The following is a 138,528-nucleotide window of genomic DNA, read 5'->3' on the forward strand; positions in this document are numbered from 1 at the left end:
ACGCTTTGAATGAAACAGAAATATTTTTTCTATTTTTTAGCGAGAATCCAGTACTTACAAGCGGAGCTGTGCTCAGTACTTGGTGCCCAGTGAAGCGACATAATAACGAAGTACCTATCGATAATATACCGAGTATACAACTAGTCGATTTTCATTCTACAACCGATACAATTTCTTTCAGTCAAAGCTATTATTGTGCGGTGGTACATTTACGTCGTATTTTATTTACCGTTTCAATATTAAACTGACTTGTTGTCAGTAGAAATTGTTTCTTATGAACAACAATGACTGTTGGAACAAAAGAAAACACACTAAAAGTTTCGTCGGGCGGCAACAGAGAACATACTTTAAAATTATAGCATTCCCGATACACCATCCCGCGTTAAAAGCTTTTGAAGCTATAAAAGTTTTCATCCCTCGTTTTTCCAAAATTATGGCATCTAAATCTAACGAAGTTATATTACTTGAATGGGTACATTGAGATACATGAGAGTATAAATGGATATAGCTATTAGTGTTACAAACATTTTCAACTTTATAAGATTCGCTGCTATTCTTATTACGAAGACGTGCTTAAAACTTTGTAAGTCTCGAAATTGCGCGCTCTAAGTACTTATAATTAAGCAAATACTTTTCATAATCAAGGCTGTATTGTCACATTACCAAATAATGAAACGTCCTTTTATTATATTTGGCTATTGTTTATTGTTATATATATATATTTGTTTATTGTTATATGTATTGTTATATATATATATATATTTGTTTATTGTTGTTTTTCTTATTGGATTATTGACTTTCAAATGAAAAAAGTAAAAACGATGTCAAAATATTTAGGCTATTTAAGTTTAAATGGCAATATTCTACTTAAAAACCACGAAAAAATAGATACTTAGCTAAAGAAATAAGTATTCTTAAATCATGTTTTTCTTCGTAAGTGTTTTTACTGGGTGTCAATTTGATAAAGATGTTAATTTGTTTTGTAATGTTTGTAACTTTCAGGTGTTATAAATAACTTCGTTCCCTAAGGTGCCATTTACATCCTTTTTACAACCACCTCAAACAACATTACCTACAAAATATTTACGATGAAGAGCCCAACATTTTTCTACTCACAAAGAGAACCAGGTAAAAACAGCCAGCATTAATATAACCCGCGAAGGTTACATACAGTAGTTATAATAACTCAACGGAATAACTATATCCCAGCTTCCAGTTCGCACCGCAACTCTCCGGCTAGCAATAAACGCCTCGAGAAATATTTTCACATCGTTGTGGAAGTTAAAATGAAAGTAACTACACCCTGTAGAGCAATAGCAACCCTTACACCGGCGACGGATAATGCTGAATATTTCCACGAGTTACATAATTTTATTCATGAGCACACTCCGATTGCGTATCAAACCTTTCGTAATAGTTTGTATACAATACGCTGATCGCAACTTTCTCGATTGTAACACTATAATACTATAACTCTATAACACTATAATGGCATGTAGTTAACGCGGCGACTAAGTAAAACGAATATAGGTTTTAAAAAATAATAGAGTGGGTACCATTTATAATGGGTTGGCAGCTAAAAAGGAGTATCATAATAAGTCAAAGATAGCATATTAATATATCAGTTATGAGGTCCGTTTTAATTTAAACTGGCATCAAGTTTTTCTTTTGGCAACTGAATTAATATCTAAGCGAAAACTTAATGATGACAATAAAATAGAAAATGGGCATTCATAAATAATACAAATCAGGTTCTATTTAAAATTGTTTGGATGAAGAATAAATATAAACTAGCTCTTATTATAAATATATTGTGCGACTTTTTAATAGCTTTAAATAAAGTCTAAAATGGCATGAAGAAAAAATATTTTGCGGCTGTTATTTTCAAAATTATAGGTGAATAGCATGGAAGTAAGCATGCAACATGCAGCAAGCATGACTTCTGTCACGGCTCCGGCGCTGCGGGGCTCCGGCGGTCCCATGCGAGCTTATAGTCGCAGATGGTTTTCACGCTCACCACCGCAGCTTCGGCTTGCTGGCCGGCTCGGCCGGCCAGCCTCAGCCGCGGCGGCGAGCGTTAAAACTACCTGCGCCACAGCTCGCAGGCCGCCTCGCCCCTCCGCGCCTACGCGGTTTTGAATTGCACTCTAGGGGTAGGGCAGACAAGACTACGTGGAGTCGGTTTTGCAGCGATTCGTTTTCGTCACTAAATTCAATTTTTAATACAATGTTTTTTTTAATTGAAGGTTATAAATGGCAATATGCTAAATAAAATGAATCCAAATTAAATTCTACCATCTTCATAGTGCGCCAAGTGAGATAATACCACCGCACCTTCCGCCGTTTTCATGAAATTATGATACACAATATTAATAATTAACTCTTATTCCTTTTTATTGTACTCCTTTTAATATTTAGAGCTATCCACAAAGCGAAGCCTGAAACTGGGTTTTTAGTCGGCATGAAATAGTTGGTAACATTATTATTTTTGCCACCCAACTAACATTATTAGTCGCCAAGTCATTATAAATAGCTCCTAACCTAATATTTCAATTGACTGGTATAGTTTATTTACTACCCAAACGCAGCTGCTAGTTTTTAGTTTTTATAACACCCTTAATTTTGAACCTTACATATTATAATAGTCGCGAAAATATTTAATCGCTGGCAAGTTATTTTATTTGTTGCCAACATTTGTCGACTTTTAAGTTATTAGTCACCAGGAATATAATAAGCCGTTCATAATCTGGTTATTGTTCGTACCTGTAATCTATACAAGATGGCTGCGGTGATATTTCTTTACTTTCAAATTGTATTGAGTACATATGGAGGTTCTCGGTCTACTTTTACGTGAGTCTTTTTAAATTTTAGCTTAGTTCTACGAGTCCACCGCTCAGTTTGAAGTTAGTTCTAACTTTAGCACTAGTTCTGCCTTAATATTTTTCGTGAACAAATAAAGAAGTAAGCTTATCTGGTAAGGAGTTTCTGGACTTATTGGAAATTTCGAACTTAACAAAGAAATTGTTCCTTCTTAATCTATTAAAAACTCATTGTACTGGCTTATCCAAGGAAAACATGGAATACCACTCCGCAACCAAAATTAGCAGTGTGAAGCAATTCTGCGGTATTTCCATTCAGTGGTTTCGCACGAAGGCACACAAATGCGTACGCAGAAATAGTCAAAGTAAAATAACAGATGAATCTTATATTCGATTTGTAAGTAACGTCACCCACATTGAAGAGGAGAATAATAAATTTTGATTACTTTCTCACGTCCGCAATCGTGATTCGATTTCACAATTTTTCACCGCTCCCCTCAGGAAAATCATGATTAAAATGGAAAACGTTATTACTTTCAATCATGTATTTTTTCTTCGGCCGCGATTTTCAACGGTGATTAGAGGCTATTTACAGTCTATCGAAGAGGCTTTTTACTTATTGAATAGATGATACCTATAGATTTTTCATCGCATAATATATATGAAAAGATTGTTTGAATAATGTTCTTTGATATTTAATTAAGTTGTGAAGCTTTTTCAGTTGCTTTATAACGACGGTAATTAACTATATATAGTACATATACTAATAAAAATAAAACTTTTACATTAGCTTTAATAAGCTTTTTAAATATTATAATCAACTTACGGTTGTTAAGTATTAACAAAAGTTTTGAATTTTCATTTCAAAAACATACATTATTATGTACCTACAACTGATGTAAAACAACTGTTCCCACTGCGTTGTTTACTAGTTACCAAGTAATAAAAAAGTTAGTTTGATAGCAGATTAGAAAGTACGAGAAAGAAGCGAGCTCGGACTGGGGTTACGTGACCAAATAAATCTGACTCTCGACGTCCCGCCCTAAGAACTGGCCAAACTTACCCAACTACGTATCGGAGGCCCTGTCCCGAACTGCCTCAAACTGTTAACACACGAGATGCTTATCTAGAATTAAATGTTAAAACAGATTAACTTGGTAAAACACAAAGAGAAAGTTCCCTTAACTTGCTCAAGTTTGGAGAAACTATTAAATTGCTTAACGCCTTACTTAAGGTGCCTGAGGTATTGTGATTGCTAAGGCCCATGGAATATTCCTGAGGAAAAACAAAGCTAAGAGTATATATTTCTGAGCTATAGGTAGGTACGTATAATAAGCTTCCGCCCCGGGCGTCACTCACATGGAATTCGTAAAACAAAAAAGTTATTTTTATTCCCCAGGGGTTCTACTTTCAACCAAAATGGATGTGACAAATAGACACATTGATGTGTACGTATATTTGTTGTATGATTTCTTGCCGATTTGGGAATGACAGGAAAACAAAGTCACTTGTGTTGCTACTTGTTCGAGTGATAGAACAATTGTTGGGTTCAACTATATGTTGCAAACATCCCAGAAAATTTAGGTATGGACTAATTAGGTACTGATACTAATGAATTACTAGACGGCATAATAGGAATACTTCATTATGTGTACACAAAGTATTTTATTTCAATCATCAAAAATCAGATAACAATGTAGTTAATAAAAATGTTCAAACTATTATTTGTCTGCTTCAATAATAGCCCAGAACAAACAATCTTAAATTGAAAAATTTCCCATTGCACGCATCATTTATTTTATTTAAAAGCTTTAACATTGCTCCTTGAAAAAATAACTTCTCGTCGGCCATTACGGAATTTGTAAGAACACAAAACATTTACAAGCGGCATGATTTATGGTTTTGACTGGAATCAAGATGCTTGAATAAATTCTCTCTCATCAATTTTAATCCAGTATGAACCGTTGTCGGCTGAAGCCACTCGTTCGAAAAGATATAAACGTGGCTACATAGACAATGTCGAGTGTTCTCAAATCTTGTTTATGAATACTGAATTCCAATGAATATATATTTGTTTAATGGTATATAGTATAAGCAGGTACCTACAAGGCTTCATAACGTGTAGGGTTAGTAAGTTGCCAATAGGATAGGGCAAAAACTATTTTACTTTTTTAGAACAAAAATAATTGAGAAGAAACCTGAACCGACAATAAATGAATATTAAGTATTAGTAGGATATAATTTATTTATAAAAGCTGCTACTCAACTAGTCTTCATTTCATAATCCTCAAAAAATTTTGTCCAACATGATTTCATTTTAGAAGCAAACTCTCCATTGCAACAGACTACCATCCCTAGTAATAATATGCTGTGTATTTTATAATACAAATAATATGAATAACTGCATCAGCCAACGAAATTCTTGGTAACTCACCGCTCAATGCCTCCGGGGTTTTCAGTTACAAAATATCAGATATTTTGCTATGATTTTCTATAAAAGTAAGGAAGCCTTTGATTTTCTCCTATTTATATGTATTAAAACACATCGCTGTTGCTTTGCAATACAATTCTATTCAACATCCCTGTATATATTTTTACCCTATTTTCTTCCATAATTAAATACAACTCGCACTTGTGAAACCATCTATCGATTAAATTAAATTTAGTTATTTACATTAATATGGAAACTACAAAGTAATAAACGATTTTATTAGATTTTTAGACAATTGCCGTTGAACATGTAATTACATTTTCAATTTGCATTAGTTTGTGTATCAAATATTGGTAACTAACAACTTTAATTTCAATTAATCAAAAACATTCACGTAACACGAGATAGAAAATTGACGGCAACAGGTTCAAGTAACTTTTAAATTAAATATTTCTGTTAAAATGTAAAACTAATCCGGAGTTCAGTCCATCCATACGAAATTAGTGTTGGAGTGGACCAACCCCAGTTAATCACAAAGTTGGTTCACCTCGACGAGTTAACTCACCGGGCACCTTTATTTCCTTTTAATCTTAAATTAACTCTGAAACAATTCCGCCGGAGTGGCCACATCCACTAGCCGTACATTCGACAACCAACTAAGAAAACTTACGTTTAATTGTTAATGTGTGCTGAACTTTAATAAGACTCTATTTTTCAACGGGTTCTCGCAAGTGAAAAGCCAGAATTATGTATTGGTAAATAAATGTTTAAAGGAATTTATTCAATGTTCATTTGAACTCTTTAAAGTCACAATACCCTAAATGAAATTGATAAATTTTTAAATTAATTAATAATAATAATCTTATTTTGAACTCAACCTTCTTTAACAAAATAATTGAAATGAAAATTCAATTTTATTGGGCCTTTAATGTATAAGTAAATTCTAAGAACCACTAATTTATTGAAAATACGAAAGTGGGACGTTTTAGTATCAAAATAGAATTTTTACGTCAATTTCATTTTTGACTTCTTCATTGACTTTGAAGTGGTTTTCTGTACCTCCGTAATTCATGAATATTTTTTAAATAGAAGACGGAGTGAGCCATAATAGATTGGAGTCGGATAATTTCAAACAAGTAAACATTGCCATTTTCTTATCTTAACTTTAGAGAGGCTGCATAGATGCTACAAACAAATAAGTTTACGTTCGTACGAGTTTTTAAGGAGCGTTGAGATGGCATCATTGCCGGGACGCCAGATGAGTTGAGCAGACGGCGGGAATGCTCTCAATGTATACAGTCGCGAGACGGGTCGAGACGCGACAACTGAGACAATTTTTTTTGTAGAAACTGCTCTTTTCGCCATCCGCAAGATTAGATTCAAGGGGATAAATCTCTCTTCCCCCCACTTGTGTTTCCTGTTTTGTGTGAAGGCTTTATTCAGGATTATTTATACAGAACATTTCGCTTGCCGACTTGACATACTGAATAACGCCATCCTTTAATCTGGCTACGTCAGAGTAGTTTCCAGCCACCTTCTAACGAGAATCCCAGCTTCTATTCGGCAACAGAAATAAACTGAAAAAACATGCTAAAAGCCAGCTTTTAAGAGGTCCCTAAAAGAGTTTATGTTAAAAGCCCGCTTCACACAGTACCATATTCATTACGGAAATTATTCGGCGGTGCGATGCAGGAGGGTACGCCGATGGTTCAACTGTGGGTATAAACACAAAATTACATTGAGAACGGCACGTAAGAAGCGAGCAATTCCTGATGTACCATGAAGTTAGATTGGAAAACTTCTCATGCTGCAACGTGCTATTGCTCTGTGCCTGTTCTACTGCCCCTCCCATATTACCCTAACTAGCAATACCTATTTATTGTACCTTGCGCAGAACAAACATAAAATAAGGATGTTACGATTTATTTATTTTGTGACGAAACATATTTTGTTTGCTTACTGTTATAACATTTTACAAAGAAAATTACCCATAAAATGTAGCTAAAATAATTCCTACGTTTATTTATTTTGACAAGAGTTTATTAATATTTAGTGAAATCGACTAGGTGGAAAAATTCATGAAATATGAGTGACATATACGAATTTCAGTATGAAACATTGAAGATAAACATTTAAAAAATGTTTTAAATATTTATTTGCGAAAATGTCACTAATACATTTTAAAAATAAATAAACGTACAAAGTCTAAAATTACGAGTACTAGAGAACAGAAGCCGTTCGAGCATCGGCCGAACCATCGAAACGCATAAGTTTACTGGCCTTACCAGCGGAACTCTAAGATTTCATTTAAAACTCATGTAGAAAATATTATAATCCTGCTGTTCTATATTTTTCCCCTAGGTAATATTGCTTCTAGACGTTTGTCGTAAACAGAGGCTTTGTTGCAGCAATTTCCACGATACCACATTTCTGCGAGATTAAATTCGTAATACGGCTTCCGTTTGGCTCAGTCCCGTATTCAGTGCGCCTACTACAGGAATTTGCGCAAACGTTAACTGATATCGAGTTCTCGCCACGAATCACATGCAACTCGATATTACAACTGGGCTGATTCCTCGGCAACCTCGGCTTGCGACGCATACAGCCCTAACGTTCTTCTAATCCAGAGTACATCGGCTTACTACAGGAAAAACCGATTTGATGTTACCAACTGTATGGATAGATCTAAACTTTATTACTTTGTAGATCGAAATAGCATTTCAATGTCTTCAAACTACCTGAACAAATCGTTAACTTTAGATCTATACAAGATTAAACACATTAGCGGCCACAAAATCTTTATTGCGAAGCCATTTTAACGAACATTCGTTCCTCGAATGCCGTTTTCATAGCCTCACGTTCACTCCATAAAAATATAAACTTCACACATTGTATCAATACGAGCGAAATTACATTTCAACATGTTCAGATAATACATTTTAAAACCGTTGGTATCGGACGGGAAACCATTTGATCCCGTTTCTATGAAACTCCAAACCAATGAGATCATTATTTTCATAAAAGGTTAATGAATATGTTAACGAGAACAAGATAGTCGTCTGTTGATGTTCTAGTAGTAATAGAAATTCAAATTTACCGAAATTAACTTGAATCACGAACGGCACTGGCACAGAGGTCGTTTCTTTGTGCAAATACGGGTTACTTAGAAAAAACCTGCGGCACGTTGTAGCCGACGACAGTTTAATAAAGACACAAATTTAATAACGAGTATTCTTGAAATATTCCTATCATTAATTTGCATTTCGGCGCTACTTTCGTTTGGTTTAATTGTTATTAATAGTCGTACGTAGTAGGGGTCTTGGGGAAAATGGGATCTTTTTCAGAATAGCTTATTTGTCAATGTCAGAGCGCCAGTGACGCTTGCGTCTGTTTCTGATAGCTTCGTTGTTTCGTTTTATTGGTTAGGCACGTTTTCTTTGTGACTGACGTATGTATGTATGAAAAATATTTCAGCCGAAATTAAAAAAGCTATCAAAGAAGAGCTTGAGAGCTTCCAAGCGTCTGTAGAATTTATCGGAGACCAAGTTAGTAACATAGAGGAGATACTTAAAAACCAGAATAGTAAAATCAGACAACTTGAAAATAAGAATATTGAACTAATGAATGCGAAAAAGAACCTGGAACTACGCCTCTCTGCTATGGAACAACGTATGGAGGAAACTGAGCAGAAAAATATGTGCAACTTTATTGAAATCGCTGGATTACCGAACATTCAGACTGCTGATGTTATGACCGTAACCAAGAAAGTGGCAGATATACTAAACCTTGAAAATGATGTCATTCAGGACGTTAGGCAGATAACGGGACGCTCGGATTCATCTAGTTATCTATTAGTCGAACTGAACAACAAATCAACTCGAAACAAATGGATCTCCGCTGCGAAATCAAAAGAAATAACCGTAGCAGAAATGTCACTTTCAATCCCTGTTCAACAACCTACCAGTAAGATCTTCGTCAGGGAAGCACTAACTCGGAATACGAAAACTATGCTTTATCAAGCCAAGCAACGCCTAAAAGCACCTAACGGTTTTTTCAAGTATGTATGGTGTAAAGAGGGTAAAGTTTATGTTAAAAAATCTGATGATGATAAAAAGGTTCATATCATTCGCTCCACGGATGATATTGACGTGCTTATATCTAAACACAATATTTAAGTGTCTCTTTATTCTGTATGCCTACTTGTGTCAAAACTTCTTGTGTTAAAATTCCATACCTTAAATAATAATGATTTACCAGTAAACTCAGAAATATTTGATTGTGTCAATGTAAATGGTTTCTTTAGTTATATTCCTACTGATAATATAAATCTCTGTTGTTTGCATGTAAATATAAGATCGATGCTCAAAAATTTTACTAAAGTAATTCAAATAATCAATAGTTCACTTAAAAGTATTGATTTAATTGTGTTAACTGAGGTGGGAATCTCTGATGAAATCTCAAATTTGTTTCATTTAGTTGGATATAGAATGCATTCACAGCTCCGTGTTCATAAAAAAGGAGGTGGAATAATAATATACGTTAGAAATCTTCTTAAATTTACTCCACAAACAATTAACACTCACACGTTTGAATACCTTGGAGGTATTCTAAAAACAACAGAAAACACTATAGCTGTGTGTGCAATCTATAGACCACCATCATCAAATAAGACGTTATTTATAAGGGAACTCCAATACACACTGAATAATTACGTGTCTAACACTATCCTTATTGTTTTGGGTGATATGAACATCGATCTTAGATCAAATACTTCACACAAAGGCATGTATATCGATATGCTTTCTGCGAATGGCTTAACGTGTGGGATATCGGACTATACTAGAATTGAAAAGCGAAATAATCAAATAACAAAATCATGCATTGACCACATATTCACACGATCGCACACGTTAACACCATACGCGGGGGCACTCGACACTGTTCTGGCGGACCACCGCGCTACTATCGTATGTCTAACCGGCCTGACCGCTCGACGTGCTATACAGGATGCGCCACAGACCAAATGCATTTACGACAAAAAAATTATGTATGATGTCTTAAATAACACTAACTGGAATGAAACCGATAACCTAACTACGTCGGACTCAATATATGAGTTCATAATTAAGGCTTTTAATTGTGCATTAAATAAGTCAAAACGTACTATTGTTATAAATAAAAAAAACAGAAAATCATATCCCTGGTTAAATAATAACATAGTGAAATTGTGTGATCTGAGAGATGAATGCTTTAACCTCTGGAAGAAAGATCCCCATAATAAAATATTAAGATTAAAGTATAATAGATTGAGAAATAAAACGCATAAAACTATTGAATTCTATAGAAATGAATACGACAAAGATCAAATTAAATCTAACTTTAATAATCCTAAAAAACTTTGGACTTTTCTGAATTCATTATGTGGTAAAATATCTGTGTCTGTTGATGAATTCATTATGGAAGCTTTTAGAGCACAAAATATGTCATCTCTTGAAATATCAAACAAGTTTGCCGTTAGTTTTGATAGTGCTGTCAAAAAAATATTACCGGATTGCTCAGTTCCACTTCTTAATAATTACTCCTGCAAATCTGCTGAGGTTAGTTTAAGATTTCAGGATGCCACTCCAAAACAAATACATAAGCTTACAATGTCGCTCAATCATAAGAAAGCACCAGGCCTAGACAATATCAGTGTGGCTGATCTACAAGCAGTCAGTGACAAAATTGCATCTTCTATAGCTAGACTCATTAACATTAGTGTTCACTCTGGCCTGTACCCGGATAATCTTAAAATAGGATGTGTTAGACCAGTATTCAAAAAAGGCAAAAGAAACGACGAAAATAATTATCGCCCAATCACGTTATTATCGTCAATAGACAAAATTGTCGAAAAATTTGTTTGTAACCAAATATACACATTTTATGGAAAAAATTCTATTATAAATGAGTCACAATATGGTTTTCAGCCAAATAAAAGCACTACTGAGTTGCTCTCAAAATTTACAGATCATATTAACACTGCACTCAATGAAAAAAAACATGTTCTAGCACTATTCATTGACTTCTCCCGTGCATTCGACACTCTAGACCACCACAAACTATTAGAGAAATTAAAAGACAGTGGATTGCGGGGTCCAATGTACGCCTGGTGTGCTGACTACCTAAAAAACAGGAAATATCACGTTAGAATAGATAACAGCCTAAGTGACCCCGTGTGTGTGACCAACGGTACAGCTCAAGGATCCGTATGTGGTCCTCTGCATTTCCTGGCTTATGTGAACGACATGAATGCAATATTTCTCAATTCTAAATCATATCAGTTTGCTGACGATACATGTCTCCTTATCGAAGGGAATGACTTGACCCTTATAGGTGCACTTCTACAAAAAGACTTCGACAGGCTTAGTATGTGGTGTCATGATCTGGGACTCGTAATGAATGCCCAAAAAACAAAAATAATGCACATAAAATCAGCTTACTTGAAAGATAACACCCCAATCTTCAAGCTAGTAGCACACTCACACAGTTGTCTCCATGAAAATCCTCTTGATTGTGATACCAAATGTTCAGTTATTGAACAGGTTGATACGCATATGTATTTAGGATTACTTATTGATAGTAAATTTAACTGGCGTCCCCATATTGCACGAGTGTGTGATAAGTTACGTGCGATTCTTGCTAAATTTTATATTATAAAAAACCGCCTGCCTTATAAAACTAGACTCATGTTGTATAATGCACTATTTGATTCAGTCATATCGTACGGGTTATCCAGCTACGGACGTACTTTTAAAACCTACCTGGATCCAATTCTTGCATTACAACTCAGGACATTAAAATTAATAATTTTACCTAAAGTCAAATCTACATTAACACATGATCTTGAATATTTTAAGCACTGCGAGACATTACCTGTACACGATAAGTTTAAGTTTAACATCCTAAAAGAACAATTTTCAATAACTCAATAAAGTTCGAAAAATGTCATCCTGTATACACGCGGAGCGTAGCACAAAAAAAACTTGTCACCACATCTGCAAAAAATTTCTACGGCACAAGAACGAGTGCATATATAATACCTCGATTAATCAATTCTTTACCTACTGATACTCGTGATGCCATAACAAAAAATAACATAAAATATAAATTAAGAACACACTTCTTCTCAAATCTGTAACAGAACACTGTCGAATGTATTCTAAGTAGTGGGTACTTAGAAAATATTCGGCAGTGTTGATTAATTGTTTGTGTTTGTTATAAAATGTGTAACGTAACGTTTACCTATGTATAATTTATTGTGTGAGACGAATAGAATTGTGAAGTATCACATACAAACCTGAGAGGTTTAAGTGATGCTGAATCAGTGAAAAAAAATGTAAACATTATTTTTGATAATTAAATAAATAAAAAAAAAAAAATGTAGGACATAATTATTTACGGAATCGAAGCTCGACTGAACACTGATTGAATTCAGCTTTATTATCCTCACAAGAAATAAATATTTTGGATGTTTAGGCAAATCTATGACATAAATTATGCAAGATATTTTTATTTATGCTTATCCTGATATCACGTAGTACCTACTTGTTGCGTATATTTACCAGTTGATTAATTACTTTAGATAGGTACCAGATAAAGCAATTGTAATTGAAGATAGAATTTCCATCACAAAGAAAACAGAAACCAGTGGTTGTCCACATTTTCGCTAGATACAGTTACTATGTACGTTAACGAGTATACGGACACGGACAGATTGGATTAGGGTTCCACAGGTAGAACGTATCGACGTCCTCAGCCCAGGTGAAATCGAGACGTTTGGGATGTGGAGGCCGGCCGGTATTGTGGGTAAGAGCACTTCTACTCAAGAATTTGAGTAGGGCGAGCTCGCCTCCCATGATATCGGTTACACACTACACACTAGTATTATGCTAACCCGTCTGTAACTCCGACAGAATATAACCAACATCATACGAACAAAATTTCAATATCGAGAGAGCACATTATATGCAAATTATTGACAAATACATTTGGAAAGTATGTCGCCGCATGCATCTTGCTTCATGTCAGCTCTATAGTGCACAAACACCAGCCATTTGTCATTTTATTAGTCTCGCTCCGCAATATTCTGCAAAATAGGTAACTGAGTAGTCGGCGAGATTGCTTCCCAGTTTACTGCCCGACTTGAGACAGGGAAGTGAGAAAAAGTTGTAAATTTGCCACCGAATTGGACATTTATACAAGTCGACTGACCTCAAACGCCTTAACCGCTTTCGTTACGGACCTGGCAAAAATTGAACTCCCTTGAATGGTTTCGCCAATAGTTTTAATAACATCTAGCAGCGCTGGAATTGGAACTATGTATGGCTGTTGGTAATGGTTTTTATTGGTAAAAGAGCAGATGCAACGATTATTTTAAGTTGTTTTTATTTTACGCATTATCTGTTAGAAATTCTATAACTTAGAACCAACAAATGTGAAATCTTTCTAATCGAACATCGCCTTCAACAGGCGCCCACAAGTTCAGTTAAGCCACAATTGGCAGACTTCCTTCAAAAGAGCTTGTATTTTGTATATCTAACGCCCAGTTTAATTACATTTTTTCCGAAGTTCCCTCTGTTTAGACCGAGAACTGTTGACAATGGGAAATTTTTCAACGGACTTTCCTTAGTTTTTATTTCAACCAACATTGAATGGCAAAGTTTTTTGTGCAACTGTGTTAGTGTCGATGGAATCTTCGTTTCTTGGTGCAAGACCTTTTACCACGGCCAACTAGCCTGCTTCTATTTTTATATAAGCATGCAATAAGTTACATAAAACAGTAAAACAGTAACATTTTTATTTAGGTACTTGTAAATCCATTTTATTTAGTAGTAAATATATTTCTATATCCTAAACGTTCCACAAGCTGTTACAAATAGGTAACTTTATAAAGGACCTATTACAAACCGCTCTCTAAATGATACGCATGCCCCCATCAAACGTACTTGATGGCCATAAAACATAAAAAGAGCCAATACATCCCTCGTTCACCGCCCCGTAACTCAATCATGAGTCATAAATATGAATTTCAATTCACATTAATATCTTTTTAGTAATAAAAACCGCGCAACAAATTATTATCCGTACCGTGGCCATTAGCAAATTGTGTAATTTTCCTTTTTCAACTTCTGTTGGCCCGGACAAAATTACTCTGCCCCGCAATCCGCCATTTTAACCGAGAAATGATGAAAATTGACTTTAATAATTACATGAATCAAATTATTCCCTGGCTCGGCACAGGTACATGGGCACTAAAAGTAATTATGTAAATTTTTTGAAACTGTAGAACTAATTGTGTCATTAAAAAGTAAAAAAAATGTTCTTCAATTGTAATTAACGCTGTTGTTTGAACGTCTGCCAAAGGTTCTATCATTACTTTTTTTCCACAGTCTTTTATATTATACTTAATTAAGTATCTCGCTTTCCTTTTTTCGCAAAAAACCCGTAAGCCTATCCGTATAACACCCACGTAGACGTTGAAGAGAGAAAATATATCGTAGGAGGCACATAAACACGAGCGTTTGAACTAGAATGAAATACGGAAAAGTAATGTCGAATTGATAATATCCCGTATTGCACGCCATTCGTCAAGTATGATGGGAAGAGTTTCCAAAAAGAGGCCCATAACTTGTTGCGACGCCTGTAAAACGTGATGAAAAGCGACGGATCTGGACCCGAGCCAGTGCGCAGCGGTCATTCCTTTTTCTTTGCCAGCCATCGAAACTTTGCAATGCTTCGATTACTACTGCGCTACACATATAACATCGTTATAAAATTTTCTTAACGTTGTTTCTTGTTAGCTGGGTAAAACAAAGCCTTCTTACTTCATTTTCAAAATTTAATTAGAAGAAATTCACGCCACGTTTATAAAAGTAAGCCGGTAAAAGAGTCGGAAGTCAGCAACACCAGTGTACACCTGCCTTCGTGTTCAAACTTTATTTCACACAAACACGCTAATTCCATATAGTTGGGTACATCACATTCTGCTTCTTTGTTTATGAAAAAAGATTCAAATAGAGTTGTGTCCTACATGTATATAAAACACAATGTGGCTTTCAAAAGCATTATACCAAAGCGAGCAAAAGCAGTTTGACAATAGGAGCAAAGGAATTCATATTTGCTACTGTTCCCTCTCACGGGCACGGAATTTAAATGAACTTTGGCCAACAACAATGACACTAGAGACTTTTGTTCCATGAACAATACATTTTACCGGTAGAATTAAAAACTGCGGACAAAAGAGTACAAATTCATAATGCAGCCGCAACCGGGCGGCGATTACGTGCTGCGTTCATTCAGTCTGTACTTACAGGAATAAACCTCTTTTTGAATGTAATCTTCATAACTCAACCAATATGAAGCCTAAAAATTTTAACCCTCTTTGTGTGCCTCCAATTGGTAGTGATTAATAAAGAACTGTTTCCAGTGAGACACCTATCTAGTCAGTTCATCAATAAATTTAAAAAATCATCGCTATATAAATTTCATACAATTTGACCCTTTTTCATTTATCTCTCAAACGAGATTGGAAATTACAACTGATATTTGGTAACTTCTCTATAAAATCCAATAATTATTCTTGAATCCTTTCCTACAATAAAAGGAGAAACGTTAATAGGCTTTCAAAAAACAAACGCTCAAGCTTGCGCAATAAAAACAAGATGGAATAACAAGGAACGTCCACAAAGCGATTGGTTCCGTAGACAGACGAGCCGACGACAGCCCCTTATCAGATGAAACATGTTATTTGTCTTGAGGAAAATACAAAAGTCAGCCAAATGCCTTCGTCCGGACAGGCTAAAGCTGGCGAACTGTTTAGGAATACAAAATGTCTCCGATCCAATAAAAATGCACGCTGTACGCTACTTAACGCGAACACTGTACACAAAATATAGGGCAGCTATAAAATATATTATACAAACAGTAATTTTAGCAAGCAGCCGTAAAAATGAGGGTTTAATTTAGAAAATATTCTTCTTGTAAGTTTGTGTGGGGCCTGGGAGCACACAATTGGGGCTTCTTTTTTCATGCTTGTTTAAGGGGAAATCTGATATTAAAGTGAATTCATATTTTTCAGACTCGTTTGCCAACCTATACCTACGTTATATAATTTATATGGAAACCTCCGAAAATAATACTGAAATTACGACGTGTTGCGGGTGAATAAATGTGGGACGTTGTCAGGATAGATGCGTTATATGTTCCCCCGAAATAAACCTGACTACCTGAATGTGACCTACGGGTCAGACGCCACTGACAGGACCTATATCTAACCTCACGTCGACCATGTTTTACTTAAACATTATTGTTTAAGAATTCAACGTTGGAATGTTAGAATTCCTTTACATTTCTTCGCAGAAATTATGTTTTTGTTAGTTTCGCGAAGGAAATGCGAGCTCCTTTGAAATTCAACTCTTGACATCTTTGGATCCGTGTTCACTTGAAACTTGTGCTATTCGTGTCCAGATGTTGGGGTTACTTCTTCACAGTAGTTACTTCACTACTGTCAACAGTGTAAAATCGATGTTAGTTAAATTTACGAGTAAAATGATTGTAGATTTTACATAGAGATATTAACGCATACGTGTATGCAGCAGTTTTATCTCACACGGGGTGAGTAGAAATCCATGTGCTACAAAATCGCTTGAGGCTATAAACAACATTCGTTCAACTCACAGGTTACTCGTTCATCTATTACGTATATACAGGAACCTATTTCCCCTGTTACGATTCTTCTTTGAGGAAAGAAATATCTTCGCAATCTACCATTTCAATAGACAGAATTAAACGCTAGAACTATTTGCAAAAGAGAACACCCACATCGCTCAGTTGTATAAACACCGGCATAATAAAATCAACTGGCGACCAAGTAAGAAGCTAATCTAAGTAATTTATGACGTCATGTATCGAACGTCGGGAGGACCCTCGACACTCGTATGCTTTTCGTATGTAAAGCAGGTAGTATAGTTACCTATTATCCGCGTTTTCGCAGTCACATTACTTCCCAGAGAGAACAGACTCTTATCTCAAAGGCTATGGCTTGTTTATCGTCCGACTCCCATTTATGAGTTCGTTATTTCCCTATTCTTACGACATAAAAATGTCGTCCAAGAGAATAACTTGGAGCTTTTATCTGCGTACGTACATTGATAAGGGGAAAATAATGAGAAGACTTATACAGATCAATTCCGATTAGGGCTGCCATTTCGAATTTCGCCAAACCCGGACAAATATTTAAAAAAACCCGGACATTTGGCGTAAATCGCATTTTTTCCCCGGACGAGTTCGATTTTTTTTTTGACAAAACTAGACCTAATTTTTAATATTACCATATTACTTAAATACAATGAGGTCCTTCCTTACATGAAAAGTCAGCGCCGTCTCTAGCTCATGTAGTACCTAGTATTGAAAGATTGTGACTTAATGTATTTCGAAGGTCATAATTAAAAAAGCTCATATGGAAACTAGGAGTTACCTTGATAGGTTAGACAAAAAAATGTTGAATAAATACAAACAACCGTAAAGTGAAGACGCCGCGAGCGCAGCGAGCGCGAAAATTTTTGAGTTTTGGGTCACTAAAGCACCTAAACTTGTAAAATAAAAAAATCGCAAAGTGAAGAAGCCGCAAGCGAAGCGAGCGCAAAATTTTTTGAATATTGGGATATTAAAGTAGCTAAACGTAAAAAAAAATGCGTTAAGAAAAGAAGCCGCGAGCGAAGCGAGCGCGAAAATTTTGGAGTTTTGGGACACTTCGACTTCTGCATTATTAGGCGCCCGGGTTATTCGCATACCCAGGCACCATAGGTTAAGATGGCCCTATGAAAAATGTCCGGGTTTTCCCCGGACACTTCTTGAAACCCCGCCCGGACGGCCCCCGGACGGCCTCCAAACGAGGACAAATCCGGGGAAACCCGGACGGATGGCAGCCCTAATTCCGATTAACTTGTTGTTGTGGTCGAGTTAATAAAGTCTAATGTGATAATTTGGTGAGATTGTAGTCAGAAAAGTATTTTTTCGGAATTGGATGACTCGGTTTGGGTTGTCCCATATCGTAAATTCCGTCTTCTCTGTTTCCAATGTTTTCATTTACATATTTAGGAAAGTTACACTGTCGACTTCATAGTCGGCAGATGAATCCTTGGATAATTTTCACATGAAATGGATTTCTGGCATATCTATCCTCGTACAAACATAACCAGACACTGTCGTAAAATTATATTAGCTACGGCAAATATTCACGATAAATCAAGAAGGTTTGCTGTTCATAAAGTTCTCGCGTCATTACTTTATTAACATATAAAGTATAAACCATTTTTGGGAATGTTCAAAATTGCGAAGAATCTACTACTATCCGTGTATACTTATTTGGTCTAATTTATTTGCGGGGTCGAATAAAAACATACCTTGTTGGAATGGGTGAAACAGCCTATTTCGTATCGTTGAGCCGGCTGACCTGTTTCCAGCGGGGCTCGCGTGGTCTTATTATATTTTATGAAGCTCCCTTGCATGCCTGAGGGGATTTGTAATGTTCGCCACTCGGCGACAATGTCGCTGGATCTTATTACCACCTTTCTACATTACCCTCTGCTGTTACTATTTATGTTCATATGTGCCGTGATTTGTATCCACGTATTGAGGAAAAGTGTTTATTTTCTGTACGTGCTAAGATGTTGTTATTTTCCAACATTAATACCTACGAGCTATTTGCTAACAGTGGTTTAAGTAAAGAGGATTTTTCCGTGTATATACTTACACATATATCGCTACGAAACAGTGAAAAATTTTACTTTAACATTTTTTTGTCGTATCCACGATGAGATGGAGCGAGATGATTAGATTTCAGATGTTACTCTTTTGTTTTGTTATAAGCCTGTTGCGTTAGTTTAAGGCTTTATGGTATACGTACGGCAATACGAGTGGTTATTATATTTATGTAGATTTAAGGATGATCCACATTTTGATCGTAGAGGTGTTATTTTTGGTTAGCCAGTACAAAATAGAGATACCATCGTAAAAATGTGGCCTGTTTACATTGTAAACGAGCAAACGTAAAAAGTTCTTTAAAAGAACCCCATTGTTAATATTTTTTATGTTAGCTCTCCTGAATCAGATTTCATTCCCTTTACAACCATCTTGGAACACCAAACATTGACTTCCTTATAAATTCACGGCCTCAAATCACGTGAAAATGACACAAGAAGCGTCTAAATCCAAACTTTACAAATTACATTTTACAGCCTCCGTTTACGAAGTTGTGCCGCTCTTATCTATGCCTTAAACTGGTAACTAAGAATATTGATTCTGAGAGTAAGACATCGTGAATTGGGTGGGACCAATTCAGAATATGTATAACAAAAACTCGCTGTAATAGGAGCTAATGCATGTGAATATGGAGAAAGTTTCCGAGCAACCATTCGCAACGCAATCTCAAATTAAATCTGCCGTCGGGTAGACGCGAGATGCCAGCCGTCGTTATAAAATATGTATACAATAGTCTTTTTTCGGGACTTTTATTAGGTAATGCATAGACCACGAAGCTTTTTATAAAGCTAAACACGGATTGTTTTTGAGCTCTCACCCTTTGGTGGCAGGTGAACTTTTATTATGTACTGTTTATGTAAAAGCGCTATGGTTGAAAAAAATATTCTAAGATGTTCGTTCGCTTTTGTACTGTACATGCTTAGTAGGTACTATAATAATGCAGTTATTTTGCCAAACTATTTTTAACACATAATTATATTGTAACTTTTAAATGATTTACAAAATGAATTGCGATGTTAAGAAATTTAGGTAAATACAACATAAATGTCTAAATTAGAGTCAACTGAAGATGCTTGATTTTGATTAATTGAAATTTTTTATGAATTAGCTATTCGGTTGACAGTTGCAGAATGACTGATATTTCTCAAAATTACAAAACACTTTTCCCCTATATGCAGGTATATTCCGAGTCAATATTCTATATTAACAAGGCAAAAGGTCGTGAGTATTTTAGCTGATGTTTTGTTTTTGCTAAACATTTTTACTTGCTAAATTTTTAATTAAACTGATGAAATGCCTGGAACACAAACGACAATGAAAAAACGGTGATCTATGTGAGGTAATAAATAAACTGGCATTTGTAAAAATATATTTATTCGTTAACAATGAAAACAGTTATTCCACTTATCATTTTATACAAAGCACCAAAATTGTTGACAGATATAAAAATATATATTTCATATGTATTACCAAGCTAGGAGTATGTCGAGGTATTTGTTTAACAACATCGAGAACTAAGTTCAGAAACAGGTCTTAAGAACTTTCCTAAACATCCAATTTGATTAAAACCCAGTGGATCTTATGAAAAACTTTCTTAGGAATTTATTACTCAGTCTAGAGCCCTCGATATTGTCGTTATAAAAGGAGTATTTTGGTTAAAACATGGCAACTGTTCAATATTAATTACACAATTTTTCATATCATATAAGTCATTAAATAATTCGTTCGCGTGGTCTCGTCACAAAGAACTAGAAAAACGTCTCAAATCATAATTATTAAAAATAATAAATTGCGACGACTAGTCACTATGCCTTAATTACTTACAAAACGAGATATATACAAAATGTTGGTATATAATCTATTCAGAACAGGATGCTGAACTGTTGCTGGAATTCTAAAGCCGCATTGAGTTTACTTCTTGTTACTGGGTAATATCCCAGATTTCGCGAACTACTTGCCACCAAATTTACGTATTTCACAATCATTTCAGAACAGGCTATTATACTGGAAGATATTTTTTGAATAAAAAATAATAATTAAACATTCTTAAAATACTTTATTTGCAGGAATAATTCGGAACGCCAAAAGCGCCGAAACGCAATCGAAATTTTATTACGTCTTTAATTGCAGCATTCAATCAGATAACGTGACATGCATTTTACACAAGGGGGCTTTATGTTCAAACAGCTATAATATGGCAAATTAACTTACGTTCATCAGTATAATGAGAATGAAATCTCTTGTATCCCAGATCTGTCAGACATGTTATTAACCCGTCGGTCTGAAGAGTGGCTGCGGGCTATACAACATGTTAACTACAATGACAAGCGTCGACAGTTCCGAATAGATCACATACAGAATATAGGACTACATATAGGACTACTTCGTATAGAACTACTTCCTCTTGAGATTATCAGGTATGTAGTTGTCTTTGCCGGGGATTCCCGTCCCGCCTGAGTCGCCGAGCCATGGGTACCTGATAATAAAAAAAAATATTGCATTAAAAAATTTCAGGTAAAATACATTAGACCTAAGGGAATATAAGAAATGCTTTTGTGTTGTAAATGGTGATACAGTATATAGTAATTTATCAGCTTTTTTATTTTCATAAAATAAGCTGCTTATTTTCCAATACATTCGGAATTTTACATTCACCACCTAAAGCTGGTATTATTCCCTCGCATTTGCAATATCTCATAATAATATAAAACTTCAAACGAAATCTCGTATGAACCCTCCCGAAACCGCATTTTCAAAGTGCACTCACGTGAAACAAATTACAAAAAAATTACAAATTTATTCAACACAACACAACGCTGTAACAAAATCACATCCCACATTTTCCTCGTGAAAGCTGAGTCAACCTACGATAGATGGAACTCTGCTGGAAGCGTGTTAAAAAAACTTTTAAATTTTAAAACTCCCGTAACAAAGTAAGCAAGATCATCTTTACGTGGTGCGCTGTAAAATTAACGTAGTAATAACATAACTTGAGTGGTAATGTGTCAAAGGATTTTTGCCTAAAAGTTTTCTAAGGGGCATTATTTTGGACGGGATTTTGAGTTCAAAACCTTTTAACTTTTGGTTCTGATTTAAGATTGTTCTATATTTTTTTTTTACAATTTGATGTGATTTATTTAATAGGTAACTTAATTATGTTTTATACAATGTACACATTATACATATATACGAACTTAAACTACTTATCTTTATACAAAACTAAAAATAAAATACTATATACAAAAGATTGTTCTATCGCATTTTTGCAATTTGAATCTACTTCTACTTTTAAGATATACAAGAGACTGTTTCTTAATATCGCCAAACTCATGGTCACACTAAAATTCTATTTAAAATCATGTGTCACCATTTCATTTAAAGTGAAAGGGGGGCTTTTCTTTGGGGGTGCTATCATTTTTGTAACCGAACTTTTTAACGTCAAACGTTAAAAAGTGCTAATCTAATTAGCCTACTTTAATAAACGATTTTTGACTTTGACTTTGACTTCATTAAAGATGTCTCACATTCGCTTCACAAAAATAGTCCTGTGGTCTGGTCGAGACATACAAAATATTTATTTAAGGTATACTTACTGGTTAGGACAATCACTGCAGGTCTCCATATATCTCGTATCAGTGAAGTTGGTATCAGCAGGTTTGAAGGACAGAGCGCATTTGTTGGGCAGGTTGCAAGGCGCCGCCGGGAAGTCTTTGCGGTCACATCGCCACGCATCATAGTTGTTCAGAGCTTTCACTGACTTAGGGTCCGTTATCCAGGTCAGACCTTGAGTCACTGTTACGAACCATACGTCCTTCCTGCGATGGGAAAAATAAATTGTTAGTAAATAATCGTATTTTTAGTATATTCTTTAAATTTTAATAATATTGATTTAAAATGTGGTTAAAATAAGTTAGATTAGGTGTCAATTGGCCCAGCAATTTAAAAGGCAAAGAAGACTTTATTATAAGCTTTTAAAAACTTTTAGTTTTCAAATCACACTAATGTTGAACGAGAAAGTATAAAAAAGTGTTGTCATAGTGTTTTTGCTAATACGGGTGGTGTATAAATCTCGATAGCAACTCGCATTATGTAATTATAATTACATAGTAAGCTAATAACAATTCAAACTTTAGTTGTTTTGTCGTGTCTGTAAACCAGTTAATTTAATTACACATTGTTATTTCCATACTATAATTCACCGTGGAAGCAAAATATGCATTTTATTAATGGTTTTTTATTTTTATAGGTAGTTCACAAATTACAGTACCTAAAACGGGGTACAGAAAATAAATTTACAGACCAACCTTATCATCACGGGCTAATTAACCAAAGTCGATACGAAAGAGGATTAACTCCCAATTAAAATTTAAGACAGAACCATTTCATTCTACGATTTAAATACCTCAATGTCATTAATATAAATAATGGGATAACATAATACAAAGCATAACGAGCTCACAATAAAAATCTCAGCATTTTTCCTGTTTCAAAAATACACGAAATCCTGTACATTCATTAAATTTTAATTAAAGGCATCGATTTCATAAAATGCGGGCATGATATAACGGACAAATAAATGTAGCTGGTTCAACGAAATACCGTTTTTTGTTGACGAGCAGTTTATTGTACGCATTTCATTGTTTATTTACCTTCATTATTTATTTATACAAAATTCGATGTGTTTACTTACGTAAAGCAAACAGTTAAGATTTAAATGTGGGTATTTATTTAATTGGTAAGTAAAGGTTAATGCGGATACGCCATTGTGGTAGTTTTATATGTAGGTGTATGTATTGTTGCGGTCTGATTATCCAAATTGTTACGCAATTAAATTATTTTTTATGAAAGTGTTAAATAATACTATTATATGTATGTATGAATAACGTATGCAGTTACGGCATAAATTACGAAATTACTTTAAGAAAGTAACAGTCAAAATCTAAATGTTGTTAAAATCCCGTAATACGTATAAAGCTCAGTTTACGCTTTATACTAAGCTATGAAACTAGCTTGTCTTAGGATGATTTTAATCATGGCTAAACAGGCAGGACATGCAACACTACCTATAGACATACAATTTCTGGTAGGTACTAACCGCCGTGATATATGTCACGGCTAAACATCAGTTACGTTATCAAATAAAGTAAAGCCTTCCAGGCTCAAAAATTTAATATACAACACGAAGACAGCTTAAAAATTCTTCACTCCCAATATTATAACATACGACTTCGAGTCCCGTTCTCACTTAAAATTCCATCACGAACATATTTCTTGCTTGCAACTCGCTCTATCTTAGTTTCGCCGGTTCGAGCCAATTATTCAAGTCCAAAGCAATCCCAATATACCACGTCTAAGTTTAACTCAATAACATAAAACTGAAGTAAATATGTAAGCAGTACAAATGCGTGCCTTTACTTGTAATACGTTATGCAAATTGGATTTAAAAAAGGACTGTTCCCTAGAATCTTGTTGGACACAATATGACCGTCATTGTTCTATCTGAAGGTGTATTTACCTCTATATAAGGGAAGGACTACACGTCATAGTCCTCGCGACTCGGGAATAAAACAAAGGACTGACGTTGCCATTCCTGAACAATTCTGTATGGATGTTTTTATTAATATTGTACGTTTTCCGTGATCCGTTATTCCTCTAGACATATGCCTATTTCTGGAATTTTATTATGTTTTCTTAACGAAGTCTTAATTAGCAGACAGATCTGGCAAAAAAATGGGCTAACTGCTACATTTTTCAGAAGAATATAAGGTGTCCATTCTTTGACATACTACTTAATTTATGCTTCTTAGCCTATTATGTAATTTCCATAATGGGTAGAATGAGAATGTGTTATAACTACCCCGTTGCCTACCGCTTCTTGGAAAATGCCTGCTGTTAAATATCTACGGATTCCTACAATCATACTCACAATTTGGAGGCCCATTGCAAGAATTTGTGGAGACCTCGTTCTAACTCCTTGATCTGGAACCAGTTGGTGTGGAAGGGCATCATGTATGGCGCGCGGTTCTGCTCGTAGTATCTGCTGAAATCTTCTTGCAGCCATTCAAGGACCTGTTATGGTACACAAATATAATAAATACTGATGAACAAACATACAACAGTTTTGTAGGAGAAACATAGAAATAGTGTTCTGAACACTTCTTTCAAAAAACGTGAACCAACAAATTAAAGCCAGATTCATCGGCTGTTTTTTTAATTACTAAGAACATTGGGTGTAATTCAGACTACGGAATTAAATTAAATATTCGTATACCAATGTCGTGTATTTTTTATAACTTTCGGTAAAAAGTGAGAACTGAAAACAACCACAGTAAAAAAAATTACACAAATAAAAAAATTGGCGAATGAAACTGCAAATGCTTCAAAAAACACCGCAGTTTTTACAAACGTGATATAACGACTATAAACAAACAAAACGAAACCAAACAAGCCTGTTTAATCAACAAGTTGCTGTGGTTCAATAAAAAAATGTTTTTATTTTCATATTCAAAACTCGAAAACGTCAAGTTGGTTCCACGTCTCCGCAACATGGGATGAGCCATTTTATCAAAGAGAATCAAGTCGTGTTTTGAAACTAGAACAACGTTATATAATTAATTATGTATGTGTGCCGTCATTTATTTTAAACTCAGTCGTTTCACTTTATCAGTGGAGCTAAAAAAGATATTAAAGCCTTAATACGGTCACGCATAAAACATATCAGCCAACCGGTCTGACCTGACTACGGTAGCTAGATAATAACTAGCCCTAACTGATACAACGCCTAGCGTACAAATGTTGTATTATAAAGTTTTTTATTCATGTTTTAGTCGAGGTTTGTTATAAAATTGAAGCGAGATATAAAATAGTGGGCCGGTCGACCGCGTACTGCGTATATGAAATTATTGTCGGCCCGCCTTCCGCTCCACTTCTCGATTCAACTATGCGCAAACTACAAACATTTGCTTACCTGTACCCTGTACCTGTACCCACTGTACTTACATTTTACTATACGGAGATTGGAATAGCTTAGAAAATACTAGAATGTTCTATATATAAATAGGAAGGTTTTTCTTTGTGTGCTTCTAAGTTTTTAAGCAGTTATGATTATATTCCTATGTAAAATGGATGCCAGTAAATAGCTAATGGATTTCCATTAAGTGTCCGGGTCAAACCAGCACATGGATTGCTGCTGACCGCATTTAAACGTATAATAATTAATTACGTAACACTTCTATCACAAATCAAATTATCCGGGGCAGTTAATAAGAGTACTCGTAACTTAATTAGACCTCAATTAGCTTCAAACCAAATAACTGTAACATGAATCTATGTGGATCAATAGAAACATGCGTTCGTGCATATGAAATGCAAAACAAATTAGCTATAAAAATGGAAATGCACGCCAACTAATAATTGTAAATACCAAAAGTTTAACATAATTATGCAAATTTTATGGCCTTATATCATCATGGCAACTATAAAATGTTACTATTACGTAAAACGAATCGAATACCGCTATTACGTGAGTAAACAAATAAAGCCGTCAAGTCCGAATCGTACTTTTAATTGGGACTATATTTTAAACCTTAATAGACTTTTCTAAACCTGGATACTAATATGCAGGTTCAGATAGACATTGCTTCGGAAAAAGACCAAGTAGAAGAGCTAAATCAACTGAAGGACCATATCATCAATTCGATCTGATTAGATAAGTCGATCTTTAATCAACAAATACTGGCTTAAAACTAGCTACTAAATACTATCAAGAAATAAATCTGATTTACAAAATAGCATGCACCCACCTCATCGGAGTCGTGATTATGTAGCACACACTGATCAAGATAGGGGCAGTGTCCGCCCTCGTAGGTTTCAACGTAGTGGGCATTGAACGGCACCTCCCACAAACCTGCAAATAAATTACCTTTTATTTATAGAAATGAGTTAAATTCGCCCGTGTATTCTCTGCTGGATCATTAAATACAGCGTTCAAAAAATGTTGACAGAACCACGGGTAAACATCCGATGTGTACTTTTGTATGTATGTACTGCACACATGACGAAACATTTTTTCGACGAAGCGCCAATTTTATTGAAGTCATTGACATGTAATGAAATAGTATTAAAATAACGTGCACTGTGTGACATTCCTGTAATTTAATACTGTGATTTTCATTTCGATACTGCATGTAGTTAACTTAGTACAATGCAATGTGGGAAATGTGCAAGCACACTGTTCTATCTAACGCCTCACCACACGCGATACTAAAACTTAGAGCGCAGTGTTCTCTTCAGGTTTACACGAAAACCGAAGCAAAAACGAAAGTCGAAGAATTTAAAGTTGTAGAACCAAAGTACGTATGTGAAAGTTTTACACACTTTTAAGTCAGGAGACTAGAAATTGTCGTCGCTGATCGTTATTTTAAGTACAGCATGCGTTAGTTTTCTAAGACCTAGTACAGTTAGCGACAAAACTCCATGAACATAAAATCTCCTATACATACTCGTATATAATTATCATTTGAAGTTACAAAAGTCGTTGAACACAGCTTTAGCATTAAAGATTCTAGTGTTTTGATTGTGTTAATGTAGTTTTGCTGTATAAAAGTGCATCCTTTGTCTATAATTGTCTACGAAATTACGTAGCAAACTACATTCATTTCTTTTCCACACAAATCTTTTCTAGTTCTTTGGTAGTTTATGTAACTATCGAGTGGGTGAGTTATGTGGTCACCTGGGAACGACTTGGTGGGACAAGTGCCCGACTTGCACTCGTGCGCGATCTTATAGTCGAGCGTGTAGGGCCACACGGGGATCGGCAGCGGCGGCACGCCCACCGAACTGTCGTAGATGTACCCGAAGTCTTCCAACACCTGTGAACAAAGAGTACGCTTGTACGGACATTTTGTTACGTAGCTTTTTAATGACCAGTTTGGTTAGGATTTATCGGGTAATTAACGGCCGATTAGTAGCTTAGAGTTTGAATTGGATCATTAAGTTTAGATTCGTATAAAAATCGTTATTTGGTTGATTTTTAGTTAGTTGGGCGATGCCAAAAAACAACTTTTGGTTCGATTAACTGGTGTGTACTTCTAGGTTCAAATTGGAAACGAACGTATGTTGGAGTAGAATAATCTTTTTGCAATTCGGTATACCAATCTAAAAACCTATATCCTATCAATCTATGCTGCGTCTGACCATATTTACATTCGTTCAAAATATTTATTTTTCTGTATGTACATGTAATTTAATCGTACGTTGGAAGCCGGCATCTCGCACAACAAATCCCATACAAAGTGTACTTCAATCAGTTTTATTTAGATACGTTCGTCGATCGGTGCCTATCAAAACGTCGATACTCTAGCGCTCTGCGTGTTTGACAACTGACGCGCCTCCCTGATGACGACTCGCTGCAAAAAAATTCTCTACGCATTTCTCACTTTGTATTACGTACGTGACGGCCGTAATTGTCAGGTAACGAATAGACGCACCACTGAAATATTGACACTAAGTGTACAGACGCACGCAGCACATATCGAATGACTGTCAAAATATTACCCTAATAAGCTACTTGATATTTGATGTCGGCCAATTTAGAGACAAAAGAATGTACGCATAATGCTCCAGATATAAGACGACAGAAATATGGCATTTGAAATACAGAAACATATATTTATGTTATTAACATATTCGAGCTTATCAACGTCAATTTAACCAAATAAGATTGTTGCGTATATGTAATTTGGTAGGGGTTTTCTGAAATGTTCTATTTACTCGAAAAATATACCACAATAGTTTTAAATGTTTACTCCGACTTGGTGATATTACTTATTGATCTTTGCGAGTCATGTCACAAAGAGAATTTATTCTGTCTCATATTTTATTCTGTACCCCAAGGAACGCCTACCCAGTCGGGATAAAAAACCATCCTACGCTTTTCCGTGTTGTAAACTCCCTTTGCAGGAAGTTTTGATTGTCAACCGTAGTCCCATTGAGGTGGGATTAAAGAACTAAAGTGAGCTTCGAGTAATGCAGCATAAAATATGCATTTCATTTTGTTAATACAAAATAAAGACAAAACTTTTAGATTAGATGTTCTTGAAGGTGAAAGCTGTTTCCACAGGCAATTGCAATGTCCATTGCACTGTCTGGGTTGCTGTTTTCGAAATTTAGGTAATATAATTATTTTTATTGAATCTACTTGAATATAATTCTTAGCTTTTGCAGCATTTTTTTATGTAATCTTGCTTACCTTAAACTGTGTATTTCTCCCAGGTTTGAGGAAAGGTGCTCTCGCGCCGACGATTTCTGAACGCGACACGTTGGCGAACTTGCCGAGAATCTCGCGCATACCGATCATCTCGCCCGCCCATTCTTCGTAACCCTTGTCTTGTAGGCCTTGCTGTTGTGATACCGTGCCTGTTGCTATCTGTGAAATCAATATAATTATTGTTTAAATATTTGATAGAAGTCTGAGGATAGATAAGTTTTTGAAAGTTATGAGAATAAGCTCACCTCATGTCCATCGTGCGCTAACGCTTGCACTTGTGCGTAATTACTGGAAAGAGAAAACAATATGCTTATTAAAAACCTTAATTAATAACAGAGACGCAGTTGGATACAGTATATTAGTAGGTACTATGTCTAGAGAAAAGTGTATAAAGAATTGACTTTCGCAAACTTTTTACACCAAATACGCCAAGCTAATAAAAGAAAATAGTGCGAGTTAAAAGAAAAGTTCTAAATCAGCTTCTAACGTGAAATAGCAACATCCAAACTTTAAATGAAATATAACGATTAAAACTTCAAAGACGTTACTTTTAATTAGTTTATTTCATGATGTTTTAAACTTAGTTTAATGCAATAAACTTTAATGTCGTAACATCGAGAAAGTTCTGCGATCAAGGCTTATACACATTATGTGTTGGCGACTATCAAAGGTATACATTAATTATAATTAACGTGAAACTTGTATAAGTAATTACCAAACTAACGTCCAAATTAATCACGGCAACTTAGCAAATGTTTGGCACTAATTAATTAGTATGTATTATTAATTAAGGACAGGACATTTTTAGTAAAAAAGGACTACAGAAAAGAAACTTATGTACATATATGTTATTTAATGTTCAAATAAAAGTATTGAACATTGCCTAACTATGCCTATCGCAAAAATACTTAACACTATCTAAAGTCCCAATCACACGATACTCTCTATCGTCGGAACAAGCGAGCTTCAACCAATTTGACAGCTACACTGCCTAGCACGGTCATGTGTGATATTGACGAAATTGACCACTCCTTTCTCATGTCACTAAGTGACAAACAAGCAGCCGGCTGGTACTACGTAATTGGTCACCACTGGTCACTGACATATGCAAACTAGACACATGGTGTATACAGCTCACCAAAACATACACACAACCGAAATGTCGTATGTATTTGTTAGTACTCTGGTTCTTATTACCTTTTGGAAAGGACAACCCTGATATATGGGAGTACTTCCTCGGAAGAATTTATCCCACCCAAAACAAAAATGTAAAAGACTGCCAAGTTCGATAATATGGGAATGCTTCGCCTATAAAAGAAGTGAGATCTGAATAAGTACCAAGTTCCATACACATACCTCAGTTAAAAATAGTTACTTTTTAATGATGTTACTTGGCAAGTTTTCATACACCTTGTTATAAACCTACTAAACGCAATGAATCAAGTATTTAATTTTCTATTAAAACTTGCCAAGTAATCATCATTAAAAAGTAACTATTTTTAACTGAGGTGTGTGTATGGAACTTGGTACTTATTCAGATCTCACTTCTTTTATAGGCGAAGCATTCCCATATTATCGAACTTGGCAGTCTTTTACATTTTTGTTTTGGGTGGGATTTCATTTATTTTTGTAAGGTTGTTTATTTTATTTTTTTATGATGAAGTTAGTTAAAGAAATGTCTCATTTATACTATCTTTTAGATTTTTTAATATGCACTAGGTTTCTTACAAAGAAATGAACTAGATTAACTATGACTAGATTTACCAACTGACTGACATGACATGTTATCATATATTATGTTCGTGGATCAAAGTTACACATTCGTTATTTTCGAAAGTGATTCACACTTGGCCGTTTTCAGATTTTTACTTTACTTTGACTAAATACAAACCTTTGTACCATTCGAAGATATATTATATAAATATAGATAAATTTAGTTCGGTTTAGTTCCTTAGGGGTATAAATTTACACCGGGTATAAAACACCTTCATTATTTTGAAACCGACTCACACTTGGCCATTTTCAGATTTTTCCCTTTACCTTGACATAAAGACCTACCTCCATGCCAAATTTCAAGTCAATGACCATTGGAAGTGGTCTAGGTTTTTGATGAGTGAGTCAGTGAATCAGTGAATCAGTGAATAAGTGAATCAGTCAGTGAGTGTATAGTAAAAATAGCGATTTTCTGACGTCAATATCTCAAGACCTACAATAGGTATATTAATGAAATTTTGTATTTTAGATAAGTGAGGGGGTCTCAACAGATACTAGAAATTTGATATGCGTAAATAAAATAGATTTTGAGTTACAGGGGGGTCGAATTTGGCCCGAAATGGTTCGTGTAATATAACCCACGGCCGGTGTGTCGCCTTTTTTGCTCGAACTTGGCGGACACACTGCCGTGTGTCTAGATTCCGCAAGCTTTATTACTAACTGGACAGGATTGTCCACTCTCAGTGCATTCGTGAACGTTTTATTAGATTTTATGTAGACTATGTGACTTAGCTGCATATGCACAAAAAAAGGACATACGGTACCTACGGAACATTTATTTCTAATGATGTGGTACATTCAAGACCTTTCTTCATTGACGATTAGGAATGATGTATCAGTTTTGACTATAATAAGATTTGATATTGACCATCTGCATTGAAAAAGGAAGCCTTCTACTTTTTCACATTTTTACAAAACATAAAGCACAATACACATCATAGTACCTTATTCTCTCATAACACACACTTTGGTACCTTAATAAAAGTTATCCACATTTTATAATTACCTATACTCGTGTGACAGGAAGAAAGTGCCTCTAATGGCGCAACCATTAGGGTTCTTGATTTTCCCATTGAAGACTTTCTTGTACAGTTCGAAGTTGTTCAAGTTAACAGCACCGTCGAATGTCAGCATTATCATTTGGGGCGTCTGTGAATAAAAATATATGTTGTTCTAAGTTTTTACGACCACTTTTTTCTACTTAAGCTTCGTTATACCTATTGTTAGTTTTTAGGTCAGTTTTTGTTCAACATAAGACTTATAACAGTACCTAGTTTGAAGACTAATTGACAAGGTTCCGTTATGCTGTATTTATAAATATCGATGGAGCTTTAAAGACGAGGAAAATACACCTGCACGTTAAATAATTAACTAATTGCTTAATAACATGATAAGCGTTTAATAACGGGGTATGTTCTCATTACCAGCTATTTTGAGTAATTATGCTAATTTGCGTAAAAAGCTCATTTAATTTTATTTTGCCTTCACAGATCTTTATAGGGGCTAAAAATATAGTAGAAAAAGATATTTATTAAATTAGGCCCACCTTAACTTGAGTTTCCCTGAGGTAGGGTAGGGCAGGGAGGCGGGACGTTTTTACTATGTTTCACGCACATTTTTTCTATCGCTACCCGTGTTGTTTTCTTAGAACATAACAGTTACTCTTTAAATTTACGGTTTTTTACGAAACTTTAAACCGTTGAAGTATTGGATGCGTAATACATGCACACGATATTTAGCATGCACGTCACGAGTTTTTCCTTTTGCATTTGGTTTTGGTTAATCCAAACTCAGACAAAAAAGGTTGATAGAATCGTGTTTTAGCCTTGTTTGTTAAATTTGACAATAAATATCATATAATGCGAAACCATTAAAACTAGCACTGTGGTGAAAATCTCTGAAATCATTTCTCGAAATTGCTATTTTAGTATGTTATAGGTAAATAGTGTTGAATATTTTAATATTTCAAGGCTGATCTCGTGAATGGCATACTAATTCTGAGTAAACAACGACCGCCCATGATAATTTGGTTCCAGTTATACCAGTTACATACATAATATTAAATTATGACTATAATTAAAATTCATTTCGATTTCGTATAAATTCATCATAGGTATATTTTGAAAGGAAATCATTACATTTAATTTAAAGAGGACATTTAAGAAAATTACATTAATTCGATTTATTTATGCGTATCTCAGTCAGTAATGAAAATCGACAATTCTGAGAAACCATATTCGAAAGACATTTGATTTTGCTTGGACACACCAATTTCAGAAAGTGCTGGTACAGTATGATATTTCGATACGTATTTGGAATCGTGAGGAACAGCTAGTCTTACTTAAATCATCAAGATTTCCACTTACGTCTTCAGGGTCGAGGCCACCAGGGATGAGGGTGCCATCTTTGGAGCAGAAGCAGTATGGCAGCTGACATTCAGCTGGGTCACACTTCTCTGCCAAGTCTAGTGGTGCTTCTGTGATTGGCGCCGGAGCTATAACAATTTAACAATCATGAGTCAGTTTCTATCATTAGTTTTTATTAATCCTTACGAATAGAAAGTAGAAATATCTCATTGTGATTGTAACTGTTTGTAACGCTTTCATATTAAATTGATGTTGATTATATTTGATATGTAGATTTTAAACTTCGGTAATGGCGTAAGTTAATTTTTATCTGCGAGCATGAAATGTCTTCAATAAAAATAAATTGAAAACCAAAGTAATATTTTAAAGTTTCTAACATCGTGCTTATGTTCATTAAAGAGTTTATATAGGAGAGAGTACATATGTCGTAGTTATTGAAAATCAGACGAACACTGTGAGACTTGGATAATATCGAAATCGAGATCCGTTCTGCGGCCAGCGACTATGCGGTTCAGTGATAGAATAGTTTGTGATATAACTCCAGTTGAAAACTAACCAGATAGACTGGATTATAAATGTTAGACTATTCTAGCGAACTAACTCTAACGCATTATTAGATGGAAGTTCATAAAGATCATAAGTCAAAGTTTACAATAACTTTAATTACAACAAAAAGCTAAATGTTACAAGGCTACATGTAATTGAAGGCTTGAAGATGTGCAATTTCACACTCAAACTATGAGCCGGTAATTGATTTACATGGAACTTTCAATTGTTTTCCTTTAACATCTGGCTTTTGTTTGCTGGCCTAGACCTTTTCATTTTCGGAGATAGTGTAGGTACACACTTATTTTTTGTAGTAGATGCAAGCTTATAATTGTTACACACATACATGTAAAACCAACAGCATACATATTTATAGCTGGTTTGCGTGTAAAGTCGCAATGATTTTTATACACCGCGAAATCAATTTCGTTGCCATATAACATAAATATATTTTTTCAACAAATATCAAACAATTTCAGTTCAAAAATGTTACCAAACATTCTAATATAGGTGTATTACCAAATATTGTAATTTAGGTACCTACTTGTGGCGATGGGACCGCATCTGGCTTCAGCTTTGAAGGTGCAGTACTTGCTAATATCGTCAAAGTATAATCCTGAGGGACATCTGTTTAGGTAAGGATATCCATCGACGCACTGAAAAAATAATAAACAATTATCAAATAAATCAATCAATATACACAAGAAGTATTAAGGTAGCAAATAAATCCATTCTTTGTATATATAGAAATTTGGACCCTTTTGTTGATAAGGAAGATCCAAAAGACTATGCTGAAAAATCTCGAACCTCAGTAATTGCTACAACCGCAGCTAATTCAAGCTTTACCACACGAATGGCTGGTGGTAAATAGCGACAGCCAAAGAATTTCAATAATGAACACCAACATAAGGTTGATGACTCTGTGCGTAAGTAAGATTTTTAACACTTTCTAAACCACATCAAATGTAAGAACTACTTAAATGTGATTATGAAATAAAATCTATTAAAAACTGTAGTTTCAAAAAACAAACTAGACATTATGTAGTTACGACTATGGGCAGCCATTTTATTTTTGAATCCGTCCAATTTCGCGGACGTAACATAAACTCAAATGTAATCCCAGGGGGGTTAGTCACGCGGGGTTACGTTATTACATACAACGGCATACCTACGAAAAAAGGAATCCACCGTTTTATGCGAAAAATGTTCGCTGTTTGTCCATAAAAATATGAACGAAGCGGTTGTACCAGGCCCGCCGTAAGCGGGCGTGCAGCGCGTGCACCGCACGCGGGCGGCACGTACTAGGGGGCGGCAAATCGAGCGACCTATCACGTAATATTAAAACAATACAATATATTTTTACCAATTATTTGATTTCAATATTTCCGAACACAGCAATAGCGCTAAGAATATAACTTACACTGCCGGTTTCAGTTACATCTGTTAATCATTTTCAAAATTAAAAATTATTAAAAAAGATTTAAGATCAACCATTAGCGTAGCGTGGGGGGAGAGAGCAGGAAGCAAATGCCCTGGGCGGCACTAATTAGGGGGCGGCAAAATTAACCCATACGGCACAATTAAACTATAATTACGTAATAAAAATATTTTTACCAAAAATAGATGAGTAGATTAGCAATAAAATTTCAGAAAAAGCCGCCCTCGCTTTGGTCGTCCCCTATCAATTTTGACGGGTTCATCCATTGCATCCCCAAAAAAATTAGCGCTCGCTGCGCTCGCGCCTCCATGTCAGATATCGCAATCTGTAGCGATTTTAGGGTAGGGCGCGGTTGGGCTACGGCCCAGGGCGCCGGATAGAAGGGGCGCCGCAGGCGCCCGCACCAATCCTTGATCAGGATGTTACTCCTATTTTTGTTTTAAATTTCATCAAAGATTGCAACTTACAAGAACTGTACCCAAATGAATGGATAGCATCAGGGCCATCTTAACCTATGGTGCAGCGTGCGCGAATAACCCGGGCGCCGCACATAGGGGTATTTTGCATTTCTAGCCGGGCGAAACTAGAAAAACAAACTTCAATAGAAAACAAAAATTTTATGCTTGTTAGAAAGCCAGGTAACTACTGAACAAAATCCGACCATTTTTAGGCTCCTACTCCCACGTCATCCAGCCACAAACCTCTCGGAACTTGATCATTGTGACATGCACTCGCGTCAGTTCTGACTACATTAAAAACGTACCGTGTTTGAAACCTCAGAACTTTTTCATTGTCAGCTATTTAACCAAAACGACTATGGATTATCATAATACAGATAAGAACAGTTTTATTTGTTAGGATTTAATAATGCTTACGTGTATTTTTTAAGGTTCAAAATCAATTCTTAAAGTTCAAAATGTTTGAACCGTTTTTTAATGAATTGTACTTTCCACAGTGAATATAGTTATCTTCCGGGTGCTTCCGGCTAATGATTTCTGTTGTAACGTATTACAAACACTGTCAGATGATAGATATTACACACATTAGGTGCTACTTTTTGCTACTTTTGACAGAACTTAGACGTTACTGCTGGTGTAAACTAAAAACAATTAACCATTATTTTCAAGCAAATTATTAAATGTTTTCTTTTTAATACGCTTATTTATTGTTTTAGGCATACCAGGGAGCTCTAACTATAAACATTTAAGTAGAGAATACCTGTTCAATACGATTTTTATCTAATTAGTTAGTCGATAAAACCTTCTCCAAATCCTGAATATTCTTTTATTTTATCATCGTATCAGCCCATAATACTCACTTTTGAATTAAGACCGTCTCAATGGTTTTCTGTAAATATTAGTAAGTCCTATCTACTTTACAGCAGAAAAACCCGTACTAATAGTTTCGCCCGGCTAAAAATGCAAAATACCCCTATGTGCGCCGCGGGCTCAGGGGCGCCGAAGCGAATTTGTGTTTAATTCCGCGTTAAATTTGAGAAATTCTCGAAGAAACACTACTTTTATGTCCCAAAACTCAAAAATTTTCGCGCTCGCTTCGCTCGCGGTTTCCTTACTTAAACGCTTCAATTTTTTATCACATATAGCTACTTTTAATGTCCCAATACTCAAAAAAATTCGCGCTCCCTTCGCTCGCGGCTACTTCACTTCACAGTCGCTTTTTATTATATATGTTTAGGACTTTTAGTGATCCAAAACTCAAACATTTTCGGGCTTCCTTCACTTTACAGTTGTTTTTATTTTTCAAGATTTTTTTAGTCTACCCTAGCAAAAAGGGAGCGTCGTTTTTAAGTTCTTTTATTAATAAGAAAGTAACTTCTAGTTTCCATATGAACTTTCTTATTTACGGTACTACTTTAAGTCCCAAAATTTTAATACATAGGCGCCATCATCAACAAAGAGTTATGTACGTTTGGGCAAAATTTTAAGTAATTTTTGTTTTGAGTTCTAAAATATAACAAAAATTTCGCGCTCGCTTCGCTCGCGCAATCAGAAGACATGTTCCAGTGTTTTTGCATTCATCAACCAGCAATAACTTATGTGCGATTGGGCTACATTTTACGTAATTTTTGCTTCGCCTTGTTAACTATAAAAAAAATATTCGCGCTCGCTTCGCTCGCGCAATCGGTAACTACATGCGTCTCTGTTTTTCGTATGGGTTTGAATTGCAGTTGTAGGGCGCCGTAGAAATCTCGCCTAGGGCGCTGGTAGAGTAAAAACCGGCACTGATCGCAATTTATCTTTGTTTAATTGTTGAGGCATTCAATTCTGAAAAATCATTTTTCGCTCACGTCCGTTATAGCTTTTTGTTCACTTTGGCTTTTTATGATATGTTTACTTCATGAAAACTCTAAGGAAAAAATCGCGCTCGCTTCGCTCGCGGCTTCATGTACATTTGCACTTCATTTCTGTGCATATCTTACTTTTTGACTTTGCTTTGTTAATTTACAGTGGTTTTTATTTGTTTTGTGTCCTTAGACTAAAAAAATTTCGCGCTCGCTTCGCTCGCGCTTCCTTACATATGAAATATGTCTCATGCGTTGGCTTTTTCAACGAGAAACCCACCAAAAACCATTAATAACATATTTTACTGAAATTAAACATTGCTACAGATATTTAAGTTCGTTAGTTTAAGTTACCCATAATCTGTTCTAAGCACTTTGATATACATTATGCCTACCCATTAATCACAATCTTTCAATACATAGGGGCCACTTGGGTAATGATTGCACATATTTTTTTCTGTTGGAAAAGTAAGATGGATATGAATGGGCGGGGGTCGGACCCCCGACCCCTTTTATTTTTTTTGACAAAACCCAGTATAATATGTAGTCGTAGGGCGGCATAATCGGTTTTGCACGCGGGCGAACAAACAGCTAGCGGCGGGCCTGGGTTGTACCTACCCCTTATATCTTTATACGCGATGGTATACGAATATTTCCCATAGACTGCATCCCACAAAACGCGAATCGTAATAAGATGCAGATGAATAAATGTCGATGATTTAGATCGGTGTACCTTTTTCCCCTTGCTCGGTTTCCAGTCTAACCAGAATATTCTAAATATAAGCATTGCGCCGAATGACTGTCATTTGTCCTTCTTACACCATATCGATACAAAATCGATAAACCTGTTAGGTATCTAGATGTTTTTGGAAGAATACTGCCGATTTTGTAACTCGTTGACCGTATTGTATCGAATACACTGAACTCGAAGACGATCAAGATCAAGGCCCAATATAATCGTTGTATTACAATTATATCAGGTTTTGGTAACTTTATACGCGATCCTCATAAAATCACTCGATTATTGAATCGTATTCATTCAAAAAAGTGCATTAACGTTGTGGAGCCTCCTTGTTCTTGTACACGCGTAGGAGCATTGACTTCTAAGGAAGGGCTATGCATTTTAATGGAACGAGTCTAACTGGAATTCTCGGGCCTTCATTTTTTATAATCCAAGAATTTATAAATAGAATAGTTGGTATGTACATAAATGCTATTGCCAAATAACTACGTGTATGTATGCATTGGTCATGCAATGACATGGCATAGCGATCTATCGCGTCGTGATCAACTTAACATTCAACGCAGATAAGTAATAAAGTCACACGATCACCAAAAAAAGCCGCAGAGGTCCGGCCACCATCGCCAATACAAAAATACCTCACATACCGATATTTCCCGATAAATACAATAAATGCGTACCTACGAAAAACTCGAACCAAAAGTTTTCGCGTTCCAATTCTTAGACTTAACCATTGTTTGAATTGAACCAGAATTCTTGCTACACTGGTTGTTTCAAAACCGGTCAATCGAGATATGAAAATGTCAATAAGTGCCAAAATCAATACGGTTTCCGCAATTAAATACTGAGTAACTCAGATTTAAGGCAATCGAAATTATAATTTCCATTCCAATTCAATAATAAGAGAGGTACCGCTTTTTATAGAATTTGAATATTTTTCATTGCCAATCTACTATGTATTATAATTATGTATTATTGACTCATACCTATACTTAATAATTGACTATCACACACGGCAAATCGACGAAACGAATATATACTTAAGTACTTTTTAAATAATTTTACTAAGAGGATTAAATTGCCAACATGTTTTCCTTGAAATCATCAACTCCGAAAATTATATCAGATGGATAATTGTGCCGTTACGAATGCGAAATATTAATACACTCGATCGAATAATTGATCGTAATTAACTGAATCGATTCATCCTACATGGTTCACGATTATTAAAGGAAAATTAAAATATTATTTTAACAGTCGTATTTAAGGTAATAAAGGTAGGCAAGTATACCTACTTCCCTATCTTAATAAAGTGAAATAGAATTGAAATGTATCGTAAAGACACATTTCAATTTCATTAATATTCATATGAAAACTGCCTATATCTTACTGATTATGTCTACTAAATATCAATATTAGCATATCACAGTAGGTAATCGACGTATAAAATGTTCGCTTGTCGCCATCAATTATTAAAACAACATTCGTGTTCGTAAAATACATTGCATGCATCTTTAATGTAACTATTAACATAAGGTAAATTTCTAAATCAGCATATCCAACGAAATTGCGAACGTATTCTCCCTTTCGAAGGCAAATCTGTGGGTTTAGTAGGCAAAAGTAAACAGCTGAATCTCCATTACATAATATTTATATAGGAAACAGTGTATTTAATAGAAAGATATGAAGGGTATATTTAAACATTACCGGAATATGCGGAAGTTCGGCTACGTCAATTATATAATTTTTATTTATGATTTGCACGAAGTACAGTCGACTACAGTTAAATGATTTCATAAAACAATTACCATTGAGACACAATTACAAGTCATATATTTATTTACCTACATAAAAATATCTTGTTTCTGAAGAGCTTGTTTCTGTGCTTGAACAAGCTAATCTCAGAAACAACTGGGTCGATTTGTTAAATGTATTTCAGTGTCAGATAGTCCATGTTTCGAAAAAGTCTATGTTCGCGATCGTTATAAACGCGATGCAGATGAAACCGCTAACGGAGTGTTAACTTATTTAAACATATTTAAAATAAAATGGGCATTCACAAAAAAATGGGCTTGCTGATAGTCAATTTTCCACAAGCTCATTTTCGAATGTGTATTTTAAAATTGCTATAAAAACAAACAGTTATGTAGTTTCTTGCCTGATAGAAACGTCTGCATGTGGCTGGATCAGCAAAGTTTCCATTACCCTGTGTGCCCTCTGGACACACAAAGTCCTCAGGCTTGTCCTTCTGCTGATAGGTTCCTGAAAATCAATAAGTAAATAGTTCACAGTTTCGTTAAACAACTGTACTAGTGTCACCTTGTACCTAAGTATTTAAAACTTAAATACGACGGGCTTAGACATAGGCACGAGCCAAAGCTTTGCTTTATTAAGGGAAAACCTGACAACAGTTTCTATTTGATTTTCTCAGTGGAATTTCTCTAAGATACATAAAGACGCGATTCTTAACACTCGGATAGACATAATGTGGCGTCTGGCACTTAAAGACTTTACCTACATTTGTACAATTTTGTGTTTTATTATTGTAGAGGACAGTGAATTATCCAATTTGCCACGGTTTTGGTTATTTTCTCTAATTAACGGACGTATAATTATTTTAACACCTCAGCTTAAACAATCCAGCAAAATTATTACTGTAGAGCTAATAATAGGAGCTAGAAAAATACTTTCAACTCCAAATTAGTACTATTAAATTGAGAAGTGAAAGTCGGTTACGCAAATCATTTCTTAGTCCCGAATTGTTCGTGCAGTATTGCATAGTTTTACATTTATGATTTAAAGCTTCCTTATTAGGCTAATTATTATCGCATACCTTGACCATAAATTTAAAAAACATACCTATTTAGAACACGACACATTATTACATCCTATTATTTAATGACGCGATTATGTATATGATATTCAAGTTTTATTCAAAGTAGGCAGCTCATTTGCGGATTCTACGGAATTAAGTAATGGGTATCAGTTGTTTTAGGCGTAAGTAATCTAATTATTGAAATTGTTATTTAATTCATATCTCCGTATAACACAATTATATCACTTCTCATGTATAAATAACTTGTCACAGCTTATACAACTTCATGAAATGTTAGATATTCCAAGAAAAGAATGACAACATTTATGTAACAACAATAAATAATGCATCTCAATATTCTCATGTTTCATAAAATCTAGCAGCACCTTGATGCATTTTTGAAGAAAATGTATTTTACTTTAACCAAATATAAATGTAATACTGCTGGTAGACATTTGTAGAATATAAAAGCTATTAGAAAAGACTGACGCTAAGCTGTCTAGACATCTTGCCAAATTACGGCCAGTTAGAAAGACATCTAACGGTTGGGGCCTTGGTATCTCACGTCTCACTTTAAAATACCATAGGGACTAGAAATACTAGAAAATAGTTACATTTTCTTTTTTCTAACATCCATCATCCACCTTAAAAAACAAGATTTTATCCACATTTTCGTATTTTCTCAATCAAAATCTTTGAAAGTGACTTTTGGCCATTTCTTCAGACAGTATGTCGAAAACATTCAAGTTTACCCCGAAGACAAGAACAATAATTAATTTTTATATTTAAAAAAAAACGTCAACGACAAACATCAAAAGCAAAAAAGTAATTAGACACCGGCCCTCAATTTATTCATACCAGCATTTTTCTAACAAAACAATCAGCCGTGGGCACAATAGGTCTGAGAGTTTTTGGTAGCTCAATGTTTCCTGTTCATTCAATTGTAGATTAATCTTTGAGTGCTTATCTCACATTTTGTACGCAGACAGACAAACCACATCGCATACCTCATTCATTATTTATAAGCTACCTGATTACAAAATTTAGTGGGCCTTCGGAGGCTTGTGAATTGATTGTGTGTATGTCTGTTAAACGTGCCAATAAATTGTTTAATACTGAAACTACGCACATTTGTTTTGAAATCTAAATTACTAATGGCTTAGCTACCAATCAGTTTCTTCATATTACTTACGTGTGTTTACGTTTGGCAATTATTTCAAGTCATGAATTAAAATAAACATGTTTCTAAACACATTTATGGTCAAACTAAACATCGGCAAAGGTTTGTTCTTTTGGTTTGTTTGACGGTTGTTAATTACTTTTGTTGTAGACTGTACTAGGTTTCTGGGGAGTTAGCCGCGCTTTGCTCCTGAGAGCTTTGAATTTACGAAATTCGTTTTGGTAAACCTTAACACTTGTAGTATTAGGTACTCCTAAATTACAGATGCAGACTTTTGGTATAAGTTATATTAGATTCAAGTTAATTTAAAAAGTTTAGTCTATTTATCAGTCTTGCGTTATTTGTTGAGATTTAATTGCTTTAACGTCTCTCCAACTTGGTTTATGTCTAGCTTTTCTGAAGGTCCCCTCGAGTCGCGTAATTAAAGAGCAAATGAGAATTGAACGCTAAAAGCTTCAACGAAAAAAAAACTGCGAAGCTGTCGGCTATAATTTCCGCAGTGGAGCCTTGTGAGATAAGTAGACAGAAAATCAGGTAACTACATTATGTACCGACGTAAGTGTCAATATCCTCGATCGTAACCGGTCACAGGCCTCAATGTCAAGTGAAAGAAATGACGTCCCAGACGAATTACAATAAGGTCCGATGCAGACTAGAGACAGTTATCGACATACATAACATATGTATGTGGGTAGGCAAAAAATACTTAGAAATGCATCGTATAGTTAAGTACGGTATGTCTTTGAACTCAGTCTTTTACGATCACAAACACGAATGTCACGAACAAAAAAACTCGTACGAAGAAAACTGAATCTATCTGCAATAGAAATGCCACATGATTCAGCTATCTCCGATGCTTTAACTTAAAGTCAAAAGGTAAATTAGGGGAGATGTTCCTAAAACGGGTACCCTTCCTAAAACGGGTAGGCTTTGCCATTCGTATATTATAGGTCTTAGTGTGAACCTGTGAGTGTAGAGTGGTGCACTACCACCCCGCCGATCACGGTCAGTTGGCTCGGGCGCCTAGAACGAGCGTTTTCGAGATTAGATGTAAAAAAAGTTTTTTGCAGAGTTTATTAAAAAAAATCGGATTATGCTAGTGCTGACTACTCAAGTATGGTGCAAGATACGGTTTTCGCAGTTTTGTATTATCATTTTGCATGTTATATGCTTATTAATTGTGAATACTTAGTGGTCTCCTTGTTTACTATTTTAAGGTTAAGGTAGTTGAAATTTAAAACGTGCTTTTGGGCAAAACGGGTAGGGGCATAACGGGTGACTACCCGATTTGAAATAAGGGACCACTTCCTCAATTGATCCCACAGAAAGCTAATCGAAGACAAAGGAAGCCACAGAGAGCTGAAGAAGTACAGGAACAGCGTTAAAAAGAAATTAAAATATGTTTTCTCTGATTTTTAACAAAATTATCTGCTGGTAGGATTATAATTTCAAATGTAACATTTAATAAAGTAAAAAAGTGATCTAGATTGATCAAAATAAGAAAACTGTTTAACATAATTAAGGAGACTAATTAACGATAAAGATTTCCTGGATAATAGGAGGCTAAGATACGTTTTCTAATTCATTTATCACATATATTGATTAATTACCTGCTTTGCCCAAAGGCGCTACCCGTTTTAGGACCCCCCCGAGGGCAAAGCGGGTATTTCGAAGGGGTTTATTTTTTTTGATTTTTTTCTGAATTTTGAAGAAGATTACTAAGACTATCTTATGTTTTCCAAAGTTTATTATATAAACAACCCTATGAGTACAAATACAAGTCGCATGTAATGTTCTTGGTTATTTTATTTAACATCTTCCCTTAGCTTACCCGTTTTGGGAACATCTCCCCTACACATTAAAAAGAGACGATTCTAAGCAAGACCCTATCACATGCTTTCACATTTTACATTATTTAAGCAGTTAAAACTAAACACGATGCTTTCACTGTGTATCATTTCGTTGTAACAGTTACGTTAACGACTAACAAATTGATCGGCGGACCGCTTGCATAAGATTACGAATTACGCATTGCTTGATTTTTAATTCCTTATATGTAGAAGCCGTTCTAATGTGGTGATTTATCACTGAATTAGATGGTCACAGAACGTATATAATTAAATAGTTATATTTATATGGACTAACCATTGATTAAAATAGCACAAATGAGTAATATTCGCATATATGGTAACCCGGCCATGGTGTTCGCGGTCCGCGCACTGGTCACTGCGTGTAGTATCGACATGGCGCCTTTCACCGTCGCGCGCGCACTGCGCCGGGTGAGCGCGTCGGCGCTGCCATCACCAGCCGACCTCCGCAGGCGGCTTTCTCCTCAAACCCCCTGACATTCGTCAAATAAAGGTAGGTGCTGCTTACGTGCCGCATTGGTGTCAAATTAGGTTCCGTGTGCAGCCAATGATATTGACAATAATATATCGCTTTTAAATGGAAAGGCACTGATGCAATAGGTGAAGATGACCCTTACTTATATAAAAACATGTAACTTTGCTACGTTACACAGCATTCGTATTTATTGCATAGCGCCATTAGAATATTAGATAGAATCTAACCAGATAGTCTCTCTAACTAAGACAATGATCAATGACCTACACATTTTTTTTTTGTGACTTTCGCTACTATTGTTCCCGCACACAAAAGGTATTGATGCAATATGACATTTATTAAAATAACCTTAACCTGAACTCCAACTATCCAATAAGTCGTATCTGTCTATGCACTTAAAGACTAGTCAAATAGTTTTACCCGATGCAAATCGTAAGTAAATAGGACCAACCGCGTATTCGCAGCAATTAGCAAAATACCTTCATGGCGATTCCAAAGGTCTTATAGCAAGAATTGTAACTGCGTAAGTTTTTCTACAAATACTCCTAGATCCTTCGTGAAACGATTACGCAACGTATTCAAATGTTCGAGAAAAACTTATAATTTTGACAGAAACGTAAAGAATATGCTCAGCCATTTCCACAAGATTTTTAAACTATAATCTGTCCAACGACGAAGTGGACTGCATGAAGCTTACGAGATCCTTGAGCAGTCAATTTCTGAATAGCTTAGTGAGCAAAACGAAAATATAGATCTCTATTACTTAGTGAATACTTGTACGATTCTGGTAACTGCCGATTTTCAAAAGAGTTTCCATGGATGTGGGTTGTGGGACTCAAAGGGCTGTTGAATGAACACGGGTAAGCTTTAATCGGTGACGGTATGACGCCATAGCCATCCTGCAAAATTACAGGGACACTTTTTCATTGATCTCTCTCTCTGAAGGAAATCTCCTTATACTTTGGTATTTTTATTAAAGATACCTGTATTTTATTCATCAATAAGAAAATGAGATTTTCCGGTTAACCTGAAATTCTAAGGAAAGGCCTACATTGAGCCCTGCTACCGCAACTAGATAGGTAGGTACGGCTTACGACAACTACCTAGAACTTAGGATCTATAGGAAAAGCTGCCTACTGGCTTTTATATTCTTCTTAGCGTAGCGTAACATAATGCTTCTTCATAATAATGAACTTCGAAGAATCTAGAAATTCTAATATCTAAATTACGTAGATACCTAGCTTGACAACATTTTCTCATTAGTGGAATTGTGGACTTTTATGCGTCTTATTAAGAAGCTAAGAGGTTTATGAGGTAGGTGACTTATTTTTCGTATTAAGTAGTCAATATTTTCGTTATAAGTCGAGTACCTATTTAGGTAAGTAAAAAATATAGAGTATTTTTATTGATTTTGTTTATCTACCAAATACAAGTACCTACCTATCTGACTGCAACGTCGTGACTCAAGCATCCTTATCCTTTTCCTGCGTAAGAGACGAGACTCTGTTATTTTTTGTAAAGTAGGTACGTACCTACGCCTTTGGCGCGTCTTAATTGCTACTAATGTAGTTGTTGCAATTTCTAGGAAGTTTTTGAAAGGTTGTCCTTTATTTGCTAGAGCGAATAGACTAGAAGAAACATTTGTGTGGGTCACAGTGTCGCAGACTGGAGGATTCGCGCCTTAAAGCTCTTTCACACGTGCTGGTATAGTAATTCTACTGCGATTTTTTATCGCGCGTAGCCAAAGCAAGCGTTAACGCGCGAAATATTCTGAGCTACGAACTCTTTAGCGTCATAATAATTATGTGTATCTCTACTCCTTATAGCATTGATTATCCTAAACTAAAACAAAATTAGCTCGGTAGGTATTTAGTAGAGAAAGGTCGATCTTAACTCATGTAGCTGATGTAGCCTCTACAAACCTGTAGCAAGATTTTTTTTAATTAATTGAGAGTCGCCATAATTGCATAATGGTGTGCACGTATATTCTTAAAATAATAGTAAATAAATATATTTTGCTTAACAACTACATCAATGTAAATACCTTCAATCAAACATTCTTCTGCGTTCACAATACAGCCGTCTTTTTATAACGACTAAACCCGGAGATCTAAAAAACGAATTATGAAAAAAGTAAAAAAAATAAGTCGAAGAAGTTTCTATCACATTTGCAAAAAGCCTGTATTTTAAATCTTATATACTGGCTGTTTATCTTAAAAATATATTTTGAATGCCACTAAAAAGTAAATGCGATTTATTTTTAATCGAATCCGGAAAAAAATTCTTTATTCGGCCTGCTATATTTTTCAGATAGGTACATTGTGTGGTTGTAATAAGGAAGAAAGCTTTTCTTATTTTAATATTATTTACATTTATATTGTATTTTATATATATTTATTTACTAGGATAGTTTTTTATTTGCATGAATAGGTCATTGTATTTTCGAACGAAGTCATCGCGGTCGACGTGTACGATGTTACAAACGTCAAATTTGACATTCGGAGAAATACAACTCCCCGAAAGAAATAAGCTAAATGGAATTAAACGTTTGAAAAGTTTAATATTAAATATAAAATTCAATTGAATGAAAGGATAATTTAATAATTGCAACAAAATGAGTACTTTACGGGAACGACAGCTCAGTGCGTACAGTGATATAATGTTAATTAACGATTACACGTAGAACATGATGGATTATTTATTTGTGTTGTAATTTCACAGATGCTTTGAAGCAAATGCTGAATTTAAACCAGCCTCTGACTAAGAGCGTGGCTTGTGAACCTACGTGGAAAGTGTTGATCTACGACAGAGTAGGTCAAGATGTGATATCTCCTCTCATATCTGTCAAGGAGCTTCGGGAACTCGGTGTGACTTTGCATGTGTGAGTAACCATTCAATTATGTACCTCAGATCCCTAATTACTGCGTGGACATGTATCATAAGTGCTCTATAATGTAGTAGTTTGGTATAACACTTACAGCTTTATAACAATGAGTAGGGAAATCAATTGAATAGTTTACTTACTCACTGTGCCTTCATAATCTACGTGTTTAATTTTATTAGTATAACCTTCCTGTATTTTTACATATGGAAACAAGTAAAGGAAAGTATGGTTTTGTTGGCAATACCACTTACCAATTTCTATCAGTATTGCAGTATTTGTAGTAGCTGGGTCATATTCAAAAAAATTGTATATTAAAACGTCCAACAGAGTTATTCTTTTTTAAAGAATAGCTACTAGCTAATTACTCTTAAACAGAATAAACATTTATTTCAGCATTATGAAAAACAAAAATAACGCCCCATAATCCTCAATGAATGATTAATTTTAAAAGAAAACTACAACGTAGAACATTTGTTTTCATATAAGCAATGCGTGTCCACATTCTTGGCGCGACATTTAGAAAACATTTTACTATTCAATATTAGTATTTTAACTGACAAATAATTGATTTCTTAGCAGAGCATTGTGGAACCTGAAGGAATTTGCTAAAATTATCATGAAATATAACACGCAGAATTCAGGAATAATTAATTAAAGCAAGTCTTGATTTCACTTCATTTCTGTTATTCCTGTCTGTTACATTAGTAATTTTAATATTTTTGTAGTAGTTATCAAAATTATTTTACCTAAAACATTAGCAACTGAACTGTCAAAAGAATCGACGAATCAAAAATGTTCGGTAATTTTGTTAAGCGCAACAAGCACGAAATATTGTGCTGCAGTGATTATTCGACAATTAAAAGTTACGTATTACTGTGAGACTTTTAAAGTATCGGTAAGTACTTTTACTGTTTTATAACTCAGCTTAGAATAAATGTTTAGTGACACTATCACTGTACTATACAAGTTTCGTATAAAGTAAGAATTAGCATTGAAAAAGAGATTTTTTTAGATTAGACACAAGCAATTTATTCATATCGGTTATCATATCGATTACTTTTTTCTGTGACGTAACAGATATGAACGGTTAAGGTCACAGTGTACGTACCGAGATAAAAACGTATTTAATCAAACCTACCACTTTTCTTTTTATTTTATAATTTTATAAAGGTATCTTTACGAAAAGTCGACATGAACAGAGTAAATAAAAATCAATCCACTAATAAAATATAAAACTCGAAAATGTTTTCTATCGATATACATTTTTACAATCGATATTTGCAGGTAACATCATGTATTATAATGCGATAAGTTTGGGATAGTTACCTACCTACGAATGGCTTTAGTTCGGGTATAAGAATTGCTGTGGGGTTTGTTTTAGAATATTTAATATTCATGTATTAAGGTATGATGGGGGATACGATGGGGGATAAAGTTGCTTGCGTCCGTAGGATTTACCACCTTTTCCTAGGCCCACCCTACACGTGTCCCCCGGGTGGTGCAAAATAAGCAATGACAACGCCGAGCAACAGGCGGCGGTTCAATAACCTGTCCACAGGCTACTTGCAAGCCTTGAAGGATTAAATCCCTTCAAAAAGTGTAACCATAGTACCTTGGGAAAGCGCTATGAGTATGCCCCACCTTTTAAATATGAATTATGAGCGATTATGAAGAGAATTTGTCATGCGATCCGGCTAACCCCCGGCGCTCGCAGGTACCCGGGCCTGTGAGTGAGAAATTAGCTACCGAAGACCACACAGGAGTGGACGTCCAGGCTCCTGCGACGGTAAATGCTACTGGCAGTACAAGTACAAGGAAACATTTTGTTCAACAGGCATTTCACCCAAGCCTCTTCAATACAAGACCTAGATCTTCCTCGCTAGGAAATATTTTTCCAGCTACCGCTACCAAGGGTGCAAATAAACCAACTACACCGCCATCCGAAAACGTGAGTGAAAATAACATTTGCCCCCCCACTTGGCAAAGGGTACCCACCAAATCAAACTCTAAGAAAAGAAAGATGTCCGACAGTCCACCACATGAAAATAATCTCAAGACTGATCCTCAGGACTCCATCAACACCTCTAATAGATACAGTGGACTACCAATCGACTTAACAGAGGAGACAGACGAAATATTGGGAAACATTAAACCCACTAAAAGGGTAAGCAAACCACCGCCGATAATACTGTATGGAATAATGGACTTAACTAAGCTCACTGAACTACTTAACAGCTCAGTGCCGCCTGGTAGCTATTCATATAGAATAGTTAACAGAAATCAGCTCAGATTGATGGTGAAAACCCATGAGGTGTATAAGGACACAGTTGAGATTATTCGAAAGAATGGACTCATAGGCCATACCTTCACACAAAAAGAAAAAAGATGTTGTAGAATTGTAATTAAAAACTTGCACCACACTACGCCATTAACAGCTACTACAGAGGAAATAGAAAAATCAGGAAACAAAGTGAGAGGTGATATCATTTGCGCGCGGTCAAGACGAAACAAAAAACCCCTAAATATGTTTTTTGTAAATGTTGAGCCAGGGCCGAACAATCCAGAGTTAAAGCGTATAGAATCTATATACAACACTAAAGTTAAGATAGAAGATCCTCGCAAGACGAATGAAATTCCTCAGTGCACTAGATGTCAACAATATGGACATACGAAAAACAATTGTATGCGTCCATTCCGCTGCGTGAAATGCGCAGAAGGACACAGAACTATAGATTGTCCTAAAAAAGATAGGAACACACCAGCTACATGTACACTATGTCATGGAGACCACCCAGCCAACTACAAGGGTTGCCAAGTCTATAAAGAGATACGAGCAAGGAAAATGACACAACCGGCACAGAAGAAAGCACCTATGGTACAGGCAAGAAATAACGTAGCACCCTACAAATTGGAGGACTTTCCACCACTGAAGCCAAGTTACCATGCTCAACAACACTCAGTCCACTGGAACACACCAGATGATACTAGCAAAAATAAAGAGAACATCAAATCTCAGCCAACAAGCTCATTAGAGCAGATAATTATTAAACAATCTGAAAAAATTGACATTTTGATACAACAAATAGGTACCCTTATGGGTCTCTTAACTACAGTAATAGCCCAGTCTAAGAAATGAAGTTTGTACGCATTGCTACATGGAACGTAAATGGCTTGCCTCCCAACATCCAAGAAGTAGAATTGTTAATTAAACACAATAAAATAGACATCCTCTTAATATCAGAATCACACATGACTGATGAAAAAGCCATTGTCATTAAAGGATACAATATATACTACAGCAATCACCCAGATGGGACCTCCCATGCTGGAAGCGCTATAATTATAAAAGAAAGTATAAAACATCATGTTCTTCCGAATTTCAAACAAGCATATCTACAAGCAACTGTGGTATCCGTAGATGACTGGAACGGTTCACTCAATGTTGCAGCTGTGTACTGCCCACCCAAACATCGAATTGATGACCAAATGTTTAACAACTTCTTCCTCTCACTTGATGGCCGGTTTGTTGCTGGTGGAGATTGGAACGCAAAAAATACCTCTTGGGGTTCTAGGCTCACAACAACAAGAGGCAGGATGCTAAAGAAGGCAATCGATGATAACTCACTGAATACCCTGGCATCAGGAGAACCAACTTACTGGCCTTCTGATCACAATAAGACGCCGGATTTACTCGACTTCTTTATTACCAAAGGTATCTCCGACTTATACACAAAAATTGAATCATGTCTAGATGGCAACTCTGATCATACACCGGCAATATGCACATTAAGTACTACTATAATATATAAGGAGCCTCGTGAGGCGCTATATAATAAAAAAACAGACTGGGAAGCATTTCAGAGCTTCATAGATGAAAATGCTAATCTACAGATTCCTCTAAAAACGGAAGAAGACATCGATAAAGCTGCCTGGTATACAACCAACTTAATTCAAACAGCCGCCTGGAAATCAACTCCATGTATCGACCAACATAGGCGACAAACACAGGACTACACACTGGAAATAAGAGAGATGATAGCCGTGAAAAGACGACTAAGACGCAACTGGCACACAAGCAGAAATGCAAATGATAAAAGAGCGCTCAACAATGCACAAAAGAAACTAAAAGAAATGATCAAAACCTATGAAAATGACACACTACAGGACAAACTTAAAACCCTCTCGCCATGCAAAGCAGAAGACTACACTCTCTGGAAGATGACCAATACATTGAAAAGACCACAAGTTCACATGCCCCCGCTAAGGCAGCCTAGCGGAGGTTGGGCGAAAAAACCATCTGAAAAAGCAGAGACATTTGCCAAGTTCCTCAGAGATGTATTTAAGCCAAATGACCCCGACATCATGTTTCCTGAAGCAGAAATAGACAAAATTCTTAGCAGTGATCATCAAATGGCCTTACCCCTGCGCCTGTGTACTCCAATTGAAGTACTTAAAATAATAAAACACTTAAAGAAACGTAAAGCACCCGGGTTTGATCTAATCACAGCTGAAGTATTAAGGAACCTACCAAGAAAGGGAATAGTCTTGCTAACTATTCTATTCAATGCAATACTAAGGCTTAACTACTTTCCGTGCATCTGGAAGGTGTCAATCATTACTATGGTCGCTAAACCAGGTAAACCTGTCTCAGAAGTAAACTCTTATAGACCAATAAGCCTTCTGCCCATATTATCTAAAATATTTGAGAAAATATTACTTCAAAGATTACTACCCATACTCGAAGAGCAAAAAACATTACCAGACCATCAATTCGGCTTCCGCGCGCACCATGGCACGATAGAACAAATTCACAGGGTTGTTCACACAATTCGCCAATCTCTAGAACGGAAAGAATACTGCTCAGCCGTCTTCCTGGACATACAGCAGGCATTTGACAGGGTTTGGCATAAGGGTCTTCTGTCGAAACTTAAAACCTGTATGCCGCATACTGCGTACATGCTCCTCAAATCACATCTGCAAGAGCGTATCTTTCAAGTTAAGTTTGAGGACTGCTTATCCTCATTCTACAAGATAGAAGCTGGAGTACCACAGGGCTCTGTATTGGGTCCGGTCCTGTACACTATCTATACAGCTGACTTGCCAACTAAGCAAAATACAGTTACTGCAACCTATGCTGATGACACGGCAATCTTGTCCTGTGACACAGATCAAATATCAGCATCATTAAAACTTCAGGATCATCTAAAATGCATCGAATTATGGCTGAAAAAGTGGAGAATCAAGGCTAGTGCCTCAAAATCAACCCACATCACTTTTGCATTAAGAAGAGGAGAGTGCCCTCCTGTGTCGCTAGATGGAAGCAATCTGCCACAGGAAAATACTGTTAAATACCTGGGTATGCACATAGACCGGAGACTTACATGGCGTGAGCACATAAAGGCCAAAAGGGATCAAGCTAACTTAAAACTGAGAAACATAAACTGGCTAATTGGCAGACAGTCAACACTTAGCCTCGAAAACAAACTGCTCATCTACAAATCTATACTAAAACCAGTATGGACATATGGTATTGAACTCTGGGGGTCGGCAAGCCACTCTAATGTAGAAATACTGCAACGCTTTCAAAACAAAGCACTGAAGATCTTATGCTGCGCTCCATGGTTCACGAAGAACACTGAAGTCCATGAATACCTGCAGGTCCTAACAATACGTGATGAAGTGGAAAAGTTTTGCAAGTCCTATAAACGGAGACTTCAAGGACACAAAAATGTACTTGCTCAGACATTGCTGGACAATGAAAGCCACTTAAAACGGCTAAAAAGAAAAAGACTAGCATCTATCTAGCTAGTGAGTTGGTGATTGAAGGGATAACGCATCGCAGGATGTGAGCAATCTCAAACGTCAAGTGGAAAGGAACAAACAATCTGATTATAGCTGGGAGGGCTGATCGCAGATGGAGAGAAAAATGTATTAAGGTTTTCTTTTCTTCACAGGCAATATGCCACTAACACCAGGTGGACGACAGCGAAATTATAGAGAACAATTCGAATACTACTATCTACTTATTTTCTTTTTAAAGTGCGTCGTTATATACTGACCCTAATAATTCGTCTCTGTTACTTTTCCGTTATAACAATATAGCTTTCCTATCTGTTTCATATCTGTTTTTTACAATTTTTTTGAAAACGACCCAGCTAAGATTATTTTAAACTGTCTATGTTTTGATGCCATATAAACATTGAAATGACCATGGCCATTCAATACAACATTAATTTAAAGGAAACATAAAAATATGCATAGTGAAACATAATATCGTAAAAACTGTATGTGATGAATATGATAAAAAAATATTTATACTAAAGTTTACCCAAACGTTTCAGTCAACTGCATTCTGACCGAGACCCCATACCAGAAGTACCAGCCGTCTACTTCTGTGCCCCAACCGAGGAGAACCTCGGCCGCATCTGCCAAGACTTGGACAACGGCACATATGACCAGTACCACCTGAACTTCATATCACCGATAACAAGACAGAAACTAGAAGACCTTGCAGCGTCAGCCATTCAGTCCAATTCTGCTGTAAACATTCACAAAGTCTATGACCAGTATTTGAACTTCATTTGTTTGGAAGATGACCTTTTCATAATGAAGCATCAGCAGTCAGATTCACTGTCTTATTATGGTAACTATGTTTATCTTTATAATTACAACAATGGAGTATTCATTTGTTTAATGTATAATGTCTCTTGCTTCCCAATTCAGTAATGATTTTGTTTTCTTTGCATGAGTATGTTTATGTAAAGCCATACTGTGAACTGTTGGTCCCGGCTGTCATTGTCAGAATTCAAAAGCAAGTTGCACAAGTCTTACCCGGGAATATTGGGTTGTCTGAATAAACTTTGCCGCTCCTTGTAAGGCTAGGCTAGGTTCAAAAACATAAATGTATCTTAAGTAATACTAAAACTGGTATGGTAGACTGCACATCAGTGGTAACTCATGCACCTTCACTCAATAGTAATAAGCACGATTTTCCTAAACTGTTACCACTGACCTGAAGTTGACTGTTCAATATGGAAGCATTTCATTTTGATGTTTGACCTATATTATTCAAACATCTTGTTTAGTTGACCTTTGACCTCATTGATTAAATTAGAAAGATGAGAATACATTATAAAATTTTAAAATAGCTTTAAATGATTATTTCCTTTTTCCAGCCATCAACAGAGGTGATACAAAGGACACTGAAATGGAAGTAATCATGGACAATATAGTTGAAAGTTTATTCTCAGTATTTGTGACATTAGGTAAGTTATCAGCTGACTCATGGATGTATCTTTGATCTCATTAAAATGACAATACAATATGAAATGTCATGATTAATATTATCATGCTTTTGATATAAGCATAAATAGAAAATATGATCCTATCGTGAAAGCAGTATAAGTTTGCTTAATATACAAAAATATAAACCTGTTTTAAATCACATTATTGACAATATATCATTTCTAAATACTTTTATGTATGATTTCAGGTAATGTTCCTATAATAAGAAGTAGCAAAGGCAATGCGGCAGAAATGGTTGCAAAAAAGCTTGACAAAAAACTTAGAGAAAACTTGTGGGATGCCCGTAACAATTTATTTCATGGCAACACTGGTCAAGTTGGTTCCTTCAGTTTTACTCGGCCTATGTTGATATTGTTGGACAGGAATATTGATATGGCAACACCATTACATCACACCTGGACTTACCAGGCTTTGGCACATGATGTCTTAGATTTATCTTTGAACAGGTATGTTATAAAACAATATGTCTTTTTAATATAAACAAATGAGGGTGTTTGATAACTAAAAACTAACCAGTGTCAATTGTGATGCTATACATTAATCGTAGTTTCATCACACAGGATTCAGGGTTTTGTTGTTGGTTTTGAATTTAAATTATTCTTATATTGCATGAGGGGATGATTTCCCCTATATTCAATACACACCTTGTTAACATTAGTGAATCTATAGATCGTAACCTTATAATAAATATTGGTTTATTTTATTCCCATAGAGCAGTGGTACCTGAAAACACGAGCCCAACGGTGCAAGACCAAAAAGCAAAGACGCGACTATGTGACTTGGACTCCAGAGATCCTCTGTGGTCAGAGCACAAAGGCAGCCCGTTCCCTACTGTTGCAGAGGCTATTCAAGAAGATCTCGATAAATATAGGTAAAAGATAATGCTGCAGAGGTTTTTAGATACTTTATTCTTATTTTATGAATTCCCTACCTACTAAGATACGCTTGGCGCAGTAGGTCCGTGGATGCCATAACGAGTTCCAACACTTCATCTTTGACAGTTGTTATGAGTATTCAAAAAATTAAAGCATCTCAAAGGTTCAGTAAGTCTAAGTCTCACCAAAATCACACAGGCAAACTATTCTGAGGGTCCAACCAGCATTTGGTTCGACGGTTTGACTGGAAGCCAACCCCCTGGTGCCTAGTGCTAGACAGATTATGATACCTTTCAAAAGTTTTATTAATTAATTTTAATATGCCAGTGAGGATATAGCAACTATAGCAAGCTAATAAGTACCTACCCTTAGCAATAATACACTCACCACCCTAATTTTCCAGGAGTTCAGAAGCCGAAGTGAAGAAGTTAAAGAGTTCCATGGGTCTGGACGGCGAGAGCGATCTGGCTCTGAGCATGGTGAGCGACAACACGCAGCGACTGACCAGCGCCGTCAACTCGCTGCCGCAGCTCATGGAGAAGAAGCGCCTTATTGATATGCATACTACTATTGCTACTGGTGAGGAATTGGTTAAGTTTAGCTTTTATTTTCTAAATATGTAACATTAATATACTTATTTACTTAATAATATGCCAAAAAACTATTACGAAGACATTATGTAAGATGCTTGTATAAGTGCTTTCCACCTACCGAATTTTACGCTTTTCGAGCGACAAAGCAGATTTCGCACTTAATGGCAGAATGGCACATGGCAACAGTTTTTTTGAAAAAAATCTACTTTGATGAATTCTAATTGTTAAATGTACCATCTCTATTCAATACAATAATAAAACTTACCTAATTTTCAGCCATCCTTAACTCAATAAAATCAAGGCGATTAGATTCATTTTTCGAATTAGAAGAGAAAATAATGAGCAAAAGCAGCGGCATTGAAAGCAAAGCTGTAATGGACCTCATTTCGGACCCCAGTGCGGGGACAGCTGAGGACAAAATGCGGTTGTTCATCATATATTATCTGTGCACGTCGCAGATACCTGATGATGAGTACAAGAGGTTCGAACAAGCGCTACAGAGTGCCAACTGCGATATCAAACCTATGGCTTATATGAGGCGGTGGAAGTAAGTTGTGTTTATACAAATATATATTTTCTTTTTATGATCCAAATCCAATAGCCAAAGCCAATAATGAATTTAACATAATATGGCTTAGATCTTCCAGAAAAAACACAGTTTCTGACCTTCTCAGGTCAAACTAAATACGATCGAATAGTCACTGAAAATTAGGTATGTTACTAGATGCGGCAATAAGAATCGTATTTGAATGTAATATCTCTTTTTTTCAGAGGTTTCACAAAAATGTCCAGTCAGTACGAAGGCGGTGGTACGAAAACTGTTTCCATGTTCTCCAAGCTAGTATCCCAGGGATCATCGTTCGTTATGGAGGGAGTTAAGAACTTAGTTGTGAAGAAACATGTAAGTATGACACCTATATTTTTTGTAGTGTATGCGAATACTAGTGTTTATATGAATCTTCACATATTTTTATGTGTATTCTATACTCTTATATTTCATATGTTCTTTTAGTTTTGCTACTATATTATGAACTTTACATGAGGTTCATTTCACGGCGGGAGGAGTCACTTGATGATTTCTCGATAAAATCATTTCACTCTACGAGCTATTATGTCTTTAAACCTACATAAGTTCAACACAACTAATTAAAAAGTTAAAAACTATTCAATACAAAAATACGTATTTTAGGCATGGGACCATCTGTTTTAAAATATTAGCCATATACTCCTTCCATAAGACACAAACCACCAATCGACTGTCTGATAAACATAAGCTTTTTGAAATAAGAATTACATTCAATATTGGGTATTGGATTGCCCAGGTAACAGGGTTGAGGTCAAATAGGCAGTCGCTCCTTGTAAAGCAATGTACCCAGCTTCATCCGGTTAGACTAGAAGCCGACCCCAACATAGTTGGGGAAAGGCTCGGGTGATGATGATGCCATAAACTCATTTAAATCTTTTTTTTTCTTATTCCACAGAAGTTGCCAGTAAGTCGCGCAGTAGAAGCGGCGCTGAGCGGCGGCGAGGCGGGCACGGAGCTGGCGTGGCTCGACCCCCGCGCCGCGCGCACCGACGCCGCCGCCCGCGCCCGCGCCGCCAAGCATCCGCCGCCCACCGACGCCGTCGTCTTTGTCGTAGGAGGGGGCAATTACATCGAGTACCACAATCTCATTGATTTTGCTAAGGTAATATTTTTAAATACTTAAAATTATAGTCAGATAAATTGTGTTTCTTGCTCACACAGAAATAAAGATACACCATCAGAGATCATAGAGAAATAGGCCCTTCAAGAAGGTGGTCTTACTTACTATTTTTTTAATCCCTACAGTTGTAATTTGAGGTACTAATAAATAAAATAAATAAACTTTCACATTTTCTTTAAATGAAGAGGGGGAATTACTGTATGATTGCGACAGATACATGTATCTAAAAAAAATGTTTGTTAATCCTTGTTGAACTTTTCAGCAACAAGCAACGAGTGGTGCTTCTAGGAAAATCATTTACGGCGCTACCACCCTCCCGAACGCTTCACAGTTCCTGAAACAACTGTCACTTCTCGGCGAGGAGATTCAGTAGACATTCCTCTTACTCTGATATTATATTCATAATGTATATTGTAATATAAACGTTATAAATAATTTAAATTATAATAAAGATCGGTGGATTGTTGTTGGCAATGAAACGAGTGTCTCAACAAGTTGGCATTTTATTTACAATGACATTGAAAATATAGCTAACATCTAAGAATCTACTAATAAATTTTGATTGTTTTAAACAAGAAGTATAAAATCTAAATCACAAGATTTTTTTTTCAACATTAAATCAGATCTAAGTTACAAGTTATTACAACTTTCCCGATAAAATTTCCGTCAAGGAAATAGGTACTTTTGAAAGAAACATAATTTCACAACCGAAATAATAGAGATAGAACAGAAATTGCAGATTCTGAATAAACAAACTTGTTGAATTTCATCCCAGCCCTTAGACTATTGTGCTTAATTAAGATAAATATAGAAACTAAAACGTGTATGTTTATTTAAAACATATACATAGTTAATAACCTTCGAAAAATAGTAAATATGTTATAGATTACTCTTACACTAAACATACATTAATGAATAAAGAAAATAATAATTAGTATTCAAATGACAAGGAACTTGAAATGTCGCTTAGCACTGCTGTCTGCTATCTATTGCGATAAAACGTTTAAAAGTGTCTAATAAACAAGAAATCTTATATGTTACAAGTATAATATTTATCACTGATTATGATATGGTTTTGGCACAGTGAAAACTCAACTAATAACAAAATGGAAAATATGTAGAGAGCAAACTTGTAGTAGTGTGTACTGCTAAGTGCGTAACAATGGCAAGATCACATTAGCGTATCTACTATTATTCGGTTACACATGATTTACTGCGGTCCAGTGGATACAAGCGTTTGTGCAGATAAGGAACAAAAACTTGTCACATTTACAAAGCAAATTATGTGCTCAAACACCAGTTTTGGTACAGTTTTCGTAAATAATAGATAGCATTAAAATTAACACTTACTTCAAACATTGTGCGCAATTAAAAAAAGATCATGGAAATTGAAATATAAAATCGATCACATAATTTATAAATAATTAATAGAACACACCTATTGGTAGACACATGGCACTTTGTATAGTTAGCCATTGACACAAAATGGGTATAAGTTAAAACGAAGATTACTATAATATTATATTAAGAGATTATAATGGGATTCATGCCCGTATGTCAATTCATAAAATACTATGACTATAAAAATCCTCATAAAGATCCTTTACATAGTATACCAACATTTGATGAAACATACACGAAGGAGTTACATAAATTATGTTTCACGTGAGAATAATAATTCCATCGACAATCAAATGAAATTCGATCTGCTTCTAATGTATGACGGAACCTATAATAGTACTCTTATTATTTAAACTATAGTAAATACAAGGAGCACTGACAGAACTACTAAAATTACACAGATATTAAGGCGCATTTAGACAATTATTTATTGAACATTACTACACTTACAATTATTAAAAACTTTAAAGCAGTGCATGCTTAACAATCAAGCGATGATTTATCATGACAGTAGTTAGAGAACATTAACGAATAACACACGTTGATTGGCTCTTGCCTCATTCAGAAGCGCGTCTCTTAATTATTACAAAGAAGTCACATCATCAACAAGTATTTTTGTTAAGATATGTAATTTCACATGTAAAATGAAATTGATTTCATATAGAAATGTTTCTAAATAATTGATACCTTCCCGTCCTGGCTCCTTCTGAGATAGTCGGTCATTGATACATATCAGTATCGCACTTATCCGCGCCACGGCGTTGAGTGACGATTACATATTCCAGGAATTATATTTTCTATTTTATTCTAGACTTTCCGGCCACCCTTTTTAAAATGTGTTGTAAGTCCAACTCCTTTTTCATGATCTTTGTGATGTAGTGGACATTTTTCAATTTGGATCTTCCTTAATGTCATACTGGCAACTGTATATTAATTTCAACTGGTGCGGTTTTAAAAACGGCGGCTCTCTTTTATACACCCAGAACCCTTAAAAGAGCAGTTTCATTAAAACTTTATGTAACGGAAACACTAGTCAAGACAGCACATTTTATGATATCAGACTTATAAAGATTCATTAGGCCAATTTTCATAAATATTTAATGGAAAATTGGTAAATAAATATTCTTAAAATGCTATCAAAATATTGACAACACCGTGGCATGGATTAGCCGACTAAATCAATAAGGTTCTTTAGATAAATTTCCCAGTGAAAGGTATGGACGGAAGATACATAATAAATGGCATATTACAAAAGTAACGTCGGACAGTTTCTAAAAAGCACTTGCATTGCCTCTATTCTCCATATAAAATATAAATAGACATAAAAACGATCACATGAACACAAGTAGCTTCGTATTTCAACAGTAACTAAATAAAGTCCTAATTGGAATGTTCAATAATTTTGTGTATAAGCTTTGCAAATACATAATATACCTATTATGATTATCTACTAAGTACTTACCATTGATGTAGAAATAGATAAGTACATCAACGCTGGCAAAAGAAAATTTACGTTAAAGGTGCGCCATCACTGACGTCACTTTCTTCCCAAGCGTTGCCTTTTGACTACACAAAGGGCTCATGAGAAATCGTCACAGTGGTGGCGCACCTTTAATCTGCTGTTTCTTCCCTAAAGCCCGTCCAAATAAAATCGAGATACAAAAGTAAATTATAAATTCCTGTATAAAAAATATACTGAAGAAATGGAATGTAAAAAGTTTTCAAAGAGATTTCTTGCGTTGCCAAATAAAACCATTCACAGTGGAATATTACCTTTTTCATCTAAGCAGGGAAAGTTAATAGATAACAAAAATATTTTTAAGAAGCTTGATAGTCATACTGACTCAACGCACATAACATAAGCTGCATAGTGATTACAATATAAATAGTTTTATTAGATCCTTGGTTTTTGTCACATAAGTAATAAAAAGGAAAAATAATGAGATTCATCGAATCTGTACATGATACGCTCTTATAATAAAATGGGCTGTCAACAACGTAGCAGGTAGCTAGCCACAATAAGATTTTCACCTAATGTGCGTGTTCACAAAATTCCAATCAATCATGTCAAGATTGCATTATAATGCTTAACATGTATCCTGTGTTAGCGATAATGTGTTAACTCCTTTTACATCGTTTATACCCAATGAACAATTTCCACTATACTACTGCTACGGAGAAACATTCTTTATCAAATGCATAAATCGTCGTTAAGTTTACCTTACTTTATTCAAAACATTGGAATATTGAAAAATGCTGCGGAAATCACCTATCAGGGTTTTACTGAAAAAAACTAGCTATCACTTTATATTATTTCAGTCTTGCGTACAGATCTTTCACTCTTACCGATAAAACAATAAGTCGAGTTGCGCAAAATATTGTTGGATCAAATCATGTAGCTAGGAAATTGATGATGATTGATTGAGATGATATTTGCATAAACAGCGCTATTATACAATCATTTTAAGCGCGGAGTATTATATAACAACATTGAATTCAACAGTGCATATAGGTAAGATATCATAATACACTACTTAACAGGTATTTGAATATGACAGTGGATATATAGGACTTAGCTTTAGAATCACAAAACTTACGCTAGGCATAGCATAGGTGATCATTTAACAAACTTTAAAACAACTACTTTGAAGGGTCAAATTGAATAATCACATTACATGTCGTCACTACAGCAATTTCGTAAACCAGTACCTAGGCGGGTACTCCAAATGGACTTATATGGGATGTAAGAAGCGGATCAACATTCTCAATGACTAATATACTTTATCATATCCAACCATTATCATTTAAGTGTAAATATTCGTCACTTTAATTTGTAATTCTAATGAATTTTGCAACAGACCTTATTTTTATGTGATTTGTCAGTATCACCTTACTAAGTAATAACTATTTAGTCAGTATCTTTTAAAGAGAACATTTTATTATCCTACCTAATTAGTTTGATTCACTCCGAAATGCATTTTAAAATCAAATTAAAATTCGTAAAAAGATTCATGGTCAAGAGTTAAAATAGATTTACATAGGTACAATTAACACTGTTCAGTGTTAATATAGTCAAAATAAATAAGAGAAACATGTGTATGAAATGTAGAAATAGGAATATCAATGGTGAGTTTAAAGGTAAGCATATTGTTACTCCATAATATTTCGATACCTTTGACTACAGTTATATTCATAATTATTAATTATTTATCCAATTAAAACGGTATATACTTTTATGCAAGCAGAAATGATAAATGACTAGACAAAATGTCTTATAAACAGTTCGTTGATTTTTCATCATTATGTAACATGCCTACAATATAGTTATAAGCACTGCTCCAAGTATATAGATTTGCGCAAGCGCTCATTTAAAGGATAATATCGTATTATTATCCTTATAATATTATGGCATAAGGCGTCACAATTATAATAGCAATGACACGAATCTCAGACGCATTTCTTACCAACTGTTTTGACAATGAATTCCAATTAACTGTGATATCTACCAATTTAACAAGCATCACACCGAATGGTGCTGCAATAACAGGATCGCGTCGAACTTAGTCATCTCGAGACCATTAAGACCCACTACATGAGGTACCTTTCTAGGCAGGTGTACCAATGGCAATCGGAAGGTGGGCAGACAAACAATACAGCTATTGTTTGCCTGAGGCGTTAGCATTGCGACTTGAGCTGCTGCTGCTGTTCAGCGCCATTTTCTTCATTTGTCTGATGACCGTAGTGGCATGGTACGCCTGTTTCCAGCGTGACTTAGCAAAGTTCTTCTTGAGCTGCTCAGATACAGTACCATGGATGTTCTTGTTGCTGGCAGCGTTTCCTGAAATCCATGGGTGGTCCAAAGCTTGCCTGAAAAAAAACGTTTAGGTATCATATTAAAGGATTCATTAGACCTGCTTTAGGTGGGGCGAAATAGGCGGGCCTCTGCGCCGCAGCTTGGGGGGTTTACCCATCAAGTTACCTAGTGAAGTGTTTTGGCGTTTCTCTGCAAATAAAGATTCTTATTCTTAACCCCTATATCTATTGACTGATAAAGAGCTAAGAAACTTTTAAGGACCTCTTATATCTTTTAACTAGGTAGGTTCTGAAAGTGGTTTCACCCGCGCCCCTGGATAAAAATTACACGGGCTTCTTCTTCGATACATGGGCTAACTTACACGGAAATATTTTTTCCAGAGTCGTTCCAGAGATAATTGCGTTATGGCAAACAAACTCCACAGCTTAATAAAATTAGTGCAAATACATTTATTCAATTCTTAGTATAGTTTTGTTAGGCGTAAATGGAAGGAGCTGCACCGACAAGAAATGGGCTCTTAAATTGATGATGATGATAGATTTGTGCCAAATATGTATATTTCTAACTAAGGGTTGACACCCTTCGATCCTATCGATCTGAAATAAATGATATCACGAGACGGGTCAACGTCGCGACGTGACGTGAATTCAATTCTTGACGTAATTCGAGGCTAGACATCGACAATGCCGCTTATACTGGAATTCATGAAGACCTACCCGACAGCCGGCAGCCGACGCTGATTCCGCCTTATTGACGAGACTATTTGGATGTTCGTAATAAAAAAAGATGACCCATTGCGAAGCTATTGATGCTCATTATTAGAGGGCGTTATTGTACTATAGCTGTTTCTATGCATTAGTACATAGTGCTGTAAATGTTTGTACCTCATCCTAATTGACTTTTCACATAGTCAGGTATTGGGAGATTGAAGTCTTGAAAAACTTGAAGTGTTTGCATTTCCGACTATGTACACAGTATGAATGTGTATGTTTCATGCCTGGTATTGCATTTACACCGGAAAGGCTTTTCAAAGTAAGATGTAAATAACTTATAAGAACTTATGTTTCTCTTGGACACATATGTTACTCGGTACAGGAAAATATGCTGATTCATTTCAATTTTATATACAGCATTAAACAATACGTTAACATTATTATGTCACGTATAATGTGCAAGGATCTATAGGTGGAAAAAAAATGTATGTGTATGCCAGACACTGGTACTCAGCTACATCCGGTTAGATTGGAAGCCGACCCCAACATAGTTTGGGAAAAAGGCTCGGAGGATGATGTATGCCAGACACTGAGAAGTGAAAAACTGTAAAAGTCCACTGGCCGTCGACTACCTATAATCTTTTTACATCAATCTGTCATGTTAAGCACCAATTTAACAATTTTTATATTAATAAACAGGATAAATTCTTATTCTGTTAATAGTTTTGGAGCTACATATTCCCAGAATAACATAGACTATATTATACAGGTATCGGGTGTAGTTCCCACTGGAGCAAGTGAACCATGGGAAAACAGCTAGTTTTATAAATAAAGGTGCTTGGAATGTAAATGTTGGGCAGGCTTAAATCCTAACTGTATGCTGTTTTTATATCAGTATACAATACATACTGATTTTAGTACAATCTCTCAATATTTAAAAGAGATATTGCACCAAATTGTATCGCTTCAGAAATGCATCAAAATTACATGCATTCAAGGAAAAAACATCGATAATACAATTTGGCCCCTATACCTATGAATAAGAACTCAGGAATGTTAACAAGAATTTTCCTTTAATCAATCATTATATTTTGGAATTCATTCTTACAAAATGTAAACTTATTGAACAGCCAAACACTCTTCGTATAATGATAATCGCTAGCCAGATTACCTGGTTAGATGTTAATTTTCAACAGTGAAAAAAAGCTGGACAGTTGGTACTAGCAAATCTTCAAGATACTACACTAGTATTAATCTAATTATGTTAATATCAATATTTGCAGTAAAGAATATAAAGGGAAACTAAGGCTCTAGACCAGCTATACTCAACCTTTTTTTACCCTGGGCCACATAATTGCTACTGTTTAACCTTGCGGGCCGCAGTAATTTACCTACATACCTATGTCACCTACGTCATCAGCGAATAGTCTATCTATTTACCAAATTTCATCAGAATCGATTCAGTGGCTTATTCACGAAAGCGTTACAGACAGACTGGGTTTCTTTCGCATTTGTTACTAGTGATGAAGCGAAGATTATATGCGACAGTTAAATAAAACTATATAATAAAAAAATTAGCATTTATTTCTGTCATAAAAATTAATGTGATTTTTGACATTGTAACAAATTTTTGTCAATTTTTGATAAATCAGGCACATAGTTACTGCATGCTACTCTCAAGACGTCGTCTAGGTGCGAATCGGTAAGCCGAGATCTGTAGACATTTTTTGCATATTTCATTTTTGAATATGAGGATTCACATAGGTAAGTTGATGCAAACAATGTCAAGAGTAAATGTGCGCAATTTTTTAACGTTTCATAGCTATCCGGTACTAATTTCCAAAATTCTTCATATTGAGCGCACTCAAGTGTAGTGATATAAAATAATAAAAAAAAACGATTTGTTTTTTTTTTCACTTTATTGAAAAAAAAACATGAAAAAAAACTTTGCGTCGTTGTTTTTTTTTCTAAATTTGGTTTTTTTCTAGCCTACGTTTTAGTTCAATTATAAATTAAATTTGTATAATAAATCAAAATATTATTTAGTAATAATTCACTACTTTCAACATTGAATTACAATTCAATAATCTTTTTGCAATTTATTATTCATCTTCACTTTCTGTATCAGTTTCAGTGCTTACATTAGTCTTGTCAAACAAACAAATCGAAAGGGGATTTCCCCGTGCATAAATAGGTATATTATTTGGGGATATCCCTTTCGTTGAGTTAATATCAATGAATGTTGCCAATATTTTTATGAAATAACGGTAAATGCCCTAACAATTTTAGAGTTATTATACTCTTGAAAAAAACAAGGCCCAGAAAAAAAACAGTTTTTTATCAGGTTTTTTTTCACATTAGAAAAAAAACGTTTTTTTTGCAACACTACTCAAGTGTGATCTGTGTGTACGCATTAAGGGAGAAAACATGAGTAAATGCGTGAATTAATAAATACGTTAATTTTACGTAATTTTGGGCCCTTAACGTGGCTCGGGCCGCAAAAAAAAGCGCAGCGGGCCGCAGGCGGCCCGCGGGCCGCTGGTTGAGTATGGCTGCTCTAGACAGATGGACTACATTTCAACTGCAAATTTGCAGTTCAACAGCAGTTCGAATGCAGTTGATACAACTGCAAATCCACTTCAGAACACGACTGCACACCTGTAGTCGTGTCAACCGCATTCGAACTGCTGTTGAACTGCAAATTTGCAGTTGAAATGCAGTCCGTCTGTCTAAAACCTAAGTTATATTCTGCAAATTAAATTATGCTTCTACACAAATATACAGAAGAGTTTGTGTATTTAAAATACATATTCATATTCCACATAACAAATGCTAGAACCATCAATATACCTAATCAGCAAAAAAACTATGAAGTTCACAGGTCAGGAAAACAAAATTTTGATATATAGTGAGCAATATGATGTAAAATCAATATCGCTGTAGTATTCATTTGAATAATTTGACAAAGATCTAATATGATTCCAATTGAATAAATAAGCTTGTTAAAACTATGTTCAAATACAATAATGGTTTGTTTAATATTTTTGTACCAGTATTTGAAGCCATGCATGAAATGAGCCAAACATTGCTTGCTATTTAGGCATAGACAAATTGATCAATTAAATGTGAAATATGAGCATAATTAGAAACAACTAAGAAATAAAATTCAACAATACTTTTCTACTTACTTGCAAGTGTATCTCTTGTCCACATCCACACACATTAAATGCCGGATAAAATCTTTTGCAGAATCACTAATATCATCCCAGTATGGCGAGTCAAATTCGAAGTCACCCTTTAAGATCTGAGCAAAAAGATTTGCATCATTCTCATCATAAAATGGAGGATAGCCACAGAGGAGAATGTATGATATGACTCCTATGCTCCAGACATCCACAGCTTTCCCATATGGTTTCTGTGCCAACACCTCAGGTGCAACATATCCTGGAGTGCCACACGCTGTGGCCATTATTCCAGAGTCCTCAATCTTGGACAATCCAAAGTCACTGATCATTATCTTACTGTCCTCATCAGCACTATAGTAAAGCAAATTCTCTGGCTTCAGATCTCTGTGTACTACTCCTTGGGAATGCATGTAATCTACAGCTTCCAACACTTGCCTAATTAGATTGGACGCATCTTTTTCGGTGTAGGAGCCTTTTTCCACGATTCTGTCGAACAATTCCCCGCCTGTGACGAGTTCCATCACGAGATACACTTTATTTTTGTCTTCATATGTCTCGAGCAGCTGGACAATGTTCGGATGGGAAAACATTTTCTTCTCAGCACCCTCGCCTTTGGCTTGCTCGCTGAATCTTTTCAAGACACGAATTTCATTTTCTAATGAATCTTCTTTGCCTTTTAGGGCTTTTTTGTCAATAATTTTACAAGCGAACATCTGCCCGTTTTCTTTGCTCTCTATCAAACGTACCTCGGAAAATGCTCCTGTCCCCAATAGATCTTTGACGACGTACTTGTCTTCGATTGATGGTTGTTTTTCACTGTCCCTTCCATCTTTTTTGGATTTTCTCCCGAAATCTTTTTTGCCAAATAGAGGCATCTTCGCGCCCCACACTCGCAGATTTTGAACTACACTACTAGTTAATAAATATCTACATACACACTGTAGAATGTAGATAGGTATGTCGAGACTAGCTCGACAGAACAATAATCTTGCTCGGTTGGATTCACGAATGTTGCGCAGGGCGCCCAAGGTCAGACGATTTGTCAAAAATCCGTTATGCGTTTTATTCGACGTTATCTTCATCATTAGAAACAGGAAAAGTTATAAAATAAGCATTTCTGTGCTTATATACAGAAAATCGACTAATTTATTAACACATATTTAATAAATTGTAGTTATATACTTATTAATTTTGATAAATTTAAGTCAGAAGTACAATATTGTGTTCTTGTGATAACAAACTTCGTTAGGTGAAATAAAACGTAAACTTATCACCAACATGTCATGTCACACTCGCGAAGTCGCGACACATATTACCCCACTCAAAATCAAGTTTGCACTAGAAAGATTTGTTATATGAACTTGTTCGTGTGGAACTGATATAATAGATATCCAATATTCTGCGTCTCTTTTCTTTAATCTAACAGAGATGGGTTACATAATGTCATACATTGATTATTTAAAATCATAAACTTGCGCCGCACAAGGCGCAAAGGCAAGACATGAACCTTGGTCTAGGTCTAAGTTAGTTCCGTTATTTAATTATGAAGAACCTGCCCAAATATGCATACTTAATTACATATTCACAATATTATGTACCGATAGCAGTCACGAGTCAAGTTATAGTTAATTAACCAATTCAGCAATATTCCATCAGCTAGGTATTTATCGTAGATAAGTATCAATTGTCTACACGTTTTAGTATGTAGACAAGTAGGCACATTAGTTGGTATGAGACTGGTTTTTATGTTGTAGTTCGGTTAATGGGTCTTACAGATTTGTCTCGTTATATTCTATCAACTTCTTGTGCCCTAGCGTAAGTGCATCGTAGTTACCCTGTTAATACAAAGTGATACGGAGCTAGACAGGACCACCTAAGTAAAATGTTAATGTTGAATGAGATCAATTTAAAAATAACTGAAACTGCACCTAGATAACTGTGGGTCTAATATTAACAAATAAATGTTGTCGTAGGTACCAGATGCAATTAATTTTAGAAAACGCTCCAATTGACAAGTTTTTATATTACACATTACATTGTCACCGGTATAGTGTTCATTATAATTGGTTTGGAGTACCAAAAATATGCATAACTGATACGCCGTTCAAAAATAATCACCTAAGAGTTGCGACAGTAAGTAGGAGGCACCTCTGAATTGATGATTTCTACATTTTGTGAGCCTAAAATTGTATCTGGCATCCCCGCATACAACTTTTCCAACCCCTGCCTACGTTTTCCATTGTCTATGCTTCCACCCCCTGACGTCACTGTGAAAATCGACCAATCCCATCGGGCGCAGTATTCGATGGCCCTTATAAGCGGCATCACTACCGCGCTTCGCTACGTACCTTATCTTCTAAATGTTTTCGTTGTGTGACAATATGTGCCGTTCCAAAATCATCCTAGTTGTGATTAAAAATGTTTAAAATGATCAGTGTCATCACTTTGCCGCTGTGAAAAATAATTTCCATTTTATTTTGTCTCAAGTGTATTAGTTTTCTAAAATATCGTGAGGGGGTGGTGCCGTGATGCCAGTTCGTAAGCAAGGTGAATTTCGATATTCCAATATCGACGTTTCTTGTCTATAGTGATCGTGTTTTGTGCGTGTTGTCATTGACTTATTATTTAATTTGCACAAGGGGTCGGTAACGCTCGACACAGCACCCTTTTGTTGATCCGTATCGATAATATGAGGGTTGTGAGGCACCCGCTTCTGCGTTCCATACCGAGTATGCTACACATCTACCTCGTATTTAACCTCCCTGTTATAAAATTACAAATCCCTTACTACATCACTCACAATATTGCTAAACTAACTGGAAAACGTGCCCTTCGTTTCAATAAAATGTAGGTCGAGCAAAATAATACTCTATGCTCGTATACTTACTACACCTCATGTCATGCGGTGTAGGTGGCTGTTTCTTACTTAACATTTACCAACCAACCTAATTTACGTATGCTTATTCTCTTATAGAATTCACTTGTATTGTAGTCTTAACCTCGCCTGCTATATCATGGTTTGTCTAATACATTTTGAAAACACGAAGTAAACATGACCCAGTTTATGCCTATTTTTATCTAAGAAGAATCAATGTGCCTTTTTGTTGATGTATTATTGTCTTGGTATCACAGAGGCACACCGAGCATTAGAACTGCTGGAAGACTACCACAGCAAATTGGTAAAGCCGCAGGACCGACAACTTCGCCTTGCCATCGAGAGAGTCATTAGGATATTTAAATCACGACTTTTTCAAGCTCTACTTGGTGAGTCAACACAGTTAATACTTACTCAATGGTGTAATTTCTATCTTCACATGGTAAGGAACTCTGAGCGGTCCTAATAAGGGCTGCATTAAGGCCGCTACACATTACGTCACTTAACCCTAGTAGGTACGAATAGTATACTCTGAGTCTCAAGTGAATTATGTAGATACGTAGGTACAGGTTTTAATAACTCCAGTGACCTACATTATTACGTATGTAAGTACCTACATATTGTATAGCTACCTACCTCAACAAATGATATTTTCGTGGGAGATTCGAACAGGAAGCTACGGCGCAGGTAGGATATGTTTTCGTCTTTATTTATGAGTCAGACTAGGGTGTTTATTACCTTTTACGTTTGTCTGTATTTCATTGTAATAAGAACCCGCTCTGTACAACGTTACATATGTTAGACTTATCTGTGTAACTAGACAGGTGCTGTCTGTATCGGAAGGTATCGACACTCATGACATTGTTTCCATTCATAATGTTGTTAGGTGGCGCTTGATGTAGAGTTACTTAACTTACGTCGTGTTCATGAAGCAATGCGAGACGGTTGTCATTTGAAAGATGCTTTTGCGAAATCGTTTAAGTCTGCAATCAATGCTGGTACCTGTACAAACATCCAATCTTTTGCTCTTTTAGGTAAATAGCTATTAAGTTTTTCAAATGAAATACTTATATAAGTTAGTCTACTTCTAGTTAGTATAGGATTCTATTAAGCTCTTTGCAGAAAAGCTGGGTTTTCTGTAGTTCTCAGATCGGAAATCTCCATTCAAAGGCAGAACAATAAGCAGATGATCGAACCTATTGATCATAAGGTAGAGGAATCTATTGTAGCCAATAAGGTCACCGCAAACTGTCACTTACAACATATAACAGCTAGATATAGATAACTGCAGTACCTATATAAAAATAAATAAAAAAACATGTTCATATTCTACGTAACTTTCAGGCTGTGAAATGGCTCGTTAACAATTTACCTAAATAACTTATCTAATCCTGTGGAAGAAAATGGGTAACTTCTTGTGGACCTTTTTACTTTAACCTATCTATAAACGCTCTTGCGATGGGGTCAGAGCACACGAGAGGTGGTTGGTGGTGGTAGCTATCTTTAACTTTCTTCGTCCCCCTATTCTTTGTGGTATGTTGTCACAATATTAGAAACCTGCTTTCACCTCATAAAACAACGAAGACTTCACAAAACTGCGTCTACAACGAAGCACACACCCCTTTACCTAATGATCAATCTAAAGCAAACCAAAATAGAGAAGCACACACCTTTTCAAATTAACCGTTAGCTTTGAACTTCAGTTCGACTTTGAAGTTCAGTGGTCGAAGGGACCGATTCAGCTCACTACGCTATAAATATACGGAACAGGCACGTGACCGCATATCGCGTCACTGGCGCTCTTGAATCTTCCTTGACCACGACACTGCTATTGTGATACGATATATTTAGCCGGTTGTAATGAACAGTACAGTAGTCGACTAGGTGTATCTGATATCAACAGCACGAAGGTCTGCGCAAAACGCTGCACGATAAAATCTAATAAGCGATGTTTCGGTAACGCATAAATTTCCATTCGAACCTGAGGCAACGAAATAACCAACTAGCTACCTTCCTGACTTTGTAATTACAGGTTTCACTCACATTACTGGTTTAATTCCCGTAAGCCTTGCTTGAATTGCCTGTCTAGCCATTTAATATGGCTATCTACAGGCACACAATAGCTATATTTGAAGGCTGCATACACTTACCTCTGCCTCTTTTAGCTTCAAGTAATAGGCAAATTATGTACTTACTTCGGTGATATGAACGAGATAATTTTCTTTAATCATAAGATAAACCTAGTCTTATTGTAGGAGCAGATATAAAACGCCAGCCTATATAAAGGTACATATATAGTGCATTTATTAGGATCTTAGAGATGTGAATAGATGACCTACTTTTAAGAGACACATAGGTAACTGAGAGGGAGCCTTCAAACGGCCTAATTCAACATGAAGTCCCAAGGGCTTATTTTGGTAGTCTACATAAAGGCTTGGACGTGGGATGGTTTCTTGGCAAGCTAGAAAAAAGACTGAATCGCTGGTAGCCATCCAATCAAGTTCCTCTGAAGTCATATTAAGGAAAATATTTTCTTAAAAACTTCTGGTAGATGATCTACTAAAAATGTATCGAGAGCAAGTTGAACAAAATGTATAGTTATCTACATTGGATTAACCTTGCCCTGCAGCCCATGCGTACTTGATTGCAGCTGACTGCATGCGTCATGTGTAATGAACACACATGGGCTTCACTGCACTCGCAGTCACAGACGCGAACTTATTCAACTTCTGTGGAAAATTCTTGTATTTTTCTTTTTACAAAAATTGTTGTTCTCATTTATTTCTTCATCGATCTTTTGTGAAATTGGGCTATGATCTTTTAAAATTATTAGGTATATCAATTTAAAACGTGATGATTTTATTTGGGATGTCATAATATATACCTTAACCTTTTACAAGGGTTTGAGGGGTTATTAATATTTTTTCTGTCTAGCTACCATCATACTTACTTTGCAATTTCTGGTAAAAAAGGGGTGCTGTTGTAATTACGACAGCCTCGTGCGACATTTCAGCTTTTGTTCTCGGATGGGAATGCATCTGGGATTCCTCTGATATTGCGGATCGCGCACAATGGCGGGAACCAATACTACAATATCATTAATGGGGCCATGTGCTGGTTAGGAAACGTAAACACGATAAAAATTCTCTAAGTATGTTTAAAATTTGGATGGCTAGATAATGTTGACCTACTGCTGACTGACACGTTTCTCTAAACAGAAACTAATTAAATACGATCAATGTGATCGCGTACCTACGTACAGTTCTGTTATTTATCAAATGTGTCGCTTACGCACGCAATGCATTTATCAGTTGAAAATAATATGAATAATCTCGTCTCAATCCTCTTGTTTATTAATTGGACCTGATAACTGGACGGTCCAGCCTCTGTTGATGAGTTTTATATACCTAAAGAAACTAAATGACCTTAGAAGATAAGGTTATTGTGAATAGGTATCTATACTGGGGTACCTACTTATAATATTATATTACTGATAATTTGAAAAGTTGTTTTTGTTAAATGTCAAATTATAATTTTGAACTGCAATGTTGCAGACTTTTCGCGCAGATTTTTAGTAATAAAAAATATATCCTAAGTACCTAGGTAAGTTTCGTACTACAGGCTATCAAAATATTAAGTAAAGTACCTAGACGGAATTAAACAAGATTCATTGCACATTTCGAGCAATTTTCATAAAAAAAATTGACCCTTCCTCTACCGCAATCGGGCAAATAGGTCTGTATTGTTATTGAACCGATGTGATTAGGCTGACTGCACTTTGAATTTATTATTGTTTTCATGACCTATGAATAATCTAATTTGCAGTTGTAAACTTTCCTTTTACAATCCATTATCGGAACAAAACGGTTTGCCGGGTAATCGAGTCGTCAATCCAGTCGACTGTATCCAACCGTCTCTCTATGAAACTTTGATTGACAATACACAAAATCCATCAACCCATATCGTGGAGCGCCAGACGGATGCGTCCGTATGTTCGTACACTCCACAATATGTGCGGTGGTCTGTTTGACCTACATCTCCTATATACGGGTCACCGGCTTTAACTGAGCCTTCGCCAACACAATTCGCTCTTCGACATGTTTTAATTGAAATTTTAAACTATGTTAGCTGAGCTTTTCAACAATTTTTATTGAAAATTGCAGCGTGCGCTTGATGCATTCGGAAACAATTAGCGCCTGATCGGGTGCTCTCGCTCAACTACACGTTCAAGTTAAACTTTTTAATAGTAGGTAGATATTTTTCCACTCCAAATGAAACTTTCAGATATTTTACACATTGTTACCTACTGCCTGTTTTGCTGTCTTTCCCATTGCGCGTAATTCCTTTTTACGTCGAGAAATAATTCCACATAAGTCAATATTGTGTCTATTATGAGATCGACGGTTCTCGGAATTTTAAGTTAATGTACTTAACCTATTCAAATGGATACAGCTGAAATCATGATACCTACGTAATATGTAAGTGAGTAGGTATCTTAGTAAGATCCTGATAAATCTCTGCGTTTGCGTCACTAAGTTCGTTGATTACGCTTGTATGCGTATTACAGCTAAATGTAGAGATCGTTTTTATCTATTTAGTTTAGTATGTCTTTGAAGTTTAGGTAGCTACTTAACTGTTTAATGATATGCGCGATTTCCTGTTTTAGTACATTGAAAAAATAACTCCATAATTAATATAATTTGGATCAAATCTCCAAGAAGCAAAAGTAAGAAATGTAGCTAGCCAGCGCGGCTCGGCACGTTGATCTTATGCAAGCAAGGCCTTGTTTTGCTGATCTGCAAACTTAAGGGCAGGGTGAAAATTAAGCAAGGCCTTACTTGTATAATGTCTGTTGACCTACAATAAGCTATATAGGAACCTACATTACAGGCAATTGCATCGTATCATGGAAACTCTTGTTTTTTTTACACATTTTCACGCCTGTTTCCAGCTTTTAGAGGTTGGGCTAAGGTCCTTGATTCAAAATATCTGAAACAGTTAACTTATTTCTGTGAAACAAGGCGTATTGCGCTGTCACTGTCACGAAGATCTACATGAGCCTTGTTGTGAATTCTTTACCCAAACAAAGTTTGTGTGTTGCATAATAGATAGACCTGCCTACCTGTCGTAACTCACGAACAGGAGATATAAATACAAGCTATAAGTTAGTATCGAGAGACAATGTGAACCAGACTGTGAAATCTGGTCAAAGCTTTGGACGGGCAGGTATTATAGTGCCCTTAGTTAATTTCATAATACAATATGCACTAAGTTCATCCACTCTTTACATGAAACACCGTGGGGTCGCCGCCCGCACGCTCGATATCGATCTTAGCACGACACGACTCACGCGATAGTTTCTAGTAGGTTGTGTAGGTACCTACCACCATTGAACGGAATTGTTCCAGATTAACTCTTTCAGATAAGCCTTTGCAGACTGTTTATTTCAGTATACTTTCCTTAAGTTCATGCTTCATTACTCATTCCCTAAATGGTCTAAGAACATTTCAGTCTGATCAGACGACGGCTATGTAAACAAACTACCTAAATGCATTAATAACTAATGACATGACATGTCAAGACCGTGAGAAGATCGATAGGAGGCATTCAATTGAATACATTTCCACTGTCACAGATATTCAAGAGTTCTACGAGCTCACACTTCTCGATGACACCAAGTCGGTTCAACAAAAGACTGCGGAAACGATACGGATCGCGAACAAATGGGAAGCTGATAACGTTCGACGGGAGGTAAGGAAATTGAAAGTAGGTACCCAATTGCCCAATTAATTCATTATATTAGTTAAGATTTTTATCGTTGACTTTTGTCCAGAATTATTTTTCGCGTTAAACAAAGGTGTGCAAATGATTTACAAATAAGAAGGTAGTTTCATTGTTTGTTTTGCGCAACCATCGTTACACGATTCAGCAATTTTAACTGGGTTATTTACAGTTTCGTTGTAAACTTCCCAATGTCTGTTTTTTTCCTTTTTTGCGATTGCGGCTTACCTCGCAATTGTTACTTTACACAGACAATATTTTATTGCTAAAAGTTATAGAAAAATATTTCCCTGAGTATGGGAAATCAATTTTGTCTTATTATGAAACTCAATATTTATTTTTATGTTACTGTCTACTAGTAGATACCTAGGTACTTTGCATGGTAATGTACCCACCTAAGACTAACTAGACCTGTAGAATTACCTGCTAAGTATTTAGAGCAAGTACGCAAATACCTTTCATACTCAGACGAGGTAACAAATACTCAAATAGAAACTCAACCTTAAAATTAGAATATAACAATGGAAAGAATGGTGTTGGTGAGGTAGGTACGTCACATCCGTACGAGACAGGGTCGTCGCTCAGCATAATGTTGCACTAACAATGCTGGTTTCTACAACGACCTTGTTAACGTTAGCTCCTTAAAACGTAGTAAATTAATTAATTTCTACTATCATATATTTTCTTCTGCAGATCCCACATACAGAAGATGGCGACTACCGAAGTGTATCCAATGCATTTCTCCAAGAGAATCATAGGAAATCTGAATCACGAAATGCCACGCCAGATTCGACAAAGGTAAGTTACCATAACCACCTTCGATTAATTATATTATCATTCGCGATGCAACAAAACGATGATGGGTTTGATTCCCAAGGCGTAGGTAAAAACGTATGTTTCAAAACATTAAAAACGTGGTGACCCAATATCGCATAAAGAATTCGACTATCGGTCAAGTAAATCAGTAATTCGAGACGGTTATGCCACATTACTTAATTATTATGATAAGATAGGCTGTTACCGTACACGTAAAACGTAAATGTGATATACTGTGCCAACTCACAGATCAATGCAATGAGCAATGTTGCCCATAGATGGCGCGACTGTAGCAGGTTCGTATTCAAGGATTTTATTTTCTTTAGGGAGAATGAATGGATTCCCCTTAAGTTAAGGGCTCAATTCAACCCGAATTTTGTTTGCAGCTGCAGCTTCGTCTGGCTTTCCAGTCAGGGTCACGTAATATACATTACTCCATTAAAAAAACTAAAATGCTCCTTGAATGCAAATAAAATAAATGATAGAGGAACGATTAGCGACGGCTATGAATGCACGCAATGCAAACAGGCTATTTTAAGTTTTTACTACCGCTTAAGGATACACTACAGGAAATAAATCTTGGCTTAAGCTAAAAACTATATTTAAGTTGGCATTTTTGTTTCAGGCGTATTCTGTCGTGTTACAGACTGGAGAACCCGAGGAAAAGAAGGTACATATCATTTAATACTAACTAACCATTATCTACAGGGAAGTCGTGGATAAACGAATATTATTTTGAAAGATTTTTGGCGGCTTTTAATGATGCTTCATTTGTTATGTTGGTAAATATGAAGCGGCATGATAACAGTGGTGAAAATTCTTTGATGGCTTTTTTATATTTTAACGTTCGACAACAAGACTTTTTCAAATATAAATTGTTTCTGAACTTCCAACGACGCACAGCGCCATCTTTCGAAAATAGTTTGCAATTTATAGTCTTTCGGTTGTGGATCGGGCGGTGGATCGATGCGATGATTCCATTTTTTTTTATTTTGATGACGTGACGTTTACGAAAGTGGCTGAACGGAGAGCTAGGTACAACAAGTGGACGGTAATGGCGGATGGTTGGTGTTTCGCGTCTCGTAGTACTATTTATAACCTAAAATATAGTACAAGTTTTCGGCGATATGTGCGCTAACGTTTCTTGGTTGTGTGGATTGGTGCCGTTAAATTTCACAATTGTGCCAATGACGTACGAACACTACATCGACTGAAAGTATACTGCTCTAAATGATAATCAGTGAAATGATATTGCACACAAAATTTTGACATTCACACTGCCGAGATTTCGTATTCGTTGCAAGTAAGGCCATTTAATAAACACTAATCTATTTTTAAACGTTTAGTAATTTCTTTACACTCTGGGAACGATTTCAATTCTTGGTGAGACTAATGCGACTTCGGAGTTAGTTTTGCTTGTAACAATTCGCTGTTACTTGCCCATGGTTGATAGGTACAATATAAGTACTATGATACTATCAAGTGTCCATAAATTGCACACTAATAATGTAACACGGACATTCTAATTAAGGTTCATCGCTTTGACATTCATACCATCCTATCATCGAACACAAGTTGGTAACACGCCTAATAATTACCCAGCCATACATACATTTATCTACTAAAATCGCTATCAATAAAGGGCTCGGCTAAATTTCGACCATTCATTAGATAAGGTCTGCTGCAATTTAAACCAAGCTAACATGATAAAGAGCTTTAAATGTAATGGGATTACCTGCAACATGAAAAGAGGTCGCATACCTTGCAAAAGGTCACATACCTTTGATATGTTTTGGTGCAAGTTAGTTGTGGGTTCTAGGTAGAGAATGGTGCATGCTGAACATCGTCAAGTAAGCTGAAAGTGGACACAAGTGTGTAACTAACAATGCATGCAGTGTACATAGTGTAGTACGGACATCAAAATAAATTCCCTGAGGGCTATGCACACTTGGTCTTGAAAATGACAGAAAGACGGAAGAAAAAATCACATAATGGATTCCTTCGGAAAGTGTCCTCCTTGTTTAATCTTGATACGGTGAGTAGGTGACATGACTTCAATTTGATAAACTACCAAAAGATTGAGAAAACATTAATGAATTTTCACCATTGTCACATGACAAGTTATTGCTTATTCTTCTAGACTATTGAATGATAATGTGCAGGATATTTTTAATATAAGTATTTATTGAAATAAACCTTATTATTCTGTACTAATATTATGTAATACAGGTATCTTACTTATATTAACTAGATATCTACTAATCCTATAAGACATTGAACATCATATTTACATTTTAATTAGTGTTGTTTATTTAGCAGTGCCTCTGTACATACAAACTACCTGTATAATGTGTGTGAATTATGTTTACCAGTCTGGTTTGATCCCCCTATCATTAATATTCATAATACTAATCACTTTAATATGTCAATGAGATCTTACTATATCTATTTTAATTACATATTGTTAGTTTACTACTTGTGGAAAATGTGTTTTTTATTGTTTATACTTTGTTTATATTATATATTTTGGTATATAAAATAATTCAGTCCAAATTAAACCTAACTTAAAATCAATTAATTGAAATACTCAGACTTGACATAAAGTGAATCAATTATGTAGTATTCTATTACATTACTGTATGTATGTATGATGTATTTATACTTACAAATTAATAATTTGGTTGTATTAAAAATGTCCCCGTAGTTAAATATAAAAATAGGTACAGTATACATGGCCTCTTAGGGAAATACCCATACTGAGTTATTATTGTTATTTTCAGGCTCACGTCACATCACCAGAAATGAAGCAGGTAATTTTTTTAAATATACTTTATTATGAAATCATTCTTATTTAAGTTCTGAATTTACAATAATGTAGATCTTTTAAAACATGAAAAGATGTCTCATCTGAATATTATAGGTTCACCTCAAATGAATAAAGTAAACTTTTCAAGGTACTTCACTAAACACAGAAAATAATGCAATTTATTTATGAAGATATCCATTGCAGTCTTATTGTATTATTGCATTAGTGATTCATAAGCAGTCTCCACCAATCCATTACCAGTTATGCATACAACCACATGTAATCAACAAATGGAATGTTGACCTACTGGGATAGCATATTCGTATTCTGTTCATTTATTTGTAATATGGTTTTGTTATTAAGAAGCTTAGTACATATTGTTATTTATCAAACTACTTATGCCCGGTTTCCGGTTCGCCCAGTATTAACATCTTATCAAAGGTGCTAATCAAACATCTGTAAACACTGGTACTCAGCTGCATCTGGTTAGACTGGAAGCCAACCCCAACATAGTTGGGTAAAGGCCAGGCAAATGATGAACCAAAGATGCTCAGAAACCTTTATTCTTCTAATATCTTCCAGTCACAATAAACAACTAAACAAAACTTACAGCCGTTACAGGTAAATGGCATAGAAGGTGGTGGTACGGAGCGCACACAAGGTGAGGATGGGTACATCTACATGACGGTGGTGCTGTCGCGGGCGGGAGGCGCGGGGCTCGGCTTCAGCATCGCGGGGGGGTCTGACAACCCTCACGTGGCCGATGACCCACACATCTATGTCACAAAACTCATTCCTGGGGGTGCGGCTGCTGCTAGTCAGCTGCAGATCAATGATGCCATATTACAGGTGTGTAAAATAAACAATTTTTTGTTGTTGTTTGTGTCTGAGTAAAAGGTCTAGGCATTGAAGTACTAAAGCCTAATTGTGTGGAGTACTATCAAGTTGGAGAGATATTGTTGTATTATTTTGACCCGCGTAGTTCCTATGACGCGTGCGACATGCATTCCCATGATAACAAGAACTTATGAGCGCTCTCACATTAGCACTCCAATTATATACTACTCCATGTAATGGCCACTCGATTTCAATGACCAGTCGAAGCGAAACCTTGTACTACTTAAAACACTATTTTGTTTACTTTTTAAGTTGTTTTCATTTCGGCCCACAGGTGAATGATACGAGTGTTGACAGTGTTACGCACGCTGACGCAGTTGATGCATTAAAAAAGGCTGGCAATACTGTGAGACTGGTGAGTATGTTTATTTACTTGCAAACACCAGCTGTTACGAGATTAAGCAAATATGTGACTCAAGCTATAAGCTTAATGGCTTATTTACGTCACTTGATGATACGATCTAATACCATTTGAGGGATAACCACAGGCTGGTAGCTACTGAAATTATTTACTACTAAGATAGTAATTAAATTTCTTATTAGGTGCAGAAAGTGCCGTGTATTTTCAAGTTAATTCTGGTTGTAAAGTAGTTCTAGCTATTGTTTTGAATTTAGTGACAAGTGTCGTTAGCCGGGCAAGAATAAACAGAGAGCGTGTAGAGCTATTTTACTGAAAGTCAACGCATTCCGTCGGCGGCTCTTATTGAACAATTAAAGCGAGCCATGAAGGAGCTACTATTAAATGCAATCAAGAGAATCAATGTATGTGTACTCTGGTGACACATTTCACGGACATAATAATTTCGTCATTGCTTTGTGTAGGGACACTCACGTACACATCTATGTAAATGCATGTGCATGGCTGTGTGCGTAGGGCGTCGTATCATATTGCTATTCCCTCCTTAAATTAGAATATAAGCCAGTCTTCGTATAACGGTGTGCCGGGCCGGAACTTTTGTAAAACCTAACTTTTGTATAATCATTTTGTGTGTCTTGCTTGGAACAATATAATTTACCAGTGGAGTTCTGAACTTTTATTTATCTCTGATATTCATATAGACACAACCCAAAATTGGTGACCCCGACAAAGAACATTTTTGTGAGTGAATTCCGTTTTTCTCAAAAATGATGGAGCCGGTAGCACCCGTTCCACAGTCGGAAGTGGTAGCAGTTTCGATTTCGTCACGCATTCCAGAATTATGGATTAATCAACCTCGTGTGTGGTTTATACGTGTGGAAGCTACTTTGGCACCTCAGAAATTAGGAGATGAAGCAAGATTCGATTTGGTGGTATCGAAATTACCCATGGATATTATTACGCGGTTGTCAGATTTCCTAGCAAAGCCTCCCGAAACTGGCAAGTTCATGGCCTTGAAGGCGAAATTGCTTGCACTACTGGAAGACTCAAAAAGCCGGCAAATTGAAAAGCTCATCGGCGAAATGGAGCTGGGCGATCAGAAGCCCTCTCAGCTCCTCCACCGAATGCGAGATTTGGCACGAGACAAAATACCGGACGATACCCTGAGAGTTTTGTGGCAAGGGCATCTACCTGCAACCATACGAGCAGTCTTAGTGGTGTCAGAAACGAAGGGATTGGACAATTTAGCGGTCATTGCAGATAACGTCGCGGAAGCAACGCGAAGTAACCATGTTTCTGAAGTAGCTCAGATGCCGACCTCATCCTCCCGAGGACAATCTGAAAACACCTGCAATGTAGCGAGTATCGCAGCTGAGCTTGCTAAAATCAACGCCAGACTGAGTAATTTGGAACATTCGAGGTCAAGGTCCAGATCGAGACAAAATGTTAACCGTTTTAGACAAACGTCCCGCTCTTCATCAAGACGACGTAACCCGAACTCATCCAATTGGCTATGTGACTACCACTTCCGCTATCGTCACAGAGCTCATCGATGCATTCCACCGTGTGCATGGAAGTCGCAGTCAACCTCCGAACGCAACGAGGACAACCAGCAGAGATCGGAAAACTAAGAGCCGTGGTACAGCCGTCGGCTGAGGTCTGTGCCCTTACCCCCTGCAGCCGTTTATTAGTACAAGATTTTAACTCCGGACTACGTTTCCTCGTCGATACGGGAGCAAATGTATCTGTTTTACCCGTAACAAAAAGGCTTTTTAAAGGTATGCAGTGTTGTGATTACAAATTATATGCCGCCAACGGTACAGAAATTGCGACGTATGGTACTAAAACATTAACATTAGATCTCAAGCTCCGTAGACCGTACCGTTGGGAATTCATAATTGCAAACGTTAGACAGCCCATCCTTGGGGCAGATTTTTTGTCTCAACATAAAATTCTTGTAGATTTAGCTAGATGTAGGTTAATTGATCAGACTACGGATATGAAGGTGGTGGCCTCAATAGTTAATGTGGATCAGCAGTCTGTAAATTCCATTGTAGAAAGCCACCCGTATTACGATTTACTGAGTATGTACCCTGACCTTACCAAACCACCGTCATTTAAGGAAACTCCTAGGCATAATGTTTTTCACTATATTGAAACAACCGGACCGCCTGTGTACGCGCGTGCCCGTCCATTGCCACCGGATAGATATAAAAAAGTTAAGGAAGAATTTAGAGTTATGCAGGAACTGGGTATCTGCAGGCCCTCTATGAGCGCTTGGGCAAGTCCGTTGCACGTGGTTCCTAAAAAGAACGGCGAGCTACGTCCTTGCGGCGATTACCGCCAATTAAATGCAATTACGAAGCCTGACAGATACCCAATACCTCGTTTGCACGATTTTACATACATTTTGGCCAATAAAACGATTTTTTCTAAATTAGACATAAATCGAGCATATCACTGTATTTGTGTTGCACCGCAGGATGTGGAAAAAACCGCGATAATAACACCTTTTGGTTTGTTTGAGTTTCCTCGCATGACTTTTGGTTTGCGTAACGCTGCACAAACATTCCAGCGATTTATGAATAATACTGTTCTGCAAGGCCTAGATTTATTTTTATTCAATTATTTAGATGACGTAATTATTGCCAGCGATAATGCGACTCAACATAGGGAACATTTAAGGTTGGTTTTTGAACGGTTCAACAATTATAACATAACTATCAATCTGAAGAAGTGCAGTTTTGGACAGTCGCGAATAGAATTTTTAGGGCACGAAGTGAGCGTTGAAGGTATTAGACCACTCAGTGAAAAGGTTGAAGCCATAGTTAATTTTTTCCGAAACCGGAAAATGTTAAATTTTTATAGACCGCATCTACCTAATTTAGCATCGTATCAGTGCGAACTGAATAAATATTTAGTTAACGCGAAAAGAAATGATAAGACTAAGATTGCGTGGAGTGATACTTCGGAAAACGCTTTTGTGCAATGTAAGCTAGGTCTTCAAAAGGCCGTTACTTTGTCACATCCTCTTCCTAATGTACCGTTAGCACTGATGACCGACGCTTCCAACACCTGTATGGGAGCAGTATTGCAACAAAAGGTAAGTGGTTCCTGGCAACCTCTCGGATATTTTTCCAAAAAGCTCACATCTACAGAACAGAAATATTCTACATATGATCGCGAATTACTTGCCATTTATAAATCTATTAAATATTTCCGAAAATTGTTTGAAGGCAGACCTTTGACAGTGTATACAGACCACAAAGCACTATGTCATGCATTTTCGAAAATAGGAAAAGACGATAAGGAAACACCCGGAGGACTAGACAACTTCTTTTTATAAGCGAGTTTACTGTAGATATACAACACATAAGTGGTAAAGATAACATCGTGGCTGATACATTATCACGCGTCGAAACAGTTTTGTGCCCGACGGTACTCAACTACGAACAACTTGCTGACGCACAAATGAAAGATGAGTACATATTGCGAATAATTCAAGGTTCGGATAGTAACAATAGTAATATTAAATTGAAGAAAATAATGTTACCTACGTGTAATAAGCCCGTTTATTGCGAAATTTCTAATGATATTATGAGACCATATTTGACCGATAATTTTAGGAGAATTGCGTTTGACAGTGTTCATGGGTTAAGCCACCCTGGCGTGCGTGCAACCCGTAAAATGATGGCCAAACGCTTCTTTTGGCCGGGCATGAATCGAGATGTAGGACAATGGGCTTCGGCATGCATACAATGCCAAAGGTCGAAGGTTAGTCGACATGTGATCTCCGGTTTAGGCGAATTTCCTAGGGCCAACCGATTTGAGCACATCCATGTGGATATTGTTGGTCCTTTACCGACATCTCCGCAGGGACTTAGATATTTAATAACCATCATTGATAGATGTACGCGTTGGCCGGAAGCATTTCCGGTGCAAGAAATTAGTGCAGATGTGGTTTCCAAATGCATATATGAAGGTTGGATCGTCAGATATGGCTGCCCCATACGCATCACTACCGATCAAGGCCGACAATTCGAGTCGAGTTTGTTTCGTAAATTAATGTTTTTTTTAGGAATACATAAGATACGCACTACGCCATACCACCCTCAAGCCAATGGCGCCGTGGAGAGATGGCATAGGTCTCTAAAAGCTGCACTCATGACTCGGTTGAACGGTAATACAACTTGGGTAGAAGAATTACCGACGGTTTTGTTTGGGCTTCGGGCAGCGATTCGTACGGATAGCCAAATCAGCGCGGCAGAATTAGCCTTTGGAAAAACTATACGTTTGCCAGGCGAATTCTATGATAGATCGCAAGAAACAGATTGCAATGATCCAAGTAGTTTGGTTGAGAAAATACGAGAGAATATCAGTCATTATCGTCCAACGAGAGATAATGTAGACTCGCGTAAGATTTTTGTTTATTCCGCGTTGCAGGATTGCAAATATGTTTTTGTACGGGATGATAAGGTCCATAAATCGCTTAAACAACCTTACGACGGGCCATTTAAGGTTTTAGAAAGATCTACGAAAGTATTTAAAATTCAGTTACCCGAACGCGAAGCATATATTTCAATAGATCGATTGAAACCTGCTTTCGTAATTAATGAAAATGAAAGTTCAGTAAGTAATAATGTACCTATCATACCTAGTGACGATTCCCGGTTGTCACATAATACGCCACAGGTGTTGTTAGATAAGCATAAAGTAACACGATCAGGAAGGGTAATCAGAACACCCGTGCGATTTGCGTTATAGGTAGTTGTAGTTCTCATGGGAATAAATTAGTTCGTGACTCTTTTGGCGCAGTAAGCATTTTTAGCTATGTCTGTTATTGAATATTCATTATCTTTCCTATGTTTATTTTATTTTAGGACTGTCATAATAAAGTTATATACCCTTGTAAAACTTATGTTTTTATGTACACGTTTATATTCACGTATGCTTTACATATATACACATTATTTTACATAAATAAGTAAGCGATGTCGCTGGCATGTTAGTGTATGCAGGTCACGTTTGTATAAAAATGCAATTCGATAATTTGACTGTATGAGGTTTGAACAATTTGCTAGGTAAGATGATATTGTTATTGTTCAATTTTAAATAATTGCAACAACTTATACTTACCTAATGATTTTATGAAAATGTGTGATGATTAATTTTTGCGTTGTGAAACTAATTATTGCGGATTAACAAAATAATTTAGTTTTTATTATTTGTATGTTATTTGTAAGAGAATATTAGCTACGTTAGCATGTATTAATATTAAGTAATCAATTGTTAAACTTTAAGAGCCACTATATTTGATTCATTTTGCCTCAGACTCTCTGTAAGAAAAGTTCTTATCAGTTAAATTATGGGTAGTTACAGCTCTAAGGAAAATGTAGCCGTAGCTCAGGCCCAAGTCAACACGGGCGAGCTGACAAATAAATTAAATAATATGGGGCTGTTACTGATTGTTTTGGCAACGATAGTGGTGGGCGCAATCATCTTCGGGATGCGTCAACATTGCCATCATAGAGTAAAAACTTGGCTCCGACGGGAAGTCGTCCTAGCCAACGTAAACCCGCCCGTGGTTCGTGTCCAGACCGTGCCGCAGCAGCCGGCCACGGCCGCTGCTGCTCCTCCTAGCGCTGGTATCACCACGGCGTATATTTAGTGTTTAGTGTATAGTGTAGTGTATGTGTGTAGTTTTAATTAATAGCATATTATGATTGTACTTTTGTAATTTCTTGTAGTTTCTGTTTAAGTTTTATTTTTATTTAGAGGGGGAATGATGTAGGGACACTCACGTACACATCTATGTAAATGCATGTGCATGGCTGTGTGCGTAGGGCGTCGTATCATATTGCTATTCCCTCCTTAAATTAGAATATAAGCCAGTCTTCGTATAACGGTGTGCCGGGCCGGAACTTTTGTAAAACCTAACTTTTGTATAATCATTTTGTGTGTCTTGCTTGGAACAATATAATTTACCAGTGGAGTTCTGAACTTTTATTTATCTCTGATATTCATATAGACACAACCCAAAACTTTGATTGTCGACCAGCTTCTGCCAACTTTGATTCATAATCGAACTATTGAGGGCACTCGATTATTCGAAACTCCAGCGTACGACCTTCGTACAAGGACTCTTTTACAATAAACATTGTGTCCCGCGAAGACATGACTCACGGCCGTAAACGCGCCAGGTTTCGATACTATAAAAATTATTTATACTTTTTGCAGAAAATACGACGTCGCGCGACTGAAGATACTTCAAACAGTTTACATGTTACAAAGCCGGAGGAATCCGTAGAGATCGAGTTAGTGAAGGGTGGCTCTGGTCTCGGGTTCAGTATAGCGGGGGGTCTCGGAAACCAACACATCCCGGGCGACAATGGTATTTACGTGACCAAGATAATGGCTGGTGGTGCTGCTCATAGAGACGGCCGATTGAGAGTCGGCGATAAACTGTTAATGGTCAAGAATACTTCGGTAAGTTTATCTTTAATCTAATGACGTTCAGATCAAAATCCGGTTAGAACAGTTCTTGAAAGAGATCTTTTATCTATGACGACAGACATTAGTTTGACTGACACGTTAATCTTGCGAATTCTTCAGGTTCAAGATAAATTCTTTCACATTTAGATATCCCATTTATCGACTTTTTTTATTTTTATCCAGGTACGCCAAGTAGGTCCCTAGTAGTTCCCAGATAAAAGCTGAATTTTCTATCCCTCAATGAGGTGACTTGGTTCAGTCATTGCCAATTTATAACACATACCTACTTAGAACAGCAAACAAAACACGGTCTATTTACTCTAACGATAACATTGTTTACAGCACGGAGATGTGAACCTTGACAATGTGACACACGAAGACGCCGTGGCTGCGCTCAAAGCGACGGGCGAGCGAGTGTTACTGGTGCTAGTACCCGGCCCGAGGCATGGACAGCCTTCTCCGAGGACCTCGCGAGCTAATACTCGTAAGTGTATCTTATAAAATGGCTTGACCGATATTATTATCAGCTTAGAAATTCATAATAGGGATGCAAGCACAGCAAGACTAGAAATAAAACTATGGTCTTCAAGCCCTAATGCAAATAGTAGAAGTACCAGTGTTTTATATGGAGCGATTGCCTATCTGACCTCCTCAATCCGGAATGATACCCTGAGTAAAACAATGATCTTACTAAGACTGGTTGTTAGATAACTGTCTCATCATATCCACGACCAAACATGTCCAAATGTTAGCCGGTAGCTATAATGTGCCTTCCAAAAACATGGAGTTTTTATAGGAAGTGTAGCTTAACCTTTGATTGATCTTGTACTTAACGAGTTCCTCCGAGGGCCTCTTCAATGCCACACATTATTGCTTATCTAAACACCGTTACGCAATGTGTACACTATTTACTTGTATGTTGTCACGTTAAATGTTACACACACAGCAACGAGAATGACTATTGAAAATACTGAAACAGCGTCAAGCACGGCCAACTCGCTGCGTCGGGAGGATGTCACGGATAGCAATGAGGAGTCGAGGGTCGTTGACCTCGAAAAGGTAAGAAACAAACTTAAATTATTTCTAATAAACAAATGTTATTATTTCATGACTGCTGAAACCTAAATATTTACATTCTTGACCTGTATATACTATGAATTTATTTTACAAAAAATGTAATATTATTCAATGTAGTATGTTTTTTTTTTTTAATTCAGAAGATCCTAAATTCTGGAAACGAATTAACGAATTTCTTAAATGATATCCGGAAACGGCAGATTATTTTTTATCGTAAAACCATGGTTATATGATGAAAACTTTCTATACAAAATTCTGACAAATATTTTATTCATTCAAGGGTCCCCAAGGTCTCGGCTTCAACATAGTTGGTGGTGAAGATGGTCATGGAATCTATGTGTCGTTCCTACTGGCGGGCGGCCCGGCCGAGCGTTCGGGGCAACTGCGGCGCGGGGACCGGCTTCTAGCCGTCAATGACGTCGATATCACGCATGCCACGCACGAACAGGCTGCTAAGGCTTTGAAGGTAGTCTATATAAACTAGAAATAAACGAGATATTTTCAAATCTGCTGGGCACAAGCCTGTGTGAAGGACACACAGAAGGTTTGAGCGTCGGATTGAGACATAGTCAAGTCTTCCTTGTGATGTTTTCCTTTACCTTTAATCAGGGATTGGTGACCTAGATTTGCTTAGAAAGTACGTACAAAATTAATATTTGTATGTTAGTTATTAACATTCAGTAAAAATTCCAAAATCATTATTTTTGAAATAATTTTATCATCGGTACTACATTATCCCTGAGAAACAGGAGAAAATTTTATATGAGAGGTTTGAGGATGAAACAGAGTGAAACAGCTAGAGTATAATATCGTGATACTATTTAGTAAAGTATCAATATACTAGTAGCATTGAGTAGGAGCCAATAAATTGTCGTTGTGTCATTTGAAAACTACTGGATGCATTGTGTGACATTGTTGGTGTTGACATGTATAAGGAAGTCAAATAGTTTATAATTGAAAGTTAAATGTTATGATTTTATCTAGCCTTGAACGTTGTTATGCTCTGGAATGGAGCTACATTGAATGGACACGAGAAAATTATAAGTTGATCTATTAGCTATCTATCGTTGAAATAATTTGTAGATTTTTTTCTGTTCTTTTTAAATAATTTTGCCATTCTGAAGTTAGGCAATAGTTATTAGTGACTTCACGATTGCCAAAATCTCGGCAGGTACTTCAGGTCTCGGTACATATTATGACGCTTTGAAATCAACCATTTGTTGACTCACACATGCGCAATCACCAGGGACTAACTTCAGGGTGGCAAAGTTATTTGACTTACAATATATTGTACCTATATGATGCTTATGTTCTCTTTTGTACAATATTTCAGAGCACAGGACAGAATGTGAAGCTAACAGTGGTGTACAGGCCACAGGAATACAACAAGTTTGAAGCGCGCATCAATGAACTCAAGCAACATCATACGCTACTCAGGACATCCCAGAAACGATCCCTCTATGTTAGGTAAGATCACTATTTATTTTAGTACTAGCTTCCGTCAGTGGTTTCACCCGCTACCTTACGGAATTACTTCCTGCACCCTGATAAAATAGAGCCTATAATTATTATAAGCTATAGCACTGCCATTACTAATAACTTTCTTGGCTTCTTGTTATCTTACCTGTTTCACCCGTTCCTTGAGATAACTGTTTCCCGCACATGTATAAAAAGGAGCCTGTATGCTATTTTGATGTATAAGATATGTTACTATCAAGTTTCATCAAAATCTATTCAGTAGTTTTTGCGTGGAAGAGGAACAAACATCTATACCATATACTTGCAAACTTTCGCGTTTATATTAAAAGATAAACAAAACAAAAACTCAATGAAGAAATTATGAAAAGATAAACAAAACAAAAACTCAATGCTTTATAATAAATGTAAATAATTAATCAATGTTAGTTAGGCGTTAGACGAGAATGTTGGCGCCAAATATTCCAATGACACTACATTATGTGACGTCACAACTGGGAATGTAATGAATGGCAGAAGTGACTGCAAGTTATTTGATTACATACATATTTGATCTATGTAGTCATGTAGCATTTTCGGTATTTTTGAATTTATTACATGTTATTCACCTTACTTTATTGTTATGTAAAAATGCAGTGTATTTTATGTACAGTAAACGGGAGAACAGTATCTAAAAGCAATTTTTTTCCTTACTGTGTATTTTAAACAAAATAATCATTGATAATTTAACTAATATATCGACCTAATAAACATTCACTGAACCAATAATTTTCCTATATGGGATGTAAAATGAGATTAATTAAATTTAAATATAGCTTATCTTTTTGCGATTTCAATGAACTGAGTTTCATTAATTGTACCTAGAGGTACACATTTCGCGTTATAAATCAGCATTGTTGTAGGAAAATGTAGATATTTCCCATATCAATAATGTTGATAATGTTATTGTTTTCAGAGCACTGTTCGATTACGACCCAATCCGAGACGATGGTCTACCCTCAAGAGGTTTGCCCTTCCGATACGGTGATATTTTGCATGTGACCAACGCTTCGGACGACGAATGGTGGCAAGCCAGGTACTGTAAATAATTCAATAAAACTGTGTATTTTTAGCGCTTTCCGTGTATCTTATTTTTGTCAAAATAGCAAATATGAAAAAATGAGAGGTCTCATTTGGGCCGATGGTGATCCCCCTCTTATTATTACATTAAAAAATTAGCCACGCTAAAGGTTTCTCTGTGCTGTGTAATCTTTGAAAACTTTTTTATTTAAGAAGTATTTTTTTTCCTCTCTTGAAGTCCTTTCGTGGTCCGACATGCGGACAGACGCGACATTATTTCCTTAAAATTCACTCTAAACCTTATCTAAAACTACCCATCAATAAAGCCTCACTTACAAATACAACCAATACAAATACACTTGTAATACAACTCCAATCCCCTCCAGAAGGCTGGACAAGTCTGAGGGCGAGGCGATCGGCATCATCCCGTCCAAGCGGCGCTGGGAGCGCAAGCAGCGGGCGCGGGACCGACAGGTCAAGTTCCAGGGGCAGGGGACGCCCGTTAGCACTGTGAGTACATACCCTTTTTTTACAATGGCAAAAATCATCATGACAATACAATAAATACTAACCTCTCCGCTGTGGGTTAGCAGCGGTGACGGAGTGTCTAGACTTTTACTGACTAAAAATCCATCGTGTTCCTTCGTAGGCCTTTTATGTGTCAGGGCCCTGCTGGGCCCCGCTGGGGTTTGCTGACGTCTGAATATGCTTACCTTTATGATGTACTGTGATTATTTTTAACCGACTTCCAATATAGGAGGACGTCGGAATTCGTCGGATTTATTAAACAAAACATTAGTTTTATGACTTTCCTCTTTATTCTATTAGTATAGATATGACTCTCAAGTTTTATCAAATCCATTCAGTGGTGTTAGCGTGAAAGAGTAATGAAGATCCCGTCCATACAAACTTTCACGTTTACAATACAATATTATAGTTAATAGATTTCTAGAAATATTACCAATAACATGTTAAAATACAATATAAATTATTGAATCATCCATCAATAAGAATATTGTATAAATCAATACGTAAATAAATCAATATCTAATAGTACAATAAATCGTTTTAGTAATATTTACATTTATTGTTTGGATATGCTAATGTTCTCGTGACTAACTAATACTAGCCTTAAATTGATATTTATTCGATACTAAGTCTTTCCTGTTTATTTTATTTGTTAGAGCGCGTTTTCTGTTGGTAAATAAGTTTTGCTATATTTTAAATACTGACATTTACAAATTATATTCAGGAACTGTATTCTGTATGTTCTGTGAATTAGAGGCTACTGCATAAATGACTTTACTGATAATTAACATATTAGGCTTGATAAAATACGTGAAATATTACGCACACATATTTTTATTTCGCAAATCATATTATTGCAGAGCCAGTCAACACTCGAAAGGAAAAAGAAAACACTGTCGTTCAGCAGAAAGTTCCCGTTCATGAAGAGTCGAGAGGACGGCAAATCTGAGGACGGTTCAGACCAAGAACGTAAGTTTATTTTCATATCACACCATCTCACTATTGTACCTACACTCGGTCACAGCACGAGAATCACTTCATTTAAATATCATTAACTGTTCACAGACATTATAAATAATGTATTATATGGTGCAGTGGTACGTGTAAAATGATAATGAACCTATTTAAATACTTCGATGAATTAATCAGGATTGTGGAGAACAAAATGACGAGCGGAGATGCCATAATAGAAATCTTGTAAGAAACTAGCCCTTAAAATGCGGGTGTTTGGGGGACGAGGAACGTTACTGTCTCCGCCCTACTTTGGAACCCGCCCATCTTTTTTAAAACCAAAAATCGGTGACAGATGTCCCAAAGAACCCGAACGCCTCGTGCGTATTTGACCTTGAAGAAGGCACTTGACCTACCTGTCTTATGGCACCTCCGCTCATCTACCTTCCTCCGTGATCAGGATGTTTGTGCAAGACGAAGGAATAATTGGTAATTCACAAGTCGCATACGTCACGGGTTTTGGTGTATGCTAAGTACAAAGGCTTCGCTGCACACACGGACTAATCAAACAATTTTGTTACAGCTTTCATGCTTTGTTATACTCAGGAGGATGCTAACGCGGACGGTAAGTCCACCTTCCCTTGTCCTCTCATATTTATTACTTTCGCTATTGTGCTGTTAATCGTATGTAGGTCATTACGCAGTTTTTTTTTCATGCGGCTGCTAATAACCACTATTTAAAGTTAGGTCGTTTTACATTGGAGCTGTTCGCTTATTCTAACCACGGAATAAATTCACGTTCGATGTTAAACGAGTGAATAAAGCTGCCCAAGTGAACGATTTATATAGTGTTACACAATTTAACAGCAATTGTACACTGTTTATAATCTGGGCAATTAAATAATATACTTGTAGATTTAAAGAAAATTCCATGTTGGGATTGATTGTCTTTGGTTCTTCAATTTTCTTCAGTATACATTATATATTATTATATTTACCAAGCCCTAATATTTACTTATGAAGACAAACATATTTATGATTCCCGATTTATATTTATTGTACTACCTATGTATTTTATACTTGTTATACATTATTTTTACTGTCGCAATGTAAAATGTAACATCATAAGAATGGGAATACACTCGAATATTCTTCAAGGAACACAGACCATTTTGTTGTGTGAACGTCACAGTGTAGTGAATTTTACTATTATCTATTTTTAATCAAAATGTACCGGATCTATGTGAGTAAATATCGCTTGTAGTGTATTGGAGACGCATGGTGATGCCTATAATATTAAACTATAGGTCTAGCAATACTGCCAGTACTCGGCATATGATTGTCGCTTGTCGAATAATACGATGTTGTGGCGACCCGCGGTGACAAGCTATGTACTTATTCTCTGTGTGTTAGATAGTTTTATTTTTTTAATATGCATCTCTTATCGCACAACTGTGTTTGTTCTGGTTTTCTTAAGATAATGAACATGAGATGTAACCATTAATTTTAGCTGTAACCGATTTGTTCGATACATTCTTAACAAATAACAGTTTCGTGTATCTTGGTGCTTTATAAAAATATTATAAGCAAACATTGCTAGAATATTTAAAGAAATTGCATTGCAAATCTAACATAAAATGTTTTGTATATCATGAAACATGGGTGTGTGATGAGAGCTTAGAAGTTACGATTTGGTGTTCCACAAGTAGTTTATGTTGATAATGAAAGTGGTCGCAGCGAGCACACGGGTTGGTTTGAGACACGTTCGGCCGCCGTCCCGTGCTTCTAGTTGCCTAACCGAAGCCAACGAACATCCATCATCCCGTCTATGAGACGATTTTTTTGATTTGCTCTTTATTTTCCCAAGCGCTATTCACGAACTTGTAGAGTTCAGCTAATACAACCATGCTAGGGAAGTGTCGAACATAGCTGTCGATCATCCAGTCCGGAGGTTCCCATCCCTGGTCCCGTACCGCCGTACGGACGCATATTGCGTTTATTATAAATATATGTAACGTTAATTTTTCTACGTGTAGGGGAAATCTTGTACCGAGTGGAACTTCCCATGATGGAGGAGATAACGCTCATTTATCTCGAGGACGAGAGTAAGTTTTGGGAGTGAGGCGTAGCTTGCGAGTGCCGTAGCCGATACCTTACCTCCCGCATTCTGGTTATGATCATCAATTAGAAATGTAGTTTTCATTTCAATAACACTCCAGTTTTTTTTTATTATTTGTCATACTTTCTTTATGTTCAGTTGTTTTTACTTCATACAAGGCGATGAGTCTAATGGCCCGGGCGTGGGTCCGGGCGTGGGTAGGCGCGGTGGGCGCTGGAAGCACTCGCCGCATGCTCGCGCTTCACGTCACGCGCATGCACGACAGATCTCACCACATTCTCATACGAGCTTGTTTTCGTTTTCAAACGCTGTGCTGGTTTCTTTAGACTTAGTTGTTCTCGCTTCAGATGTCTAGGGCTGTATTATTATTATTAGCCTAGCTACATACATATTGACTGTTGTATTGAGATGTGTACATTTGCTTATTATACTTCCGTTGAAGACGATATTGATGGACATTGAAGAGCCAGAATTAAATAAATCATACCTTGAAACATGTTGGCAAGACAATAAGGTTTTATTTAATCTTGGCTAGTAGATAACAGATTCATGTTGTTTAGAGTAATTTAGAAAAAAGCATTATACAATTCGATGCGTAAGAAATTGTTACTTCAATGATACTAATTTTAGTCAAACTAATGTATTGCAATGACTTTTTCTTGCGTCGAAGTGTAATTTTATTCCAGAATTATGATTACGTAGCAGGCAGGTGTTTTAATGCATTGCCTTCTCGCTAAGTAAGTCGAAACAATACCGTCAACTCTTATAGTTTTTATTCTTATTATTATACACTTCACTTCAAGATTTTGCGCTTCCAAGAAATATTTGACTTAGGTTTAGGTAGAACTTGATTATTTTTTATGACAAATGTAGAACGTTATTTTCTTATTATTATAACGAAATAGTGAACTCTTATGAATAAGATTAATTTCCCTATAGATATCGTAAAACGTGTTTATTGTGTATTGAAATGAAAATGATTGATTTTCCAGCACAAGTTTTGCACGAAATAAATTATTTTGATATCAGCACAAATCGCACGAATGATGTTGTGTACACATTAATGGTTGTTGGTTACACGAATATAAGTGACATTGGATTTTGAGCTGGTTTTAACTGTAGAACGTTGGAGAGACAAGTCCCTTACTTGATAAAAAAGATACGCACATAGATGGGCACTTACGACTGTCTTCTCGAGGTAGAAATATTTTCAACATACTTATTTAATATTGTGACTAAAATGTATTGTTTTACAGGTCAAGATGAAACGGTGCTATCGTATGAGACCGTTCAACAGTTGACCATAACATACACGCGACCCGTGATAATCCTGGGCCCTCTCAAGGACAGAATAAACGACGATCTAATATCTGAGTTTCCTGAGAAGTTCGGCAGCTGTGTGCCACGTGAGTTATTAATTGTATTTTTTTTATATATTTATAAATAATTGATTTATTTAAATACAGTAACTGCCTTGAAAATGAATTACTCAAATCCTCTCTCTTTCAAGACTCAGTTTAAAATAATTTTCTTTAGTTATTACTGTAAAGGACTCCCTCCTTAAATCTAAAGAAAGCACTTTCAATTTTTATTTAAAAGATCTTATTTATTTTCCGTAGATTTTTCTTTTAAATACTGAAAACGTGCCAAGCATATTCAGGGTTACCACAAGAAAATAAAAAAGCAAAATCAATATTTATAAATATAAGAATATAAATATAAAAATATAAATAGAAATATAAGAATATAAATATTGATTTTGCTTTTTGCTTTTTGCTGCGCATAAATGCGAATGGAAAATGGATTTTAAAACCTTTATTTCCCATGGAAAATGGACTCTTAGACTTTCATATAAAGCACAATTTCCCTTAACCTAAAACTAATACATGCTACAATTCACAGACACGACCCGCCCCCGACGCGACTACGAAGTCGATGGTCGCGACTACCACTTCGTGTCGAGCCGCGAACAGATGGAGCGGGACATACAGAACCATCTGTTCATTGAAGCCGGACAGTACAATGATAACCTGTACGGTACCTCCGTCGCGTCCGTCAGAGAAGTCGCTGAGAAGGTAAGATTATTATAGATACTGTTTTCCCGCGGTTTTACCCGCGTCCAGGGGAATTATTGGGACTAACATAGCCTATGTTACTCGGGGATAGCTTCGCAGCTGTGAAAGACTTTTACAATTCGGTCCCGTAGTCAGTTTAGAGCCTTCATGGTGCAAACAAAAAATAACTTTATGATATTAGCATAGAGATTAGATTTGTAGTAAGAAACAGAAAGTCTAACAATCTGTCTTCGTAAGCATTATCTTTAAATATTTTTCTATTGTACCAAGACGTAACAATTAAGGTAATCTGTGCTACTTATACGTCGTGAAAATTCTGCAATTCAATTTTGAATGTATGTAACATTAATGTATTCATGTAAGTAATTATTGTATTCACATTACAGGGAAAACATTGCATTTTGGACGTGAGCGGTAATGCAATCAAGAGATTACAAGTAGCGCAACTTTACCCTATTGCCATATTTATAAAACCAAAGAGCATAGAGTCTATAATGTAAGTACCTTTTTGAAATTAATGACGATGATGAAATATAGGTAGCATATACAGTCATGGATACATAATTAAAGACACCCCCCGACCCGAAGTGAAATAAATAGTTATGGTACTGACATGAGCTTAAGCACGGTATAAACTGTAGTGTAATAATTATTAAAACAAACATTACATTGTGTTCTTTTAATTAAGGACAAAAAATATTTTCTTTCTTTAATATTTTAGATATAAAGCTCTATGGGAAATGAACACTAACTTTTGTAGCTGATACTTGGCTGGTCAGCTAATTAAAGACAGTTAGGGCCCAGTTAAGAAAAAAAAACGAAAGATACAAATAGTTGCCATACTTTTTTTTAGAAGTGAGTAAACTACTTATGAAAACTCGAATTAGGTAATAATTTAGGTTTATTTCATTAAAAATTTTCATTTTAGTCCTATCAATAAGACTAGAACAAAAATTCTGGTAAGTAAAATGTTTTATAGGCTTTTTAATATTATATTTTGACATACGGATTTATTCATACCACTTGATCTATAGTAAGGACATGGTAATAAATTTATTATTAAAGATTTCTTATCAATGGCACTAAAAAAGGCATGGTTTGAGAACAACTCAAAACCGACCCCAAGGAAAACTTGTCCGCAAACAGACTTTAAGGCGGTGCTATAGGCAAATGGTGAACCATTTACATGATTCGGTACTGGTTTTTTTGGGAGTCATCTGATGCTAAAAGGACGACAATTGTGTCTGCAGAACTTTTAGACTACAACCGGGTCGGGAAAAGCTGTAAGGCATGGGTATCGGAAGATGTTACTTTTGGAAAAGCACCGCGTGTCCATACTGTAGTTGGCTATTTCTATCAAATGTGAAAGGTGCAGTGAACAAGTGTTCAAAAATGATTTTTTTTCTCATTAAACAAAGGGATACGAATAATTCTAAAATAATGTATCGAAATTAGTCGACTCCAAAACATGAGATGGAACCAAAATACACTAAGAAAGTTCTCAAACATAGGAGGCGAAAAAGTAATAGCGTGGGGCTTCTCTCCACTACTTGGTGTGGTGATCTTTTAGAAAGATATTATTAAAAATAGGCGAATTCAAGTACTATAATATTTTAGAAATAGCATTTTGTTATAATTATGCTAAGCATAATTTACCGGTCCTTAGCGCTTTCCAAATTAGAAAAGTTCTGAAAAACACTGTAAGAGTAGTAAAAAGGACTCTTTGATCGAGGAACTTATGACGGTTTTGGTTTGGCCCATCGCAAATTTAATAGAAAAAAAACTGGTGATCGGGCAGAAAACACAATGGCGATAAGTCATACATGAAACATTGATCAATTTTACACAGACTTTTATGAAGCATGGAAGAAAATTCCCGTAGCGACTTAAAACAAAACTGACCGCTTGCACGCTTAGGGATGTCGTGCTGTCATTGAGGTAAAAGGAAATAAACCAAATATTAGTACTCATTAGTATGCTTAGTTACAGTGTAGGGAATGTTGTTATAGAAAAGTACCATCAATAATATTAATAATTTGCATTTCTTCCTCTGAGCAAAAGGGAGTGTCTTTAATTATATGACCAGGCCACGTTATGGTTCATACCGCTCGAGATTCGGATAAAGCGAAAAAAACTTGTCGCGAAGGATCACTGAAGATAGTCTTTAGTTTTAATATTTCACAATGCCCTCTTAAATATTTTAAAATAGAAAATAAAGTTCCAGTAGCAATCAGAAAAAAGAAATACAGATGAAATGCGGCAGCAATTTAAGATTCCAACAGTGTCTTTAATTATGTGTCCATGACTGTATATTTATATATGTATTTTCCTTTTTTATAGGGAAATGAATAAACGAATGACTGAAGAGCAAGCGAAGAAAACTTACGAACGTGCGCTGAAGATGGAACAGGAATTCGCCGAATACTTCACCGGTTAGTAGACAAGTTTCACATAACAGATTTTCAAGCCCCCTTATTTGAGATGTAAGGTTTCATAGTTGGTACAAACCAGAACCAAGTGATAGATGTTTTTATTAATTATTGGGTTAAAAGAAAACGTACGGGTCCACTCTTTTATCAACATCCTATAGAGACATTATGGCTGGATTAATTGTTATTTGTGATTTATAATCGTTCATGTATTTTACAGCGGTAGTGACGGGCGACACGCCGGAGGAGATCTACGCGAAGGTGAAGGCGGTGATCACGGCGGAGAGCGGGCCCACCGTGTGGGTGCCGCGCCGCGACCCGCTCTAACACGTGCCTGCCGCCACCCGCCGCCCGAGCCACTGACCGCTCGGCACCGCGACGCCTGGCCATTTCGCCTCTTTTTACTATTATTACGATCAGACTTTCTTCAATCACCGCTTCATAGATAGACCATATCGGAGTTCATTTAGCGTTATCTCGAAAATTAATGTAAATTTCCCCCCCCTCGTGGATAGTCCACCGACGATAGCGTTCACTGTTGTTTACTAAAATTACGCTTATGTTTATCGTGCAAATCTATTAACGAGGACGAGTCGTCGAATGCAAGTTTTATATCGAATTATTATTTTTAATTCATTGACAAAGCCCACTAATTGTGCTTCAATTAACTATGTAAATTTATTGTATATTCAATGACATTTTGAAATGGTATTAAACATGTTAATTTACTCAGGTTGCTAGATACATTTTGAATTTTCGTCAGTGTTAAGAGTTTACTATTATATATTCAGATAGTGGATTTATGTAATGAGACGAGTCACGTGCACAGGTGATGTTGAACCGCTATATAAATTGTATACCTACTAGTTATGATATAGTTACGCTGTGTAGTTGAACCCACCTCACGCATGGCTAGTGTAAGACGTACATAATCAGGATTATTTGCTCAAGCGGCAATCTATATCGTATCGTAACCATTGAATCTCATGACATTTCTGCACACCGTTGTCCTCCTTCACACTTTAGGCGAGGTGCAAAGTTGTTTGTTGATCATTTTTATAGTAAGCAATTGTGTTATATGGTGTGAAATGTCTCACCAATTAAATAGTGTTTGACATTTATTTATTGAGAATTTTATTTTCTTACGGAATAATTGATGCTCATCTGCAAATATGGCACTAGACGCGAGCATGTAAAGCTTAAGTTGCAATATACTTGTTGTTACGTCGTGGCGTATGTATTGCTAATTATTATGACCCTAATAACAAAGTAATGATTACCCTGAGTATTATGTATTACCTTAGTATAAACAATACGATGCATATACTTTTAAATATTAAAAAATGGTACTTAAATATTTTATGATATGTTCAAATATAATGAGAATGTTAAAGTATTAACTCATACATGATGATAACATGACAAATGCTTATGACGATTTCTACAGAATATTTTAATTTTTGACAATAGAAAGGCATTACGACAAACAATTGGTGTAGTACTGATAAATTGTTGAATCCACCGATGAGGTTTGACACTGTTTATATTTATAGTAATATTGGCCGAGCACTATTTTTCACAAATGTTAAGTCACTGCCGTTTGTCGTGATTCCTTTTTGCAATTTTTGTTGTGTAATGTAAATAATAATTATGATAGATATTTTAATTTATTTTTAAGATTCTATATCAATGTATTAACACCATAGTCACGAAAATGGTTTATTTTTAAAGCTATTTATTTTATCATTTATAAGTAGGTATTTTATTTAATAATAAATTGAGTTTGTGCAAATTAAGTGTATAATGTCTTTTTAACATGTAGTTTAACATTTTAATCCACATCCATATTTGCAGATGTACAATGTTTATGAGTTAGTGATGTTCAATAGAATAGTTTGAATAAAATTATTTACGTTGAAAATCGATTGTTGTTATTATTTTCTTACCAGACTAATTTACCCCTTTATGGCATGAACAATAAAGCCTACCTTAGGTACACGGCTCATCAAGGGTTGAGCACGATTGATCCTATAGGTTTAATAATCATGATGATATCGTCGAAAGCAGCTGTTCTCACGAGTCATAAGTTGGAGCTGGCATAGGACTCGAGCATTTAAGCAGACGCAGGTGCAACTATTTCTTTACTCTCATAGGGTCAATTCCCACTGAAAGAGCAGCGGCCGTAAGAGCACGGACAATGTAAGAGCGCGGCGCGGTGCGGCGCCGCGCTCGCGCTCAATCACTTGCATTTACGGCCGCTGCTCTTTCAGTGGGGATTGACCCATAGAGGAAGATGGGACGGAAATCTGACATGACCGGAGATCTTACTGCTGGACTCTGGGCCGATTTGTGAATGTTTGACAAACTCACAAAACTATTTCGTTCTGTCCCGGGGACCGAACCAAACACCTCGTGCACAGTTGTCGCGCTTGCGGTCGCTGGACCAACGAGGTAGTAATCTCTTTTTTTGGTTCGTTTGTACCCTAAAGACTTCGAAACTATTGAACCGATTTGAAAATTATTTTACTGTTGGAAAGCTATTCCCGATTAACTCAAGCTACATTTTGTACGGCACTAGTTCTCACGGGACGCGAGTGGAACCTCGAGACAGCTAGTTTAAAGTAACGGAATACAGAGATAAACCATTCAAAGCCGAAAATCGATCTCAGTGGCGTGCACTTGGAGAGGCCTATGTCCAGCAGTGGACTGCGATAGGCTGATGATGACCATTCAAATTAATCTAAATAGAAATAAAAGGGGATACTCAATTGTTTATAGAAACTACATATTATCTACATGAGACAGAATCTATGCACCCTGTATACAAGTGGAATAAACTCAGCCTTAAAATTAATTAATAACCTTGTAATTAGATTGGCTTTTAGTGAAAGTTAATTTTGATATTTGGAATAGTCAGTTAACAGGTATTAAGTCTTGCAATATGCAATTATCTAGGTGCATCCTTATTACTAATGATCCATACAAATCACTTTCTTTGCAAATGGGCTTGTTACTTGAAAGGGATCTTACAAATAATACAAGAAAGATCAATTTAAAATTATTTTATGTCCTTAAATCTCATCCGCTACAACAGTTGTCTTCTCAGACACATAAAGACCGTCTAAGAACTTTCTGATGTCCTTGTTTTTGACTGTGGTTGATTGTTGGATAAGGGCAGCTGAGCTGGACACATCCTCCAAGGAGTTGCCTTCAATGATCAGCTCGTCCTTCTGTTTCGGGGAGTTGACGACAGTCACACCAGGTGCCATCTTTACCCTCCTGATGTACTTCTCACCAAGGAAGTTACGGATTTCAATCACGCTGTTGCCCTCAATGGTGACACAGTTGATGGGGAAATGGGCGTATACTGAACGCATTTTGTACTGGAATCCCTTGGTCACACCTGAAGCACAATTTATTGATAGGTTAGTCAATGTTGGAATTACACTTGAAATACTTTATCATGGAATTGAGGCAAATAATATAAACATAAAAAAGACATTCTTTTAAGTCTAGCCGGCGAAGTATTGAACCCTAGAATTATTTCGTTTTAGCTAAAAACATAAGAAGACAATTTAGTGTGTGTTAGTTATTCACTAAATTGTAATTAGTGCAAAACAATTTTAATTCTCAGTTTCAAATCTATACTAATATTATAAAGGCTTTTGGACCGATTTAAAAAAATATTTCAGCTAGAAAGTTAAACTCTTCCTGGATAATACAGGCTTTGTTATATCCCGGTCAGTAGTTCCCATAGTGCACAGGTAAAATAGCAGGAAAGCAGCTAGTAATATAATACCAAAAGTAAGCAGTTATAGAGGTAACAATGGACATGAGTAATTGGAGGGAATTCCTGGTTTTCTAATGAAGAGGGAGAATTCTTGCTACACTCCAACCTTCTATTCAGGTAAATAATAGTTACAGGTTTAATGTTCAGTTACATGGCAAGCAGTATTTATCCATGCTTTCATAGTAGTATTTTTTCAGCGTAAAACATAGAATAGCTCTCTTTTTGGTCAAAAGTTTCAATGCTGGGGGTGATTCCATAAATGATTTGATTTCCCACAGGTCTGTGCAATATTTGAATATGAAGTGGTGTACAAACTCACTAACTAATTACAATTAGTAAAGCAAGATCATCAAGTTTAACAGTGCAAGTATTAGTCAAGGAATCAGAAGATCACAACCAATTTTGATATGCAAAATGGCATAAAAGACTTGGTACCTAATATAGTTTGGTTAGGTTCACAAACTAGCAACTGAAACAGACTATTTGACGATAACTACTGTTTCCATCTCTTCATCAAGTTTGTACACATAGTATCAAGAGTAACCTCAAACATATTTTCAGGTTATAACACTCGTCAGGAGAATAACAATACAAGTAAACAATTACCTTTGATCATGTTCTCAACGTGTGAGCAGACTGTCCTGACAGCGGCGAGCTCCTTCTTGGATCCGAACCATTTCTCTACCTTCAGGACTCGGGGACCAACCATGCGAATGTCAACAGCCAAGTGCTTGAAGTTCCTCTTCAAAACTCCGCGCGGTCCTTTCACTGTCACCAACCGCGATTTAACGTGTACAGTGAGCCCCTCAGGGATCTTCACTTTTTGATTAGCAACTATTTGCTTCATGGTCAAGCCTAAAACGATAACAGAATTGGTTATAGAACTTAACCTGTTTGTTGTAACACTTGTCAGTCAACTGGGGGATATGTTTTAAGTTTGGTAACTGAAATATAGTTAAGAACTGATGCTACGGGTTATTCCTCATTTAAATTAAGCACTAGCACATCGATATATATTAAATTTCAGGAGATTTTCATGGATTTTCGCAATTACAAACATATTCACCTACTTTCTTTGACACAAGAGCCGGAAAAGGCAGAATCGGCAAAAAGGTGTTACTAGTATACAAAATTATTGAATATCATATGGCTGTTATTCTCGTCAGTGTGTCGGACTTTGTCACAGACTTTGTAACTGATGCTATTGAAATCTTAGTCGATTGTATTCGAAATTCTGTAAATATCTTTCAAAGAACTAGCACTATTATCATAGACTTAGTGAATTATTATCCAGTTTATTTCATCCAGCGTACTATCATTGGCTGTTTACGCACCTTTAACAGATGCCTACAACGAAGTGTGCATAACAATTCATACTTTAGTCGAATAATATGCTAGCTAACTAAGCTAACTAGCTCTAAGCCATATTGTTACACCTATTTTATACATTGTGGAATGCAAATAAATAATATGAATATGAATAACAGGAAAGTATAAATGCTAGAATATCAGTAACTAAGAATAGTGTCACTGTCAATCAAGGGTCAGCTGTCATTCTCAGTGTCAAATGTCAGGCGAGGGAAAATAAAAATATAAAATACGAAAAGGTTGTATTTTATAGAAAATAATAAATGTAAATAAGTCTAATTGCCTTATCAAATTAATTCGTGAGTATAAGTAAAAATGTTATTTAAAACATTTGTTCAGTCAGAGGTCAATCTGTGTCGCAGACTTTTAACTAGAGGTAAATAACTTTCAGGTTATTTTGGTTATTTTACAGGATGTATTTTAAGTTTTTGAATGAGAACTATCTTGTAGACAAATTATTTTTTTTACACCCATTTATAATACATACCTAATACAAACCTTTTATTACGATGAATTGCCTTATCATAATCTGTTACAATTAATCTATTGTTGGTTCTTCAGGTCTTAGTACCAGCCCCAGTTGCCTCTCATCATGGGATATTGTCACGGGAGTATGTGTCGAGAGACTGCCCGTAGTGACTCCACCATTGAACGAGATGCAGAAGAAATACAAAGATTTGTTGAACACCCTGGAAATAGAGAAGAGTATGAAGTCTGCCCATGAGATTAGACATGAACAAGACAAGTTAGTCTCTTGTAAAATAACAATTTACTTTTAATCATATAACCTTGTTTACCAGTACATAGTTCTAGCAGTCTCTATGCCTACCAGATAATGTAATAATTACAAAGTGTCTATATCAGTTCTAATTAATTTTAAATTCATTTTTAACTTCTTAGGCTTAAAAAGGGTCATTCCAGTATAAATAAATAAATTAACGTAAGTATTAGTACAATGACCTGTTGTTGTCTTTACAGGGTGCAAGCTGAGCTGCTAAAAAATGAGTCTGCTGACGTGGACATTGATGCAGTGAGCAAAATCACAGCACAGGACTTTGAAGACGCTGCCAATGAGGAGCTGGCACAGTTTCAATTTGCCAGTATAGAGACAGGTAATTCATTCAACCAGTACCTATAATCTATGGGCCAATGAAGCCTGAAAATATAGGTTTTTTGAAAATTAGGATTTTGAATACCATTAATAGTATTTTTCCACAGTATGATAACAATTATGTCTATGATGACAATAAAAATCTTTCCTAACTACTGTGATTAATTTTCTTTATCCTCTATCTTCTTATTCAGAATTATTTTACACATAAGATACTCCAAAATATTTTTTTTTATTCAGATGCTGACAAGAAAGGCGACAAAACATCCACAGAGAGATGCCTTCAGAGGCACTTGGTATTAGTGACACCAATAAAACTGGGATCAGATGTAAAAACATTATTGCCTCAGGGATTGTGGAAGGAAGGAGAAACTCTAAGACAGGTAACATAAAATAATCCTCCAATATTTTTCATATAATGTGACTGAATAAAAAAATACACATAAAAAAAACATACGATTTTATTAATATTAGATTAAGATTTTTTATATATTTTTTCTGGATAGCCTTTTATATATATATTTTTTTCTAGACTGCAGAAAGGATAGTAAAGGAGCATTGTGGTCCAGAGTTAAAAGTACAATTTTTGTCAAACGCACCATGTGGCTTCTACAAGTACAAATATCCTTCAGAGGTCAATGGAAAGATAGGGGCTAAAGTAAGTATTTACAAAATTGTTACAATATAAAATAACAGGTTAAAAGAATGACACATTAAGGTCAATTGCACGAAAAAGCTACAGTGTGCGAAGATAAACATTATTTTAATACAAAATGCATTTATTATTCACAACTCATAAATAATGATACAAATTGCACTACATACTAATTATCGTATAAATTATTTTATTTGGAATAACACTATTCTGTCTCTATTTGAAACCGCGAGATGGCGCCACTAACGTCGATCTGTAAATTATTAACAAACAGACATCAGAAATATGGAAAGTAATCATTGACAGGTATATGTATATTAAAAAAGTAGAATTTGACAATTTGTTGTAATGAGTTTTTAACCGACTTCAAAAAAAGGAGGTTCTCAGTTTGTCTTGTATGTACGTGTCTGTGTGTGCGCGATTATCTCACTTTTGACTCAACCGATTTTAATGTGGTTTCAGCATAGTTATTGAAATTGCTTTAAATTTTTGTAGAAATGTTCAGTATCTACAATAATTGTTCCAGGTATTCTTCTACTACGCTAACTATAAGAGCGGCAAGCCAACCAAGACTAAAGCGGACTGGTTAACCCGTAACGAACTGGATCAGATACTGCCTGACAGATATAACAAATCTGTGAAAGAGTTTCTAATAGAAGAAGCGCATTGATAGTTTGTATGTAGCATAGTAATTGTTGTAGAAATAAATGAATAATTAATTTAATTGTGTCTTGTTTTACTTATTCCCATATTGGTTCGACATTTTATCAACACTATTTGGTGAAATGAAAATCTAATCACTCATGAAGCTTGAAAAGTACACTGTTGCTTACTTTAGTCCACTGAAAGTATCAATGTAAGCTGTGTCATCCTAACAGATTATTTAAATACTACTAGGTAAGCGGTGGACTGATAATATAATTAGAGATGTAGACAATCTTTCCCATTGGATAACCCTCCTAAAAATAGAGATGTCTGGAAGGAGAAAGAGGAGGCCTTTACCTATACAGGATCCTTTATAAGTTTTTAATACGTACTAACACAACTCACGAGCATTTGAAATGTAAAATACGGATGTGGAAATAAAAGGCTTAAATAAATAAATAAGGTAAACGATTACCACATGTGTGCTTGATCGTTAGGTACTCTTTTACGCATAAGATGCTGAACGGATTTCCGTGAAATTACATTCACGGTAGCTTATCTTCTTACTCACCAATAAAAAACGAGTGAAACCGCGGGGAACAGATAGTCGAAAGAATAATAAATTGATTTATAAAAAATACTGGATTACCACAAGGAGGTGCTAAGAGCTCTTAGGTATAAAAGTCACTCTACCTATGTCACACACGTGTCTACTAGGAGTTTACCCATATTTGTGACTTGTACCTGGCAATAAGCTCCCTCCTTAATATAATATGGGGCCAATAGTTGGTCTGAAGTGGTAGAAAGGGTGGACTATTCTGTGATAGGCCTTCGGATAAATTAAGTCCCGGACAAATCGGAGTTAAGCGTGATATTAATATGTTTTTAATATTTTAAAATACCTACATTTTCAAGTTTTCCTTAAACTTTATTTCGTAACCCGAGAGGAAAAAAAGATTTTTTAAAGTTTTCTGCATACCTATGCACCTGTAATGTTACCTCTTATTCGATAGGTATGTTTATTCGTATGTGTTGTTTATGTAAATGAATTTACGATATGAGCTGGTATAAATGTTGCATATAAATAATGCAATCAATTGATCAAGGTTCCTCTCCATGGTCATTGCGGAGCCGATGTGTCTGGTGGAAAGTTCTCGTGCACCCTCGGCGCGCGTCACTCCCGCTAGACCAGCTAATCCACTGTAAACATTATGAATGGAACGAACGTTTTATTGTTACAAACCATTTACAAGGCACTTCAAAACACATGATTCATGAAACAAAAGAGTTCGTAGTACAACATTGTATATTTTCAGAATTTTCTAGACATTCATGTTTTTCATTCGACCGTTGTATAGCACATTGTTGGGATTATAATTCTATTATGTAATAGGTATAACGATTCGCCCGGCATATATAAACCTGGCAGGGTGACCACATTATAATATGCAATGATACCTATTCACACGTTTCATTTTCAGCACTGGTCATAAAAGTGTGCTTCAGGCTTCACTCTTTGCCGACTATTCTACGTTGGATTTCAGTAGTTTAGGTAAGTAGGTAATTTACTTTATAGTTTTCATAAAATACTTCGAATAAGTACTTCTTATTTATGTTGAGCTGAGTTGTTACTAATTCAATAAAAATCTAAACTTTTACTGAAAACGTGTATATTAAATGATGGACAAAGCTGCCCATTACACTGCAATAAGTTAGTTCAGCGAAGTAAACAATGAAAAATATGAGTATGTTGCGCAAGCAATAAAATAAATTGAAATATGTATTTCTTTGCTATTAAAGTGCGCAGTTAGCTTTCGTTTCTTATAGGGGTACCGAGAAATAATGGTTAGCGCGAATCTCGTGCGGCGAATGCTTCACGGTAAAGCATCGAAATAGAAGTTTACTTAAACAATGAGCGTGGTTTACGAGTAAACACTTTTTGGTGCCCGACTCCCGAAGATTCCAGGAGCTCGTATTGCTAAAATGAATCCTATGAGCGGTGAATTAGATTTCACTTTTCAGTATCAATTAATTAACGTTTAAAGAGAAAATTGGGATCATATCGATTTTGGAATTCGTTTCTTATGTAGTGAACTGAGAGTTGTATTTCTGTTGATGCGAGTTAATTTGCTCGCTAAAGATGGAACATGTTAGCTGCACTTCCCAAGGCTCCCGTCTTTTCGTTTACAAACAACGGTGTGCTGTTTTTCGTTTGTGCCGTGCGAGATTAAATAATTTTCTATGAAAAGTATGTAAACACAGTTGTGTTTTCCTTTCATTGAACTACTGAAGCTGTTATGGGCAAAGACTTGTTTTGCAATTCGTAAATACTTAGAACTGTTTGTGATTTATGTCAAAAGTTTGGGCCGAGCAACTAAATCGGTACCAAAACAGGAACTAGGTAACTCTTAAAAAAAATACTCCCGTTTTACAAATAGGTACCTAGGTCCCGTTTTACATATCACTGTCTATCACTTATTACCTACAGGAACTGTGATGTGAACATCTTAGGCAATATCTCAATAATCCGCTATATCGAATTAATTAGACGTCCAGAGTCTTGCCAAGATTGTTACAAAGCAGATACAATCATAGACTGATAACAGTGGAACTACGAACTCTTATTGATTGTCGATGGTCGAACGACGGATAATTCGCATGGCTAACCTCTAATTCCGAGGTCCTGAGCTTCAGAGAACTTGATAATACACCCTTTGAGATATAATTATCCATCATCGAATTCCTGTATGTTAGGATACGTCCGTGCCTACCTACTTGTACAGTAGGTAGGTATCTTTAATAGCTATAGGTATATGTAGATATAGCTGAGTTTTATGGTTTTGTAGAATTTTCTTGTCTTAAGATTTGGATTTTCATTTCCTCAATGTAATAAAATTTTTGTTCAAACTAACCAAATGATAGTTTATCATCATTTTTGGCAGAAATACGAAGCCAGAAAGTCTGACAACCAGTCTTTCCAAGGAACAACATAGTTGGGTAAAGGCCAGGCATATGGTGGGTTTTCTTTTAAAATTTGTGATGTCTGTTCAAGACAGGATTTTTTGAATTAATATTATAAAATGTGGTCTGAGTAATGGACCTACTGGGTCAGGTACTGCTAGGATTAATTAAACTATTATCTCTAGCAATAATATCAGCACTTTTTTAAAATCACATTGAGTAATAAGCGGGAGGAAGTATCCAAAGCGTATAACAATATAATAACATGTTAGCTAGATTATATAAAGCACATAAACAACGCTGAATTCTTGCTCTCAAACCGTGAGATCTAGATTTAGAACGTTAATGGGACGTTCATAATTCCAATTAGTCCTTAACCTTTCCATTTGGTCAATCAAATTATACCTGTTTTGAGCAGCATGTGTTGTTCTAATGTTAGTGAATCATAATTAAATAAACAAATCATTTGCGTATATATCTCGATTGCCTTCTAGCTAGCTATATATTTATCTAATTCGAAAACTTTAGCCACATTATATATTAATGTTTTATTTAAGTACTTATAAGCCATTATCTTGATACTATAATTTAATTTATAACTTTCGTCCACGTATTCTTGTTTTTTTTATTTGAAAATGAAAATATGTCTTTTGTTTTTGACGTTCGAAAAGTGCTGAATTATCAGCCGAATTTGAATAAACGTTTTTCAGTTTGAATTTGAGTTTAGTATTGTAGAAATTACTGTTAGGGTCTTATAAGATTTTTTTAATGAATGTAGCTGTGCCTATATGCAATGCATTAGTATTTGCAATAACCAACATCGATTTTCATCTAATCTTGTAAAACTTATAACTCAAAGAAATTTCCTACCGATTCATTTCATGAATACACGAAATGGACAATTTGTAAAACGAGGATGATAAAATTTTGTTTTTAAATGAGTTTTTTATAAATATTGCCAGTGAAGTCACTTAGTTGGCCTGTTTATAAATGCTTAATTATTGTTTTATTCTCATTTAATACGTGATAAAACGTATGAATTAGTATGTAAATCTATTTTTTCTTTCGTTTATTAGTTTTTATTTCTTAAATACGACAGTCTTCACTTATTATTTATTAATTTATGTTGTTCTATCCTGAATCGTACAAGCTTTGCCATAAAGTGAAGTCAGACTAAATCTATCATAGTAGATACTTAGTTGTGTATAATTTAGTCGTTGCCCGTCTACCAACCTAATTAAATGTTTCCCACGGTTTTAATGTGGAACATTTATAGGTTGCCTATATGATTAGATGCATATGTTTTTTTTATTTCAGAACAAAAAAGTATAAGGTTCTATTAGTGTCTTAGGTTTCAGGTGCATTAGTGAACAATTACATTGTACTGTATGTATTTAGCGGTTTCCCGTGGTTTTACCCACTTCCCGGGAGGGATCCACTTGCAAAAACTGGAAGAAAAGTAGCATATCTATGCCCTTTCTCAGGCTCTAGATTGTCTGTACCTATACCAAATTAGGCCTGAAAACCGGATAGACAGATAGGCAAAGTTACTTTCGTATTTAAAATATTATAAGGTTTAGGTCTTATATATAACAACGTACCTTTAACATTTTATAGACAGGTCTTTAATAAATATAACACTTTCTTTAAGTTTAAAAATCTCAATCAATGACTAGAATGTCAAACAACTAGCCCTTACAATAAAACAAAGACCATACAAAGACATACACACATAAGTTTTGTCAATTACATTGTAATGGACATAATCTAGGCGGGCGTTTAATTTAAATAATTATGTTTATGTACCACATACCTTATGTAGGTACAGTTACGTACATATTATCTATGGTCCGCCCTGCTCTATGGAATGTAGAAGAAATCGTAAGTCCCGAACACACGCGAAGCACTTGCTTTTGAATATTTTCGTTGACGACGAACTAAGGCGAGAGCTTTTATTTTGTAAAGAATTTTAATTTAGATTAATCATTTTTTTTAAGTTTTAGTTTGTAATCGTAGTTATATTCTGTTTATTTCACTAGTGGGCTCTTTTGGTGAACGTTAGGTCCCGACTACATATATATTATGGTTAGCCCATAAATTATATTATCTGTGTATTGGCTTATGTCAGGTTGACTAGTTTCCACCAGCCGTTTCATCCGCGTCCCGTGGGAACTTGAACTTCTAAACAAACCCAAATCAAAAGCAGCCTACAGCCATTCCTAGATAAGTGGGTTATCTAACAGATAATTTTCAAATCGAGTCAGTAGCTTCTAAGATGAGCGCGTACAAACAAAGAAACAAACTCTGTATAGAATGAGATGATAAATAGGTAATATTAGTGTAAATAGCAACGTGTCGTTATAGAAAAAAATCAATAAAAATCAATAAGTCTTATTGTTTCCCAATATAATGATCTTTTTCATATCATTTAAAAAGTCGGTAAACAAGTATGTAGGTTAAAATTGCTTCCTTTGGAAAATATGAAAGCTCTCGTTGCATCTTCATGGCGAAAAATATTAAGATGCAACATTTCAAAAACTAGTTGTATTGTATGCAACTGAATGATTTATGATCAATATATTTAATTCACCGACAAGTTTGACTTCAATTTATTATATGACTTTAGTTTAATAAGAATAACAATCCAAAACGAATTACAAAAAGCATTCAAATAAATAATAATTACACGCTCAATTCCCATTCAATTAATAATAATGTGAAATAAGTCGTAATAGTCGGCGTCGTCTACGATTTTGCAGGTGTAAGGAGTATTAATGTCATCGCAAAATAAGTTTATGCTTCCATTAATAAAGCTGGTTGAACACCTGACCTAAACGATCTATGGATATTGCTAACAGTTCGACTCTACCACAATATCATATTACATGCCGACACCTCACCATTATAAAATTAATTTAAATTAATTACGTATAATAAAGAAGCCGTTTCCATATTAACGTTAAAGGCTAAAGTTGAAGCCAGCGGGGGGCGCAGGCCGGGGCTCCAGACCAGCTATAATTGATAAAATTCTCAACACACCACTCAATTTCTTCTCGACATTTTACTATTTCGAGAAGTGACTCATTTTTTGTATATTAATTTTTTAATATTATTTATTTCATTGATGATGCCGTATGTTTACACTAGTTTTTGTTACCTACTTATGATACGCCTATAAATAGACAGGTGATTTATCTAACTTAACGTACCTGTTATTTTATAACTTGAGAGCCCACCTTAGTAAATATGAATATATTAATTTATTTGCTATTTATTGAATGACACATAAACTATAGAAATATCAATTTCTGATTATAATTAATTGAGCAGTTTGATGGTGTAATTATTTTCCGTTAACATCTAAGCCTGTTTTTAGTCAACGATATAAATAATTTTGTTAGATAGGTATATGCGTAGTATTGGAAGATATTAATGTGTACGCACGCCATATTAACAGCAGATAAATTAGTGTTAAAAATCATCGAAAAATTAGAGCGTGTACCTAATTAGTCATCAAGAGGCAAGCGTCATTAAGTAAACAAAAAAGGTCCCGACAAACTTCACATAATGTGCGTCAAAGTTAGATAAAACGGCAAATAGAACCTGAGTGGTCCATTGTTCACGTTTAATGGACCACCGACCGATACGCGGCGGCATCCACGCAAAAACAGCTCTGAAATATCGGCATCGGAAAAAGGATACGAAAAACAACATATTTCGCCATTGAGGTAGGCAGCCGAGGAATTCGTCAAAGTATTTTATCTCGGGCTTTCACAGTTCGATGGCGGCCAGTGTTAAGTTATTGCCGAGACAAAGTTATCGACGTAATGTGAGACCCTTTAAACATATTCGTAGACTTATTTTCTCTGAATAACGTCATAACTGGTGCCCTTCGGAGAAACCTTGGCGTCTAATCCCCATTATTTTAAGAGTTCTTATTGAGTAAATGAGTAGCAATCTTTTGCTTCATTTGTTTAGTGAAAGTACCGTAACCACACTTCTGAATAATGAGATAAAAATGTTAGTTCCCAATCTTAAACAAAAATAAAGAGATCGCAAAACTGTTAACATTGACTGTTAGCCTGTGACTCCTAGGAAATGCATGAAGGTTGCTTCTGTAGATAAAACAATATGCAGAACTATTATCAGTGAAACCGTTTCTAGTGTTAACAGTAAATATGAACAATATAGGCGCCAGAGAGAACAAAGACTAGGGACACATTAGCTGTCTCGAGCTTCTGTCAGTAGCGCTAACTACAAAGGAAATTACCTTTTTGAATAAAACAATTGAAAGTGGTGTAAACAGTAAGCTCAGCTATTCTCTGAGAAAAACCTTTTTAATGTAATGTAATACGTGTGGGAATTGTTGATTACGGTAACATGAACATATCATCCGATTATTTTGTGACTAATTAAGAAATCTATGTAGGTGTGTTTTGTTATTTTAACGTCATCAACAAACTATGAAGAAGTCGTTTTCAATTTGCCTTAGGACATTCTTAACATAGCTTAGAAAACTAAAAGTATGTAATCGAAAGCTGAAATGTGGGTTTTGTTTTAAGTTAATTAAATAAAACTATTTAAATATGGACTTAAAAATAAGTGTGCGTAGTGTCTACAAGATCCTTGCTTACCTACGTCGTAGCGTCAGAAGATAAACTACTTAGATTACTATGGAGACTCATATTTTGATATAACATGACATAAGCGCTAAAAATAACGTAGTTTAGCCGTTGATTAAAATTGAAAGTTCCCGCATCGAACTTTCTCTACAGTAAACAGTAATAAGTGTTAAGGTTACGTAGGCATGTATTGAGATTTTAACGGATGCAAGTTCGGTACGCGTTGCCATGGACGCCCGAGGTATCCCTAAACATGAGCAGATAGTACCGGGCGCAATCAAAAACCAATCATGTGTTTATTAGTTAGCCGGGACATGAGTGCGCTGGTCTGCGGCAGGAATGTGTGGGCCCGTAGGTAGCGCGCACACACGCGAGGGGAGCCCTGGCTGCCAGGTGGGCCCCCATTAGCAGCGGCGAGCCTCGAGCGGCCGCTCTTCATCTTTATGATAATTATTTTCTGTTTGTTTTCGTCGAAGAATCGGCCCGCCTCGCCGGCGAACGCTTCTCAGAACCAACTTCCATTGTGGTAAATTAAAGCCGCCCGGACCCCTGCCACGACGAGAGATAATTCGACAGGATGCCGCATATTATTAATTGCACTATGACTTGTGGAAATGGAGCTTTGAGTTTAGTGAGTCATTCATTCCGGCGGATCCGACGTTACCCTCTCGCGTGGGAACGACTCGCGCCGCAGACTTACACCCGCGTTAACGATCACTTTAACTTCACTCCAAAACTTACCGTCCACTTAAATTTTCATGATTAATTGAAGGTGAAATAGTCAAAGCCCGTTTTTCAGGCAGTTTACAGTCGCGTACACCGCGAATCAATTAAGCTCAGTTGGGGTAAAGCGATAAATTTCCAATTAAGTGCATCGCAAGCACCGAACTGGTACTGAGCGATCAGTTCGTTAACTAGAGTTTAACAAGGTAATAAATAGAGGGTTCCAAGCAGACACCGGTGACCAATAAAAAGAGAACCGTAAATAAGCCGAATGTCTGCAATAAAAAAAGGGAACCTCGTAATGTTTACAATCTTGTGGCTTTATTCACTTTGTGTTCCAATTTCATGCTAAATCGAGCGGATAAAATCCTCCTTTATCAGGCAGACTCACCGTCTCGACGGAGGCCGCCTCCTCCCTCCCCCGGCCGCGGCGCTGCGTCTGCGCACGGCCTGCCGTCGCATCCTCCGCCGCCATTAAATACGAATCTAACATCTCCCCTGAATGAACACTAATACGTTGAAAGGATTAATTTATGATAATTCAATATGTGAGAGAACGAATGAAGTTTTTATGTGTACTATAAATTGTGTAAACCTTTTAACGCACCATGGATAGAAAGCTTTTACGACTTTATTTAATTTTGTACGAATACTTTACTCACATTTCAACGGTGTAAGTAGTTCTACACGTACTGCTGAATTGCACATTGAAGCAGAATATGTTTCAGAAGTAGAGATACTTAATTTAATTGTCCTAGAACTCCATCCGACATTTCTATAAAGAATCTTTTAAGATTGGCATCTTAAGAGATTTTTGCAATTCTTATAATCCATCTCAACAGTTAGATTGGCTTTCAAATTGACGCTGTTTCTATTTTAATTGATGAGCCATTTTTCCATGATTATTTCAATCGCATCACATACATCAAGATAATGTGTGCAATGCCTTAGAAAAGCTTAAGTTTTATTTTTAAATACTGTAATAAAGTAAAAAGCATCCATAGAAAAAATATCAATGGCAACTGGAATCAGACATAGCTCTGAGAAATCCTCATTAGTTCAATGTAATGACAGCCTAAGAGACCATTCATACAGGGAAAATCATTTTCTTGGTATTTTTATCTCACGCATGATATAACTTCAGTTAAAAAAACTCATGAAAGATTGATGATAATGTCGATTTCATGTCCACAGAATACAAATTGTGTATCTGGCGGGCCACGTTCTAGACTATTTCAATAAGGCAGCATCAGGTACTTCGTTTATCCACATAATACAGATTACAGAATTGTCATTTTTTCATTGCGAGCCCCATACTCGCGTGAAGTGCGCATGATTCTCAAGAGTGCATTGGTTAGGAGGCTCGACGGGTTATTAATTTTATGGTGTCGATGGCCGCACGCACCTGGCTGCAGCGGTCACTGCCGCTGCGCCAGCGCATTCCCCACTCCCCCCACGCCGGGATCAATCACGTAAGTACCTGTACACATGGCTCGCTGCTGTCATATACATACACATCGCACAATTATATCAATTAAATACGACCATTATACGATACATATACCTCAGCCAAATGATTTAATTACGTTTAATCGTATCTATTAATTACTCTTCTTTTGTAAACTGCCATACACGCGCCTTTGTTGTATAAACCCTAAACATACCTGCCCAATCATTTACCTCTGCAGGTATCTAAAAATAGTGAACAATAGCAGTTTATCTGTAAGCCGAGTATTAGATATGTGATGTGGACAGCATTCCCCTCCTAATCGAACTGGTTGGAAGCAGTGCGCGTGCATTACAATGTAAATGGCACATTCGTCTACAGGTGCCGTAGAGAACCTGAATCGTGTGCTGTACCACGCATACCATTTGAATAACACATTTCGTGTGTCACACATCCATTGCCGCCTCGCAGTCGCAGGCAGCGCGGGGCGCCAGTGTTTGTCAGCGTTATGTAATTGCCATGCAGAAGGTGTCGCGTCGTACTCCGACATTTTGACATGTTTTGGTGAAGGTCACAGGCGTAAGTAGTACGAGACACGCGGGCGACAGCGCTGCTCACACGATGTGGAAATGCAACTGATACTATTTAGTATGTATCAATACATGAGAATACATGCACGAGATTTTAACCGAAATAACGAGTTGTTGCTGTGTTCTCTTGGTATTAAATACTGTTTGGTGGTTTATGCGATCATTTCTATTTAGGGCCAAGTAGCCTGAAGCATCAGGTTCTGCTTATTTCCGATTTATGATAATCAGCTAGCTATTATTCCCGACTTCGTTGAAGAAACTAGAAATTTATTTTCGCTCGAGGCGTTTTCTTGGCATCAATAAAACGTCATTGCGCCTCAGTCACGGGTAAAGATATTTTAATTGCTCCATTACTCTCGAGCATTATTTCAAACGAACGAATTAGGTAGTAATCAAAGTTTATGATTTGTTCAAATGGTATATTTATTTTGTTTGTATTATTAGAGCTTGTGGGGTCTACTTTCCCATAGACTTGAAACACATAAATTCGGAATGCTTCTGGTTCCGTCACGATATAATTCATGAGTCTATGGCTTCTCGGTCCGAGCTGCAGACTCCCACAGCATAAAGCTCATAATAATGTTCAAAGATTACGAGTGGAGGCGCGGTGGAAAAACAAAACAAAGGTAATAATCATTTAGTGAAGGCACAAATTCCTACAGAATCACAGCCCGCTGATAGGCTGCTGTGAAGTTTACTCCCGGTTACGTAGAGGCATTGGATACACATTTTCTAGTTATTTATTCAAGGCGGACTTTTTCTTGTGTTTTGCTACGGATTAAGTATAACGTTATTGTGTCCTCAATGAAAAAGCAATTCGAATAATTCAGAAAGTAATGTGAAACTACGGAAGCTACCTTGAATTTAGTTTTATAGTTTTTAATGGGTTCTAGCTGCGACAGGTGTTTATATTATTGCAATCATAAAAAGTAGTCATAATGACAAAAATATAATACCTACTTAGTTAGAGCGACGGGAAGCGACTTGGTTTTACATTATGATGAAATGATTAACAAACATTAACAAATTATGACCTTTTCGTTCATGTATATTAATTTAAATGGGTATTTTTTGCGTTCATGCAGAAATTGCGAATTTTACTAGGTGGTTTAAAACTTGCTGACATATTCATATATTAATTTAAAATGAGTGTAGCTGAATACATTTATATATTTTTAATGGTTATTTAAAATAATAAAAGCCAAAACTATTATTGCCAATAAAAGCAGAATTATTGGGTCATAAAGTATTATTTATGATGCTTCCATGATACTGTAAGTTCATACATCGTTTTTAAAACCATTTAAAGCTCTACTTTTTATTTTATGTAGTTCTCATTACTTCATTAGTAGACAAAGAATATCAGAAGGAAAGAATGTACACCATTCTCAATTAACTTATTTTCTTTCGTTGTACTTATATATTCTTACGTCAGTTTTTAGCGCACTTATCCAGGCATTATTAAGAAGTTACCCAAGGGCTTGTTTTTATTTTGATCAAAAATTAAGCTTTGTCATTCAACATTTGGGTACGCTCCCGTTGGGCGATGAGGAGGATTTTTTCGATGCAATTTTTTAAATTATTATTTTTAATTTAATTTTAGCTATTAAGTGTAGGTGTATGATATGTATGATAATTTCTCATCTTAAATTACTTAATCAAATTTATCCCGGTATCAAATACGATGTGAGTACCGGGAGTAACAGCGAGTGTGGTGCGTTCTTACCCACGGCGCTGCACCGAACTGTTTAAAGTTATTATGACGGCAAATACATGGCTCACTAATCACTTTATTTGAAATAACTACACAAAATTGAGCTTCAATATAATTTTCTTTTGAGAATGAATAAAAGTTGCGTCGGTGATCACCAAGTTGAAAATTTGAGAGCACGACGTGCTGTAGGTATTGATAAGGCTTTGCAAATGTATTTTATCTAATCCAAAATAGAGTGTACACTTGTACAGTCGTCTTCATCCTCATGGTTTTCAGGATTTTTAGCTTTTTCAGGTTTCGTTATAGGCAAAGGCCTCTTTTGAACGACTGTAAAGCTTGCACTAGTAAACTACCAAGAAGAAAAATCGTCCCTTTATGCAAGTTCACAGTCCTGTATCTTTTACTTCATCTACATTTATACCAAAATTGCACCAAGACACGTGTATTGAGAAAGATTCAACCATCAAATGTACGCAAAGGAAAAAAGAGTTTTAAACCAAAATCTACGCTTTAAATTTTTACATACATTTTCAAAGTGTTCAACTCCTAGAGATATTTAAACACGTCTTAGCGAGCGAGTGCTTGTAAGGACATGTTTATGCAAGACTGTGTAAGAAGCTATATTTAGTGTAGAAAGCGTTGTCCAGGGACGAGCCAAGTGGGCATCAGTCCAGGATATTATGCACCAGCCACGCGAGCTGGGGCCTGATTCTGCTAATTTTACTTAAGCGACATACGATTGATATCCAACTAAGATTCAATCACGACTCAATTACGATTGCAACGTAAGTGGTATTCCGCTATTTTTTCTTTTTAAATAAACGTTTTTGTCCTTTTCTGTGATTCTATAATGAAACATATTTTCTGCAATTGATTTACAATTGCAATATGATTGTAGAGCAGACTGACCTATACACCAAATGGCAGACTGATAGCAAACCAATGGAATGTCATTGGAATACGATTGATCTTATGTTAATAGAAGAATGTCCTCATAGGTTACAAATGCTGTTGAGATTCAATTGTTATCCAACTGTGACGTTATTAACTGAGCAGAATCGCGCCCCTGGTAACAGTGAACACGTGACTCTCAGCACTGACATACATAAGCAAATAGTAACAATTTAGTCTTGTGTGAAGGTTTGCCTTAGCACGCACCACTTGACAAGATATATGGTACAGACTTTATAATTTTTTGGCTGATAGCTTGCTGTGTGTCCTAGCTAGAATGTGTTTGTGTTTTGTTTATTGTTCTTCCGTATGTTGTTGGCAATCAATTAAGACGTTTGTTGGAAAATCTCAATTTAATCCTGGATCTTTCTTCATCTCCTTTTTAAGTTTCTATTAGTTCCATTTTAGAGACTTTTGCTAGTAAATGAAGGTATTTAGGTAATCATTTACATATCTACTATTACACATGCTAATTTATCTTAATCGAAACAGCAACTTGCTTGTTGGAACAATACTGATGTATGAGATAACTTCATTTTACATAAATACTCTCGCTACGCAATTGTTATTTAACATTATCCAATAGACAACAGAAATAAATTACGTCATCTCGTAAACAATAATGCAATAAAAAGTAAAAATTGTCGTTGCATAAAAACGTCTACCTACATAAACAAAACAAAAGCGAGCGAACGTTTTAGCACCTCTATAAAAACTGAAGCGAAACTATGGTCAATAAATTAATAAGTCATCGTCAAATGCCTCCAATTACTGCACAATATAAAGCTGAGTCAAGCAGGTAAACAAAATAGAGCTGTTATAAATTTTACAAGAGCGGTCGAGTGGCCACACCGCCACAATGCCTCTCCACCGCATTATGCAGTTTTTTTCATGAACTTTTTGTTCGTTGGCATTTGCTTTGTAAGCTTACTTCCGTCGGTACATTTTTTATGGTGGCGCTAAGTTTTGGACTCAAAAGATTTAATAGAACAGGTGAAATAGTGCCTTGAGCCACCCCGCCTCACACCCGGACAGAATTGTCTCGAAATAATCACGGTGCGTCATGTCACTGGTATGCCGTCAATATGTATTGTGTAAACGCAGATTTTAATCGATGTGCACACATGTTTTAGCTTGTTTAATTATTTTAAGTTGAGTTTACTTAATAATTAGGTGTATTGTTTGCCGTGTAGTGTAAAGTTTGAACATCGGTCGACTTTATATAAAGACAAATGTAGGTAAATACGATTAGTAGAAATAATTTCTCGGATCAATTTTCAGTTTGCGGTTTTGCTTGGAATTTAAAGTTTATTTTGATAGCATGAAGTGTTAAATTGATAATTCGGGGCTTTTATTAATAAAAAAAATATTGTTGTGTGAGAGGAATTGTCACGCGAGCTATGATGTCATGTTCAGAAATGTAACAGGACCAGTGCGGAACAATGTGGTGCAACACAAAAGGGTACCGTACGCCGAATATTTCACAAAGTGCGTGTTTGCGTTATCTTCAAACTTTGTGGGTTTTTGTATACCTGTTGACTTTCCCTTAGCGCCGCTGTCAATTTTTTCACAGCGGTGTAATGTCGTGCTGTTTGTATTCGTCTGAGCGTTAGATAATCGCCATTGTCCTGCAAGCGCCAGCGGCATCGCAGACAAGCTTCTGTACTTAGAACTATTTGCTTTTATCTTTATACAAACCAATTGTTTAACTTAACATTTAGGTCTAAAATAGTAGGCTTAAAATTAAGTGCTGTATTGTGAGAGAGCGGTGTTACTGTGCTTTTATTTTGTACACAATTGATGTTCTCATAACGTTATCGAGTTATCAGTAAAACGTTATGAAATAGCGGTTTACGTCGCATGATTCATGCTACCCTTTTAGTGAGTCAATGTTTTTTACATGGCCCTATTCACAATCGCTAATAAGCCTTTTCAACGGGTATTGTTGAGTATAATGGAGTACGGTAATGTACCTTTCATTGAATATGAGATGTGGTATTATTGGTTCTGCTAATTTGATTCAAGTGTGTACCTGTTGGAGTTCAAACACATCTACGAACAGGTTACCAAGACAATACTACTGTATTATTAGTTTTTATTTAAAAGTTTTAGTCATTATTTCAAAACTATTATATTTGAAATAGAATAGAAATGCAATAGAACAAAATGACTATCCAATGTAATAGGTATAATACATTCGATAAACTTATAACAATAAATGACTTCAGAGCGCGTTGAAATCTTTTCTACGCGAGTTTTTCTCTTCGCTATTACGGCTATTACAAGGGCATTTTCACGAGGAAAATGGTTTATCTCTAGCACAAAACGTATTAAGACATAGTGACTCGTAATTATGTTCTTAAGGCTTCGGTTCGATAGGTACCGCCGGTACCTACCAATTAGGCTCCGTGCGCCCGATTGGCGGTCGTTAGTACGAAAGATGTTCGAAAGCGGATAATTTCTTTATCGTCGGCAGAGGGCGCGCGTGAGGTCCGAACAGCCTTTGGTCCATGCCGCCGAGTCTCCAACACCTACCCAAACTGCCTAAGTGTTTTTCAATTAAGGGAAATAAAAATTTATATACACACACATCTCTAACACATATAAAATGTTACTGTGGGAAATAAAGTTTAATAAGACAGCGTCAGGAAACTATTCTCGAATTCCTTCTGCCGATAGCCTTGTAAAGATGCTGTGTATCATCATTTATATCTCTTAATTGCGTATCAAGTATCTATAGAATAATTTCCTCCTACAATCATCGAATTACGAGAACAATAAACTGAACTCTTTAAGAACATAATCCTCGTTTATATGTTTTACATAAAAGCTGCACAATGTTAAAAAGGGTCCTAATCCCCGTAAAGTGACCAGTCATCATCTATACGTTAAGCACTGGTAGTATGAAAACAAGATTTTCAAAATCGTGAGTAAATATTTGCTCGCCTGACCATTCCATAAAGCAAGCTGAGAGGAACAAAAAATACCTTAACAAGAAAGGTCCTGTGGGAGCGGCCGCGGCTGAGATGGAGATATGAAAATGTGCTTAGAGGAATAAGGATGGAGGATGCCACGCCCACAACCACCCACGTAGTCGTAAACAGTCCAAATCCTTTGCACGCTTTCATGTATCCCAAATCGAAATCGCTGGGAGCATCACGAGCTCCAGTCATGCCATACTCGCACCTCGGCTCACGCTATAAGACATAAACTTGTGTACACACTCTAAATAAGTTATTCCGAGTTGTTGTCCTTTTGTGATCGAGATCATAATGATAAATAACCCAAAGGATAGGTCCAGTTGGGGAATAATAATTGATTTTGATGTCTTAAACATAAAATATTCTCGATTGTATGTTTTGAAATGTATTTTTATAAACGCTGCCTACTTTTATGTTTTGAACATTCCATGTCATGGAATAATGAATATGTTTTGACTTGAATATAAAGTATTGGGAATGTGAGGTTTTTTTCTTTTATGTTTTACCTAATAGGGGATGTATTGGAAGAGGTTTGAAGTCGGGAATAAAATAAAAAGAGATAACGTTAACGTACAAGTGTTAACAAGTTGGCGGCTCAAAGCGCGCCGCTCCTCGTTGACTCTAATAACTTGAGAGCTTATGTTGCTATCTAATTATTGCCATTACACATTCCTTCCATATCCTGAGCCGAGATGAGAAAATCACCGAACAATATTATTGGTATTCAAATGATGTAATAAAAATCCATTAAATGGCCTTTGCGTGGTATGATTCGTCAAAGTTTCGCCAGTCATTAAATAAAGGTAAGATATTTTTTCCGTCGCCTGTATTATATGCTTGGGTCGTAAAAAAAGACATTTGAAGCGGAATCTACTTCAAAAAAATGAGGGTCTAAGTGAATCAATAAATCATGTAATAAAAAATCGCCGGTGGTTTTGTCTCACACGAAATGATTAGGCCAAAACGTATCAAAGACATTCCATTGGAGGATGCTGGCTTGTTCCAGAGCGTCACACGCAGCCTATAATTTGTGCATCCACTTGGACACGTAATTAGGGGGACGTGACGCACCATGTTGCGCATTCCCACATGGACAACCAAGGACATAACACGTAATTTCGAACCATTATTTTGACCGCAAAACGACTGCAGTCACACCGTCTGAAACGCACTGAGACTTTTTTAAATTCTGATTTGTAAATGAAAAAGTGGTACGATTAAAAGAAAAACTCAGTCTCAGTCGTAATTATTTTTAACTCTTTCCTAGCTTTTTCTAATCATCATCATCATCAGCCTATCGCAGTCCACTGCTGGACATAGGCCTCTCCAAGTGCATGCCAGTAGTTTTTTCTATTATTCCCTTAGAATTACAACTAAACTACAAAAAAAAAACAATCAAACATTCATTGGTAGGAAATATGGGCACAATAGGTAATTTGTAAGTTTTCACATTTCCATTTCTAGCCATGCTCTACCTACTTACATAAACTCTAACTTAAACAAGTACCTAGGTATTAATTTACTGTTTAAACAATACTAGCTATTATAAATAAATATAACAAGATCGTTGTTGTACTAACATAAACTTAAATATTAAATACCAAAATTCTTCGCTCTTGCGAACATTCAAGTTTTCACCAATTTTTCCCTGAGTACCGATAAAATGAAAAAAACTAATTGTGGTCACGCCTGTTTTTGTTACGATTCGGTGTCATAGCCGGCCGACTAGAAGAAAAACTAACTAAATGCTAGCCATTTCTATTTATTGTTTTAATAGTTGGTTTCCGAGTTTCACCATTTCTTGTAAGTATTTTGCGGTTGATAATTTGGGCGTATCCGGTCCCGATTGCGGCCTAAAAATTAATTGATTTTCTTATGTAGTTTGTAACCGTTGCTACAATGGAACCACAATGTCTACGAGAAACTTATCTAATTTGAACTGTCAATAGTTGAGTATTAAAAACGTGTCTATCACATGTTTCGAGAGCTAAAATAACATTTTTATAACTTGCATTAGACACTACCTGTTAAACAAAATTACGAGAAAAACAACTTAAACCTGAGGCCGACGTTTCGTCTGCCTCGCGCGCTCAGAACAAATAAAATATAAAAAGGTGAGCGATGCATTAAGTGCATATAAACATGTTGCCTTAGTGTCAATATTTGCGGGCGCTTTCCCATGGGAACCGCGCCTGTCTGCGACTGCGCTAAATCACTTTGGTTGTGACTGTACCACGTTAGTCTTCTTTTTTGCTATTGAAATGTCAATTTCCTACCTTACGTTCTGTGAGCCTAAAATCAATTAAAAACTGAGCCTTTTAGTTTTATTTCCGATAGCAGAGCACCCCATTGTCTTTTTATAGCCTAATGCTAATTCTGCTGCTTTTAAAGGAAAATTTATTTATAGATATTACGTGGTGCTTATCAAAATGTGCGTTTCGCAATATTAACGTGAGTAATTTCCCTTGGTATTTTAATGAAATCATATAGCGATGTGGAAAATACGAGGAAAACTATAAATGCAAATGTGTTAGTTTGATAAGTGAAAGCGGATTCCTAAGTGATGCAGATATTAGTTGGACTAGGAACTGTGGTTGATATAAATCGCGCGGTGGATCGTTGGGCGATGATCAGGAATATTTGTCGCGTGATGTCAGGAGCCGGCTCACACCGAGATAAGGTAATTGTGAATGCGTGTAGCTGTCCCCGGGATATATTGCTGTGGGATGCCGCTACTACCTTCAGCCAACCCTTCGCTTACGAGCTGTGAGACCTAAATACCTGAATATTTCCACCGTGAAATGTAACATTACATACAACATTTTTCAAGTAATTCCTGTTGTCCTATGCATAAATACCGAAAGGTCAACGACATAATTGAGAACGACAGTCGGAATGAACATAAAAAAATGGAATATTTTAATGGCCGTTTCTAATTAGTGGCAGTTACCGTTTTTTGGGTTCTCTGTTCGTATAGAAAAAACAGTCTTTATTTGTTAAAATGAAATGTCAACATAGAATGTGTTAAGTTGAAAAGGATGAAAATCTCTGAATACATGTTAATGGTTAATTAAAATCTGTGTTAAATGCACCACTTCCTCATTAAATAACTCCTTACTTAAATAGGTTGAACAACTGTTGCATCTGTCTATCAATTAGTTAATCTCAGGGGGTTTGGATTTTTTCAATGTCTTCTCAATCCTAAGAACTAGATATAAATACTTATGTAGGTCTCATTTGTAGTTTCATAATCTGCTTATTCTTAGCTACATGCATTAAACTAGGGAACCCTAACTATCAGAATGTGATCGCACTTAAAACATTTGTATTTAACTTGATATTTTTTAGGAATGTAATTAATTAACACAGCGCTATCGAATTGAGTCGGCAAGATTACAATCGCTTAGCATCGGTAAGAGAATGACAATAATCGGTGCATGTATCAAGCTGGGAGTCGAGACATGCGTACGCGCCCGGGTGTGCTCGCAGGTACCTGTGATGGAATGCCCGATACGCTCCTATAATGATGTTAAAACAAACTGTTAGGTTGTCATTAACGCGACTCAGCGCCCAAATGGGGGAGGCCCATTATAAAAATTTGTCCCATCCGTTTCGGCCCAAATTTATGGTTATCGAGCTGCCCCGTTTTTCTTGGTCCATCGAAATTTTATTGCCTTAAGATTAGAGTGGGAACACTGATAACAATGTTTTAGGACGGAGTTTGTGTCGTTTATGATGTCGCCGATGAATGAGAGTAATCAAATGTCATTTCATTTCTATCGGACACGTATCATTTGGACCTTATAGGCGGTTTAGGGTTAATATTACCTCGGAAAGACATTCTGTAAATTAATTTTATGGTATTTTGAAATAGCTATTATTAGATACAAAATATAACTTATCGGGGTCGAAACGGATTTCACTAGTTATTGTGGTATTTCTGACAAACATCGTTGTAACTACGTATTTTATGTGAATATCCTACATTGTATAGTTCAGAACCTTTTAGTGATATAACGTGAGTATAATCCAACAAAACAATTGCACAACGTTTAATATTATGCGTAAAATGAGATCTCGAGCAGTTGCTCAATTAATAAGAAAGTGTCTAATAGTTATTGATATTCTTTTAGAGGCGCGTATCACGTAACGCGGTAGCTGCTGGCTCGCTCGTAATGTATTGTATTTTATGGTAGTGGCCTGCGGTATGCAAAACTTGCCTTCGATAATCTTACGTACGCCAATACAAACTTTACTTTGCTGTTTGTCAATCACATTCACAAGCAACTATAGCCCTTATTGCCTTGTATTAAGAGCACATAAGGGTATTGCGGAACGTTCGAGCTAATATCAGTATGTATTTATGTGGTAGAGCAGATACTGGTCCCGTCGACGGGTCCACGTCAATAAGTTATTATTTCTGCAAATATTCCAGTGTCAGCTACAACCGTTTGGATTATGATTTTAAAACGACAACTACTTGAGGTTCGATTACAAAGTTGAATCAACATTAATCAGAGTTTATATGGACTTAAGGTTTTCTTAAATATTTATGGAGTCATTGGAATGTTGCCTTTGGGCCATTTAAAAGTGGTTCCCAAGAGTGCCTGCGTAGTGTAATATTTTGTAGTAGGTAATGTGTAGGGCCGAACATGCTGCATCAATTCTATAGGCATATAGGTACTGGGTGACCACTAATTGATCTGTGGTAACCAGTCCAGTCATCGGTACAAAGTTCACTTGGAACACAGGTATTACATTATGCATATAATGTAGTTTTACATAATATGCACATTTTATTCCTAGTTGAGACTAAGATGAACTGGCTCGCAATGATTTATGGATCACGACTCAAAGTGCTTGTTCATTGTGATTAAATTAAAATTCTTGGCCGTGCGAACTATTCGGGAATAATTATTTCCGAATACTTCACACAGATCATGGAATAGGTTATCGATACTCGGATGATCAATGAGTTCGTACGTTGGAAGGATGACCAAAACCAAACTTTCATTCTTATGAAAACTCAAAGAGATCAGGACACCGCGGAAAGTCTTTTAAGTTCCGCAGTTCATGGGTTCATCACAGTGAAACAATGATGGAACAGCTCTGAGATGACGTCATGCAGATCTCACGCTAGAAGTGCCGGAGCAGCAGTGGGAAAGTGTGGGGCGTCACCAAGCTCCGTTATCAAGCGGTCACTTTGATTGTCTCGTTGGGCCCTGTCCCACTGACAGCATGACGAATGGCCTGATGCAACCCATAGATAATAACAAAAACGCGTCCACTACTAACCCTGTCGGTGTCCCGTCAACGTCAAAAAACAAATAAGTCCTAATGATCGATCGTTAGACCTCTGTTTTGGGGCCTTTAAAACACAAGTTATCTCAAGTAAGCCGTAGCGGTGCGATCACCTACCTGTTAAAAGGTGGCTGAATTTGTCAGCCGATAGATTCCAACGAGGCTTACGTGTCAGCGAGTAAGGTGAGTTTTTCATGTAAGTTGCCTTACCTGGCGCGCCACCCGATCTTGTAAGGCTGCTTTAACTTCCATTTAACTGAGGAAAAGTTACTAACGTGCACTACGAGATATAAACTTTTTGAAGTGACACTTGATGCAATTTTAAAGTTAGCAGCTTGGTCTACTTTAATCTCTGTTATTTCCAATCTGGTTTGCCCACATTTAATATGGTTTGTTATTGATGTAAGATATGTGTAAATTCCCATTTCTACTGTTCGCTCATAATTTATTAATTTGTTTTGTTTTATATAAATTGACATAAATTGACATGATGATAATAAATGTGGAAAGGACAATGTTCAAACAAGACCTCACACAATAAATGAATACAATTGAATAGAAGTATCAATTGACGATGCGATTCGATCCTACATGCGTTTATAATTAATCTATTTTACTTTGGAAACGGTAACTCCATGCCACGGAGTCAGGCCGTAATTACTTACATACTTAGAACATTATAGTTCACTTGTGTTCGCTGCAACACTAGGCTCGCCTTACAATTTATCGGGAGTTGCTTCCAGTTAAGATACTATGTCAATGCAAAAAGCTCTATTTGCATTATTTATCGCCTGTGGTTACGAGCCCGACCAACAATCCGGACTAAAAATAGATGCAAATACTCAGAACTAAAGCACCACTTACATTTTACTTAACGGTCGGTATATTTTTAGTAAAAGCATGCATATTTCAGAGGCTTATCATTTGCAATGGTAATTAGTTCTATAGGTAAATGAGCACCCGTAAAGCTGGAAAAGGTATATTTTCTCACACTATTTGAATAGCATATCGCAATCGGACTAAGTATTTCCTTATCCTTCGACAATAATGATGTCACCGCCGGCGTTAATGAAATGGACGGCATTAGCAGGTCGTTAACAATTCAGGCTCACTCGGCGACGCCTATTAGGATCTACGCGGGCTCTAACCCGGCATATTAACTACGAGGTATTAGGCGTTTGTCTAATTATACTCAGTTAAACAGCAATAGAATATTCAAAGATCTCGCTCGCAGGCTTAGGTTTCAATTAGAGCAGGCGCGCGTTGTCGAGGGACGTGTAAACGCCACCGTATATCATGCGAACCACGCTATTACATCCAGTATCTGCGGTATTAATAGAAGTGGATACATAAATTTTAATAGTTGTATTTGTCAGATAGGGATTGGTGTCATGCGCACGTGTTTGGCGCAGTATCTCCGCAGGCCTACATACTCGCGCTGCCTGCGGACGTATGCGGCCCTTTACATATCTCAGAATGTATAGTCGTGTTTACTGTCAATATTTCCATTGCTTCCGCAGCTGATGATAAATAACGTAACGTCACAACTCGATTATCTTGCTTACAAGGCGGCAAGATCAAGACAAATACGAGTTCGCAGATTAAATACTTAATTATAGATTTAATTATCTAATTACGTCAAACGCTCCTTATGTGTGAAATAGCGTCAATTGAACAAAGAAATCCATTATAAGCGTATTATTGAAAGTAATTTTCAAACGAAATCGTTCAAGTTATGCCACGAATATAATGAGATCTATGCTAAGATTAGATCTAATTATACTTTATAATCTAATTCAAATAATTTATATTCGTTTAGAGCTGCCTTGGTAAACAGCAAGAAACTCATGATATGTCTACAAGAGCTAGTGTAAGCGGGACACAGCTTCTCATGCACCTAGCTGCAACAGATGCTCAGACTTTCCAAGAAAGTCGAGTAGGATCTCATCGATTCTTCGCGGTGACACGAAATCAATTGATTCTCGTACAGTTACATTGACTGCGTGTATGGCATGTGAGAAATGTCGTCGAGAGTATATCAAATGTTAGTCGAAGCTATCGGATGGAGGCATTCCGTCGCGGGATTGAACCGCACGCGCGGCGAGCGGCAGAAATGTGGGCGCAACTTGAGACGCCCGCGCCCGCGCGCCGCAAGGTCGGCTACTGCACTGCGCATGCGTGACCTAGCCGCACCACACCGCTGCCTCCGCTGCAACACCACTGCACATTTCTTCTGTAAGCCAAGCTAAACGATCTCTTTCCCTATTGAGGTGACATAGCTTGCTCATTTATTAGGTACATCTTCAGAACTGATGTGTTCATTATGCCTCGAGCAATTAATATGTTGTTGGGAAACTGTTCAGCAATTGAAAGCATAACGTAATTTATATAATGCTATTATTTAATAGGAATACGGTTCGCTGGTCGGATAACGGTATGGAATGAGAGTACATGACCTAAATGTTAGTTAGGTGTGAGCAGATGCAATATTTTTCATGTACCTACATATATTATATTAGTAACTTTTTTTTAAAGTTTAAAAAGTAAGTTTTTGATTTCATAGATTGAGTACCTCATAGCTGTGTGACTATAAGATTGGTTATGAAACCACTCATAAAGTCATTTTGACACTGCTACGCCATGCCTACCACAATACTACCATAGAGCCACGCTACTTCTACGACACCACTACGACATCACTACGCCACGACTACGACATCGCTACGCCATGGCTACGAACAGACTACGACACGGCTACGAAAAGACTACGACGTAGCTACGGAATTTATAAGTGCTTAAATATGATTTTATGAACAATTGTAAAAAGTATGTAACTTAGGCACTTTGTAGACACATATTTTTGAATCCAAAGATATTCTTATGAATTAACATCAATATTTAACAAATCATTCATAGGATTTAATTCTGAATGCCGTAGTTTCTAAACCTGACATAGAGCAATTATACCTTTTAATTACTATACCTTGAAATAGCAAAGGTAGGTCTCACACGGAAAGATTGTGAATTAATCACAGTTATAAGAAGAGGAAAGTTTCATTCGCAAATTACATTTCCACGTATGTTATAAGTAGGTAAAGTGTCGGCACTAAAAAGTAGTTTTAATAGACTATAGTTTGACGTATAATTAACACTCGTTCATTTAACTTTTATTGTGTAGAGCTTTCATCTACTGATGCTGTGAAATATCGAGAATATAAGCTTGCATGACGTTTTACAAATTGTACCCGTGTTGTATAGTTCAAGTTAATTAAATAAATTCCACTATTCTAACATAAAGAACTATCATAATTTGTTCAGTTTGATTGATCGTAAATCTGTTTCATCAGATAATGCGACGTTTCAATTACAATAGGCAATCGAGCAATTAGTTTTATGGACAAAGATAAATCTCCTGTTAACCCTTCTAACGCTACGCATGCCTTTACTTAGAACACGACTGCTAAGTACCGAGATGTCTCGATGGCGCTCGACAGGGCAAGCGTACTAACTCAACGCTATTAGTAAATACAACATAAATCAGCTAATGCATCATTTAATGGTTGTTATAGCTGAACGATTAACGGCCGTGCCTAATCTTCAATGCGTTAAGTACAAACACATAAATGTGTTGGTTTACCGCGCTCGTAAATACTTATGATAATAAGGTGTGGTACCGCCGTACGTATCATAGCGTTGATTGTATTGCAAAATGGAAACGCACCGCGGACTGGCCACATTCGTACCTACTCGGTATCTACCTCGTAATATTTCCTCCGGCTCGCTTATGCAAATGCAGCATATTGACAAACAATATACATGGAAATATATGAAGTGGACGCATAAAAGTGACAGCGACTGGGTGCGTACCATCTGAGGTACGTAAGGGTCGCCACATACAAGCAGCACGTTTTATGACCTGCGCTGCACCGATATACACTAACTTATTTATTGATATTAAAACAACTGACGGTTACTCTATTCCTAGGCAAATAGCTTGTAATTAAGTTGTTGGATTAATATCTAGTTTTACGACGTATTGAGTAAATACACCAGTTATTTTATTAAATCAAATATTCATTGCGTTCTGATTGCTGGTACGTGGAACTTTTAATTACTATCGATTAATCATCAGTTAAATAGATACTTCATAGGAGTCTACTGGTACGCTTTTCCCCATACATAGTAAAGCCCAAGCAATGGCCGATGACACCTTATGTAGGTATACTTCGGAGTATGTTGGATATTTTTTTTTAAGATAAAACAGTTTTTTTCTTCTCTCAGGATATTGAAATCTTTAATCGGTTTTTATCAAAGAACTTCGATTGACGTGCTATTTTAGTATTTGTTTATATGATTGCGAACTTACATCACATTTTGCTTGCGATTACATAAAATCGATGAAAACAACAATAAACGATTGATATAAGGTTACTTAACTTTGTTTACGTGTAGAGAGCGAGTGCACAATAGCAATAAGTTTATGATAATCGGCGACAAGTCGACTGCCCTCAGACATTGTGTCAGTTCGTTTATCGTGTGAGACCTTTGGCTTATTAGCGGGGCGCGGCACCTGCGAGCTACGATAATGGCTCTCGTAATGTCCGAGATTTATGTCGGTGAATTAAAATGAAATGTCACTTAATTTAATCAACACTCCCCGTGGCGCGGGCGCACATCTGCGCGGGCCACGGCGAAATAAACGTGGATGAATCATCTTGTTTTGCAGTACATTCTCGGAACCGATTAATAATTATAATAATTTATCTCGTCAATAAAACAATAATTTACAGTCAGTAGTCATATGAGCCGTCGTATATATTTCCTAATGTGAAACCTAGTGTAACATGATACTGACATGGAACAGGTTGCTGCTACACCTGGGCACCTGACGAGGCTCACGTCAACTACGATAATAGACCAAACTAAGCAGTTTTTAATATTTTCCAGAAATATCGATTCATAATTTTTTGACTAGTTTTTAATTTTAATATTTAAACGATCACCTAAAAACAACGGGTATCAGTTTACATTGTTATTAATAAAAGAAGGCGAACTTTTTATTATTATATTTGTACAGGTCCAGGTGAGCTATCTGGGTTCAGGCAGCACTTCATAAAGCCGGAGTCGATATGTTGACTTGTCCAAATAAGGGCAGGTCGTTGCTCCGTCGTTGTCTTCTTTGTTTAAAAAAATATCACTCCGCTCATATGTATGAACTGTACGTGTATGGAAAATCAACTGAGAATTAATCATGTGTAAAATCCTTCGTTTTTATGAATGTCTAAAAGAAAACGAAGGTTCATTGTTGTGAAATGTCTTTCATGAATGTTGACGCCTTTTTGCATTTCAACACATAAAATAGTATTCTTGAATATTTACATTACGGTTTGAAATATACCAATAATGTTCTATCAAAACGTAACCTACTTTAAAACAAGTTGCAGCTCAGAAAAATCAGTCGTCATCTCTATATTAATTGTCATTAACATGTTCAACATGGCCGATAGTGATCAAGTTGGATACATAATTAAGAACGATTATGTCAGATTCGGGCAGTAAACTAGTTGGTTAATGCCATTGTGATATGAATATGGATTTAATGTTGTACAAACATCAAAAGCTTCAGGTTACACGGTATCAAGTGTCGTGAGTTCGTGACAGCACGGGGTCGGACTGCCAGGTGCGCTGCTTGGGACATTAATCGTGATACACCATCCTATAGATCACAATCAAAACCAGTTTTATTATTTTAAAGTTGTAAATGACGCAAGTGGCGGTGGTGCGCGGGCGCAGGTGGGACGGTACGCGGGGACTACGGCCGCGCCACGCGTCCAGCACTGCTCGCTTATGCAACCCAACAGGGCTGTAATGCGATATCAACTTATCATTGCACTTTGTCTTGCGTAATCATTTCTTAATTGTTCGATACTTATTTAATGCTATTTATGTTTGGTGACAGTTGACTTCTTAATTAAATAATGAGGTGTTAATTTCAAATCAGGCATCCACTGTGTCGCTTTCTTTATAAGATGTACGGTATAGTAGAGTAAAGTGGAGCGCGATAAGCGCGCGCGCCACAATGTTGCTCAGTTCAAAGTTGAGCGGTGTGGCGCGCCGTGTGTGTGCGCGCGCGCCACTCGGCAGGCGGCGCGGCGTCACCTCGCGGCGCCCTATCGTCTACCGACCGCCTATCATTATTCCCATCCAAACATTATTTACCACTCGACCTTTTTATCCTGAAGCCGTTTTTCACAAACTCCTTCCACTTATCAGGTAGACATCGGCAGATATTAATATCTTTACCCAGATATTTAGTGCTCATATTGAACCTTCGACATATATAGGACCGACAAAAGCTTTTAGTGACCAACTTTGAAAATAAATAATGGCAGTTTAGATAATGTTTAACAGAAATATCCCGGGGAAGATTAAACTAATCGGTTAAAGAATTATAAGTATCGGATAAGACTTTTACAAAACACCACCTACAACAAAATATTAAAGACCTATTCATTGAATCCATATCATTTTTATGAAGGATTTTTTTTTGGTTCCACGACCAAGCACTCTGTATTTCACTCTACTGACAGAACTCGACTTGAGCAAGAACTTAAATGAAATTTATATAATTCTGTAAGTTTTTCAACCGTTACCGATACCCTTTTTTACTTGTGAAGGAACGCGGATGGGACTCTAAAGCAATATTTATTTATAATGTCCGCGCATCGGGTGCAGTCGGACTGCATCGGGATTCCATTTATACGTATCGTTGATGTTTTTCTGTTTCCAGCAATCTCTCGCGACTGCAGCCAGCCAGCATCGCAAGCGGCTTTATTACTGTACACCCACAGCACTTATATTTAGATTTATAAATATCAGCTAAGCTTTTTCTCAGCACATGCTCTCCTTCGCATAAATAACTTGAAAAGCAATGAGACGCATTTTCCGATGCGATGTTCATGTGAGAAGTAAGCTCGCAGTATAGAAAAAGTTGCTTGTTTACCTTTCAGGTTTTTCAGGCTTCGCTCTTGAAAAACTTAACACATATATTTCATGCAAATTACAGCAGAGCCTCTGGTCCATAAAGTAAATAACCACTAGAGAGCGCACTCGCCAATTTCTTCTAAGAAAACGACTCACCACTGCGGGCGGGGGGACGCGGCATAATCCGCGGCTACTATTGGTCAGTTCACGGTCGCTACTAAAGGATCGTACTGATCGTAGCCTTATAGTACGCGCAAAATCACTAACTTTTGGCGAGCGTCGGGGCACTGTATGCGCAGTCAAGTGGTTTTATAGTCTTTGCTCTGGTCATAACAAAAAATAAACTCCACAATAATGACGGTAGGCAAAATAACTTTTAAATGGTTTTGTTTTGTGATCCCCCATTTAATTAATCCGTTCCGCTGCCAAATCATCTGTATAATAAAGTTCTCATGACGTAAGCTTCGGAACACGCGGCCAAAGGAAAGAATCAAATTGTTATTAATTAACTAAAACATCGGTATAAGATTTCATCCTTTTTTCTACGATCTAAGCTCAGCGAACGAGAATCAATATTTTATCATTAATTTTCGAAATATGATATCTCGAAATTTGACTGGAACGTTTCAGATCCTGTCATGGTTTGGAGCAGTGTTGGTCGGAGCCTGGCCTTCATCAGACGGAAACGTTCAGCCTTGAAGTTGATATTCAGAGAGCCTCGGACAAGTCGGTGATCGCTACCGGTATTAAACCTATTGATCACGGAGACGTCTCTGAATATGTGCTTCTTGTTCGTCATGATGAAGTCAAATTTGGAGAACCGATTTGCCGCCGTGGAAACCACAACAGACGTTAACCAGAACCACGAAAATGTGGTTCGGATCCTCAGGGAGGAAGGTTCGAGATTCTGTAACATGCAGCGTAAGGGCAAGAAATCAAAGCTTTCGGAAGAGACATTAGGGCTTATGAAGAGACGACGTGAAAACCCACCTGTCACTTCGTCAGCTAAGCGGGCTCTAAACCAAGAGATCAACAAGCACGTACGACGCGACCTCCGGTGCTCCAATACTCTTGACATTGAAAGAGCTATTGAGCTGAATCGGGGGTCAAAGGTGTTCGTACAATCTCTTGGAAGAAGCCACTTGACGAAGCTGACCACAACAAGTGGAGAAGTCGTTTCTTCGGTGCCGGCAGTCCTTTCGGAAGTGGAAAATTTCTATGGCCGGTTATACGCATCGCATGCATCTCGACCTGATCCCGGAAATGAGGATTCTAGAGCCACATTAACGCGCCATTTCACCGAAGACCTGCCAGAAGTCAGCAGTGGCGAAATCGAGATCGCTCTGAGACAGCTCAAAAATGGAAAAGCCCCTGGCGAGGATGGCATTACAACAGAGCTATTAAAAGCAGGAGGAAAGCCCGTACTGGGGGAGCTCCAGAAGCTTTTTAATGCCGTCCTGTTTGAAGGGAGAACTCCAGAGGCGTGGAGTAGGAGTGTTGTCGTCCTGTTCTTCAAAAAGGGAGACAAAACCCAGTTGAAGAACTATCGACCCATTTCCCTCCTAAGCCACGTATATAAGCTGTTCTCAAGAGTGATCACGAACCGACTTGCGCGAAGACTCGACGAATTCCAACCACCGGAGCAGGCTGGGTTTCGGAGCGGATACGGCACCATAGACCACATCCACACAGTGCGGCAGATTATACAGAAGACCGAAGAGTATAATCAGCCCCTGTGTCTAGCATTTGTGGACTATGAGAAGGCCTTTGACTCGGTTGAAATCTGGTCTGTTCTGGAGTCCCTGCAGCGTTGTCAAGTAGATTGGCGATACATCCAAGTGATGAGATGTCTCTACGAAGCCGCTACAATGTCCGTCCAAGTACAAAATCAGCAAACAAGGCCCATACCGTTGCATCGAGGAGTGAGACAAGGGGATGTTATTTCCCCGAAACTGTTCACTAATGCAATGGAGGATATGTTCAAGACGCTGAACTGGAAAGGACGTGGCATCAACATCAATGGCGAACACATCTCTCACTTGCGATTTGCTGACGATATCGTCATCATGGCAGAAACGCTGCAGGACCTACAACAAATGCTGAACGACCTGGCTGAATCTTCTCTACGCATCGGCCTACGGATGAACTTGGACAAAACCAAGGTCATGTTCAATGAACATGTTCTACCGGAACCGATTGCGATACACGGCGCCGTTCTCGAAGTTGTTCGGAAATATGTATACCTCGGGCAGACATTGCAGTTAGGTAGAAACAACTTTGAGGACGAGGTGAATAGGAGAATTCAGTTGGGTTGGGCTGCATTTGGGAAGCTACGTCGAGTCCTAACATCGTCGATCCCACAGTGCCTAAAGACGAAAGTCTTCAATCAGTGCGTCCTACCTGTCATGACTTACGGAGCCGAAACGTGGACACTGACGGTACGGCTGGTCCACAAGTTTAAAGTCGCTCAGCGGGCTATGGAAAGGGCTATGCTTGGCATTTCTCTGAGGGATCGCATCAGAAATGAGGTAATCCGTCAGAGAACCAAGGTCATCGACATAGCCCACCGAATCAGCAAGCTGAAGTGGCAGTGGGCTGGCCATATTAGCCGAAGAACCGATAACCGTTGGGGTAAACGAGTTCTAGAGTGGAGACCACGCCTCGGCAAGCGTAGTGTAGGACGTCCTCAGGCACGGTGGAGTGATGACTTGCGCAAGACGGCTGGCAGGAGCTGGATGCGAGTAGCCGAAAATCGATCTCAGTGGCGTGCACTTGGAGAGGCCTATGTCCAGCAGTGGACTGCGATAGGCTGATGATGATGATGATGATGATATCTCGAAGCGATCGTTTATTATTGACATTTATAGGTATCGTGTTTATTAAAATAAGGATTAGATACGAGGCCATTATAGTTTAAATGGTTGAAATGTATGAGCACACCTGGCTGAACATTACTAGGTACTGCGCCACTCCCTCAAAGCGTACTTGGTTTAAGTAAATAAGAGAAGACGTATCTTTCCGCTGATGATCTGAGGAGTACGCATACATCATTAATGCTTTAGGTTAAAAGACAAATACATCGTTAGTATATAGTGAAGCCTAGGCACACTACCATTCCTCAATGTTCACGAAGAATAGGGTTAACCGTTCACCACAGCTCTGTTAGAAGGTCGGTACTGCCTCGGTAACGGCCTGACATGTACATTGTACGTCCCGGGGGTATACGTGAGCCGTGACGGAGATATAGGTGAGGCGGTGAGGCTGCATGATCAAGCGTGCTCAGATATTCTGCGAGGTGATTCGCGGAAGCGGAGCGCGCGGCGTCCGCCCGTCTGAGAGCCCTGCACCTGCCCGCGCCGCAAGCTATTTATAAACCAGACCGTACCTTCCACATAGAATAAGCATCTTCACATGCGACATGCCTTTCGTTTGATGCTTTGGTATTCTGCCTACCAGGTTCATACCTCCAGTTGGACTTAGGTAAACGAAAGACTTCTTATCTCTTTCGACAGCACTATTACAGGTCCAGTTTGCTCAACTTGAGTATTCCATGCTCAAGTTTGCTACAACCTTCAGTTTTTTGACAATCTGAACATTTCAGCGAGTACACCGAAATGTGTATCAGCAATTAAAATTCTTAGAAAACTT

The 138,528-nt window shown here is 36.5% G+C and overlaps 6 protein-coding genes across 26 annotated transcripts; 3 read left to right on the forward strand and 3 right to left on the reverse strand.

Annotated features, from left to right (window-relative positions):
- Positions 1-20,407: 20,407 nt before the first annotated feature.
- Positions 20,408-44,786, reverse strand: LOC110370714 (chitin deacetylase 1). The gene is made up of 12 exons (XM_021326622.3): positions 44,625-44,786; positions 40,643-40,746; positions 34,547-34,658; positions 33,457-33,584; positions 32,097-32,239; positions 29,563-29,605; positions 29,300-29,476; positions 27,782-27,920; positions 26,853-26,956; positions 24,977-25,119; positions 22,644-22,865; positions 20,408-21,526 (listed from the first exon to the last, which is right to left on the reverse strand). Exons 1-12 carry the CDS (start codon positions 44,722-44,724, stop codon positions 21,445-21,447), a joined length of 1,497 nt encoding a protein of 498 aa, XP_021182297.2. The 5' UTR covers positions 44,725-44,786; the 3' UTR covers positions 20,408-21,444.
- A 2,514-nt stretch (positions 44,787-47,300) lies between these two features.
- Positions 47,301-58,679, forward strand: Slh (SLY-1 homologous). The gene is made up of 11 exons (XM_064037691.1): positions 47,301-47,464; positions 47,544-47,703; positions 54,048-54,349; positions 54,882-54,971; positions 55,199-55,457; positions 55,724-55,882; positions 56,290-56,465; positions 56,756-57,026; positions 57,251-57,380; positions 57,961-58,167; positions 58,448-58,679. Exons 1-11 carry the CDS (start codon positions 47,437-47,439, stop codon positions 58,556-58,558), a joined length of 1,893 nt encoding a protein of 630 aa, XP_063893761.1. The 5' UTR covers positions 47,301-47,436; the 3' UTR covers positions 58,559-58,679.
- Positions 58,673-68,660, reverse strand: LOC110370715 (calcium/calmodulin-dependent protein kinase type 1). Its single transcript, XM_021326623.3, has 2 exons — positions 67,302-68,660; positions 58,673-63,453 (listed from the first exon to the last, which is right to left on the reverse strand). The coding sequence occupies exons 1-2, from the start codon at positions 68,381-68,383 to the stop codon at positions 63,243-63,245; spliced, it is 1,293 nt and encodes a 430-aa protein (XP_021182298.1). The 5' UTR covers positions 68,384-68,660; the 3' UTR covers positions 58,673-63,242.
- A 920-nt stretch (positions 68,661-69,580) lies between these two features.
- LOC110370755 (disks large 1 tumor suppressor protein) lies at positions 69,581-100,962 on the forward strand. Of its 20 annotated transcripts, none has more exons than XM_064037670.1 (23): positions 69,581-69,845; positions 70,431-70,562; positions 75,809-75,939; positions 76,648-76,752; positions 77,396-77,440; positions 79,551-79,580; positions 80,189-80,425; positions 80,748-80,828; positions 87,069-87,317; positions 87,666-87,807; positions 88,270-88,382; positions 88,681-88,866; positions 89,734-89,867; positions 90,832-90,951; positions 91,322-91,445; positions 92,324-92,432; positions 92,998-93,039; positions 94,451-94,519; positions 95,790-95,939; positions 96,436-96,608; positions 96,995-97,104; positions 98,949-99,040; positions 99,258-100,962. In XM_064037670.1, the coding sequence occupies exons 1-23, from the start codon at positions 69,827-69,829 to the stop codon at positions 99,362-99,364; spliced, it is 2,700 nt and encodes an 899-aa protein (XP_063893740.1). In that variant the 5' UTR covers positions 69,581-69,826; the 3' UTR covers positions 99,365-100,962. The 20 variants fall into 20 exon arrangements, with proteins under 20 accessions (XP_063893740.1, XP_063893742.1, XP_063893745.1 ...); XM_064037672.1 differs by having other exon boundaries at positions 75,809-75,924; XM_064037675.1 differs by having other exon boundaries at positions 75,809-75,924; positions 88,303-88,382.
- A 1,122-nt stretch (positions 100,963-102,084) lies between these two features.
- LOC110370731 (large ribosomal subunit protein uL6) lies at positions 102,085-104,017 on the reverse strand. Of its 2 annotated transcripts, none has more exons than XM_021326645.3 (3): positions 103,898-104,017; positions 103,434-103,682; positions 102,085-102,440 (listed from the first exon to the last, which is right to left on the reverse strand). In XM_021326645.3, the coding sequence occupies exons 2-3, from the start codon at positions 103,672-103,674 to the stop codon at positions 102,109-102,111; spliced, it is 573 nt and encodes a 190-aa protein (XP_021182320.1). In that variant the 5' UTR covers positions 103,675-103,682; positions 103,898-104,017; the 3' UTR covers positions 102,085-102,108. The 2 variants fall into 2 exon arrangements, with proteins under 2 accessions (XP_021182320.1, XP_021182321.1); XM_021326646.3 differs by having other exon boundaries at positions 103,894-103,918.
- A 366-nt stretch (positions 104,018-104,383) lies between these two features.
- On the forward strand, positions 104,384-106,685 carry LOC110370716 (large ribosomal subunit protein mL46). Its single transcript, XM_021326624.3, has 6 exons — positions 104,384-104,571; positions 104,757-104,940; positions 105,174-105,307; positions 105,547-105,689; positions 105,839-105,964; positions 106,488-106,685. The coding sequence occupies exons 1-6, from the start codon at positions 104,511-104,513 to the stop codon at positions 106,629-106,631; spliced, it is 792 nt and encodes a 263-aa protein (XP_021182299.3). The 5' UTR covers positions 104,384-104,510; the 3' UTR covers positions 106,632-106,685.
- The last annotated feature ends 31,843 nt before the right edge of the window (positions 106,686-138,528 follow it).

The sequence above is a fragment of the Helicoverpa armigera genome, chromosome 13 (genome assembly GCF_030705265.1).
Source record: "Helicoverpa armigera isolate CAAS_96S chromosome 13, ASM3070526v1, whole genome shotgun sequence".
Taxonomy (NCBI): Eukaryota; Metazoa; Arthropoda; class Insecta; order Lepidoptera; family Noctuidae; genus Helicoverpa; species Helicoverpa armigera.

Coding starts and splice junctions, on each gene's coding strand:
- LOC110370755 (XM_064037666.1), top strand. CDS start 69,988: ATGAGGGTTGTGAGGCACCCGCTTCTGCGTTCCATACCGA. Junction 77,441..79,550: donor GAGAACCCGAGGAAAAGAAG/GTACATATCATT, acceptor TGTTATTTTCAG/GCTCACGTCACATCACCAGA. Junction 91,446..92,323: donor AGGGGACGCCCGTTAGCACT/GTGAGTACATAC, acceptor ATATTATTGCAG/AGCCAGTCAACACTCGAAAG.
- LOC110370714 (XM_021326622.3), bottom strand. CDS start 44,724: ATGTCGATACTACACGCAGTGACCAGTGCGCGGACCGCGAACACCATG. Junction 33,585..34,546: donor ATGCGGTCCCATCGCCACAA/GTAGGTACCTAA, acceptor AAATTGTTATAG/CTCCGGCGCCAATCACAGAA. Junction 21,527..22,643: donor TGCAGTGATTGTCCTAACCA/GTAAGTATACCT, acceptor TTTTATTATCAG/GTACCCATGGCTCGGCGACT.
- LOC110370715 (XM_021326623.3), bottom strand. CDS start 68,383: ATGATGAAGATAACGTCGAATAAAACGCATAACGGATTTTTGACAAAT. Junction 63,454..67,301: donor GACAAGAGATACACTTGCAA/GTAAGTAGAAAA, acceptor GTTTTTTTTCAG/GCAAGCTTTGGACCACCCAT.
- Slh (XM_064037691.1), top strand. CDS start 47,437: ATGAGTACTTTACGGGAACGACAGCTCA. Junction 55,883..56,289: donor GAAGATCTCGATAAATATAG/GTAAAAGATAAT, acceptor CTAATTTTCCAG/GAGTTCAGAAGCCGAAGTGA. Junction 57,381..57,960: donor ACTTAGTTGTGAAGAAACAT/GTAAGTATGACA, acceptor CTTATTCCACAG/AAGTTGCCAGTAAGTCGCGC.
- LOC110370716 (XM_021326624.3), top strand. CDS start 104,511: ATGTTATTTAAAACATTTGTTCAGTCAGAGGTCAATCTGTGTCGCAGA. Junction 104,572..104,756: donor TCGCAGACTTTTAACTAGAG/GTAAATAACTTT, acceptor TTGGTTCTTCAG/GTCTTAGTACCAGCCCCAGT. Junction 104,941..105,173: donor ATTAGACATGAACAAGACAA/GTTAGTCTCTTG, acceptor TTGTCTTTACAG/GGTGCAAGCTGAGCTGCTAA.
- LOC110370731 (XM_021326645.3), bottom strand. CDS start 103,674: ATGAAGCAAATAGTTGCTAATCAAAAAGTGAAGATCCCTGAGGGGCTC. Junction 102,441..103,433: donor CGTTGAGAACATGATCAAAG/GTAATTGTTTAC, acceptor ATTGTGCTTCAG/GTGTGACCAAGGGATTCCAG.